General features: G+C 44.0%; 1 protein-coding gene across 4 annotated transcripts; it reads left to right on the forward strand.

The window, feature by feature from the left end:
- Nucleotides 1-14,869: 14,869 nt before the first annotated feature.
- Nucleotides 14,870-89,099, forward strand: LOC139583714 (matrix metalloproteinase-16-like). Of its 4 annotated transcripts, none has more exons than XM_071415087.1 (11): nucleotides 14,870-15,362; nucleotides 31,218-31,366; nucleotides 32,173-32,187; nucleotides 32,384-32,506; nucleotides 41,806-42,119; nucleotides 62,710-62,871; nucleotides 64,715-64,932; nucleotides 73,651-73,789; nucleotides 79,051-79,201; nucleotides 79,482-79,597; nucleotides 84,237-89,099. In XM_071415087.1, the coding sequence occupies exons 1-11, from the start codon at nucleotides 15,237-15,239 to the stop codon at nucleotides 84,563-84,565; spliced, it is 1,842 nt and encodes a 613-aa protein (XP_071271188.1). In that variant the 5' UTR covers nucleotides 14,870-15,236; the 3' UTR covers nucleotides 84,566-89,099. The 4 variants fall into 4 exon arrangements, with proteins under 4 accessions (XP_071271188.1, XP_071271189.1, XP_071271190.1 ...); XM_071415088.1 differs by having other exon boundaries at nucleotides 41,806-42,110; XM_071415089.1 differs by lacking the exon at nucleotides 32,173-32,187.
- Nucleotides 89,100-144,179: the final 55,080 nt, after the last annotated feature.

Here is a 144,179-nt window from a genome sequence, read left to right on the forward strand (position 1 = left end):
TCCATTTTCTCATTGTGTGCCCACCATTGCATATATGTCCTACTGGGCAATTCATTTTCTTGATGCATGTGAGACTCTATTTAGATAAATGGTGCAGATATCTGAATGGCAAACATTAAACCCTGACTGGTAGATTTATAGATCAATCTGCAAGCCTGCTGAAAACACCACGGATCAGCTCTTTCTTTCCCCTGCAAAGGTTCCTTTTCCTTCACCACAACGTTTTTAAAGAAAGATTACACTAATAATTAATAATATATTGGCGGCAATAAAACAGTGGGATTTATACTAGTAATTTTTTTCCTGAGTTTGTGGTGATGTGTACTTGATGATCTGATGTTATTAGCTCATTTTGAAATGTTTACAAGGCAATAATCCACACTGCACTCTTGTATGCTTTAAGTGAAGCGAGAAAAACTGCCCAACTGAGCATTTTGCTTTGGAGACTATGTTGGGCAGTAAGAGAGACCAGGGGAACAAAGTAATTGGGGTCACTTGTAACAGCTTAATAACTCAAATTAGAAACTACTTAGAAAGCTTTTATCCAGTGTGCTAATGCTTGGTTAGTGTCTCTTGAACTGACAGTTGATTTGCTATGGCTCTACTCATCAATCTAGCAAGAAGGCAATATTTGGAGTAATGTAGTCGTGCCCCCCCCCCCCCCCCCCCATAAATGGTAAATTGATTATTTATGTCTGGGAAAGAAAACCCATATGACCCAGTACATAATGCAAGTATAATAAACCATATACAAATATGATAATATTATAGTGAATTCATGACATGTGAATTAATTAGCCCTTTTCATGCTTTATAATGTCTATATATAGTTGCAATCAGTTTTAGCAACATCTACCCAAAATATTTCACGTTCTTTAGTACTTTACCCAAAATATCATGGCATTAGTGATAGTTAAAAAAGCTAGCTTTTTCTTGGTTCTACTGTGCTTACGTTTCCGGTGTAAAATAAAAAATGTTTTGGACTTCCACACAAAATAACTTCTTTATTTATCTTAGGTTTAGGGTAGTGTGTAGGTCACATTCTTTATCGTACAGCTATGAAAGTTATATATTTAGAATCACATCCTCGGTAGGAATCCAGCGATGGCTGTGTGACAGTGGGCATCAACCTTTTCTAAAGACGGCCCCTTTGAGGTGATGTGGCAAAGAGCTGACAAAATGGATTGTAATGACTCAGCCAAGAACTGGATAGAGCCAGAGACACGTTTATTCGACAGAGAAGCGTCTGCATGTCCTAGAGCAGTAGGTTTTTTGTGTTCTGACTTAGAAAACAGTGGGAAATGAATCAAATAAATAATGTAAACATATTAGAAGTAATTACCAGTAAATGTAATGTTTTATCGATAAAAAAAATGTGTTTTGAGACCCTAAAGTAAATATACACTTCCCTATGTATTTATTTGGACAGTGAAGCTAAGACTTTTAATTTGGCTGTATGCACCTGTCACGCCCTGACCTTAGTTCCTTTTTTATGTTTTCTATTTCTATGTGTTTGGCCTGGTGTGGTTCCCAATCAGAGGCAGCTGTCTATCGTTGTCTCTGATTGAGAACCATACTTAGGTAGCCTTTTCCCACCTGGTGTTTGTGGGTAGTTGTTTTCTGTTGTGTGTCTGCACCAGCCAGAACTGTTTCGGTCGTTCTCTTTGTTATTTTTGTTATTTCAGTGTTCATTTAATAAATATGGACACGTACCACGCTGCACCTTGGTCCTCTCCTTCCAACAGCCGTTACAGCACCAGCATTTTGGATTTGAGATCAAATGTTTTATAAGAGTCAAAATTACAGAATGTTACCTTTTATTTGAGTGTATTTTCATACGTCTCTCTTTTACCATTTAGAAATGAATGCACTGTATCTAGTCCCCCCATTTGAAGGTGTCATAAGTGTAATGGCTTTCGTCGGTAGAAGGAGAGGAGGACCAAAGCGCAGCGTGGTGCGTATCCATAATTTATTAGAATACTTCTCAATATGAACAAAAACAATAAACAGACGAAAAACCAACGAAGCTACAGTCCCGAACTAGTGAACACAGAAAAAAACAGCAACACAGGAACAGGAACAATCACCCACAAACCAACAGTGAAAACAGGCTACCTTAATATGGTTCCCAATCAGAGACAATGCAAAACACCTGCCTCTGATTGAGAACCATATCAGGCCAAATGACAAACCTCAACATAGAAACACATAACATAGACTGCCCACCCCAACTCCCGCCCTGACCATACTAACTAAAGACAAAAACAAAGGAAAATAAAGGTCAGAATGTGACAATGAGTAATTGTACAAATTCACTTACAGTGTATTACATTTTGTCAAAAGTTTAGTATTTGGTCCCATATTCCTAGCACGCAATGACTAAATCGAGCTTGTGACTCTACTACTTGTTGGATGCATTTGCAGTTTGTTTTGGTTGTATTTTAGATTATTTTGTTCCCAATTGAAATGAATGGTAAATAATATATTGTGTCATTTTGGAGTCACTTTTATTGTGAATAAGAGTAGAATATGTTTCTGAACACTTAATGTGGATGCTACCATGATGACGGATAATCCTGCATGAATCGTGAATAATGATGAGTGATTAAGTTACATGCACAAATATCATACCTCCAAGACATGCTAACCTCTCACAATTACAATAACAGGGGAGGGTAGCATTTTTGGGGGGGTATGATATTTAAGATTCTGCAACTTTCTCACTGGTAAATCAAATCATAACATTTTTCAATTACCCTTTTTTATTTTTTTTTACTATTGAAGACAATGTTACATTTAACCCCGTAGCCTGTTAATTTAACCACGCCTACCGGGTCAATTATAACATTTAGCTTCCGCTACTTTCGTTTGAATTGTAAACGACTTGTATGTCCTAGAAACCGTGTTGCTGTTTGTAATGGTGGCTGAGATGCATGTTGTTCGCATAAAAATATCATTAATCTAACTCGAATAATATTTTCATAAATAGCAAAAGGCTAAAATGTGTTCTTTAAAGCCCACATCTTCATTCCCACCATCTGGTTTGTATATCCAGTTATGGCAGGAGAAAATGGGAACTATCACTCACTGGGGTTGGTTATTCTGTGACTGTGTGCTATGCTATAAACAGATTTGGGATGGCAGCCGTCCTCCATATTTTCACAGACTTTGGGAGTCTTCAACAAAACTCTCTTGGTCACTCTGAGACACACTCGCCACAAGCACCAGCAGAACAGCATCCATAGCAATCGTCCCACTTCCAATTTAGGTGTGGATCAGATTGGAGAAAAGTGAGCAGTGAGCAAAGCGCTGCTGTATTGTAAGTATGTTTGTCACAGGAATGATAAAAAACGATGACATGCTGTGTGTTTCTCTGGGAGAAGAGCCAATTACCCGGGGTTTCCCTCTCCAAACTTCACCCCAGTGAGAGTGGACTTTCATCATCATCTTGTTGGTGGATAGTGTGGGTTAGGCCTGGGTGATGCTCCAATTACTATGACTCAAAGTGACTTTCTGAGAATAGCTAGCTGCTAGCCTCTCACTCTCAGGCTCTCTAGGGACTGTATCCATTATATCAACTCTAATTTCCAAGCAGTACAACCTAGAATAAAACACACACATGAACACACTTAAACACACACACATGAACACACACGCTGTACACGATCACAAACTCACACACCTTCAATTCTCACCACAGATGGCAGAGGCCCCATCACTTTCACAAACTCTAGCTGGTTTCTTGGAGAGTTGGCTCGTGTAAATCTGACTGCATGGTTAAGCTTATTATGTAAATACCCAGTCTGCTCACAGTGATGGGAACGTGTGGGCTGTAATCAGGTTATTTTTATACCATGCACTGCGATACTGTCTGTCTGTCTGTCCTACTCTCTCTGGCCAAGCCTAAACAGCCAAGCATCCTTTCCATTACTGATAGTTCTCAAGCTATGGTTAGAGTAACAGGCCGATCAGTGCAATGTCTTTTGTCTCCTTTCAAACTTCCTAGAAGTCCAATGACGTAACAGACGGTCAAATCATTCTGAGAGTCTCTGATATGTCAATTTCCTCTGTCAGCTGGTCTTGGATGTTGATTGGATGCTGATCCACCGGTTTATATGGCTTGTCTCTTCCTGGAAGACTTGACCAGTGGTGAGGGTGTAAACCAGTGGCGGTTCTAGCTTGTATTGCTCCCTGGGCGAACCCCCCCCCCTTCAGCGTCCTCCCCACCCCCACCCAAAAAACACCAATCTGCACTAACTGTCATTTTTATTCTGACATTTGGAACAACACAAATAAATAATCATAACATTTAAAACAATATAAATATTAAAACATTTAAAAAAAGGAACAAAGACATATGCTGATTTTGCACTCGAGCATCAATACATTACCCATCCCCCAACACTGTCAACCAAGAGTCAAGACTAAACCAATTCACCTTGGTAATGTGCAGACTGGTTTCATATTATTCTTAATGATTTCGCACAAACCAGAAAAAAAGTGTGGTTTATTTGGTAGCATTTCGTAGTGTGACTGATTTTACTAATTGCATTACTACTGCACAAAGTTAGAGGTGCGCTATTTGATAGATTCCCCCGCTCCCCCTACCTCGGGCTTCCAGTGGGGAGACCTGAGGTCAACCTACACCCGCTCCCCTCCCCATCTCGTACTTCAAAGTGGGAGACCTTCCCAGACAGTAGCCTGCCTAGCTCACAAACTAGAATCAGGGCGCCCACTCCGACAAGGTTAATTGACACACAGTCCCACACGGTGACATGATATCATTGACGTGACGTGCAAATGAGCGATAGAAAACCGATCGCGCAAATGTCACCATTCAGATTTTTTTGTGAGGGCGCCCCATGCCACCCCCGGCAAGATGCCGCCCTGGGTGGCTGCCCATGTCGCCTATACCTAAATCCGCCACTGGAGTAGCTGCACTGATTATGCTGGATGTTAGCCTCCAAGCTAATGTTCGTCTTACATCAGGCAGACGCCATCAGAATTACATGGACATTGTTTTTCTCTAATGTGGTTGCAAAACTTGTTGGATAAAGTCCCAATACATTTAGATCCATAGATCCTATGAGGGAGATATTGAACTGAGGAACTAGAGTGAAACAGACTGAAAAAAAAGAGAGAGGAGAGGGGTAGAGAAAGATAGAGAAAATGAGAAGGGACAAACAAATTCCAACTACAGAATGTGGTGCACCTATGAAGCCTACAGCAGGCTTCTGGGCTTTTTTCATTCATTTCTGGCCCTCAGAAAGAGGAGGAAGCAGAAGGAAGGCTTTGGAGCAGAGCTGCCAATATGACTAGGCTGGGTGAATGAAGAACAGATGCAGATATTACATGTAGAGTCACATTTGGAGAAGGATAGATGGAGGGAGAGCAGAAGAGAGGAAATGAGGCGGGGGGGGGGGGGGGGGAGAGATTGAAAGGACAGGAGGAGAGGGAGGTTGGAGGTTTGTGGGGCCCTGCCTAGCCCTGGCAGGACTGCACCGTGGGAGGAACAGGGAGAGTGGAGGAGAGGAGCAATGTGTTGGTGGTGGTGGTGGAGCAGGCTAAAGACTCCTCTGAAGATTACAGAGCAGGAAATTAAATGGGAAAAAATAGGATTTGAGAGAAAAGGAGAGACGGGGAAATAGGAGGAAAAGAGAGAGAGAGAGACTGGGAGAGAGGAAGTGGGGAATAGAGAGTAAGATGAAGAGGGAGAGAGAGATGAAGAGAGATAGAGAGAGAGCGAAAGACATAGAGAGAGTGTGAGAGAGAGAAAGACATAGAGAGAGTGTGAGAGAGAGCAAGAGAGAGAGAGAGAGAGAGAGAGAGAGAGAGAGAGAGAGAGAGAGAGAGAGAGAGAGAGAGAGAGAGAGAGAGAGAGAGAGAGAGAGAGAGAGAGAGAGAGAGAGAGACTAAAGGGGCCTGTGGTGCAGATGGCAGGTAAATTGACTGCTTGTGCTCTAGTTTTAGGATGCCGTGTGGCGTCACTGAACGTCTGGGACACAGACCAGACCATCCATGAGTCTGCTACACCTGTTCTCTGTTCTGCTGCCTGTGTGTATGTGTGTGTGTGTGTGTGTGTGTGTGTGTGTGTGTGTGTGTGTGTGTGTGTGTGTGTGTGTGTGTGTGTGTGTGTGTGTTCAATACCACCAGCTTGAGATAACATCAAAGACAAATGCACAACTAGAGCAAGCTACCCACTACAGTAAAGAATATGTTCAGTACACTGAACAAGAATAGTGTATAAATGCAACTTGCAACAATTTCCAAGATTTTACTGAGTTACAGTTTATATGAGGAAATCAATAAAATGCTATTGTGTTTGTTGTCCATAGCTTATTCCAGCCCATGCCATAACCCCACCGCCACCATGGGGCACTCTGTTTACAATGTTGACATCAACAATCCGCTCGCCCACACGACGCCATACACGTGATCTGCGGTTGTGAGGCCAGTTGGATGTACTGCCAAATTCTCTAAAACGATGTTGGAGTGGCCTGCTGGAGGTCATTTTGCAGGGCTCTGGCAGTGCTCCTCCTGCTCAAAGGCAGAGGTAGCGGTCCTGCTGCTGGGTTGTTGCCCTCCTACGGCCTCCTCCACGTTTTCTGATGTACTGGCCTGTCTCCTGGTAGCGCCTCCATGCTCTGGACACTACGCTGACAGACACAGCAAACCTTCTTGCCACAGCTCGCATTGATGTGCCATCCTGGATGAGCTGCACTACCTGAGCCACTTGTGTGGGTTGTAGACTCCGTCTCATGCTACCACTAGAGTGAGAGCACCGCCAGCATTCAAAAGTGACCAAAACATCAGCCAGGAAGCATAGGAACTGAGAAGTGGTCTGTGGTCACCACCTGCAGAATCACTCCTTTATTGGGGGTGTCTTGCTAATTGCCTATAATTTCCACCTTTTGTCTATTCCATTTGCACAACAGCATGTGAAATTTGTTGTCAATCAGTGTTGCTTCCTAAGTGGACAGTTTGATTTCACAGAAGTGTGATTGACTTGGAGTTACATTGTGTTGTTTAAGTGTTCCCTTTATTTTTTTGAGCAGTGTATGTTTGTCCGAATCGAGAACGAAGATAGTATAGCCAAGTTAGGGTTGGTCAAACATGATCTGTGCTACACCAAACAGTATCTGTAACTCCCAGTAATGGATACCAAAACTCTTCTGTTAAATCACATTGTCTGATGTAACAATCTGTAGTTATTCAGAAAGCAGCCTTTTCACTCAATATTTGCTATTGATTACAATTAGCATGGCAATCATGTAATTCAATCAACACAACAGACACAACAAGCAAATCTATAGCTTGCATTCCACATTCATCATTGCCTGTTTTCTGCTCATTAATTACACATACTGTAAAAACAAATATGACATTTCTAATGTTGCTTTAACAGTGGGGATTTTAGCATGTAAATATTGGTGGGGCAAACAGATTTTTTTTTTTTTAGATGCATGCCAGCAAAGCCACTACACAACACAACACTAAACAATACAGGAAATGCACTATAACGGTGACAAACGGTGCCCACAAACTGTTAGGGCCTACCAGCAGAGCTTTCTTTTCAGCACCATGGAGTGAATCCTTACGACCGCTACACTTGCTATCAGCCTTATCTGTTAGCAAAACAGTTCATTCAGACTCATTTACTGCCTTTAAAAAAAAAGCATTGCTGATATGGCTGACTTGTGGTTTCTACTGACAATTGAGATGTACAAACTATGGAATAAGGGAACGATGAGCGAATAAGAGGCAATCCGTAATTTCGATTAAAACATTAATGAGTGAGCTAAGAGGAACGTAGTCAATATAACAATTTGTTCAGCACTTTTGACATTTACAGCAACAGAATTCAGAACATGTGCCATTCATACAGTATTCTCCCTGTACACCAAGTCATAACCAATGATAAATAAAGGGGGCATATAAGCAGACAATGAAAGCTCTTACAATATTCGATGATGACATTTCACCACCAAGTCAGAACAGTAGGCTAAGTTATGAGGGGGAAAGGGACCAAACTATTAAGGTGAGGCATATGGGCTACTAACAGCTTACTACACAACATACATACTTTCTTAGCTACAGTATACATATCTTCCTGGCATATTGCATCATTTATGCAGCAGCATACAAGACATTTTTGGACTCACTTGAACAATTGTGGGCAATTTTTGTCATGAAACTTTGTCATCAAAGTCTGGCATTCTCTTGATTTATGGTGCTTTCAAAACAACTGGGAACTCTGAAATAAACAAGGTTGAATCATGACGTCAGGGATCTTCAGGTCGGAGCTCTAGAAAGTGGCCCGAGTTCCCGACTTGGAATTCCGAGTTGGATGACCGTTCAAAACGTATTATCCCAGTCGGCGCTAGTTTTTTTCAGAGATCCCAATTGTCTTGAACTCACAAAAGTCTAAGATTTCCCAGTTCCAAGTTTCCATTTGTTTTGAACACGGCAGAAGTTGTGCTTGGCCAATGTATTCAACCTTTTCTGGCACATGGTGTTGCGGGTGAATGTTTATCGTTAAACCCAGACTTGGACCACACACCCTTTCCACCAAATAGTAGGCAGGGGAAGCAAAATAGGGATTCCTTGGCAGCGCTTGCAGTTAGCCACTGATTCCTTCCAAACCACTCACTGTTGAATTTGCGATTTCCAACTTGTTGTGTAATGTTTATGTCCAATGGCCAATGAGCACCAATACGTTTTATCTATAACTTCTCTTCATATGACAAAGATTGAAAAGGATTTGCCAGTACTTTGTCGACGTGATTCATGGTGATGACTGCTTGTCAAGCTTGCTAGCTAAGACTTTGAAAGTATGATGTTGACATGATCAGTCCAATCAAAGCTACGGTAGATGTAATGTGATTTGATGTAATTTTATCTGTACCCAATGACCTTGAACCTTCTTGGATGGGCACATCTAACGTAAATCTATGGCAGCAACCAAGGGTGATTGAACTTTCAAGCTCTCCCTGTATATTTTGCAGTGACAGAACACTGAGCACAACTAGAGAAGATGACCAACCCCTACACTCTGTATTTTCCGCTGGCTACCCCTTCACCACAGAAAGCACTGATCTAGAATGAAACACCAGAATTTTGGAGCAAAACAGAGACCACGTTTGTGTGCGGCTTTATTAACTCAATTTATATATTTTTTAAACTTTGTTTGCACACTGATATGTGATACGTATTAATACCAAAACGATATGCAAAACAGGCAACAAATATATATGATTTTTTTTCATAGCTAAACAGGTGGGCCTCACAAGTTCTCAACTGGCAGCTTCATTAAATAGTATCCGCAAAACACCAGTCACAACGTCAACAGTGAAGAGGCGACTCCGGGTTCCTCTGTACAGTGTCTGTGTTCTTTTGCCCATCTTAATATTTTATTTTTATTGGCCAGTCTGAGATATGGCTTTCTCTTTGCAACTCTGCCTAGAAGGCCAGCATCCCGCCTCTTCACTGTTGACGTTGAGACTGGTGTTTTGCGTGTACTATTTAATGAAGCTGCCAGTTGAAGACTTGTGAGGCATCTGTTTCTCAAACTAGACACTCTAATGTATTTGTCCTCTTACTCAGTTGTGCACCGGGGCCTCCCACTCCTCTTTCTATTCTGGTTAGCAACAGTTTGTGCTGTTCTGTGAAGGGAGTAGTACACAGCGTTGTATGAGATCTTCAGTTTCTTTGTAATTTCTCACATAGAATAGCCTTCATTTCTCAGAACAAGAATAGACTGATGAGTTTCAGAAGAAAGTTATTTGTTTCTGGCCATTTTGAGCCTGTAATCGAACCCACAAATGCTGATGCTCCAGATACTCAACTGGTCTAAAGAAGGCCAGTTGTATTGCTTCTTTAATCAGGACAACAGTTTTCAGCTGTGCTAACATAATTGCAAAAGGGTTTTCTAATGATCAATTAGCATTTTAAAATTATAAACTGGCCTTCCGGGTGGCGCAGTGGTCTAGGGCACTGCATCGCAGCGCTAGCTGTGCCACCAGAGACTCTGGGTTCGCGCCCAGGCTCTGTCGCAGCCGGCCGCGACCGGGAGGTCCGTGGGGCGACGCACCATTGGCCTAGGGGGTTTGGGTTTGGCCGGTAGGGATATCCTTGTCTCATCGCGCACCAGCGACTCCTGTGGCGGGCCGGGCGCAGTGCGCGCTAACCAAGGCAGCTAGGTGCACGGTGTTTCCTCCGACACATTGGTGTGGCTGGCTTCCGGGTTGGAGGCGCGCTGTGTTAAGAAGCAGTGCGGCTTGGTTGGGTTGTGTTTCGGAGGACGCATGGCTTTCGACCTTCGTCTCTCCCGAGCCCGTACGGGAGTTGTAGCGGTGAGACAAGACAGTAATTACTAACAATTGGATACCACGAAAATTGGGGAGAAAAGGGGATAAAATAAATTTAAAATAAAAATAATAATAAACTTGGATTAGCTAACACAACGTGCCATTGGAACACAGGAGTGATGGTTGCTGATAATGGGCCTCTGTACGCCTATGTAGATATTGCATTAAAAATCAGCCATCTCCAGCTACAATAGTCATTCAGAACATTAACAATGTCTACACTGTATTTTATGTTATTTTGATGGATGAAAAATTTGCTTTTCTTTCAAAAACAGGGACATTTCTAAGTGACCCCAAACTTTTGAACGGTAGTGTATATTGTGTGCTACTCCAGCGATCACCAGCTGAAACCTTCAAAACAAGAATGTTATCTAATTGTATGCTCCTATGGCTCACCTGGTGAATTCGGTCTACTGTATTTGTGGGTTCTTTAGATGGTGTATGGATAATTCTCTATGTAGACAAACACTGGGTGGAGACCGATTACCCGTTAGTAGATTTCATGAAGAACCAACTGACCACACTTACAGCCATTCATCAACTCACTGTCACGCCCTGACCTTAGAGATCCTTTTTATGTCTCTATTTTGGTTGGTCAGGGCGTGAGTTGGGGTGGGCATTCTATGTTTTTGTTCTATGTTGTCTATTTCTATGTGTTTGGCCGGGTGTGGTTCTCAATCAGAGGCAGCTGTCTATCGTTGTCTCTGATTGAGAACCATACTTAGGTAGCCTTTTCCCACCTGTGTTTTGTGGGTAGTTGTTTTCTGTTTTGTGTCTGCACCAGACAGGACTGTTTCGTTTGTTCCGTTTTGTTATTTTTTGTTCTAGTGTTCAGTGTTATTAAAAGTCATGAACACGTACCATGCTGAACCTTGGTCCTCTCCTTCTTCCTCAGACGAACGTCGTTACACTCACCTACTTCCTGTTCTCTTCCAACAATTAACTAACACCTGACCAATCGGAATAGAACAAAGTAGTTTGTAGGTATTGTAGATAATAAATTACCATTACAATTCCCAACAATTGATTCCTCGTATTTTAAAACCACACAGCAGTTACTTAGAAAGCAATAACATCTCCCATAAAATAAGTCTACACTACCATACGTATCTACATACAGCATATAATGATCATAAAAAAATAATTGCAGGCTATCCTGGTAAAGTTATACACCATTCAGTTACAGCGATTTCAACCATTGGCTCATTTGAAATCAGCAGCCTAATCTCTCAACACAATAACAAGGATGAAACAGCAATGTTATGCAGATGTTTGTGATGGCTGTAGATGGAGTCTCTCTGCCCATTTATTGCTGCTGCACACACACACACACACACACACACACACACACACACACACACACACACACACACACACACACACACACACACACACACACACACACACACACACACACACACACACACACACACACACTGTGTACAACAAGACCCCCAGGGGGGAGGCCAGGCAAATTGAAACCTCATCAACAGAACTAATGGTGTCGAGGCTCCCCTCGCCACCCTCTACCTACTCTCTGGTTGTTTTTCCCCCATCACATTTGACTCTAAGTGGAAAATCATTGGTCTGCTTCATTAAACTAGATTCAAATGAAAATGAAAAATCAAATCAAATGTATTTGTCACATGCGCCAAGTACAACAAGTGTAGACTTTACCGTGAAATGCTTACTTACAAGCCCTTTCCCAACAATGCAGAGTTAAAAAGTAAGACAAATTTGCTAATTAAAAAAGGAAATCGTAACACAATGAAATAACAATAACGAGGCTATTTACAAGGAGTACCGGTGCCGAGTCAATATGCAGGGGTACGAGGTAGTTGAGGTAATTTGTACATGTAGGTAAGGGTAAAAGTGACATGGCAATCAGGATAGATAATAAACAGAGTAGCAGCAGCATATGTGAAAGGTTTGAAAGAGTGTGGCATCAATATCAAATCAAATTGTATTAGTCATATGCGCCGAATACAACAGGTGTTGACCTTACCGTGAAATGCTTTCTTACGAGCCACTAACCAACAACGCAGTTTAAAAAAAGAATAAGAAATAAAAGTAACAAGTAATTTAAGAGCAGCAGTAAAATAACAATAGCGAGACTATATACAGGGGGTTACCGGTACAGAGTCAATGCGTGGGGGCACCGGTTAGTTGAGGTAATATGTACATGTAGGTAGAGTTATTAAAGTGACTATGCATAGATGATAACAACAGAGAGTAGCAGCGGTGTAAAAGAGGGGGGGGGGGGGGATGCAAATAGTCTGGGTAGCCATTTGATTAGGTGTTCATGAGTCTTATGGCTTGGGGGTAAAAGCTATTTAGAAGCCTCTTGGACCTAGACTTGGCGCTCCAGTACCGCTTGCCGTGCAGTAGCAGAGAGAACAGTCTATGACTAGGGTGGCTGGAGTCTTTGACAATTTTTAGGGCCTTCCTCTGACACCGCCTGGCATAGAGGTCCTGAATGGCAGAAAGCTTTGCCCCAGTGATGTACTGGGCCGGTTGCACTTCCATCTGTAGTGCCTTGCGGTCGGAGGCCGAGCAGTTGCCATACCAGGCAGTGATGCAACCAGTCAGGATGCTCTCGATGGTGCAGCTGTAGAGCCTTTTGAGGATCTGAGGACCCATGCCAAATCTTTTCAGTCTCTTGGGGGGAATAGGCTTTGTCGTGCCCTCTTCACGACTGTCTTGGTGTGCTTGGACCATGTTATTTTGTTGGTGATGTGGACACCAAGGAACGCTCTCAACCTGCTCCACTGCAGCCCCGTCGATGAGAATGGGGGTGTGCTCAGTCCTCTTTTCCTGTAGTCCACAATCATCTCCTTTGTCGTGATCACGTTGAGGGAGAGGTTGTTGTCCTTGCACAACACGGCCAGGTCTCTGACCTCCTCCCTATAGGCTGTCTCGTCGCTGTCGGTGATCAGGCCTACCACTGTTGTATATATGCATGTGTGTGTGTGTGTGTATTTTGTGTGTGTGAGTGTATGTAGTGTGTGAGTGTGTGTGATCGAGTGTCAGTGTAATATGTGTGAGTGTGTGGGTAGAGTCTCGTGAGTGTGCATAGAGCCAGTGCAATAGTCAGTTAAACAAAAGAAATGTCTCAATAGAAAATAGTCCGGGTAGCCATTTGATTAACTGTTCAGCAGTCTTATGGCTTGGGGGTAGAAGCTGTTCAGGAGCTTTCTGGTCCCAGACTTGGCGCTCCGGTACAGCTTGCCGTGCAGTAGCAGAGAGAACGGATAGACTTGGGTGGCTGGAGTCTTTGCCAATTTTTAGGGCCTTCTTCTGACACTGCCTAGTAAAGAGGTCCTGGATGGCAGGGAGCTTGGCCCCAGTAATGTACTGGGCGGTACACTACCTCCTGTAGCGTTTTGCGGTCGGATGCCAAGTAGTTGCCATACCAAGCGGTGATGCAGCCAGTCAGGATGCTCTCAACTGTACAGCTCTCAAACATTTGGAGGATTCCTTATCTATTATTTGAAGAGATGAGAGAGCCAGAGAGAGAGAAAGAGAGGGGGGGGGGGGGGCTTTTGGGTTGTATGGGAAAGGGATTGGGACATTAGTAATTTTAACTCCAATTAGATTGGTGTGTATATTTTCTTCTTCAATGCAAATATTGTACAAATCCATGGGACTGTGACATTGTGTGTTTGCATATACATAAATGTAACTATTGTACTGTACAGTAAGTAGTAAACTGACACGTTTCCTTTCATCTAATATCACATTTAGCTTGTCATTGCCCTCTGGTGGACTTGACAGACAACAACGTACAGTGCATTTCCTCTGCTTTTACCAAAGCCTACTACTGTACATTCACTGTTAATGCATCCCAAATGGCACCACTATTCCCTACATAGTGCACTACTTTTGACCAAACCATATGGCTCCTGGTCAAAAGTAGTGCACTATAAAGTGAATAAAGTGTCATTTCAAATACAACCACATATAAGATGTATATGCTGGGCTGTCACGGCCTATACGGAAGTCATTCAACAAGAAACATTTCAACATTAGCTATTAATAAAGTGTACAGAGAACATCTGAAATGAAAGTGTTGCTGCTTGACAGTAGCCTAGTGTTAAAATGTTAAAAACAGTTTTCTGTAAGAGCATCAATGGAACGGGCAACATGTAGGCTAATAACATGTAATAATGAGTGAAATAGGTCGTCTGTGCAATTATATAGGCTAATCATAATCGAAAGCTTCATCGTCATTATCATCATCATCAACAACCATCAGAAACCACCGATGTTATGGGCAACACAGATTCTGTCATACTAGCTTGGTTAAGGTAGCACGTTTGTGTTTGGCCCCAGGAATAACAACCTCGGGCTCCTTTATCCCCTCCCTTTTCCACTACTGTCCATAAGGTACGATATAGCGATGATATAGTTTGGTATATGATCCAAGATTCCGTGACGCTATGAGCCTCGCAGGCTCCAAAATGGGAGTGTTATAATATGCGGCTCTGATGGGGGTTCGGAGAGAGAGCGCAGGCGCAGTCATCCGAGTTATGGTTGAAAACTAGCAGCTATGCCGCGCAGTGTAGGACCCAAGCTAAATGTGTCTGACAACAGCATTAGATGTGGATCCACTGAGGAGAACTGAGCAGTGGACAAATAAAACGGAACATCTGAAAAACAATTGCGAATTATTGTCTTCTCCGGATAACTTCCTCTTCAACCCTCGACGAACCGAGGCGACGATCATTCCTTCCCCGGGCATGCGAGAGAGATACCGTCACCACCAATGTTCCTCCTAGCCTCCGCCTGAGACGCCAGGGATTTACTCCTTGTCCGTTTGTTTTTAGTGACTATTAATAAAACAAGCAGAAACAATTAAGGGGCTTCATTATGATTTTGTTAGCATTTCACACTAGAAGACGTTTGAATAGCTTTTATCTAGGGACGTTGTGCTTGCAATTCTTGCTGTGGATTTTATGTGCCGTGAATGGAGAGGAACAACCGTTCAGCGTAGAGGTAAGAATGGGAACGGGGTACTGCTAGCTTTTTTCACTGGTGGTGACCATTCATTGTTATTTCAATTTAAAAAATAGAAACATCTTGTGTTTTATGCATAATAATTCCTAGTTACCAAGACAAATAGGATCATAATGCGTGTCAATTTATGCCTGGGGTTTGAATACGAACCGATATGAGCCCTCCATGCTTTAGGGATGGAGTTGAATTTAGCTTCAACAGTAGACCTCTTTGTGAGTGTTTACGAGGTGCGAACTAGAAAGGCTACAACAGTACTGTTCCATTCGGTCCACCTTTCCCTCACGCTATTACTCTTTTAGACGTGGAATGTGCCTATAGCCATATGTTAGGCAATTTTAGAAGCAAAGCATGCTTCTATGGTTCAATGGATGTTGTTAAATAAATCCACCTGATATATCTGGTCACTAACTTTGAACATTGATTGGAGTGGTATTATAATGAACTGAGATCTAATTTGTGATTATGTATCCTAATTCAAATATAACTTGTATTTTCATAACGTAGCACCATAGGCTATTGGCGCATTTGGTGATGCCATTACCTATACTGCAAGGATGGGAATTGGATTTGTGATGTCCCACACAACCCAAGACAAATGAGAATGGGATTTAGAGAACATTTATTTAAACTCCCCACTTTACAGATCAAGATCTTAATTTGATTTCCCTGTTGTAGGAGAAATGTCCTGCAATACAGGAAATGTTACATTTGTAGTATATTTGAGGTTTAAAAAGGCTTCTGAAGTTTGTAATTTCCACCTGAAATTTGAGACTTCATTTTCCCTTAAGAAAAATGTATCAACCCCAAAAATTATAATCCACATAATAATTCAGATTTTCAGTTGCTGCAGGATTATGTTCCTGCTGTAGCAAACAGGATACAATTATCATCCTACATCTGTAGCCTACATATCTAATTGTCAGAATGGTTCTCAACTATTTATCCATTGGTTTAACCGCTTGACACATTTGTCTGTAATATCTGGTGTTTCAAAATTTAACAAGGGAGTGCTTTGTGGATGCTGTAGCCTAATCATTTATTTCAACCTTATAACGTGATAATTAATTGTTATAACCGGTTTACAATAGGCTATAGGCCTACACAGCTTAGTTTATTTCTGATGTTACACAAATGTTTCTGCAAATAAAAAGAAATCAAATAAAAACAAAAACATAGACTTCTTTCAAAAGGTTCATGTCTCCCCATCCTGCACCGGGTACTCATAAAAAGTTCAAAATTATTACCCACTATCACTCAATATTCTGCCAAGTGGGCGGTGCCAGCTGAAGTTTGGCTCGCATTCCCTAAAATTAAAGGAGGGTGTGGTAAAGTCAAAGTCCGTGCCAAAAGTAGACTTTCTGCATAACATGTGTGCCAAAACTATAGAACATGTATAGAGTAAAATGTTAATAGTCAATTTTAGGGTGAGTGAACTAATGGCTCTGTCATTCCTTTGCAATTGAATGGACATAATCCCATTACCAAGCATTTACCCATATACTTACATATAGGATGAATTATATGATCTCTATGCATTTAGCATGTTAACACTGCTAATAGAAGGTTTATATCCACATGATTTGCAAGCCCAACATATACAAACCTGTGAAGATGAAAAACAGATGCTACAGGTCATGCAGTAATAGATGTCAAAGCCAACATGACAAGGGGGCTGCGGCCCTCCCTCTCCCCCACCTCATGACTGCATTCCAAATGGCACCCTACTCCCTACATAGGCCACCCCTCCCTATGGGCCCTGGTCGAAAGTGGTGCACTTTAAAGGGAATAGGGTGCCATTTAGGAAGCAGTCATGTCTTGGTGCACGGTCAAAAGCATAGCCAGGAGCCTGAAACTGAAGAACCTTGATCATTGTGATCTGGCTTCAGATCAGATCAGATGACTGAGAGCATATTGTAATGCAAATATGTTGAGCTTCCAGTCCCTTCTTTCTGCAGTCAATGCATGGAGAGAAGGCTAACAGATCAACTGCATTATAAAGCAGGAAGTGTTTGTCATTCCACAGCAAAATACATTTGTATGACCTTAAAAAGCTCAATAGGTATATTATTCTATTTGCTCTAAGATTAAACCTTTTCCTTTGTTGAAAATTCACAACACAATGAATGGGCATTGGAATAAAAGCTCATACAGTGTACAGTGTGTGGTGTTTAGTGTTACGCGAGGAAGTGAAAGAGAACCAGAATACTATGATTCATATCCCTAAATCCCTCTGATACTAAAAATAGTTGTTGGTTTGGAGTACTGTGGTGAATCTGTGTGGTTTGGCCAGTACAGGGTGGGTCTGGCAGCCTGTCTCTCCTGCAACTCTTTATACTCACAAACACACACACATATAGGTCACAGAGGACAATAAAAGATGACGGTTGACATAAACCTGCTGCTCTGTAATTGGTGGTCAGACTATTTTCAAGAGAAATCCTCACTGGCATTGGAGGAAAGTTTAATAATGGTCCCAACTTCCTGTATCTAGTTGGTTGTTAGTTGAGAGTCCTATAACCCCAGAGAGGCCTGAACTTGAACTTGCTTACTTCTTCTCCAATGCAGCAGGCATTGTACAGTATTTATTTTGCAGAGCATTTCTGAACATTTTCACTCTTTTGGTCCGTCTCCCACTCTGCTAAAAAGCAATTTCCCCCACATTAGTCTGCCCTTGTTATAATGGAAGAGAGAGAACCAAATGATGTCATTTATTTTATTATGGTTTCGTGTCTTTTCAAGTGGCATGTTTCCCATTGGATAATCAAAAATATGTGTGGAGGAGACATCATTAACGTTTGTGATGGACAAAGGAAGCCTTGGGTACTGTGTCTGTCAGTACAGCGACGTATCTAGTGGTACATTATTGTTATGCATGTAAACGAAACTAGAACTGTCGACACAAAGTAATTACAGTGAGACAATGGATTTTTAAGCTTATTTCCCTGTCTGTGTCTGGGACTGGTAAGGTAATAGACACGTATAAGAATCATTCCTCTGACTGTAGGCTACAGTACCACAGTGATGTTATCTGGGTTGTATTCACTAGGCACGAAACGGAAGCAAAAGGGCCAAAACGGGGCGGGACGACCTGAACTTGACCAATAACAAACGGTTGTTTTCATTTTCTGTTGCAAAGCGTTTTGCTACAGTGTCCAGTAATGAATATGACCGTGGTGGAGAGCGACTAAAAGGAATCAGAGTGTACTGATCCAACAAGCATACACGTCATTGCCTTACGTGAAACAACTTTACTACAAACTACTAGTAAGGTTCAACTAGTAAAGTTGAACTACTTTATGTTCAAGGTCTGTAGAGTAAATGGCAAAAAATCGAATTGCTGGCACGGTACTTGATATATTTTTGCCCTCTACTCTATGGTATATTTGTGTGTGTGTGTGTGTATATATACTGTATACATTGACAGAATCAAGTTCAAGGCAGCATTTCCATTCGCTCTCATTCAGCACTTGTTTCTTTACATTTTATGACTGTAGTCATACAAATAGACCCCATTTTTCCTGGAATTGAAGACGACATTATTCAATAACCACACCTGTAATAGTTACAGTCCCTCCGGTAAGTATTCAGACCCCTTGGCTTTTTCTACATTTTGTTAGGTTACAGACTTATTCTAAAATTGATTAAAAAACATGTTTTCCATCATCAATCTACACACAATACCCCATAATGACAAAGCAAAAACAGTCGTTTTTCCCCCGCTAATTTATTACAAATAAAAAACGGACATTTCACATTTACATAAGTATTCAGACCCTTTACTCAGTACTTTGTTCAAGTCCATTTGGCAGCAATTACAGCATTGAGTCTTCTTGGGTATGACGCTATAAGCTTGGCACACCTGTATTTGGGGAGTTTCTCCCATTCTTCTCTGCAGATCCTCTCAAGCTCTGCCAGGTTAGGTTGGGAGTGTTGCTGCACAGATATTTTCAGGTCTCTCCGGGGATGTTTGATCGGGTTCAAGTCTGTGCTCAGGCTGGGCCACTCAAGGACATTCAGAGACTTGTCCCGAAGCCACTCCTGTATTGTCTTGGCTGTATGCTTAGGATCGTTGTCCTGTTGGAAGGTGAACCTTCGCCCCAGTCTGAGGCGCTCTGGAGCAGGTTTTCATCAAGGATCTCTCTGTTGTTTGCTCCATTCATCTTTCCCTCGATCCTGACTAGTCTCCCAGTCCCTGCTGCTGAAAAACATTCCCACAGCATGATGCTGCCACCACCATGCTTCACCGGTTGGGATGGTGCCAGGTTTCCTCCAGACTTGACGCTTGGCATTCAGGCCAAAGAGTTCAATCTTGGTTTCATCAGACCAGAGAATCTTATTTCTCATGGTCTGAGAGTCTTTAGGTGCCTTTGGTCAAACTCCAAGTGGGCTGTCATGTGCCTTTTACTGAGGAGTGGCTTCCGTCTGGCCACTCTACCATAAAGGCCTGACTGGTGGAGTGCTGCAGAGATGGTTGTTCTTCTGGAAGGTTCTCCCATCTCCACAGAGGAACTCTAGAGCTCTGTCAGAGTGACCATCGGGTTCTTGGTCACCTCACTGACCAAGGCCCTTCTCCCCCGATTGTTCAGTTTGGACGGGCGGCCAGCTCTAGGAAGACTATTGGTGGTCCCAAACTTCTTCCATGTAAGAATGATGGAGGCCACTGTGTTCTTGGGGATTTAAATGCTGCAGAAAAGTTTTGGTACTCTTCTCCAGATCTGTGCCTCGACACAATCCTGTCTAGGAGCTCTACGGACAATTCCTTCCACCTCATGGCTTGGTTTTTGCTCTGACAACTGTGGGACCTTATATAGGCAGGTGTGTGTCTTTCCAAATCATATCCAATCAATTGAATTTACCACAGGTGGACTCCATCAAGTTGTAGAAACATCTTAAGGATGATCAATGGAAACAGGATGCACCTGAGCTCAATTTCGAGTCCCTTACCAAAGGGTCTGAATAAAGTATTTCTGTTTTTATTTTTTATACATTTCTAAACATTTCTAAATACCTGTTTAAGCTTTGTTATTATGGGGTATTGTGTGTAGATTGCTGAGGATTGTTCTTTTTGTTTTTTATCCATTTTAGAATAAGGCTGTAACATAACAAAATGTGGAAAAAGTCAAGGGGTATTTTCCGAAGGCACTTTATGCTTACAGACGTACACTGAGGCAATATAACCTTGTGAGCCCACTATCTGGCACTCCACATCTAGCACACAGTGAAGGTTTCCCCCAGCGGAGAAGCAGGTGTAAAACTGTTGCATGATTAGTCACAAAGGGTTTGAATTACACCAAGACATTAAACACAGAAATCACCCCAGAGAGAGAATATAATATAGAGATGAAGTATACCTACTGTATCTATACTGTACTATTTCTGATAGAAATAAACTATGAAATCAACAATGACCGTACACCTCAATACAATACCAAGTGTCTTTGAATACAACGCAATAATAAGCACAAACAGTTAGCTAGCTATTCCAATCTCAGTCCCAAATGCTAAATATCTAGCATGGGGTATGATGTGTTGTCACTAGGACTCACAACATAGGCACAAGTGTAACGACAGAGCCCATTCCTAACATGACTCATGTTACCAGTTGGCATACCCTGCCTGGGAGGCCTGGCTGACTGAATAATTGAAAGCGGGTGGTGTGTGTGTGGTGTGTGTCTCTGTGTGTGTGTCTCGTACTGCCAGCGGCCAACAGTGTTATGATGACTCCATGGTGGGACCGAGGCCAATGCTGAGGTCTGTACTAATGGCTGCTCAATGGTCAGGGCAGGGGCTGCTTGGTTTGTGTTTATTTGTCCAGTCCCATCACCACACCTCTCTCTCTCTCTCTCTCTCTCTCTCTCTCTCTCTCTCTCTCTCTCTCTCTCTCTCTCTCTCTCTCTCTCTCTCTCTCTCTCTCTCTCTGCCAGCCCCCCTTGCTCTCTCTCTGTCCCCCCCACCTCTCTCTACTTCCTGCTCAAACCTTTCTCTCTTTCATTATTCTCACTTCCATTATCTATCATCCTCTCTACTGCTCATACACGCTGCATCTCTCTGAGACTTCATAGGCATACATTGATCGAGGTTGTGGTTAGTAGCAGTTCTGTGAGCTATTAAATCTTTAATGAAACTGAAGTGTCCAGTGTTAGTTAGGGTAGAGTCACACTGTCACAGGCGAAGCTGTCTGTAGTCGTCACCAGCAGTAGGCCTGTCGTGTGTTTTCAGTACTATCCATTGTCGTGGGAACATGTCACTGGGAGACAGAGCCATTACGCCACAGATAGAACAAGGCGCCAGATGTTTCACCGGATGTATAAATCTGAAGCATCCGGTTGGAATTTCCACTCCCGACCAAATATGGTGATGAGAGGAAGCCCAGGTGCCGGCAGTGGGAGAGTATGTAGTGAGATGGAACTGGGCTGACATTCTGCACATTTTGGCATCTAAGAAAAGCCTGATCTCAATACAGTTTCCTGTTCCCAAAACTAGAATCTCTTACAAACAGAGAGCACTAAGTTTTGTAACTTTACCCTTTGCCAAAGTTTAAAAAAGTTGTTTACAAGGAGAGCAAGGGTGGATTGAGTTATCACACACGTGCACTTCACAGAGTAGGCGTTCCCTAGTGGAAATATGCAAATACATAATAGAACGCGCCAATAGGATCTCGCTAGCTCGTGCTTGGCTCTGCCCACCTCCTTGTTATGCCCACTATCATTTGCTCCCGTTGAAAACGACACAGATTAACTAGTTATAAAATATCTTTGATTACGCTGTTAGTTTGTTCTCTTTCTTGATTACACTATCATTTACTTAATAGTAGTTGGATTTGTGTGTCTACATTTAAAAAAAGAACAAAGCCTAGAATTTCAGAAGTGATCAGAGCGCTCTGTTCAGTCCAGGACGTAAACATTTAGTCACTATTTCAGAATGTCCACTTTCAAAGAGGAACAGGAAATAATCATTAGTATTGCTAGTATCATGACCACATTGTGCTATTTGTTGACATTTGTCCTAATAGGGCTACAGCCTAAGTACACGGAGTAGCGATCTCTTCAATGGGTGGCTGGTGGGTCAGGCTGTGCTGCCTTGGCGACCCTGGGTAAGGTTGGCACTACTTGCTGGTGGGTCAGCCTGTGTTGCCTTGGCGACCCTGGGTAAGGTTGGCACTACTTGCTGGTGGGTCAGGCTGTGCTGCCTTGGCGACCCTGGGTAAGGTTGGCACTACTTGCTGGTGGGTCAGGCTGTGTTGCCTTGGCGACCCTGGGTAAGGTTGGCACTACTTGCTGGTGGGTCAGGCTGTGTTGCCTTGGCGACCCTGGGTAAGGTTGGCACTACTTGCTGGTGGGTCAGGCTGTGTTGCCTTGGCGACCCTGGGTAAGGTTGGCACTACTTGCTGGTCGGTTGGCGTGTGTCCTACTGGATTATTCAAGCAGGCCGAGGCGAGGGTGAGAAATCGAGGAGCAGAGAGGTGACGTCAGCTACCCCAAGAGGCCGGTGTCATGTTCTGAATTGTCATTTGTTAAAAGGCAGTCTGCATGAGAATATCTGTTTACGATCTAAAGACGGGTCACAGCCACACGGCAAGCAAATCATCATCTCTCCTAGAGTCACACTATTGTTATTTTACTGCTACTTTTTCATTATTTGTTACTTTTATTTCTTATTCTTATTTTTTTTTGGGGGGGGGGTATTTTATAATTATCATTTTTTTGAAACTGCATTGTTGGTTAAGGGCTTGTAAGTAAGCATTTCACTGTAAGATCTACACCTGTTGTATTCGGAGCATGTGACAAATAGGATTTGATTTGATTTGATATACCAGCCATGTGCACCACTGTTTGTTGACAGCCACTGTCCCAGAAGCGTGTTGCTATGGCTACCTCCTCTTCTTGGAAGTGTGTGTCTCTTCTCTAATGAAGTATTCCCACTGCCTTAAAGGTTAGCCTTTGATTTCCTGGCCAGGCTAATTAGTGAGCCTGCATGATGTAGCGCTAGCTCGTTATCTAGCGATCCACTGACACTACCCAGCTGGGACAGGCACAGGAAGTTCATATGAGTTCACCACTGAGGTGACCAACACACAGACACTGACAGAGGAGCTACTGAGGTGACCAACACACAGACACTGACAGAGGAACTACTGAGGTGACCAACACACAGACACTGACAGAGGAGCTACTGAGGTGACCAACACACAGACACTGACAGAGGAACTACTGAGGTGACCAACACACAGACACTGACAGAGGAGCTGCTGAGGTGACCAACACACAGACACTGACAGAGGAACTACTGAGGTGACCAACACACAGACACTGACAGAGGAACTACTGAGGTGACCAACACACAGACACTGACAGAGGAGCTGCTGAGGTGACCAACACACAGACACTGACAGAGGAGCTACTGAGGTGACCAACACACAGACACTGACAGAGGAACTACTGAGGTGACCAACACACAGACACTGACAGAGGAGCTACTGAGGTGACCAACACACAGACACTGACAGAGGAGCTACTGAGGTGACCAACACACAGACACTGACAGAGGAGCTACTGAGGTGACCAACACACAGACACTGACAGAGGAACTACTGAGGTGACCAACACACAGACACTGACAGAGGAACTACTGAGGTGACCAACACACAGACACTGACAGAGGAACTACTGAGGTGACCAACACACAGACACTGACAGAGGAGCTACTGAGGTGACCAACACACAGACACTGACAGAGGAGCTACTGAGGTGACCAACACACAGACACTGACAGAGGAGCTACTGTAGTTCATTTTCATATTATACATTATTGTCTGTCACTAACTACCTGTAGCTAGGTGTATGTTGTCATTGTGTGTAGTTTGTGATGAATCTGTGTATAAGTGTAATCTCTGATTGGTACATGTTCTTTGTGTGACACTTTTAGGTTGCTCTTTTGTGCAGTTTTGTGACCTTTGAAAGAGTCCAAGTCATGTTGAGGTGATCCACAATGACAGAAGGCCAAGAGTTGCCCATTCCGATTCTATTGAACACAGTTGTTTGGGCCTACAAGCTTGATCATTATCGAGTTAGGAAGAGGAGGACAGGGAGAGAAATACTAGTATATTGAGTGGGAGCCTGTCTGACATGAAAAGCCAAACGCCTGTGCTTTAGTCCTGAACCCTTACATAGACAACGGTGCCAGGACACCAGATCAAGGGGAGAATGAATACTGTATATCAATGAGAAAGCGAAAGAGAGTGTCCACACTAGAGACACGCGTGTAACACTCATCATTTGCTCTCTCTGCATCTGCTCGTGCTCTTGCAAGATTCAAATAGTTGAAGTGGTGTCATAGCGTGACACGGACAGCCGTAAGTCACAGGCTGACAGACGAGAGACATGACTGGACGACTGTACAAAGGAACACTAAATGACTGACGGTGGGCTCCCGTATATCCAACCGTCTCCCCTCTCGCCACCCTCCATCCCCCTCCTTTTCCCTTCTAATGCTAAAGGGTTATGTGATTGTCATCGTTATTGTCCCACAGGGAGACGGGCAAACCACGACAGAGCTGATCCCTCTAAATCAATCTGTCTATGTTGATGGATCTGGCAGATGGCTGTAGAATGTAGCTGGTTTGATGGCTGGTTTGACAGGAACACAAGCTTTACGTGTACACATTTTACTTCCCTGATCTTTGTCCCAAATGGCACCCTAAGCACTGTACTCTTAGAAAGAAAGGTGGAATCTAGAATAGAGGTCGACCGATTAATCGGAATGGCCGATTAATTAGGGCCAATTTCAAGTTTTCATAACAATCGGTAATCGGCATTTTTGGACACCGATTATGGCCGATTATATTGCAATCCACGAGGAGACTGACCACCTGTTACGCGAGTGCAGGCAGCAAGGAGCCATGGTAAGGTGCTAGCTAGCATTAAACTTCTCTTATAAAAAACAATCAATCTTAACATAATCACTAGTTAACTACAAATGGTTGATGATATCACTTGTTTAACTAGCTTGTCCTGCGTTGCATATAATCAATGTGGTGTCTGAAATTGTGTCACTTCTCTTGCGTTCAGTGTAAGCAGAGTCAGGGTATATGCAGCAGTTTGGGCCGCCTGGCTCGTTGCGAACTGTGTGAAGACCACTTCTTCCTAACAAAGACCGTAAATAATTTGCCAGAATTTTACATAATTATGACATAATATTGAAGGTTTTGCAATGTAACAGCAATATTTACACCTACGGTTGCCACCTGTTTGATAAAATACGGAACAGTTCCGTATTTCACTGAAATAATAAATGTTTTTTTTCCCGAAATGATAGTTATTAATGACCTAAGGCTTGTATTTCTGTGTGTTTATTATGTTATCATTAAGTCTATGATTTGATATTTGATAGAGCAGTCTGACTGAGCGGTGGTAGGCAGCAGCAAGCTCGTAAGCATTTATTCAAACAGCACTTTCCTGCGTTTGCCAGCAGCTTTTCGCAATGCTTGAAGCACAGCGCTATTTATGAGCAAGCCTGGCAACTCCCGAGATTAGGCTGGCAATACTAAAGTGCCTATAAGAACATCCAATAGTCAAAGGTCTATGAAATACAAATGGTTTAGAGAGAAATATCCTATACTTCCTATAATAACTACAACCTAAAACTTCTTACCTGGGAATATTGAAGACTCGTGTTAAAAGGAACCACCAGCTTTCATATGTTCTCATGTTCTGAGCAAGGAACTGAAACGTTAGCTTTTTTACATGGCACATATTGCACTTTTACTTTCTTCTCTAACACTGTGTTTTTGCATTATTTAAATAAAATTGAACATGTTTCATAATTTATTTGAGACTAAATTGATTTTATTTATGTATTATATTAAGTTAAAATGAAAGTGTTCATTGTTCATTCAGTATTGTTGTAATTGTCATTATTACAAATACATATATATATAAATCGGCCGATTAATCGGTATCGGCTTTTTTGGTCCTCCAATAATCGGTATCGGTATCGCCGTTGAAAAATCATAATCGGCAGACCTCTAATCTGGAACCTAAAAGGGTTCTTCAGCTGTCCCTATAGGAGAACCCTTTGAAGAACCCTTTTTGGTTCCAGGTAGAACTATTTTTGTTCCAGGTAGAACCATTTACACAGAGGGTTCTACATGGAACCCAAAAGGCTTTTACAGGGAACTAAAAGGAGTTCTCCTATGGGGACAGTCGAAGAACAGTTTTTGAACCCTTTTTTCTAAGAGGCCCCTATGGGCCCTGGTCAAAGTTAGTGCACTAAATAGGGAACATGGTGTCATTTGGGACGCAAGCCTTGACTTCTGGCAAGATTTTTAAATAGGTTAATACTTAAGTAGCCTAATTAGGCTATCCTAGCCTAATTCAAAGACACAACTATCATAATGGAAATTGTTGTTTTTGTTGACAATGTGTTACTGTAATCCCTTGGGCTATATCATAATTGTGACTGTGAGCCCCAGTTTTCTAAAATACTAATTCAGCTTTCTGCAACACTTGTGCTTTTAGATAAGAAAGTTTGTTCTCATAGCCTGAAAGCACATTTTTCACAGTGCTAACGGCCTAGACTACACTTTAATTAGCTTCTGAACTGTGTTAGGGGACTTGATTTCATCCCAAAAGACATACTATTCCCTATTTAGTACACTACTTTTGACCAGGGCCCTATGGGTGCTGGTCAAAAGTAGTGCACAAAATCGGGAATAGAGTATAGAGTCATTTAGAGTCATTTGGGATGTAGATGCCTCACAATATATACAACTCCAACCCAGATGTTTGTTGTTTTGGTTTATTTATAGCTTTTACATTTGACATAATACTCCTCCACACAGAACACATTCTTCTGGAACAGCACATCGACAGTGGTACAACGTCATTTTTCAAATTCAAAGCGATTCCCTGCTTTTAACTGTGCTGAGCATTGAAATATATGTACATTTTAATTCCTAGCAAAACAATTGAGCCCCATTTGACTCACAGGAAACAATGTGATAACGCTTTTGAATAGTGGTGGCGTTGTTTACCTAATGTCTAAACGGTGCACTTTTCATCCTAATTTCTGTTATACCCCCCGAAGCACCAGAAAAGTGCTGGGACAGCACAATCATAGATAGTCTTTTACTGTAATAGCTTCCATGTCGTCCAGGAGCTGTGGTCGAAGGGCAGAGAGAGAGAGAGAGAGAGAGAGAGAGAGAGAGAGAGCGGGAGGGGGGGGAGGTGAAAGAAAGAAAGAAAGAGCGATAGGGAGACGGAGAGGGGGAGAGAAATAGGGATTAAGAGGGAGAGAGATATACAGAAGAAAAAGGACAGAGATAGAGAAAGAGAGATCCTCTATAGTACATTTCTCAGGGCCTGCAGATCCCTCATGTGTTTTTCTACAAGTTTACAGTGATGGATCAATCCTTGTCTCATGAGTGTATAATCTGCTGATTATCAAGTGTTCCTGAAAGCTGAGGGTTGTGGCTTTCCAATACACTAGCAAGTTATAAAATACAACGTTCACTGAACTCGATGATCAGTCTATTTGCGTAGTTTTCCTTATTGGGTATTGTACAGTACAGTGTGTCTGTTTCTGTGTATTTATAGGTGGTGTCTAGTGTCATTACCTGACTAGTTCACTAGGAATCACACTGGACTGTATCTAGCCTCTGTCCGCCCCAGGGGCCGTTTCAGCCCTGAGAATAACTGACACACGCCGTATGTGTTATCATCCCCTCGCATAGAGAGGGAAAGATGGAGAGAATAGGCGAGGTAAAAGATGAGGAGAGAAAGGCTCAAAGGACAGATGGAGAAGAGCGAGAGAGAGAGACACTTTAACAGCTCGCTGTATTTTAACCCTTGCATGGACAAATAAGAACATTACAGAAAATATCAAAAGAAAGAAAGAAAGAGGTTGTTTAAATAAAACAACATCTCCCTCTCCTCCATGCTTTTATGGGTCCTGGTCAAAAGGAGTGCAGTTAATAGGGAATATAGAATAGAGTGACATTTGGGACTCTATCCAGCAGGAAGAACACAGAGAGGTGATGAGGTGACGAGGTGCAGGGATGTGGAAGGACTGATGACATGTCTAGTTCACACTGAATCCTATCCTGAAAGGCTCCCTGTGTGTGTGTGTGTGTGTGTGTGTGTGTGTGTGTGTGTGTGTGTGTGTGTGTGTGTGTGTGTGTGTGTGTGTGTGTGTGTGTGTGTGTGTGTGTGTGTGTGTGTGTGTGTGTGTGTGTGTGTGTGTGTGTGTGTGTGTGTGTGTGTGTGTGTGTGTGTGTGTGTGTGTGTGTGTGTATGCAAGGGTGTGTGTGATTCAGGAGGAGCAGTGGGGCAGAATAAGCCCTCTCAACAGTTCAATGTCTGATGTAGTGAGTGCTCTGTGGAACGTAAACTAGCCTGCATACTTCACACTGTATTACAGATCACTACCGTCCTGAAGCATGGAGCAGTTGGCATTATCCCTCATGTTAGGTCTGGATCGAATAGAACAATATCATCGTGTGTGAGTCTTGCTACGGTCAGTAGTGGGTTGATGCAGGTTGAGAATGAATGTGAGGAGGATGACAATTGCTGGAGATCTGTCTCATTATCTGCCGCTCTTCGCTGGTCTCTCTGTCTTTCTGAATGTAAGTGTGGCGTTTGCATACGGTACAGTAGTAGTCTATGTGCTTTCCTGTGATGAATCAGAGCAATCACAAGGCTTTAACCTAGTCTTTGCTCTATTCCCCTGGCTCCTCTCCTCGTCTCTCCTCTTCTCACACCATTTCTCCACACAGCAGTTTGACACCTGCCATGTAGAAGACAGTCAAGTGACAAACTGTCACTGCCACTGTGTGTGGGACTCTCTTTACTTCACTCCCTACCCAGAGTCTTTTGGGATCAGGAAGTCAGTGCATCAAGGATCAGTCAACCTCCTGTACTGTTACGTGCCAATCACTATATCTGATTGAAATATGGGATGTCAATTTAGACGTCATACTGTAATACTACAATAGCTGTCTCCTTGGGTTTTTCTGCTGCGATGGCAGTATTTTCACATTTGCCCTCAATATACGAATATTGGACACGTTTCACACATGCCTGTATGTCAGGTTGTTTCCTTTCTACCACTAGGCCTGTCTGTGTTCCACTGTAGCCTGTTGGTTGTGTTGGTCGTACAAGAGTCTGTGTGAACACATTGCTGGAGTAATGAGACTCTCTGTTGGTGAGACTCTAATCCAAGCCTTTCTCTGTGCAGCTATCTTTCTCTCCCTCTCGATATCTCTCTCTCTCTCCCTCTCTCTTTCTCTCTGTGTCTTCCCCTCCCCCTCTCTCTGAGTGGAGTGGATATGGATTTGAGCTCCAGTATGTGTGAGATTGTGTTTTACTCCCAGGCAGGAGAGAAGATGAGAGGCGCAGGTCTTTTTCATGTGTAATGCAGTAATGCAGCCCCATAATAGCTCTGTAGGGAGGTGTGTGTTTATGCTCTGGTTATTCCCTGCTTCCAGCTCAGTGCTGTTGGCTTACTACTCTATGACTGTCCCAAATACACCTATTCCCTCTATTCTGCACTGCTTTTGACCAAGGCCCTCTCCTCTCCTCTCCTCTCCTCTCCTCTCCTCTCCTCTCCTCTCCTCTCCTCTCCTCTCCTCTCCTCGCCTCGCCTCGCCTCGCCTCGCCTCGCCTCGCCTCGCCTCTCCTCTCCTCGCCTCTCATCTCCTCTCTTCTCATCTCCTCTCTTCTCCTCCCTTGGTATAGCGATCTCCGGTTTTATTGGGTGCCCTGAAAGCTCCATTACATCAGAGTGCTTTCTGACAAGCAGACGATGTGATAATAGATAACATTCCCACGCTGAAAGGTCATCAGAGGATCTCTCTTTCTGTCTCTCTGCCTGTCTCCTCACTAACACTGTGGCTAGAGGCTGCTGTCTGGCTGCTGAAATCCTCCTGCCTGGATGGACACTTGACATTTTTAGCATGGGCACTTTTTGGAAATAATTTAAAGTGCCAACAACTACCAAAATTGAAAATGGCATTGCTTCCTCAACTAAGAGTTTTTTACATGCAGGGTTATGGTTGAATTTATAGTATATTACTTTTTCACTTTAATCATATTTGATGGCAGTGGTGGAAAAAGTACCCAATTGTCATACTTGAGTAAAGGTTAAGATACCTTAAAGAAAATGACTCAAGTATAAGTGAGTCACCCAGTAAAATATAAAAGTCTAAAAGTATTTAGTTTTAAATATATTTAAGTATCAAAAGTAAATGTAATTGCTAAAATATACTTAAGTGTCAAAAGTAAAATCATAAAACATTTCAAATTCCTTATATTAAGCAAACCAGACAGTACGATTTTCTTGTTTTTTAAATTTACAGATAGCCAGGGGAACACTCCAACACTCAGACATAATTTACAAACAAAGTAAATCAGAGGCAGTAGGGATGACCAGGGAGGTTCTCCTGATAAGTGCGTGAGTTGGACCATTTTTCTGTCCTGCTAAGCATTCGTAATGTAACCAATACTTTTGGGTGTCAGGGAAAATGTATGGAGTAAAAAGTACATAATTGTCTTTAGGATTGTAGTGGAGTAAAACTAAAAGTTTTCAGAAATATGAATAGTAAAGTACAGATACCCCAAAAAACTACTTCAGTAGTACTTTAAAGTATTTTTACTTAAGTACATTACACCACTGTTTCATGGTTGTGTGGGTTTCAATGCCTCTTATAAAGTACTATACGTAAAGCCTACCTTATTGGAATTGTACATTATTTGACCCATATTGACCATTTGCTGATAACTCACCTCTGTGTCCTTTCTCTCTCTCTCTCCCCCCTCCTTCCCCCTCTCCCCCCTTCAGACATGGCTCCAGAGGTATGGCTACCTTCCCCCAACAGACCCCAGGATGTCGGTCCTGCGGACGGCCCAGACCATGCAGTCTGCTATCGCTGCCATGCAGCGTCTCTATGGCCTCAACGTCACAGGATCGCTGGACAGGAACACTATAGAGTGAGTCTCACCACTTTGCATGTTGTAGGGCATCGGTGTGAGAAAGACGATGAACATAATTATTCATCTTGATCACAGAATGAGTAGTTATTTGGGATGCAAGGTGCTTTCTAAATCATTCATTCTCTGCAGTACAACTTCATTGTAGGTTGATGAACGTCCCTAAACGTCCAATAAAAAGTCACAGACCTTTATAAACATACCTGTAATGCTGCTCTGATTCGCTGCTTGACATTCCGGAAGGGAAGAGAACAGACAGGAGCGTTTCCCAGACAGAGAGTTAGCATCACACAGGTTAAGTGTCCCGTTTTAATGTGATCAAAGGGCTCTTTTACAACAGATACACCTACACCAGCAGATCAAAGTCAGGGTAAATGCCACAGTATTACTCTGAACCTAGAAGCCTAGAAAAGGGAATGACAGCTTCAGTCTTCCTGTCTGCCTGTCTGTCTCTCTGCTGCTCGTTGAACCAATCAACATGTGTAAGAGTCCCTAGGGTTGCATCCCAAACGGCACCCTGTTCCCTATATAGTGCACTACTCTTCTCCAGGGCTCATAGGGCTCTGGTTAAAAGTAGTGCACTAGTAGGGAATAGGGTGCCATTTGGGATGCACTAAAGGAGTCTAAGAAGCTGCAGTTTGGTTGTGTTAAAAGGATTAGAGAAACAAGTACCTTTTTTGCTGCTGAGATCAATTGTATGATGTGTGTATCAAATCAGTTACAATAATGTGGTGGAATTTGTGATGACTAACCTGCATGCTAAAGTCTAATTTTCTGTTTCTTTGTGCTTCGTATAATGATGTTAGCGATTACACAGTAAGGTGAGGCATATATCTTATTATGTCTATTTCTTTGCAGATGTGTGTGTGTTCACGAGCGTGTTTGTGTGTGTGTGTGACTTTGTGATAACTAGTATGTCTGTATTGGAAGTAATGACAGGATTACATTACATGGTTTGTTCAGCCAAGGCCAAGCATACATCCTGTTTTGACTAATGGTGTTCTCTGTTCTTCCTAGCTGGATGAAGAAACCCCGATGTGGTGTACCAGACCAGCTAGGAGGGGCGTCCAAATTCAGTGTCCGGAAAAAGCGGTACGCCCTAACGGGGCAGAAGTGGCAGCATAAACATATCACATACAGGTGAGTTGATTGGTTGCTTGGTTGCTTGGTGATTGGTTGGTTGGTGATTGGTTGGTTGGTGGTTGGTTGGTTGGTTGGTTGGTTGGTTGGTTGGTTGGTTGGTTGGTTTGTTATTAGTTGGTTGGTTGGTAGCATAAACATATCACATACAGGTGAGTTGATTGGTTGGTTGGTTGGATGGTTGGTTGGTTGGTGATTGGTTGATTAGGGATTTATTTTTGGTTAAAACAATTCATACAGTACTTTAAAACATGGGCTTTACTCTATGGGTCTGACATGTGCCTGAGGATGTGTCTAGGCTACATGTCTGTGTTCATGAGTCTAGATAAGAATGTCTTACTAGGTGAAGACATGTGACAACCTCTCAGCTAGGCTATATCTGAAAGGTCCTGTGTGGCCCAGTTGTTAAGATCGCGGCTCTAACAACACTAAGGTCATTGGGTTCAATACCTGCAAGGATCACATACTAAAAAGGGTTTCACTTGTTTTACTGTAAGTCGCGTTGGATTAAAAGCGACAGTTAAGTTACATGCACTGTATTATATTGTCGCTGTCTGATGAAACTTCTCAGGAAATGTTTTAAAACCGCCTTATTTTCCCATTAATGAACGTACAATTACGAAACGTCAAAAGCTATTTCGAATACAATATCTTGGGCCTAGAGTACTCGTACAGTATATTGAGTACATTGCTTTCAAAACATGTACAAAAATAAATACATTTGAGTTACATTTTTCATCAGACAGTGACTATACAGTATATTATATTATACAGTGCATTCGGAAAGTATTCAGACCCTTAGACTTTTTCCAAATGTTGTTACATTACAGCCTTATTTTAGAATTGATAAAATAAAAACAAAACCTCATTAATCTACGAACAATAATCCATAATGACAAAGAGAAAACAGTTTTTTAGAAATGTTTGCACACTTATTAAAAATTAAACAGAAATACCTTATTTACATAAATATTCAAATCCTTTGCTATGAGACTCGGAATTGAGCTCAGGTGCGTCCTGTTTCCATTGATCATCCTTGAGATGTTTCTACAACTTGAGTGAGGTGACCAAGATCCCGATCGTCACTTTGACAGAGTTCCAGAGTTCCTCTGTGGAGATGGGAGAACCTTCCAGAAGGACAACCATCTCTGCAGCACTCCACCAATCAGGCCTTTATGGTAGAGTGGCCAGACGGAAGCCACTCCTCAGTAAAAGGCACATGACAGCCCACTTGGAGTTTGCCAAAAGGCATCTAAAGACTCTCAGACCATGAGAAATAAGATTCTCTGGTCTGATGAAACCAAGATTGAACTCTTTGGCCTGAATGCCAAAACAACCCTGAGCACACAGCCAAGACAAGGCAGGAGTGGATTTGGGATAATTGTCTGAATGTCTTTGAGTGGCCCAGCCAGAGCCCAGACTTGAACCCGAACAAACATCTCTGGAGAGACCTGAAAATAGCTGTACAGCGATGCTCCCCATCCAACCTGACAGAGCTTGAGAGGATCTGCAGAGAAGAATGGGAGAAACTCCCCAAATACAGGTGTGCCAAGCTTGTAGCGTCATACCCAAGAAGACTTGAGACTGTAATCAATGCCAAAGGGGCTTCAACAAAGTACAGAGTAAAGGGTCTGAATACTTATGTAAATGTGATATTTCAGTTTTTTGGTTTTTATACATTTGCAAAAAAATCTAAAAACCTGCTTTTGCTTTGTCATTATTGTCACGCCCTGGCCATAGAGAGGCTTTTATTCTCTATTTTGGTTAGGCCAGGGTGTGACTAGGGTGGGCATTCTAGTTTCTTTATTTCTATGTTTTCTGTTTCTATGTTTTGGCCGGGTATGGTTCTCAATCAGGGACAGCTGTCTATCGTTGTCTCTGATTGGGAATCATACTTAGGCAGCCTGTTTTTCCACCTTAGTTGTGGGTAGTTGTCTTTGTTAGTGGCCTGTATAGCCGAAGTAAGCTTCACGGTCGTTTCCTTATTCTTTGTTTTGTTGGCGACATGTATAAATGAAAAGAGATGTACGCTCACCATGCTTCACCTTGGTCCGGTCATTTCCACCCTGACGACGATCGTGACAATTATGGGATATTGTGTGTAGATTGATGAGAAACAAAAACAATTAAATCAATTTTAGAATAAGGCTGTAACGTAACAAAATTTGGAAAAAGTCAAGGGGTCTGACTACTTTCAGAATGTACTGTATATATAGAAAAAGAACCCCAGAACCACAGTTGAGTTTTCCCCTAGCTACTAGCTATACATCTCCTGCGGGAACAAGTCCTACTGAAACCTGGCTAAACCAGAGGTAGAATACCCTCTCGTTTCCTCTCTACAAACTTAACTAGCAGCCTTACTCAACTCATTAGAAATTACATTCCTCCCTCTTTTTATACAACCGTCTGACTTGCATCCAGCCTTGTAGACAGACATAGAAACAAACATACAGGCAGACAGACAGAATGACAGACAGAAAAACAGACAGATGTACAGACAGAATGACAGACAAACAGACCGACAGAATAACAGAATGGCAGACAGACAGAATGACCGACAGACAGACATTAGAAGGGCAGCTGCCATGTAATTCTTCTTTAATCTGAACATTGAAGCCACTCCTCGTGGTCCTCTTTTCCTCCTTTTTTCACGCTCCTTTTATCTCTCTCTCTTTCATTCTTTCAACATCTTTGCTATGTTACTGAGGGGTACTGTTAGGCTGTGTCCACTCTACATCAGATAGGATTACACCCATGTCTCTACATATCATTACTCAATAACACATATCAGACTTTAAAGCTAAATATAAATATATATAAAAATTGTAATGTCGTTTTTGCAACAGATCAAATATAGGTCTCTGTCTGGCCCTAAATTTTTAAATATAACTGCCCCCATTTTTAAGAGTAACTGCGCCCAATCCCATACTTTATGGACTAAGCCTTGAGCTTCAGAATAAAAATGTATTTACATTTTTGTCTGCCTTGAAGGATAACTATGAACAGTATTACCGAAACCCTGATTATAATCTTGAATCTGTGACCCACTCATGAACTGTAGCGATGCCAGGAAGGAATGGAAGAAAGGAAGCCATTTTTGCGATAGGGCAAAAATAGAAATGGCTGTAGCGTGTGCAGTGCATTAAAAGGAATGGATGGAGATTGAAGAAAGGAGAGGTAAAGGAAGATGAGGGAGGGGAGAGTGCTGCAGTAGAAAGGGAAAGAGAGATTCAAGGAGAAGATGACATTTTTCACACTGTGTAATTCGTCAAGGCAACCACCACCAAAATGTGTGTTAATCTCTATACAGTTGAACATACCTGACCATTATATTAGATAATACAGAATATTAATATTAGTACTGTTATATTATATTTAATATACAGTATTATACAGTATGTGAAATCCTTTGTTAGTTTCAATGACCTGATGCTTATAGAACACTGAGAGAAAGAGAGCGAGAGGGAGATGGAGAGAGGGAGACAAAGAGAGAGACAGAGACAGTACTGAGAGAGACAGAGAGAAAGAGAGGCAGCGATACAGAGCGGAAAGCTGAGTCAGATGATGGTTATATAACGAGATACAACATTTTGGGAGAGGGAGTGGGTGAGGACGAGGGCAGGGGAGAGTGTGTGTGTGTGTGTGTGTGTGTGTGTGTGTGTGTGTGTGTGTGTGTGTGTGTGTGTGTGTGTGTGTGTGTGTGTGTGTGTGTGTGTGTGTGTGTGTGTGTGTGTGTGTGTGTGTGTGTGTGTGCACGTGTGTGTGTGTGTGGTTGTCTCCAGTAGCTGGCCTGGCCAGATGGGGATGAAGCTATTCCTCATGCCACATCCACCCTCTCTCTATCTACCATGTCCCATCATCATACCTATCCCAACCACTCCTGCTCTGCATTATTGCCTTGATGTTGTTCTATGAGAGAGAGGCTGTGTATCCATGTAACCTGAGTGGAAGTCTGGGTATTTGCCAGTTAAGGGATTGTGCCTCTCTCTGTTGGTACTGGACATGTGCATGCATTGACATACAGTAGACACATGCTGATGGTAGGGAGGCGATAATTAGCTCCAGCATCCCCATAACTCTCCCAGCATGGAGTATGGAGGTGGTGTACAGTCTTATAGCTCACCCTCATTAAAACAACATGCATCCATACACTACAGTACTGTTTCTCTCTCTCTCTCTCTCTCTCTCTCTCTCTCTCTCTCTCTCTCTCTCTCTCTCTCTCTCTCGCTCTCTCGCTCTCTCGCTCTCTCTCTCTCTCTCTCTCTCTCTTACTCTCTCTCTTTCCCCCTCTCTACTGTATGCTTCTGACTCCCAAGCAGTTTATTGTCAGCAGCAACGAACAAGTAGCTTGAACAAACTGAGTAGAGACAGTGGCAGTAACTCCTATTTGTTTGGCTCTTCTGTGCTGCACAAAACGCATACTGTATTACTAATTCAGGCTAAAGGGGTGAAACAGTTTTTTAACATTAAAGTGCACTTTCTCTTTGCCTTTTATTCTTTAAGTGGTCATAGCCGTACAGGTTTTATATTTTAAGTGAGGTGAGGTCAAATCAAATCAAATCAAATTTATTAGTCACATACACATGGTTAGCAGATGTTAATGCGAGTGTAGCGAAATGCTTGTGCTTCTAGTTCCGACAATGCAGTAATAACAACAAGTAATCTAACCTAACAATTCCGCAACTACTACCTTATACACGCAAGTGTAAAGGGATAAAGAATATGTACATAAAGATATATGAATGAGTGATGGTACAGACGGCATAGGCAAGGTGCAGTAGATGGTATAGAGTACGGTATATACCTATGAGATGAGTACTGTAGGGTATGTAAACATAAAGTGGCATAGTTTAAAGTGGCTAGTGGTCCATGTATTACATAAGATGGCAAGATGCAGTAGATGATATAGAGTACAGTATATACATATACATAAGAGATGTGTAATGTAGGGTATGTAAACATTATATTAGGTGGCATTGTTTAAAGTGGCTGGTGGTACATTTTTACATAATTTCCATCAATTCCCATTTTTAAGGTGGCTGGAGCTGAGTCAGTTTGTTGGCAGCGGCCGCTAAATGTTAGTGGTGGCTGTTTAACAGTCTGATGGCCTTGAGATAGAAGCTGTTTTTCAGTCTCTCGGTCCCTGCTTGGATGCACCTGTACTGACCTCGCCTTCTGGATGATAGCGGGGTGAACAGGTAGTGGCTTGGGTGGTTGTTGTCCTTGATGATCTTTATGGCCTTCCTGTGACATCGGGTGGTGTAGGTGTCCTGGAGGGCAGGTAGTTTGCCCCGGGTGATGCGTTCTGCCGACCTCACTACCCTCTGGAGAGCCTTACGGTTGTGTGCGGAGCAGTTGCCGTACCAGGCGGTGATACAGCCCGACAGGATGCTCTCGATTGTGCATCTGTAGAAGTTTGTGAGTGCTTTTGGTGACAAGCCGAATTTCTTCAGCCTCCTGAGGTTGAAGAGGCGCTGCTGCGCCTTCTTCACAACGCTGTCTGTGTGGGTGGACCAATTCAGTTTGTCCGTGATGTGTACACCGAGGAACTTAAAACTTTCCACCTTCTCCACTACTGACCCGTCGATGTGGATAGGGGGGAGCTCCCTCTGCTGTTTCCTGAAGTCCACAATCATCTCCTTTGTTTTGTTGACGTTGAGTGTGAGGTTATTTTCCTGACACCACACTCCGAGGGCCCTCACCTCCTCCCTGTAGGCCGTCTCGTCGTTGTTGGTAATCAAGCCTACCACTGTAGTGTCGTCCGCAAACTTGATGATTGAGTTGGAGGCGTGCATGGCCACGCAGTCGTGGGTGAACAGGGAGTACAGGAGAGGGCTCAGAACGCACCCTTGTGGGGCCCCAGTGTTGAGGATCAGCGGGGTGGAGATGTTGTTACCTACCCTCACCACCTGGGGGCGGCCCGTCAGGAAGTCCAGGACCCAGTTGCACAGGGCGGGGTCGAGGCCCAGGGTCTCGAGCTTGATGACGAGTTTGGAGGGTACTATGGTGTTAAATGCTGAGCTGTAGTCGATGAACAGCATTCTCACATAGGTATTCCTCTTGTCCAGATGGGTTAGGGCAGTGTGCAGTGTGGTTGCGATTGCGTCGTCTGTGGACCTATTGGGTCGGTAAGCAAATTGGAGTGGGTCTAGGGTGTCCGGTAGGGTGGAGGTGATATGGTCCTTGACTAGTCTCTCAAAGCACTTCATGATGACGGAAGTGAGTGCTACGGGGCGGTAGTCGTTTAGCTCAGTTACCTTAGCTTTCTTGGGAACAGGAACAATGGTGGCCCTCTTGAAGCATGTGGGAACAGCAGACTGGGCTAAGGATTGATTGAATATGTCCGTAAACACACCAGCCAGCTGGTCTGCGCATGCTCTGAGGACGCGGCTGGGAATGCCGTCTGGGCCTGCAGCCTTGCAAGGGTTAACACGTTTAAATGTTTTACTCACCTCGGCTGCAGTGAAGGAGAGCCCGCAGGTTTTGGTAGTGGGCCGTGTCAGTGGCACTGTATTATCCTCAAAGCGGGCAAAAAAGGTATTTAGCCTGTCTGGGAGCAAGACATCCTGATCCGCGACGGGGCTGCTTTTCTTTTTGTAATCCGTGATAGACTGTAGACCCTGCCACATACCCCTTGTGTCTGAGCTGTTGAATTGCGATTCAATTTTGTCTCTGTACTGGGACTTAGCCTGTTTGATAGCCTTGCGGAGAGAATAGCTACACTGTGTGTATTCGGTCATGTTTCCGGTCACCTTGCCCTGGTTAAAAGCAGTGGTTCGCGCTTTCAGTTTCACGCGAATGCTGCCGTTAATCCACGGTTTCTGGTTTGGGAATGTTTTAATCGTTGCTCTGGGTACGACATCGTCAATGCACTTCCTAATGAACTCGCTCACCGAATCTGCATATTCATCATTGTTGTTGTTGTGTAGGTGTAGGAGTCATTACGCTGTTAGACAAGGTTAAACAAGGACACTTAGCCTTTTCATGTCGACTGCGAAGCCGGAGACTTCTTACTTCTAATCTCTGTGTCCGTGAGAAAGTGGGCCCACAGTCGAGGTTTTATGATTACTCGATCAGCTGATATGTGTTTCAGTGACCTATTTTTCCCCGCTTGTTTGCCATACCTCGGAGTGCATCCAAATCTGATATACTGGAGATTCTAGAACAATGACCTTACTTCACAACTGTATAATTTCTGTTACATTCCAGTTATGGACCACTGATTCACAAACCACACTGCAATCAACACCCACAGTCTTCCACTAAGATCTGAGCTGAGAGAGCCACCCATCAAGTATACTAGTCATGGTGTTCATGCAATGGCACTGAACATGATGACACAATTCTGATGCTAACAGCCATCACTCATCAGAATGACACGTTTCTGACTGAAGCAACAAATCACGGGACACTCTGCCTGGGTAGTTGTGCTCCTCATAAGGACATCACGAGCGTGTGGCCTCAGAGTACCTCAGCATCAAGCTGTGCCTCAGAGAGCCCGGAGAGTCATCATGGGACGACAGACAGCTGCAGACAGTCAAAGTTCAATCCAACCAGCGGCGGATTAGGGAGACACCTTGGTGGCAAAGGTCCCCCTGGGAATTAATAAACAAGACTTAGAGTCCTTATTGGACGAGGACATCTTTCATTCTCAGTTAGAGTAACACCTTCTGACCTGAGTGACAGATGAAGAGAGCGGAAGAGAGAGAGAGAGAGAGAGAGAGAGAGAGAGAGAGCAAGAGAGCGAGGGAGAAGGAGATGGGGTGCTGTAAAATCAAAGATTTACTCGTCTTGTCATCTGTTAGGGTTTCTGTTGTATTTTGTGTGTTTACCGTCATAACACTGAGAGACAATAGACGATTATCAAGCTCCTCCAACAACAGCCTACTACCTTCTGCCTAACCAGAGTCCTCTCTGGAAGTCTGGGAACGTCTGGGGGAGACAGAGAGAGAGGATAGAGGTAGGGAGAGGGAGAGAGAGAGAAAGAGAGAGACATAGAAGCGGGAAGCATACACAGTCCAGCAGCTCTGTAAGAACATATAGCCATGAGGACTGTGAGTCTGGAGAGGAGAGATAGAGAGAGATGTCAAAGATCACCTTTGAGCTGCTGAGTCGTTAGCTCAGTTCTCAGCTTATACTATGCTGATACTGTAAACTCCCTAGGAGTAGATATAGAAGGAGCACAGGACAATAGATTCACCATATTTTTTATGTTTCCCAGAAGAATTAGAGAAAGAGGAAAAGAAAGAAGGGGACAAGAAACCGAGAGCAGGAGTGGAGAAGAGTAAACGCACCAGAGCCCAGATGAGAAAGAGAGACAGATAGACGGAGAGAAACAGATAGAGAGAAACCAAGAGAGAGAGAGAGAGAGCAGATCATCTCCAAAGAGGGGAAATGAAATGGGGTTTTTTCGAGGCAGGCATCACTTCAGAAGAGCAGATGAGTTGAACACTCAGTCAACGTTAACAGTTTAGATTCCTTCAGTAGAAGATAGCACACCACGACCTCCAGAGTACCTGCTAACTTCAGTAGAAATGTAGCGAGTGTCTGACTTTTCCACTTCACTCATCCACTTCTGCTCAAGAGAAGAACTGGGGATAAAGCCTGATGCTCAAGTGCAATGTTGAGAAGGAAAAATACGTTTAAATTCAAAGTGCCCCTCTTTCCCGTATTTTAGGCGTGACTAAAGTGTAGAGGGTATGGAGATTGGCCAAGCCAGACTGAGGCTTCGTCTCAAATTAAACCCTATCCCCTACATAGTGCACTACTTTTGACCAGAACGCTTTGGGCCCTGATCAAAAGTAGTGCACTAAATAGGGAGTAGGTTGGCATAGGGGATACAGATTGCTGGCGCTCTTGTGACGCAGTGAGCTGTGTATAATCCTTAATTAGAAAGTAAATTCCAGGGACAGGAAATCAGGAAATCCTCTAGTTCTTCTCTCAACACCTGGCTACAGCAGTTCAAGCAGCAGGAGAGGACTCAGCTGCATCTCTGGCTGCCTCCCAAATAGCACCATATTTCCTTTATAGTGCACTACTTTTGACCAGGGCCCATGGGTCATAGAGTGCCATTTGGGACGCACACTCTCTCTCAAAGCCCCTTTTTACACTTCACTTTTCGGTAGTACGACTTAGTGCATAATGGTGAGAGGTAATGGTATGTATGTTGCTGTATGCTATGGTACATTATAATATGTTACAACATGGAATGTGTGTGTTATGATATACTGTTATGATATACTATACACAGTATGTGTGGCCTGACCACTACCATCCTCTATCCTCTCCCCCTGCCACAGCATAAAGAACGTCACACCCAAGGTGGGCGCAGAGGAAACCCATGACGCCATCCGGCGGGCGTTCGATGTGTGGCAGAACGTGACGCCGCTGCGTTTCGAAGCCGTCCCCTACAGCGACCTGGAGCGTACCAAGAAGGACGTGGACATCACCATCATCTTTGCCTCGGGTTTCCACGGCGACAGTTCGCCCTTTGACGGAGAGGGGGGCTTCCTGGCCCACGCCTACTTCCCGGGCCCCGGAATCGGAGGGGACACACACTTTGACTCAGACGAACCCTGGACCCTGGGCAACCCCAACCACGACGGTAAGATGGGTAATGATAACCTTTAACATTAATATGGAAACAGACATTGATGCTTACATAACAATGATGTAGTCAACTAATATATGATTATGACATCACACTCCTCTGGACTAGTTGAGTGTTTGAAAGCTATCAAACATTATCAACTGTCACAGTATTTTTGAGTTGATATGTAAGTTGGGTTTACAATTTATGCCTGTACTCAGTGTGTTGTGTTCCTCTGGTCTGGGCTTGGATGTGCCTCTCTCTGTATAAACCCAACCTGAGCAGGCAAGGAGGGGAAGTTATGGTGAGCCACAGGGTCCGCCGGCAGGCCGGTCGATGCGCTCCGTTTAAGCTCACTATCTGACCTGTGACCTCCTGCATGCAGTCTGCAGCACTGTCTGAGTACATCCCATCTAGGATAAAACAACCAGGGTCATCATCGACCGAGAGAGAGGGGAAGAGGGAGAGGGAGAGAGAGAGGAAGAGGTAGAGAGAGTGATGGGGGTGAGAGATGAGAAAGATAGGGAAAGGAGGGAGGGACAGAGAGAGATAATGGGTGAGGGGTAGGGAAAGAGAGACAAAGATGGAAAAATATGGAGATATGAGCGAGAAAAAGTACAGAAGGACATGACAGAGGCGTGGGAGAGATGAGAGGGAGTTAGAGTGTCTGACTGTGAAGGGAAAGAGAAGATGAGAGAGAGGGATGAGAGAGAGTGGGATACCCAAAAGGAGGAAAAAGCAGCTGGAGAGGTAGACGAGGAGAAGAGGAGGATGAGAGGAGAGATGTAAGGTCAGGGAGAGGAGAAGAGTTCAGACAAGAGGTACTGGAGAGTTCCAGATTGTGAAGTAGGAAGTAAAGCGGATAGCTGATGGTTTAGGGTTAATGCAGCATATCCAGTGGAGGGGCGGGAGAGGGGAGAAATAGTCTGGGTATAGATGTAAGCTATTAAAGGACACATCTGAAGTGAGTCCTATGGGACATGCGCACGGACACACACACACACACACACACACACACACACACACACACACACACACACACACACACACACACACACACACACACACACACACACACATGCTAATGAGATGGAGAAGCAGCTGTCAGAGAAGCTAGTGATTCAGTGCCCCTCTCTCTCCTCGATGTAATATTGATGCGGCTTCTTTTTTCCAACACTGCCCACACATCAATGAAAACATTCAATTAAATGATATATTCACGAGCAGTAACGCATCCCACTGAATATAAACATGTGTTGCTTAAAGTAATCATGAAGACAGTCTAAGGTCTGGGTATCTTTATCAATACAATATCCTCTGTGTGTGTTATTTCAGTGTGTGTGCGTGTGTGCGTGCGTGTGTGTGCGTGCGCGCAGGTGTGTGGGTGCGCGTGGGTGTGTGTATGCATGTTGAAGGGAATGGCATGGAGTATCTACTGTGTCGAACGTTGTTACTTAGAGCTATGACACTTACCTAATAATAATAATAATATGAAGCTTTCTCCATAGCATTACTTAACCATAGGACCACTGTAGATTGGCATGAACAGAGTAATTCAGAACATGATCTTCAATTGACACTCAAATACAGTCGTTATTCACTGAGCTATGAGCTAGTTAGTGCTTTATAAAAGAAAAGATAACATACTGTATGTTGCCCTGATTTATTGATTCTATTCTAAATTATTTGACAACTCCATGACACACTTACAAATGTTTGTGTTTTAATCATGGTAATATGTACAGTAGGTATTAACTTGGAATTAGAACGCTGTTATAGTTAAACTACTTGTAGTGCTGTGGGGAAGAAGGGTTGCCCTAAATTCACTGTTGGCATTTCCAGTCTGATTCAGCCTGAGATATTCGAGGGTTTGAGACAGAGAGAGGGATAGAGAGAGGGTTAGATAGTGACAGAGAGAGAGAGAAAGAGAAAGAGAGAGAGAGAGAGAGAGAGAGAGAGAGAGAGAGAGAGAGACTAGTCTGTGGCTACCTAAATGCCAGAACTGGACAATAATCTGACACCGTCAGCACACAGGGGGACAAACACCTACCTGGAGACAACTACGACAACATAACCAACAAAAACGGGTCAATACTCCTGCAGCTCTGTCTTACTCCTGCCTACCATTGACTATGTATGTACACCTAGGTACACCTAGGTAGGTACACCTATAGCTCATCTCTTGGCAGTAGTACTGTAGACTACTTTATCACTGACCTCAACCCAGAGTCTCTCGGAGCATTCACAGTCAGCCCACTGACACCCCTATCAGATCACAGCAAAATCATAGTCTACTTGAAGAGAGCAATACTCAATCATGAGGCATCAAAGCCAAAATAACTTAATAATATTAGGAAATGCTATAGATGAAGGAAAGTAGTGTGGAAACCTACCAAAAAACTATTAGGCAACAACTAATTAAATCAGCTATATGTAATTGAAGAATCCATAGAATCTAACCACTTCTGGGAAAATTGGAACACACTAAACAAACAACAACACAAAGAGTTATCTATCCAAAACAGAGATGTATGGATAAACCACTTCTCCAATCTTTTGGCCCTATAACAAAGAACAAACAGCAAAAACGTAAACATGATCAAATACAAATCTTAGAATCAACTATTGAAGACTATTCCAATTACATTGAATGAACTATAGGACAAAATACAAACCCTCCAACCCAAAAGGCCTGTGTGAACTACAGTGCAATATACAAACCCTCCAACCCAAAAGGCCTGTGGTGCTGATGGTATCCTAAATGAAATGATAAAATATACAGACCACAAATTCCAATTGGCTATACTCAAACTCTTTAACATCATCCTCAGCTCTGGCATCTTCCACAATATTTGGAACCACCCCAATCCACAAAAATGGAGACAAATTTGACCCCAATAACTACCGTAAGATATATGTCAACAGCAACCTTGAAAATCCTCTGCATTATCATTAACAGCAGACTCTTAATTTCCTCAGTGAAAACAATGCATAATTGGCTTTTTACCAAATTACTGTACGACAGACCACATATTCACCCTGCACACCCTAATTGACAAACAAACAAACCAAAACAAAGGCAAAATCTTCACATGCCTTGTTGATTAAAATAATTAACATGAGGGTCTGCTATACAAATTGATGGAAAGCGGTGTTGGGGGAAAAACATACAACATTATAAAATCCATGAACACACACAGTAAGTGTGCGGTTAAAATTGGCAAAAAACACACACATTTCTTTCCACAGGTCCGTGAGGTGACACAGGGATGCAGCTTGAGCCCCACCATTAGAACCTAAGAACAGATATATCAATGAATTGGAGAGGGCACTAGAACTTTCTGCAGAACCCCTGGCCTCACCCTACTAGAAGCTGAAGTCAAATGTCTACTGTTTGCTGATGATCTAGATCTTCTGTACAGATTCTGTCAGACCTGGGCCCTGACAGTACATCTCAGTAAGACAAAAATAATGGTGTTCCAAAACAGGTCCAGTTGCCTGGACCACGAATTCAGATTCCTCCTAGACACTGTTGCACTAGAGCACACAAAAACCTTAACATACCTTTGCCTAAACATCATCGCCACAGGTAACTTCCACAAAGCTGTGAACGATCTGAGAGACAAGGCAAGAAGTGCCTTCTACGCCATCAAAGGAACATACATTTCGACATAGCAATTAGGATCTGGTGAAAAATACTTGAATCAGTTTTGAGGTCTGGGGTCCGCTCACTCACCAACCGAGTATTCACAAAATGGGACAAGTTGAAACTCTGCATGCAGAATTCTGCAAAAACATCCTCTGTGTACAATGTAAAACACCAAATAATGCATGCAGAGCAGAATTAGGTTGATATCCGCTAATTATCAAAATTCTACAACCACCTAAAAGGAAGCCATCAGCTACAGAGAGATGAACCTGGAGAAGAGTCCCTAAGCAAGCTGGTCCTGGGGCTCTGTTCACAAACACAAACAGAACCCACAGAGCCACAGGACAGCAACACAATTAGACCCAACCAAATCATGAGAAAACTAAAATATAATTACCTGACAAATTGGAAAGAATTAACAAGAAAACTGAGCAAACTAGAATGTTATTTGGCCCCAAACAGAGAGTCCACAGTGGCAAAATATCTGACCATTGTGACTGACCCAAAATTAAGGAAAGCTTTGACTATGTACAGACTGAGTGAACATAGCCTTGCTATTGAGAAAGGCCGCCGCAGGCAGAACAGGCTCTCAAGAGAAGACAGGCTATGTGCACACTGCCCACAAAATCAGGTGGATTTTTAACCTCCTACCAAATGTATAACCATATTAAAGACACATATATCCCTCAGATTACACAGACCCACAAAGAATTTAAAAACAAATCCAATTTTGATAAACTCCCATATCTATTGTGTGAAATACCACAGTGTGCCATCACAGCAGCAAGATTTGTGACCTGTTGCCACAAGAAAAACGGCAACCAGTGAAGAACAAACGCCATTGTAAATACAACCCATATTTATGTTTATTTATTTTCCCTTTTGTACTTTAACTATTCGCACATCGTTACAACACTGTATATAGCCATAATATGACATTTGAAACGTCTCTGTCTCTATAACCTTTGTGAATGTAATGTTCACTGTTCATTTTTGAGGGTTATTTCACTTTTGTTTATTATCTATTTAACCTGTTTTGGTAATGTAAACATCTGTTTCCCGTGCCAATAAAGCCCTGTGAATTGAATTGAACTGAGAACCGGGGGTGAATAACTCACTCACCCTGTAGCCTTTACATGCAGCAGGAGAGGTTACCAGGCTGTTGTTTCCTAGGGACCAGTTGTACTCTGTCATCTTATGACCTGTATCATACCCTCACACTAGTACATCATTCCTGTTTTCGCCTCCAAACACTCCATCAGCACATCACACATCCCTCTCTTTTCTTGTCCCTTCGCTACAACTATCGCTTCCTTCACACCATCGCTTCATCTCCCCGTCGCTCTACTCCACATGCTCTCTGTTCGTCTCCCCCACTCTAGCTTTCTCCCTACCTCGCCCTCTCTCTGTGTCATTCCCTCAGCTCTCCCTTTGTGTGTCTGTGTGTTTGTAGAGAACAGCTGTGGATGACGTCACAACTCTGCCTGTCACTTCTCTCCCCCTCTCTCTCTCTCTCTCTCTCTCTCTCTCTCTCTCTCTCTCTCTATATATATATATATATATATATTTTTTTTTTACATATATATATACAGTATATATGTATATATACAGTAATAATATATACATATATTTCTCTCTCATATTTCTGTACACGTGCTGACAGTCTAACCAACCCCTTAGTCTGCATGCACACATGCACGTACACACACTAGCAAGTTAGCAAACCAAATACACAGCTGGAGAGAGTTTTTTTGGCACATCTTAGCAGTTCACTTATTACTTATAAGACATATGGCTGGAAAACATTAGTAGTGAATTAGAAGTGTAACCCATCAATCATAAACAGTATATTTTATACATACTGTACCAGTTGACAGTACATTACAGTACAAGAACTACACCTTGTGTAGATCACAATGATTACATACAGAGCATACACCACTTATAATGGAGATCACAGCCCAACATTGTGGGTCATGTGATGTCAGGAACTAGGTCAAGTCGTTAATGAATAAAGCACTCTGTGACTGTCAGTGATGCAGAGAGCATAACGATGAATAGGTCACATTCAATAGGGCCCGGTAATATATTTTAGTCTCCGCTCTCTCTCTCTCTCTCTCTCTCTCTCTCTCTCTCTCTCTCTCTCTCTCTCTCTCTCTCTCTCTCTCTCTCTCTCTCTCTCTCTCTCTCTCTCTCTCTCTCTCTCTCTCTCTCTCTCTCTCTCTCTCTCTCTCTCTCTCTCTCTCTCTTCTCTCTCTCTCTCTCTCTCTCTTCTCTCTCTCTCTCTCTCTCTCTCTCTCACTATCTCCCTCTCTCTCTCACTATCTCTCCCTCACTATCTCTCCCTCTCTCTCTCTCTCGCTCTCTCCAACCCTCCTTCCCTCTCCCTCAAAACATTATCTATCTCCAGTGTCTTCAGCTCCCTGAGGTGCAGGAGGACAGACAGACAGAGAGAGGGAACAGTAACACCTGCCAGCGTCGTGCTAGCACAGGCGGTGGTGGGAGAGAGGAGAGAGCCAGAGAGGGGGTGATGTTCAGCTGCTGTAGCCAGAGTGAGGGTGGGAGGCCTGGGGGCTAGAACAGAGAGATCCATCCCCTCTTGTCCTGGAGCTCTGGAGCTACCAAGGCTGTTGCTGTGCTACACACACCCTAGGCAGTGTGGAGAGTTAGAGGACAGGGGAGGGAGGGGTTGCGATGGGAAACAGGGGAGTATTTTGGTCAGGGATGGATTATAGTTGAGCACCCTTTGGTTTGCTGAAATGTTTGTTATAACAAGGACCACATGTTAGGTGTTCAACCTCGTAGGTACTTAGAAAAACGTTGAAGTCGTGAAGTAACATTTGAAGTAACATTCACATCAAATGTAGTTGATCTGGTTGGTTGATCTCTAGCAGGGCTTGTACTCCTAGTTCCAAATGCACTTGCAATGTTGGTGTGTTGTATCTCGTATAGTGCGGAGAGCCTTAGCTCAGACATACTTAAAGAAAAAGTGAAATCTAAAAGCCAAGATTCCTTGACTATCTGGTACAGACCTGGCTACATGGCATGCTGTGTGATTATTTGTGGCCTTCTACAGGCCAAATCACCCTGTGAGCAGTCAGTCATATGAACTCCTAATCTTTGATGTTCAGTCGACTGGCAAAAGACTGGCACGATAACAGTCAAACTAGATAAAATGCCAAACTGGTATTTCCCATACTGATATCCCCATAGTGACTTATAAGGAGTGGTATGCTTTACAACCAGCGTTCATGTGGCGATAGCATCGACTAGCCTAACGCAGTGGAAACTATTTCAACTTAACATACATATTAGCTGATGTGCCTAACAGGAAATGAAGGTTCCACGGTGACAGTTCTTCACTCTGAACCTACGATGAATGTAGGGGTTAGCTAAACAATGCACTGGGAGATAGAATGTCAAGACCCATTCTACGTGGGTCACATCCTGCTGGGTTGGAGATCATATGGAATAACAGGAATAGGGTGGGGTTGCCCCTAGACCTTGGGTCAGTTCAGCATTTCCCCCACTAATGGTTAAGGCTAGGATTGGGGGAGGGGAAGCTGATCCTAGATCTGTAGTAACATGTTAGAGGATGGGCCATAGAGGGACGTGGGAGTTGATAGCCATTGACTCGTCGGTTTATTGATTGGTTGTCACACTGCAACATAACATGAGGCTTAAAACATTTCCATTGTTTGAATGAACTGCTAATTGTCTATTCCCAATCTGTTTTCCCTGTCGTTGAACTGATTCCTTATTCAGATGCCGGTAGCTAAAATACAGTCATTGTGTCTCATGAAAGACTCACAGGGATAACCTACTGTAGAACATGGTTCAACCCCGGTTCAGGCTTTGGTGTTGTGGATGTTGTAGATGTGGCAGTGAAGGAGGCTGTGTTGTGAAGGAGCATATGGTGTCCTTGTGGGTCTATTTTTAGGCCTGGATTCTCAGCACGCGGCCAGTGACGGGATGTGGAGCTTTGATAAGACGGAGCAGCCTTCAAACTGCAGCAGCAGAAAACAGTCATTTATACCCTGATGCTGCTCGGGCTGCCAGGGAACTGGGACTGATCTCTATCTCTTTACTGTGTGTGTGTGTGTGTGCGTGCGTGCGTGCGTGCGTGCGTGCGTGCGTGCGTGCGTGCGCAAACAGTTTGCTTCTACAAACACCCAGTGTGGTGACATTTGGAGAAGAGGTATTGATATTGATGACTGTCAGTGGTATACCTTGCTGGAGGCCAGCAGCAGGGACGGTTACTGTGAAGAGCTGAACACACAGAGAGGAACTGAGGAGGCTAGGGTACTGTACTGAGGGAACTGAGGAGGCTAGGGTACTGTACTGAGGGAACTGAGGAGGCTAGGGTACTGTACTGTACTGAGGGAACTGAGGAGGCTAGGGTACTGTACTGTACTGAGGGAACTGAGGAGGCTAGGGTACTGTACTGTACTGAGGGAACTGAGGAGGCTAGGGTACTGTACTGTACTGAGGGAACTGAGGAGGGTACTGTACTGTACTGTACTGAGGGAACTGAGGAGGCTAGGGTACTGTACTGTACTGAGGGAACTGAGGAGGGTACTGTACTGTACTGAGGGAACTGAGGAGGCTAGGGTACTGTACTGTACTGAGGGAACTGCGGAGGCTAGGGTACTGTACTGTACTGAGGGAACTGAGGAGGCTAGGGTACTGTACTGTACTGAGGGAACTGAGGAGGCTAGGGTACTGTGCTGTACTGGGGGAACTGAGGAGGCTAGGGTACTGTACTGAGGGAACTGAGGAGGCTAGGGTACTGTGCTGTACTGGGGGAACTGAGGAGGCTAGGGTACTGTACTGAGAGAACTGAGGAGGCTAGGGTACTGTACTGAGGGAACTGAGGAGGCTAGGGTACTGTACTGAGGGAACTGAGGAGGCTAGGGTACTGTACTGTACTGAGGGAACTGAGGAGGCTATGGTACTGTACTGTGGGAACTGAGGAGGCTAGGGTACTGTACTGTGGGAACTGAGGAGGCTAGGGTACTGTACTGAGGGAACTGCGGAGGCTAGGGTACTGTACTGTACTGAGGGAACTGAGGAGGCTAGGGTACTGTACTGTACTGAGGGAACTGAGGAGGCTAGGGTACTGTACTGTACTAAGGGAACTGAGGAGGCTAGGGTACTGTGCTGTACTGAGGGAACTGAGGAGGCTAGGGTACTGTACTGTACTGAGGGAACTGAGGAGGCTAGGGTACTGTACTGAGGGAACTGAGGAGGCTAGGGTACTGTGCTGTACTGAGGGAACTGAGGAGAGTACTGTACTGTACTGAGGGAACTGAGGAGAGTACTGTACTGTACTGAGGGAACTGAGGAGGCTAGGGTACTGTACTGTACTGAGGGAACTGAGGAGGCTAGGGTACTGTGCTGTACTGAGGGAACTGAGGAGGCTAGGGTACTGTACTGTACTGAGGGAACTGAGGAGGCTATGGTACTGTACTGTGGGAACTGAGGAGGCTAGGGTACTGTACTGTGGGAACTGAGGAGGCTAGGGTACTGTACTGAGGGAACTGAGGAGGCTAGGGTACTGTACTGTACTGAGGGAACTGAGGAGGCTAGGGTACTGTACTGTACTGAGGGAACTGAGGAGGGTACTGTACTGTACTGTACTGAGGGAACTGAGGAGGCTAGGGTACTGTACTGTACTGAGGGAACTGAGGAGGGTACTGTACTGTACTGAGGGAACTGAGGAGGCTAGGGTACTGTACTGTACTGAGGGAACTGAGGAGGCTAGGGTACTGTACTGTACTGAGGGAACTGAGGAGGCTAGGGTACTGTACTGTACTGAGGGAACTGAGGAGGCTAGGGTACTGTGCTGTACTGGGGGAACTGAGGAGGCTAGGGTACTGTACTGTACTGAGGGAACTGAGGAGGCTAGGGTACTGTCCTGTACTGGTGGAACTGAGGAGGCTAGGGTACTGTACTGAGAGAACTGAGGAGGCTAGGGTACTGTACTGAGGGAACTGAGGAGGCTAGGGTACTGTACTGAGGGAACTGAGGAGGCTAGGGTACTGTACTGTACTGAGGGAACTGAGGAGGCTATGGTACTGTACTGTGGGAACTGAGGAGGCTAGGGTACTGTACTGTGGGAACTGAGGAGGCTAGGGTACTGTACTGAGGGAACTGCGGAGGCTAGGGTACTGTACTGTACTGAGGGAACTGAGGAGGCTAGGGTACTGTACTGTACTGAGGGAACTGAGGAGGCTAGGGTACTGTACTGTACTGAGGGAACTGAGGAGGCTAGGGTACTGTGCTGTACTGAGGGAACTGAGGAGGCTAGGGTACTGTACTGAGGGAACTGAGGAGGCTAGGGTACTGTACTGAGGGAACTGAGGAGGCTAGGGTACTGTGCTGTACTGAGGGAACTGAGGAGAGTACTGTACTGTACTGAGGGAACTGAGGAGAGTACTGTACTGTACTGTACTGAGGGAACTGAGGAGGCTAGGGTACTGTACTGTACTGAGGGAACTGAGGAGGCTAGGGTACTGTGCTGTACTGAGGGAACTGAGGAGGCTAGGGTACTGTACTGTACTGAGGGAACTGAGGAGGCTATGGTACTGTACTGTGGGAACTGAGGAGGCTAGGGTACTGTACTGTGGGAACTGAGGAGGCTAGGGTACTGTACTGAGGGAACTGCGGAGGCTAGGGTACTGTACTGTACTGAGGGAACTGAGGAGGCTAGGGTACTGTACTGTACTGAGGGAACTGAGGAGGCTAGGGTACTGTACTGTACTGAGGGAACTGAGGAGGCTAGGGTACTGTACTGTACTGAGGGAACTGAAGAGGCTAGGGTACTGTGCTGTACTGAGGGAACTGAGGAGGCTAGGGTACTGTACTGTACTGAGGGAACTGAGGAGGCTAGGGTACTGTACTGAGGGAACTGAGGAGGCTAGGGTACTGTGCTGTACAGAGGGAACTGAGGAGGCTAGGGTACTGTACTTAGGGAACTGAGGAGGCTAGGGTACTGTACTGTACTGAGGGAACTGAGGAGGCTAGGGTACTGTACTGTACTGAGGGAACTGAGGAGGCCAGGATACTGTACTGTACTGAGGGAACTGAGGAGGCTAGGGTACTGTACTGTACTGAGGGAACTGAGGAGGCTAGGGTACTGTGCTGTACTGAGGGAACTGAGGAGAGTACTGTACTGTACTGAGGGAACTGAGGAGAGTACTGTACTGTACTGAGGGAACTGAGGAGGCTAGGGTACTGTACTGTACTGAGGGAACTGAGGAGGCTAGGGTACTGTGCTGTACTGGGGGAACTGAGGAGGCTAGGGTACTGTACTGAGGGAACTGAGGAGGCTAGGGTACTGTACTGAGGGAACTGAGGAGGCTAGGGTACTGTACTGAGGGAACTGAGGAGGCTAGGGTACTGTACTGTACTGAGGGAACTGAGGAGGCTAGGGTACTGTACTGTACTGAGGGAACTGAGGAGGCTAGGGTACTGTACTGAGGGAACTGCGGAGGCTAGGGTACTGTACTGTACTGAGGGAACTGAGGAGGCTAGGGTACTGTGCTGTACTGAGGGAACTGAGGCGGCTAGGGTACTGTACTGAGGGAACTGAGGAGGCTAGGGTACTGTACTGAGGGAACTGAGGAGGCTAGGGTACTGTACTGAGGGAACTGAGGAGGCTAGGGTACTGTACTGTACTGAGGGAACTGAGGAGGCTAGGGTACTGTACTGAGGGAACTGCGGAAGCTAGGGTACTGTGCTGTACTGAGGGAACTGAGGAGGCTAGGGTACTGTGCTGTACTGAGGGAACTGAGGAGGCTAGGGTACTGTGATGTACTGAGGGAACTGAGGAGGCTAGGGTACTGTGCTGTACTGAGGGAACTGAGGAGGCTAGGGTACTGTACTGAGGGAACTGAGGAGGCTAGGGTACTGTGCTGTACTGAGGGAACTGAGGAGGCTAGGGTACTGTGCTGTACTGAGGGAACTGAGGAGGCTAGGGTACTGTACTGTACTGAGGGAACTGGGGAGAGTACTGTACTGTACTGAGGGAACTGAGGAGGCTAGGGTACTGTGCTGTACTGAGGGAACTGAGGAGGCTAGGGTACTGTGCTGTACTGAGGGAACTGAGGAGGCTAGGGTACTGTCCCGAGGGAACTGAGGAGGCTCGGGTACTGTACTGAGGGAACTGAGGAGGCTAGGGTACTGTGCTGTACTGAGGGAACTGAGGAGGCTAGGGTACTGTACTGTACTGAGGGAACTGAGGAGGCTAGGGTACTGTGCTGTACTGAGGGAACTGAGGAGGCTAGGGTACTGTGCTGTACTGAGGGAACTGAGGAGGCTAGGGTACTGTACTGAGGGAACTGAGGAGGCTAGGGTACTGTGCTGTACTGAGGGAACTGAGGAGAGTACTGTACTGTACTGAGGGAACTGAGGAGAGTACTGTACTGTACTGAGGGAACTGAGGAGGCTAGGGTACTGTACTGTACTGAGGGAACTGAGGAGGCTAGGGTACTGTGCTGTACTGAGGGAACTGAGGAGGCTAGGGTACTGTACTGTACTGAGGGAACTGAGGAGGCTATGGTACTGTACTGTGGGAACTGAGGAGGCTAGGGTACTGTACTGTGGGAACTGAGGAGGCTAGGGTACTGTACTGAGGGAACTGCGGAGGCTAGGGTACTGTACTGTACTGAGGGAACTGAGGAGGCTAGGGTACTGTACTGTACTGAGGGAACTGAGGAGGCTAGGGTACTGTACTGTACTGAGGGAACTGAGGAGGCTAGGGTACTGTACTGTACTGAGGGAACTGAGGAGGCTAGGGTACTGTGCTGTACTGAGGGAACTGAGGAGGCTAGGGTACTGTACTGTACTGAGGGAACTGAGGAGGCTAGGGTACTGTACTGAGGGAACTGAGGAGGCTAGGGTACTGTGCTGTACAGAGGGAACTGAGGAGGCTAGGGTACTGTACTTAGGGAACTGAGGAGGCTAGGGTACTGTACTGTACTGAGGGAACTGAGGAGGCTAGGGTACTGTACTGTACTGAGGGAACTGAGGAGGCCAGGATACTGTACTGTACTGAGGGAACTGAGGAGGCTAGGGTACTGTACTGTACTGAGGGAACTGAGGAGGCTAGGGTACTGTGCTGTACTGAGGGAACTGAGGAGAGTACTGTACTGTACTGAGGGAACTGAGGAGAGTACTGTACTGTACTGAGGGAACTGAGGAGGCTAGGGTACTGTACTGTACTGAGGGAACTGAGGAGGCTAGGGTACTGTGCTGTACTGGGGGAACTGAGGAGGCTAGGGTACTGTACTGAGGGAACTGAGGAGGCTAGGGTACTGTACTGAGGGAACTGAGGAGGCTAGGGTACTGTACTGAGGGAACTGAGGAGGCTAGGGTACTGTACTGTACTGAGGGAACTGAGGAGGCTAGGGTACTGTACTGTACTGAGGGAACTGAGGAGGCTAGGGTACTGTACTGAGGGAACTGCGGAGGCTAGGGTACTGTACTGTACTGAGGGAACTGAGGAGGCTAGGGTACTGTGCTGTACTGAGGGAACTGAGGCGGCTAGGGTACTGTACTGAGGGAACTGAGGAGGCTAGGGTACTGTACTGAGGGAACTGAGGAGGCTAGGGTACTGTACTGAGGGAACTGAGGAGGCTAGGGTACTGTACTGTACTGAGGGAACTGAGGAGGCTAGGGTACTGTACTGAGGGAACTGCGGAAGCTAGGGTACTGTGCTGTACTGAGGGAACTGAGGAGGCTAGGGTACTGTGCTGTACTGAGGGAACTGAGGAGGCTAGGGTACTGTGATGTACTGAGGGAACTGAGGAGGCTAGGGTACTGTGCTGTACTGAGGGAACTGAGGAGGCTAGGGTACTGTACTGAGGGAACTGAGGAGGCTAGGGTACTGTGCTGTACTGAGGGAACTGAGGAGGCTAGGGTACTGTGCTGTACTGAGGGAACTGAGGAGGCTAGGGTACTGTACTGTACTGAGGGAACTGGGGAGAGTACTGTACTGTACTGAGGGAACTGAGGAGGCTAGGGTACTGTGCTGTACTGAGGGAACTGAGGAGGCTAGGGTACTGTGCTGTACTGAGGGAACTGAGGAGGCTAGGGTACTGTCTGTACCGAGGGAACTGAGGAGGCTCGGGTACTGTACTGAGGGAACTGAGGAGGCTAGGGTACTGTGCTGTACTGAGGGAACTGAGGAGGCTAGGGTACTGTACTGTACTGAGGGAACTGAGGAGGCTAGGGTACTGTGCTGTACTGAGGGAACTGAGGAGGCTAGGGTACTGTGCTGTACTGAGGGAACTGAGGAGGCTAGGGTACTGTACTGTACTGAGGGAAAAGCAAACAAATACATGAACTAGCAGACAAAATAATTAGAAGAACTTGATTTTGAATGATTTTTCCAAATGTTTGTATAGCAATGAATCTATGCAGTGAGAAAGAACTTGATTTGTTTTATTAACACTGTGTGTGGCATAGAGAGAGAGAGAAAGAGAGAGAGAGAGGAGAGAGAGATAAGAGATAAGAGAGAGAGGTGAGAGAGATATATAAGAGAGAGAGAGACAGAGAGAAAGCTAGCACCATTCTCTACCCCACCAGGCTGCCTCTAGAAATAGACGCTCACCCACTGACACTAGCACTAGCTGCCATGTGGGTGGCATCAGCCTCTTCCGCCCTCACACACACACACACGCACGCACACACACACGCACGCACACACACACACACACACGCACGCACACACGCACACACAGACCTCATCTCACATGCCTCTTTCTGCCACAGCACTTCAGGCAGGGAGCCGGAAGTCAAACTCATAACCTCCCCATCAAGGCCATTAATTAAACAACCTCCATACACAGCCACTTCCCCTCTTTCCTTTCCTTTCTCCTCTTTCAGCTCTTTTGTAGAGGAGATAGATTCATTCAACACAATTGTGTTTTAACAGGAGATCACCGATAAGGTTTTGCGAAAGGGAATTGCGCTGAGAATCGCATTTTTCCGTTTTTTGTGTGATATACATTTTAAAGTGAATAATCGGAGTCTCAGCGTAATTCTGTAAGCATGGAATTTCCCCAAAGCAGAGAGCACAGGTATGCAGAATGGGGGCAGACAGAGTGAGAGAGAGTGTAAATCAGAGAGATAGAGAGATAATATTGTGGCGGGGTGCTGTAGTTTGGCTGCAGCCATAATGGCCAGTCTGTCTGTTCACACCCAAAAACCAGGCCAGGCGCAGCAAAAGAAACAGACCTTGAGCCCTGCTGGCAACAGCACAGGCAGGGGCACCAAGCTCCCAGACTACTCCTGGAATCTCAGCACTCAGCTACTCCTTCCCTCCCCTTTCTCCCTCCCTCGCCTTGCTCTCGTTCACTCTTTTCCTCTTCAGGTTTGCCTCTCCAGTTCGTATGCGCGACAAGTTATTGACAATGCAATGCTGTCAAAATATTGGGAATCACAGTTTTCCTTGTATTTCTTCAGCCTCTTTCTCATCTTTCTTCCGTTCCGTCTCTCTCCTCTCCCATTTCCTCTTCCTCCTCCCACTCACCTCCAGTCCTCTAGTACCACAACCAGTTGCTCGCACACACGCACGCCGGCGCACGCACTCACACCTCTCAGACGGCCGCTCTACTTTTTAGGGGCCTCGACCCAGGGAATTCTGGGTAGGAGGAAGACAATGGGAACATTTAGCTCCTCCAGGGACAAAGAAAGTGCTTATTCTCAGTGCTAAGACTCGGGCATAAACAACAACAGCAACAGCAAGCATGCAATAATAACACAGTTGTCAACACAAGTGTCAGGCCTTGAGTGGGGGAAGGCTGATGGGCGGCAGATCAGTCTTTCCTTGGGGAGCTCTGCTGGAGATGGGAGTGTTGTACTACATCGTTGGTAATTATATGGCATGTGGATGATGCAGTTCAATTGTTGTTGTTTGAGTTCCTACAGAAGATGCAGTGTCAGCCTTTTAATATCGTACAAACACCTCTTTCTGTCTCTGTTTCTGTCTCCCCCTCGCTCTCTCTCTCCCTCTCACTCCCTGTCTCCCCACCTCTCTCTCTCCCTCCTCTCCCTGTCTCCCCAGCTCTCTCTCTCCCTCCTCTCCCTGTCTCCCCACCTCTCTCTCTCTCTCTCCCTCCTCTCCCTGTCTCCCCACCTCTCTCTCCCCCTCCTCTCCCTCTCTCGCTTGCCCTTTCACAAACCCAGGATGAATTGAATGAGTAGAGAAATACAGAGCAACTGAAACAGCATTCATGACAAAAGCAATGATAAGCTTTTATTTTGTTAAGTTAGGAGCAGAAAGAGAGAGAGAGAGAGAGAGAGTATATTATCTACCTCACTTGCTTTGGCAATGTTAACACATGTTTCCCATGCCAATAAAGCCCCTTGAATTGAATTGAATTGAGAGAGAGAGAGAGAGAGAGAGAGAGTACAGTACAGTACGTAAAGAGGTAGAGCAGAGAAAGGTACAGTTAACCACGGTCAGTTCCATATGAATTTGTTTCTTGTCGAAGCAAAAGTTTATTGTGGTGAAATACTGTCGTGCCTCTCACTGTATGGGGGATAGGAGGTCGGAGTTACAACCACAGATAGAGGCCAGCACTGCCATGCAGAGCAATATAACTCCTGTGTGTCGAGAGCCCGAGATCTAGTGGGAAAACAGAGGACTCAGAGTCAGTCTGTTGAGTAAGAAACACAGTCAGACTGAGTCACGTGCGTCCCCAGGAGCAGCCCTGCACTGTGCCATGTGCAGCTAGCCACGTCACCAATCAATTATGAAGAAAGGGCAGATCCAGTAGAGCTCCAGGTTCCTAATCACAGCTCCTGTTTATTTTGCTGCTGCTGTGATAGAGAGAGAGCGAGAGAGAGAGAGAGAGAGAGGGGGCAGAGAGAGAGAGAGAGAGAGAGAGAGGGGGCAGAGAGAGAGAGATAGAGAGAGAGAGAGAGAGAGAGAGAGAGAGTTTATTGTTTATTTACTTTCCCTTTCAACTGCTTGCACGTTGTTACAACACTGTACATAGCCAATAATATAACCTTTGAAATGTCTTTATTCTTTTACATTTTTGCAAGTGTAATGTTTGTAATGTAATGTTTATTGTCTATTCCATTTGCTTTGGCAATGTAAACATATGTTTCCCATGTTAATAAAGCCCTTTGAATTGAATTCAATTGAGAGAGAGAGAGAGAGAAAGAGAGGGAGGGAGAGAGAGAGAGAGAGAGAGAGAGAGAGAGAGAGAGAGAGAGAGAGAGAGAGAGAGAGAGGGAGAGATATATAGAGAGAGAGGGGGCAGAGAGAGAGAGAGATAAAGAGAGGGAGAGAGAGAGAGAGAGAAAGGGGGCAGAGAGAGAGAATAGAAAATGAGATGGTGATCATAAATCTCCTGTGTCTTCCTCTCCCTCCCTCCCTCTCGCCCTCCCTCCCTCCCTATCTCTTCTCTCTGTGCGAGAGGGTTAGCTTCCTCCCTGCCTCATTTATAACAGTATGACCTCCAGTGTCTGTTTAGTAGGAGAGGACTGTAGTGGCAGAGAGAGGAGAGGAGAGGGGAGGCGAGGCGAGGAGAAAGGGGGAAAGAGGGAAGGAGAGGAGAAAGGGGGAGATAGGGAAGGAGAGGAGCGGAGAGGAGAAAGGGGGAGAGAGGGAAGGAGAGGAGAGGAGAAAGGGAGAGAGAGGAAGCAGAGGAGCGGAGAGGAGAAAGGGGGAGAGAGGGAAGGAGAGGAGAAAGGGGGAGAGAGAGAGGGAGAGGAGAAAGGGGGAGAGAGGGAAGGAGAGGAGAAAGGAGGAGAGATGGTAGGAGAGGAAAGGAGAGGAGAGAGGAAAGGACGGGAGAGTGGAGGAGAGGAGAGGTGAGAAAGGGGGTGAGATGGGAAAGGGGGAGAGATGAAAGGTAAAAGGGAGACATGGGGAGGAGAGGAGAGCTCCAGCAGGTTCCACAAGTGGTTCCCGGCATTACACCTAAAGCGGACATTGCCATCGGCTGCACATGAACAGAAATCCCATGCAGCCTTGTTTACGAGTTCTAACACTGGAATGAGAGATGTCATCTACACCTCTATTAGGATGATAGAAACCCTCATTATTTAATTTGATCATTTTTCTATTTGAGCGGCATTCTCTCTGTATAGCCTACACTTTCTCGTTCTGACTAATTAACAGAGTGGGACGGGTGTGGCTTTGTGACAATGGTCAAGAGCAGCTGCTCACTGATTTGACGGCTTCAATGAAGTTCCACCTCCGACACGGCCAAAACATCCGTCATGCGGCTGTCTGCTGGTTAACGCCGGATCTGATTGAATCCAGGCCTACATTGATTCCCAACTTTCACCTTGTTAATATTTAGCAACAGTGCTAAGAACCAGACAGCGCAAACAGCAAATGTCCCTGGAATCTGGCGGTAGAGAGGGACAGGAGAGCAAACAACAGTGGATAAAAGACTGGAACTATTACAATATCAACAGCCAGTGTGAGACAGACTTTCTGCACAGAGACAAACGGAGACTTATTGAGAGATTATAGTGAGACATTTGAGAAATGATGCTGGTGGTGCGTGACTGTTGTCCTGGGACTTCGCTCAGTGGGCGGCTCCCAGGTGGCCCCATCAACCTCTGCGGATCTCCTGAGTTCACTAGAGCAGCGCAGCCTCAACCAGACTCTGGGTAACTCTGCGTCCTTCTTGGGAGTTAATCCCTGTTGGTAACCAGAACAATCCACTTGACATCACCCAGTTCCATGATTTAAGAGGAACATGCTTCAGGATAATCTCTAACTTGACTCGCAAGCTTCACTGCTTGAACCCCTAATAATAATTAATGCCAAAAACAACAATGGGGTTTCTTGTAGCTTCTGTTACAATTGTTACAGGATTTTGTTTTTTAAGTTTCTAAATACCAGGGTCAACGGCATCATCGCATTTCGCGCTCCATGATGGGCATATGGACACATGGCAACGTCCGCTCACTGTTTTGCTGCACCCTAAAATAAAGCTTTGGTGATTAAGATTTGTTTCAAGGCGGTCTCAACTCTGTCCTCTGTTGGTCCACATGGGCCAGCTCAGGAGAACCACTTCCAACGATATCATCAGTCTCTCTCTCTCTCTCTCCTCACCTCACCTCTCTTCTCCTCACCTCTCTTCTCCTCACCTCTCCTCTCTTCTCCTCACCTCTCCTCTCCTCTCTTCTCCTCACCTCTCTTATCCCCACCTGTCCTCTCCTGTATTCTCCTCACCTCTTCTCTCTTCTCCTCTCTTCTCTTCTGCTCTCCATCAGGGAAATAGATTGGAGTAGACATCTCGCGCTCTTCATTTGCATAGCAATATGCCCCAATTTCCCAAGTGATTCTTAAACCATTGGACTCTCTCTCTCTTCTCGTTCTCTCTCTCTATCATTATTTATCTCATTCACCCTCATTATATTCTTGCAAAAAATCTTTTCTGTGATTGTTAGCATTTTGCTCACATTTTCATTTTGGTGTCAGCTAAACCATAACAGTCATTTACATAACAAAATACAGCTGGAATCATTTTTTACATGGCCTATTATAGCACTGTGAGACACTACCCACTGGGCACAGACGTCAATTCCACTTCTATTCCACTTTGGTTCAAAATAATTTCATTGAAATGCAGTAGAAACAATGTTGATTCAACCAGAGTGTGCCCAGTGGGTACTATATATTATTTTATACTGGCATCTCATTTATTTGCTGTATACACAAATCCAGACCCAGTCATTTGTGTGTCTGTCTATAGCAGCATACTTATTGAGAGAGCACATCTGGCCCGGAGTGGACGGGATCTGTTTTTCATGATACACATTCCTCTGTAGATAAGTGCTTCAAGTCAATGAGAACAGAATGAATAAACTATTGTCCTTTTGTCCATGCCGGGTGCTTCAGAAAGAGTGAGAGTGAGGGGTGAGTGAGAGGAAGAGGGAGGAAGAGAGAGGGAGACGGTAGGAGGAAGATATGGCGGGAGAGAGAGAGAGCGATAGACAGGGAGAGAAGAGAGGGGGGAGACAAAACGAGGAAGAGAGAGGGAGACGGTAGGAGGGAGAGAGGGGGAGAGATAGAGAGAGCGGAAAGAGAGAGCGGAAAGAGAGAGACTAATTGATAATGTGGCTTTCCGACTGTTCTCTATTCATTCTGGGTTTTCTGGTTCCTGTCCTCCTCTGTCCCAGTTAGTGAATGAATCTAAATCTACGTCCCAAATGGCATCATATTCCCTATGTAGTGCACTATATAGGGAATAGGGTGTCATTTGGGACGTACACTCTGACTGGGACACGGCTGGTTGCCACTGGAGCCTTCTGGGGTCAGAGTTCAACCCAGCGTAAAATCACCGGCTTACCCGCATAATTACAAAGGGGACCAGTGCTTCCCATGCTCTCACAGAAGGAAGACACTCCAGTTCATTTTGATCTGTGTGTGTGTGTGTGTGCGTGTGCGTGTGCGTGTGCGTGTGCGTGTGCGTGTGTGTGTGTGTGTGTGTGTGTGTGTGTGTTAAGACCATAATGGTTCCCATCAGTGGTAGTGGTTGTTTTTACTGCCTCATCCTTTCATTTGGGGAATCAATGGTGGATCACACACACTCTCTCAGACCCTGCTCTGATCCTGCCGACCCTGCTTTGACCCTACTCTGACCCTGCTCGCCTCTCACACACATATCACTCATCTCTTTCTGTGTGTGCATATTTAGCGATTGTGGCTTTCTCGGGTGTATAGTTAAACTCCCAAGAAAAGTTTCAGCATAAATTGCGCTGCAGATTATAATTCACACATCCTGTCCATTTGAAGTATGATGGTGTATTTACTCATAGGGATTGTATGTGTGCGAAAGGCAGATGTCACCCTTAGTGCTCTGATCTGATCTCACACTACACATGTCTCACACACATCTCTCTCTCTCTCTCTCTCTCTCTCTCTCTCTCTCTCTCTCTCTCTCTCTCTCTCTCTCTCTCTCTCTCTCTCTCTCTCTCTCTCTCTAGGTAATGATCTGTTCCTAGTGGCAGTCCATGAGCTGGGCCATGCCCTTGGTTTGGAACACTCCAACGATCCCACAGCCATCATGGCCCCCTTCTACCAGTACATGGACACAGAGAACTTCAAGCTGCCCCACGACGACCTCCAGGGAATCCAGAAGATCTACGGTAGTCTAGCCTTCCTCTCGTTTAATACAACCATCTGCTTCTATCATTAGTGTGCTGCCGGAGGGAGGGAGGGAGGGGCAGACCTGGGTACACCATCAAACCTCTCCTCGTCCTTCCTTCTTTTACTGTTCTTCCTCCTCCTCCACCCTTTCATTGTCATTTTGGTCTTCAAGGGAAGTGGGCAGGACTCTTATAAAGCAGATGGGTCTTAACCTTTCCCCTCTTCCTCCTCCTAAAATCAGGGTTGTATTGGAGAGAAGTGTGTGCGTAACAACATGAGAGTTTGCCGTCGTAAGGGATAGCATCGAGCGCAGATTCTATTTATGTTTATGGTGTGTGTGGTTCATCTCTCCATCGTTCTCGCTATCATTATATAATTGCAAAGTGCTTTGCCCCCACTAATCCAGGGTCTATTTCAAGAGATTTAATTCAGTCAATGAATACAATCCCTGTGGTGCTCCCAGGAAGCAGCTGATCAGTTCACTGTACTGACTGACTGGCATGATGATGATGATGATGATGATACCTAGTGGAGTAGCACTGTAATCTGCTGATCCTATGGGCCTACAATCCCCGGGGATGATTGCCTAAGGTCATGTGTTCGTCCATGTCTTCATTTGTTGGTTAGTTTGTCCGTTCATTCATTCATTTGTTTTTTGTTCATTCAGTCATTCACTCACTCACTAATGAATTTATTCACCCTCTCTTTCTCTATTTCCTAATGCTGTCACCTCTGTGTAATAGTCCTGTCACTGTTGTTGGCCCCAGCCTTGTTATCCGGCTGCATGATTGGCACCGGTCCTGTCCAAATGGGATTAATAATCATTTAATAACCCACAGCTATGGACAGACATCCATTATAGAATTTCAGCTGTTTATTTATATAAGCTAAATAAGTACACCAACACTGAACCCAAGCCGCTTAACATTCAATAATACTACTGAACTAATAATGTCAAAGAATCACAGTCAGTTCATTTAATAAGAACAAAGTTAGAAATGAGTCTGTTTGGATAGCAGGGCTAAGTCCCAAATGACACCCTATTCCCTGTAAAGTGCACTTCTTTTGACCAGAGCCATATGCACTATATCGGGAATAGGGTGTAATTTGTGATGCAGGCTAGGTCTCGTCTCCTTTTAATGGCTGTAGTCTAGCTGGGTTAACATTGGACTGTAATTGACGTGTTAATGATGACAGCGTGTCACGCTGTGTTCCTCTGTTCTTTATTACCAATCTAAATGACTATTACATTTGCTAAGCCAATTACACCACCTCTCTGTAACAGGTAGTTAGAGACGATTGAAGTGGAGTGTTCTGGTGGAACCCTGCGACACAAAGCTCCCAGGAGATTGACTTATGCGTGTCTGTGTCCTGTGTCTGTGGGCTATTGCGTTAGGACCAAAAGTTTCAGATACCCTTAGGTCCCCATCTCAAAAGGCAACCTATTCCTTTACTTACTTACTTACTTACTTTATTGTCCCCATGGGGAAATTTTGTTGCAGTGCACTACTACTTGAAAGTGCACTACTACTTTATAGAGCCCTATGGACATAACGTAGAGAATAGGCTGCAATTTGGGACTCATTATGAGAGTACAATGCTGTGTGGACCCCACCCCACCTTCTAGCTCTGAGTCTACTGATGGCTACGTTATTGAGGGAAAATGTACTTTCTTTACCTGTGATATGTGGTTGTCCCACCTAGTTATCTGAAGATGAATGTACTGTAAGTTGTTCTGGGTAAGAGCGTCTGCTAAATGACTCAAATGTACTGTAGTCTTTTGATTGTTTTTGTTAATTTGTTTGTTTGTTTAGTAATATTGTTGATGTTGTTTTCATTCAGGTCCACCAGATAAGGTTCCCCAGCCGACCAAGCCTTTACCAACAGCCCCCCCACACCGCTCACAACCCCCCTCGGACCCTCGCAAGCCTGACAGGCAGACGCGACCCCCCAGGATACCTACGGGGGACAAGCCCAGCCAGCCCAATGCCAAGCCTAACATCTGTGATGGAGGCTTCAACACCCTGGCCATTCTGAGACGAGAGATGTTCGTGTTCAAGGTAGGAAGTCACTGTGTTGAACCATCCACTACTTCAACTACATTCAAAAGAACTACCTGAGTGGCAATTACCTTTGGGCATGAGAGAGTTTGCAACAACAACAAGAAAAACAACAACATCATGACGGCATACAACAAACACACCACATATGACCAACACAGCAACTTCACAGCAAGATAGCACACCATCAACATGTCATGGTCCTGGGTGTGTGTGTGCATGTTCCTGGGTGTGTGTGTGCATGTTCCTGGGTGTGTGTGTGCATGCATACGTGTGTGTCTATCCAGCTCAAAGGACCAGGGCCCGGTTGCATAAAACACCTTCAGTTAATTTTCCCCTTATATTTTCACTTAAAGTTTCCTTAACTTTAAGTCAGTTGCACAAAACATTTTAATGTGAATTTCCCCCTTAAATTAAGTGAAAAATGTAAGTGTGCCCATGAGGTCCCTTAACGGTTTCATTCCGTATGGATATCAATTTAAACAGCATTTGTGGAGATTAATGTTGCTTTTATCTGCTCTGGTTACAAAATAAAAATGTCTTAGGTAAACAATGGAAGGTGCACGATTCATGGCTATAAAGCTAGCTGGCTAGTTAGCTATAGCTACTCTGTAAGCTAGCTTGACGTACTACAAAGTAATATAATGTAAGTTGAGAAAAAAGTAACCACAAGAAACGTGGTTTATTATCTTCTGAAGCAATATGGTTATCCTATCTTGATTGTAGAAGTTATTTTTTGTTATCTTACAAAATGAAAGCAACCTTTTTGACTAGTTGTTTAGTAAGGCCGTCTCCGTGGTAACAGATACTTGTTCTGCCATACATGCCTTCAAACTACCGTAAAACCCCTTAAGTTTGCCCTTATCTAGGGAAATATTTGCAATGCCCTTAAACCATTCCCTTAGGTAAGGTACGATTATTCCTTAACCCTTAAGGGAAACACTCTGTGGATCAGCCGCACACAAGGGTACTTTTAGGGTGTAGTATTGTTCCCGGTGGTACAAAAATATAAAAATACACATAATATATCTTCAGAGGCACACGTTTCTCACCTGGTACTTTTTAGCATACATGTGCTGATAATCTATTATAATGGTACCTTTTTGTACTTAATATTTTGAATATGAAGCTACAATCATCACACACTCTCAAAAACCATTCCCATTATTATAATATTTCCCAGCATGCTCTATTTCAGGTTGATTATTATTATTTTTTTCAACATGTGTGCACATTAATTGATTGATTGATCTTAAGCTACACAAAGATAAATTACATACATAACAAAACGAATCTGTTAGTAGTTGGATTTAATGCATCCGTTATTGAGATGGTTGTTTCCATGTAGATGGTTTAGGTAGTCTCATTTATCCATTTTCCTTACCTTGGCAGTCATTCTAACTGCAGGTTACAGGTGAATAGAAGTAAAAAAAATGTTTAAAAAAAAAAAGATATCTTAACTCTGGCTGGATTCCAATAAGAACTACATATTACTTTGCAAGCAGCATAATGTGACTTGCCCGATATGGCCAGACACCCTGGGAAATATTCAAATAAGGTTTTACACCCTACAGTGTTAAAACAACACCTAAAACCCATTTAAGACATACATTTTTGCCCCTTAAAAAGAAAAAAGGCAACAACTAAAAAAGGGAAACGTTTACCTTTTCCAAATGTATGCTTCTGTGGACTACATATAATGAGGTACTATCTCATCCCGTAAGGTACACTATTGGCTCTTTTAAGGTACGAACTGCAAGGGTACAATTATATACCTATAACTAAAGGTACAAACGACTACCTTACAGGATACCACTACAGTGACAAGCGTTTGTACCCCTTTAAGAACAAATATAAACCTTTATTTTGGAGAGTGTGCTTTCAGTTTGTCAGATCTCAGAGTCGAACTAATGGAAAGGCTCTGTGTGGGAGGGCTTCATATATGTGCCTAATATGTACTAATGTAGCCGATAAATGAAGCACTCTGGGTAGTGGGTATACCCGTAGTTATATATAGCTACAGAGTAGTCAGTGGTTTCTGTTGGTCAGGAGATTTCAAGCGTTATCATCATTGAAACTCAAGGGGACATGTGTACTGCACTGTAGCTCATGTAATTAGCACTTTAACATCTCTAAAATGTAACTCTCTTCCACATTCATTTTCTTAAGAGGAATTTAACAGACTGCACTGTATGATAGTCTACATATAGCACTTTATAGTGATTATGTAAGTGACTGAGTGACTCACACATTCTAAATGTGAGGTCTGTACGCTATGGCAGGGATGTGTTCCAAATGGCACCCTATTTCCTATATAGTGCACTACCTCTGACAAGGGCCCTGGTCAAAAGTAGTGCCGTAAATAGGAAGTAGGGTGCCATTTGGGACGCAAGCCCAGGACTTGTTTGAATATCTATTAGCTTACATAGAAATAACATCTAGTCCAGATGGAATATGGTGTTCTCTTCCCAAACAAACCCCACAGTAGTAAACTCATCTCAGTTCACCCAGAACAAAAATGGTGCATAATTTGGTTTATGTTTATGTTTCGTGGTCTGTCCACGAGAGATTATCCAGTAACAAACCCCACAGTAGCTTTCTGTCCAGTAACAAACCCCACAGTAGCTTTCTGTCAAGAGTCAGTGTGCAGCAGGTAGGACGGAGTCAGGCGCAGAACACAGAACTGAGTAAAAACGTACTTTACTCGGAAAATCAAACAAATTCCATACAGTTAAAAATATTCCAGCTCGACACAAACGAGCAACTACTTAACAAAGAACAAACACGCACAAAAACCATTTGGGAACCAGAGGGTTAAATAGGGAATAAATTATAACGTAATGGAAACCAGGTGTGTACAATCAAGACAAAACAAATGGAAAAAGAAACGTAGATCAGTGGCGGCTAGAAAGCCGGTTAGAAAGCGGCTAGAAAGCCAAACGCCGCCCGAACAAGGAGAGGCACCAACTTTGGCGGAAGTCGTGACACTTTCTGTCCAGTAACAAGCCCCACAGTAGCTTTCTGTCCAGTAACAAACCCCACAGTAGCTTTCTGTCCAGTAACAAACCCCACAGTAGATTTCTGTCCAGTAACAAGCCCCACAGTAGCTTTCTGTCCAATAACAAGCCCCACAGTAGCTTTCTGTCCAGTAACAAACCCCACAGTAGATTTCTGTCCAGTAACAGGCCCCACAGTAGCTTTCTGTCCAGTAACAAACCCCACAGTAGCTTTCTGTCCAGTAACAAACCCCACAGTTACTTTCTGTCCAGTAACAAACCCCACAGTAGATTTCTGTCCAGTAACAAGCCCCACAGTAGCTTTCTGTCCAGTAACAAGCCCCACAGTAGCTTTCTGTCCAGTAACAAACCCCACAGTAGCTTTCTGTCCAGTAACAAACCCCACAGTAGATTTCTGTCCAGTAACAAACCCCACAGTAGCTTTCTGTCCAGTAACAAGCCCCACAGTAGCTTTCTGTCCAGTAACAAGCCCCACAGTAGCTTTCTGTCCAGTAACAAGCCCCACAGTAGCTTTCTGTCCAGTAACAAACCCCACAGTAGCTTTCTGTCCAGTAACAAACCCCACAGTAGCTTTCTGTCCAGTAACAAGCCCCACAGTAGCTTTCTGTCCAGTAACAAACCCCACAGTAGCTTTCTGTCCAGTTTAACACAGAGTCGGGATGTGTCAATGCGTATGTATCCTCATCCAGAGACTCAGAGTCTCCGAGTACAAGGCCCTGGCAGCTCACAGTTAGCTAATGCACGCCCGCACACACATATACATATGCACACACACAGGAGAAAAGGGGAAAGCCCTCCAGGCAACACAAAGATCAGCTATGTTCTCCACCAAAGAGAAAGAGAGAGAGAGCGGCTGTTCTTTTGTGTGTATTTTTCAGGGGTTATAAATAGCTAGTATTCATTGGTTAAGTAGGCTAAGACACGTGGAACTCACTGGGGAAATACCCCTCTCATAGAATATTGCCAAACACATTTCACTGTGGTTTGGTTTATTTAATTTGAACAGTGATTCTACTTGTGTCTTACATTGCTTGGAATTCTCACTCGGCTTTCCAAAAAACAGTAACAGCCATTGCAGATTTGACTCTTCTCCTGTCTCAGTCCACTGTACTTAATCATGGAGACAAGACAAAAGGACACATGTATAATATTTGTGTGTAGGAAAAACCTTCAGACCAACAGTCTCAGTGACCTGTGTCTCCATGGAAATGTCTGCCTAAGAACCCCCCTCACATGGTTTCTCCCACCTCTCCCCTGGCAAAAGTTGGCTTGGAACCCGGCCTTGGTGATAGTCAGTAGTGGAGAGAGACATGAGATTTCAAGACAGAGCTAAGAAAGATAGATAGTACGTCAAATAGTGGCCCATAGGGCTCTTGACAAAAGTAGTGCACTATATAGGGAATAGGGTGCTATTAGGATGTACACAAAGGAACACAGGAAGTCTCAGTCTGATCGTTTATGAGTTTGGCACCTCAGGGATGGATGGATAGATTTCCACAATAACGACTCTGGATATGAATCAAAACACTGGCCAACTACTCACGATTCAGACCATGGATAGAGGTCATATTTAACTCGCAGATCAAAGAGAGCATTGGCCCGTTTTATTTTCTGGTTTGGTTTAGTGGTATTTCAACTCCAGAAAGAGTTGATTTCAAGGGCTATTGTTTTTTTGTTTTGTTTTTAGGCTGTCAATGAGCATATTTAACGACGCTAAAAAGAAAATAAATCACATTCCCTGTTCTAACCATCATCATTATCCCTCTCGTGAAGAGACAACACAAAATCACCTATTATGCAACTTCCTTTATGTATATGAATTGTGTTTCTAAGTTGTTTTTTACACTATGCGTTTGAGCCCATTGTAATTATAGTGTGTGGTTTGAATCCGGTTTTCAAGAGAAGCTCTCAGCTTGTCCATCATTTGCAACAAAAGCACAATGCATGTTTTCTCCCAAATCCAAATGTGCTCCGCATGGTCAAGACACATCTAAGCTAGGTATTATGAGAGAGAGAGAGGGTGTGGGGGATTCTATTAGCATCACTTAACCAGCAGCAGGGGAGATGAAGAGGAAGTTAGTGCTACTCTCTGACTGGCTCACAGCTACTCAGAGCCAATCACAATCCCTCCCACACACATCAGACAGGAAGCAGGACGCTGAGAGTATGGATGTTCTGTTCAGGGTAACTGAGGTTGTCATGGAGGAGACTGACTGGTCAAGAGTGGATGAATAACAACAGAGGGAGAGAGGGAGCGAGTTTGGGAGGGAGGGAGGGATACGTAAGTAGATAAAATACATGATGTGTAGAGATAAGCAGTTTCCTGAACAAATAAGTCCTCTAATTGAATAGCAATTTGGAAGGATGTTTATTACTCATACTTAGGGCTGTACTCTGCAATGTACATGAATTGGCTCCAGTAACAAGTAGAGTTGGAATCTTCATTAGTCTGTGTCTGTGGTATTTCCTCTGAAGCAGGTCTGTGTGCAGAGTGACAGTCTGTCTGGTTGATGGGTTACTGAGGAGGGAGGGAGGGAGTACGAGCGAGCTTTGGCTATTTTGGCTCACCTCATCCTCCAGTTGATTGTGTTGGAAGACACGTTGTCACTACCTGCCAAGTCATTAAAGATGAAATCTCCTCAGCCCTGAAAGACTGAAACACAGGTGGTCCCATAATGGGAAATAGGACTAGAGAGGATGGTGTGGTAGACCTACAATCGTTTCAGCTGTAAGTTATATGAAACCATGAAGGAATATCATACACTTCCATCAAACATCAAGAGATCCTTGAGGGAGTATCTCTCATCATAACTACAGTTGCAGTCTCAAACTCTGGGGCCTCTTCCGTACCCCCCTGCCTATCTGATGTACCACAGTGATGTATAACGGAGACTTTCTGCATTTAGAAGTTACCTTTCCTCCTCTCCGCTCTGCTTTCAACAGGAAGAGGAGGGAACGGGTGAAAGGAAAGCACATGCTGTTCAGTAGCTTTCCAGTGTCCTTGACGGAGCTCAGAGCCATACAGCCAAGTCTGGATTTACAGTTATTATGGCCCTGCCGTCTTCAGTGGTGGAGAGGAGGGGTTGAAGAGGGTCGGCAAGGTTTCAGAGAGAACAGTAAACTGTACAGACATGACATGTTGCGTCCAGCAATCACCACCACATGATACCGTACATGCCCCAAAAAATTGCACACTTCCTTATGCTACCCCTTGGCTCCCACCCACCTCCTCCTACCCCCTCCTCTCCCGTGCCCCTGCGTACAGGGATTGAGGGACACAGTCTCATGCGAGAGCCCGATTTAGACCAGAGCAGCAGAGAGACACTTCCTTCCTGTCCTGAATGTGTGAACAGATTTAGTGCTGGACTGGCTGGTCACACTAGGATGCAGTGGCAGAGCAGGAAGACCCATCTGATTCATCCCTCTATCCCTCCACCTTTCAATTTTTTTTTTTACTGTTACTACACCTTTTGTTTTGTAAATGGGGGTTGTTTCTCTTGTTCTCTCTCTTTCTCGCCTCCCACCCTCTTTTCCCTCCTTCCCTCCTTCTCTGCCCTCTCCTCACTGCTCCTCACTGTTTCCCCTCCTCTCTCCTCTTCAGTTGGGCTTGAAGAGAAGAGCGGGCGTCACTTAACTAAGTGTCTTTCACTCATCCATCCCCACCCATCTTTCTCCATTCTTCCCTTCCTCCTTGTCTTAACTAGAGTAGTGTGCTTGTCTCTAGTGCCTGACTTCCCCTCTCTGAGGCGGTAGGTAGCCTAGCATTTAAGAACGTTGGGCCAGTAACCGACAAGTCGCTGGTTTGAATCCCCGAGCCGACTAGGCGAAAAATCTGTCGTTGTGCCCTTAAGCAAGGCTCTTAACCCTAATGGCTCCTGTAAGTCGCTCTGGATCAGATCTTCTGTTAGATGTGCGTTGATGTACGGGGTCTACTAGGAAGTGGGTAACAAAGTGTGTGTATTATCTGTGCTTATCCCTCTGAGGCGAACCCAGGACCTGGCTTCTTTCATCTCCACTCCTTTCTCCCCACTGTCCTTTCACCTTAACACACACGCACATCAGATCAACCCCAATTGGCTTGTTTAGCCTCAACTGACCTCATTGTTGACCTCTGTCATGTTCAGTCTCTCAGGGATGCCCGTATGCTGCTTTATGGCTGTTCTGTGGCTAGGTGCTCTTACTTACAGCACTTTTAATGCAGATCATTTATAGATGTCAGTTGTTGACTTATAGCCCTACATGCATACCTGCAGTGATATTTGCACTACATTGAGGAACATCTGTGAACTCAAACATTCAGTGTTAAGAGTTTTTTATTTTGTTGTTGTTCTCTTTTACAGCTGTACCACTGTCTAAATGCATCATCAGTATTGCAAGGTAGCACTGTGATTCTGTTTGTCTGCATTTCTTCTCCATAATCTTCTGTTACAGAGGTTATAGTAGTTATTTTGATTAGTTTGGACATTTGGGTAATTCCAAGTGCCAGCAGAAATTGCCTACATCTCAGGTTGGCTCACTGTCCATATTTTCCGAGCAGGAGAAAGAGGGAGATTGGAACATTTTGTCTTCTACAGAGTCGAAAGGAATCAAATAGCTCCGATTTCACAGTTTGATCTGTTTTCAATTACCGGGCTGAGTCCCATACTGAAGAAAACGCTGAACAATTGAAATCAATCAGGGCTTAGTGTAGAGTGTAGGGGCCATGGGACACTGTGTGTGTGTGTGTGTGTGTGTGTGTGTGTGTGTGTGTGTGTGTGTGTGTGTGTGTGTGTGTGTGTGTGTGTGTGTGTGTGTGTGTGTGTGTGTGTGTGTGTGTGTGTGTGTGTGTGTGTGTGTGTGTGTGTGTGATGGTGTGTGAAAGTGTGTGTACATGTCCTCCACACGCACACACACACACACACACACACACACACACACACACACACACACACACACACACACACACACACACAGCGAGTTTGATAAATGGGCTGTGCACGTTTTAATGTGAATAAGGCGTGATGTTGTGATGATGCCAGTGATGAGGTATCTCTATCCTTCTCTCTTTCCCCCTCACTCCCCTCATCCTCTCTTTCTCTCTCTCCCTCTTTCGCCCCTGTCTTTCTCTCACTGTCTCTCTTTACCCTCTCTCTCTACCCCCCCCCCCCCTCTTCTCTGTCTCTCTCTCTTTCTCGCTCTCTCTGTCTCTACTTCTCCGAGGGCAGGTCACTGTGTGTTTGGCCTCTGTGGAAGGCTAGAGCGGCCATTCCGTGCCAAGGGTGTGGTGTCTTACTGAGCCATAATGTCTTTCTCAGCTGGGCCTGTGAGCTCTTTCCTCTAAGTTTTGGCCCAACTCTCTTATCTTCAGGTTACATCCAGCATCAAAAAGACAGGCACACCTTAAACTTGGCTATGTGCATTTTTCCTTTAGATTGTTTTATTTTTCCTCAAGTTTCTTTAAAAAACTGAGCCATTTGACCTGAATAGTTTAGCATGTTTACAGTACAGGTTACATACTAATAAGCCTAATGGATGTTGATGCAGAGTAATGGAATCATCTCTCGGTCATTAAGCTTCACAGCTGTTAAACTAACTAGCTGGGTTTTGATTTCCAACAACACATTTTAGCTTGTGTTGAAATGTTGGTATGCCAGTGTGTTAATGACCCTTTCTCTCTCCTCTCCTCTCTCTCCCTCCCTTTTCTCCTCTTCTCTCCTCTCAGGATCACTGGTTTTGGAGGGTACGGGACAACGCAGTGATGCCGGGGTACCCCATGCTCATCAATGTCTTCTGGAGAGGACTGCCCCCCAAGATAGACGCTGTCTACGAGAACAGCGAGGGGAAATTTGTCTTCTTCAAAGGTAAGGATGCCCACAGATGTATTATACATGATCTATATCAGGGATGGGTAACTGGCGGCCCGCGGGTCGCATGGCCCCCCTTTTGTAGTTTTTTTGGGGAGGGCTCATTCTTACTTACTGTTAAGAGTTAGAATAATAGTACACAAAGTGCAATTTCGAAATTTGATTGTGTATCAGCAGTTACTCAATTAGGCCATGTCAGCTAATTTTTGGGGGTTTGGTAAGTTAGTCTAGCGGCCAGCTATCTAAACTTGTAGTAAGCATGGTCGAATTACTGACCAGGGTGTGGACCATTGATCATCAGTTATCATATTAAAAGCTGAACGCATTTGCCTCCAACCTACAGTATAGCAACATGTGAAGAATTGCAGGAAATTAGCTGTAAAACTACACATTTTTCTCTTTTCCCCCGACCAATGTTGCCCATCCCTGATCTGCATAATCAGATAAATCCTGGACCAAAAAGCATGTTCAATAGGATACAGTAGGATGGGTCTTGCTCCTTATTCTTGGTTATGTGTGTGTGTATGCGTACGTGTGTGCATGGAGTGACGTTGCTGTAGTAGAAGGATTAACCAGAGGCTTATCTCTCCAGACTACGTGACTATAGACCCTGTACTTACTGTAACCCAGGCAATTTGCCTCTTAATCTCAGACAGTCAAAAGCAGTTTGTCCTTTGAAAATGTGTGTGTGCGTGTGCTTTCATGCATTGTCTCTTCCATAATCAGTCTATTTGAATGTATGACCTCACTAGCCCCACTGCAGCACAGATTAGTCTCTTCTCTGAACGTGTTTACATCATATAAACCTATAGCAGAAGAAGGGGATGTCTCAATATATACATTTACTGAAAGAGACAGCAAATAAACAAACAAACAGACTTGTATACTCCCATGAGAGAGGAAGGGAGGGATGTGGGGAAGAGAGGAGACGGGTGTAAATCTGGGTCTGTCTTGATAATAACTACAAATCACAGATGGTTCGCAAACACATTTCTATTTTTCACAGTTCCTCGAAAAACAGACTAGTTGTCCCCTGTGTCCCCGAGAGCTCCTGAAATCCCTTTTTTCTTTTTTTTTCTTTTCTGGTTGTAGCGTTGAGATTTCCATGAAATAAGAGGGTTTATTACTATGTCCTGTAAAAAAAAAACTGTGAGCTTTCAAACAGAAGAAAGTGACTCTATAGGTAACAATGTAGGCAACGCATATTCATGTAGGTGTCTGTGGAGATAAGCATTCATGAATGTTTATTAATTGACTTTGAATGCCTTATAAGGCAAAGCTTATAAATACGTTCTGACGTTGTTTGCAACAGACTCATGCAGACTCAAATGGCACCTCATTTCCTATTTAGGACATTACTTTTGACCAGGGAATATATATTTAGAATTTTTATATTTAACCTTTATTTAACTAGGCAAGTCAGTAAAGAATACATTCTTATTTACAATGACGGCCTACCCCAGCTGGGCCAATTGTGCACCGCCCTATGGGACTCCCAATCACGGCCAGATGTGATACAGCCTGGAATCGAACCAGGGACTGTAGTGCCATCTCTTGCACTGAGAGACAGTGCCTTAGACCACTGCGCCACTCAGGAGTCCTAATTTAGAGAAAAGGGTGCCATTTGTGACGCGGACTCCCTGTTTTTAAAGCTGTGTTATACAAACACTGAATCGGCATGTAAATTAGACCCTCATTTGAATAAATATGCATCGCTCATAACAACCTTGTTTCTTAGCTGTCTGCCTTTAGGACTAGGGGTGTATATGTTTGGAGAAATCTGCTCATAAAGAAAGTCATTGACTCAATAATGTCCACTCATACCCTGCTGACCTTTAAATGGGAGCAATGCGATAAGATAGAAAGTTATAGTATCAAAGTGCACTGACTATAAGGTTGCGTCCCAATTGCCACCCTATTCCCTATATACTGCACTACTTTTGAACAGAGCTCTATGGGTTTTTGTGAAGTGTAGTCCACTATAAAGGGAATAGGGTTCCTTTTGGGACTTAGACTAAATGTAGAAGAGCTACCAGAATAACTGCATCAACCCGTTAATTCGGTAGCACTGCATCCATGGTCTTTCTGATTAGCCCGACAGAAACACACACACACGCACACACACACACACACACACACACACACACACACACACACACACACACACACACACACACACACACAATGGGTATATCAATGCTTGGTTCTAAGAGAATTATGCATCTATACGATCTACCACTCGGGGGAGAGAGAGACAATTTAGCTACGTATACTGCTAGAGCCAATCAATGATTTATTTAGCTTGGCCTTGATTATATTTCATTTTTTATACAGAGAAAGCTAGCCTACAATGCATGCCCTGTGTTTTGTAATGTTTTGTGTGGTCACTATGTTAAAGAGTGTAGCGAAAGTGTGTGTGTGTGTGTGTGTGTGTGTGTGTGTGTGTGTGTGTGTGTGTGTGTGTGTGTGTGTGTGTGTGTGTGTGTGTGTGTGTGTGTGTGTGCGTGCGTGCGTGCGTGCGTGCGTGCGTGCGTGCGTGCGTGCGTGCGTGCGTGCGTGCGTGCGTGCGTGCGTGCGTGCGTGCGTGCGCGCGCGTGTGTGTGTGTGTGTGTTTGATCTGTTTTCAATTACTGGTCTGAGTCCCATACAGAATAAAATGTTGAACAATTGAAGTCAATCAGGGCTTAGGGTAGAGTGGAGGGGCCATGGGACCCTGTGTGTGTGTGTGTGGGTGGGTCTTTACGTAATGTGTGTGTGTGTATGTGTGTGTTTACGTAATGTGTGTGTGTGATCTACACACATATACATGTGTGTGTACAATACACTCTGTGTGGTCCATGTGGAGGAGGAAGGAGCCTGTTGTTCTTGGCACCTTGCCCAGACTCAATGATCACCATCCCCTGTACAACACTGTACAACACTGTTTAGACATTGTTAGGAGATAGCAGGAGATTAGCAGTGTTCACTGCGGGAGGAACATCTGAGCTAACATTAAATACTGACAGTTAAAGTTAAAAGATGTAGTCAGTCTAGTCTGAATCATTATTTACTCCCCAAATATCTCACCCTGGTGAGTTCTGAGAAGCCCCTTATGTCCAATATCCTTCACACCCGTCTTAACACACACACACACACACACACACCCCAATGCCCCCTGACCCAGTTTACCCAGACGTCCTTAGTGCCTGTGCCAGGGGGAGGGGCTTGGCAGGGCTGGAGTAACCGTGGTAACCATGCGCCTGCTATGTATGGAGCATGATAATAAAACAGGTGTAATGACAGGCATTTCCTGTCACATGGCCCTGTCACGAGAGCTAGGCTATACTCCTGCGACCTTCCCACCCCTTCCTCTTCCCCTAAAAACATCTCCCTCCTTCACACATCCCTATGTCCCACCCTCACTCCCTCTCCCTTCTTCCCTTCTTCCCTCCCTTCCTCCCACCACAATCACAGTTGCCCTTCTCTTCCATAGACATTAAAACCAGTTCATTTCCTCCCAGTCCTCCCCAGACCTATGCCAGTGAATAAAAAAAACACTTCCTGGGGTCACCAAGTCAAAACCGTGCCACAACCTAATTACCAGAAACATATCACTCCTCCTCCTATCTCTCCATCCCTCTCAACATCCCTCCTCTTTCTCCATCCCTCTCTTCCTCCCTCCATAACTCCCTCCTCAACTCCCTCCTCCTCCCTCCAATCTCTCCATCCCTCTCTACCTCCCTCCTCACCCTCCATCCCTCTCTACCTACCTCCATAACTCTCTCCTCCCCTCTCCACTCTCTCCATCCCTCTCTACCTCCCTCCTCCTCCAAGACAACACTTCCTCAAGTCTCGGCTTTGCACTTCTCGAACCTGATCATAATGAATAACACTATATGGACAGCACTCCTGCTTTGAGACACTTGTTGAATACAGGCCCTGGCATCTAGACTCTTAACGCATTGCCCCAAATGGCACCCTATCCCTGAGCCATGGTCAAGTGTAGCGCACTTTTTAGGGAATTGGGTGCCATTTGGGACTCTTGGTCTGCCTCTTGGTTTGTGAGAGGTAAAAAATCAACAACTGAAAAAACAAATATGCCACTTACCACTATTAGGCAACAATTAAGAGGTTGAACAGTATTAAACCTGCCTGGTAGAAGACCCAAGTGTATCTTGTCCCCACTAGCAGTGAGGAAGATGGTTCAGGAGGCAAAGAAAAGACCAAGGGCCACAGTTGGAGAATTACAGAACTTGGTTTTATCTTGGGGAGTCTAACAAATCTACAATTAGATGCCAACTCCATGCCAGTAGGCTATTTGGAAGTGTTGCCATAAAAAAGCCTTTATTTAGAGCAACCACCATATGTAAATGCCTGGAGTTTGCTTAAACCATTGCCACTTTGATTGGAACCGGGTGCTATGGCCAGATGAGGTGAAAATAGAGCTCTTTGGCCACGCACACCAGTGGTGGGTTTGGCCTCAAAATAAGGATGCATACAAGTAAACTTCATGCCTACTTTAAAATACGGTGGTGGATCTTTGATTTTATGGGGCTTTTTTACGTCCACTGGTCCTGGGGCCATTGTTAAGGTCAACGGCATCATGAACTCTACCAAATACGAGGCTGAAACTTGGCCACAAGTGGATCTTGAATGTTTGTTCCGCCTAAATGTCAAGTCAGACCAAATAATGCAAATATTAGACTAATGCTTAGATATTGTAGTTCCCTACTGAACCAGCATTTAATGTTATTGATTGTTCCAGAGAGAATGTTCTGTTCAATGATAAGGTGACTATTGCACCTAATATATTATCATGTGGTTATATATAACCAAAATTGAAAATGCTGCAACTCTTGTGCAATGTGATATGACTCTAACAACCTCACTGTACTGTAACATTCATGATCTCCAGTGATGTAGTAGTCTAGCAACACTACAGCTTCAGATACTGTATACCTTGGGGTTCTGAAACTGATTTGGTATGGCTCATGTTAGGCAGGCTGGATTATAGTTACCCTGCCTGGCCAACCAAATGTCATCCCCAGGTTTTAATAACCCCTCCTGGCCAACCAAATGTCATCCCTGGGTTAAATCCCCTCAGTGCTGGTGAGTGAGTGGATGCGTCCCAAATGGCACCCTATTCCTTGTATAGTCCAATACTTTTGACCAGAGCCCTATGGCAAAAGTAGTGCACTATGAAGGAAGTAGGGTGCCATTTGAGATGTGTAATGTCCCAGCAGTCCCTCTGAGCCCTGTTGTCCTTGTGTCTCTTCCAGGGAAGCAGTTCTGGGTATTCAAGGACACCATGCTCCAGCCCGGCTACCCCCAGGACATCTCTATGTTCGGCCACGGCATGCCAACCCAGAGCATCGAGACCGCCGTCTGGTGGGAGGACGTAGCCAAGACATACTTCTTCAAAGGGGACAGGTGTGTACACTGAGCTGAGCTGTGTGTGTGGGTGGAGTGGTGTGTGTGTGTGTGTGTGTGTGTGTGTGTGTGTGTGTGTGTGTGTGTGTGTGTGTGTGTGTGTGTGTGTGTGTGTGTGTGTGTGTGTGTGTGTGTGTGTGTGTGTGTGTGTGTGTGTGTGTGTGTGTGTGTGTGTGTGTGTGTTTCTAATGTATTGGGACTGGGATGCCTATGAAATTCTGAGATATGTGTTTTGATGTCTGATTATCCCACACCCTAATCCCCATGGCTGTCTGTTCAGGTACTGGCGCTACAATGAGGACATGAGGACAATGGACCCAGGCTACCCTAAATCCATCACTGTCTGGAAGGGCGTCCCAGACTCTCCACAAGGAGCCTTCGTAGACAAAGCCAATGGTATGTCCACCTATCTATCCCATAATACCATTATTACTAGACAGTAACATAATGACACTCACGTCTCCCTATCTATTAATCCTCTCCTTCCATCCGCTAGACAATAACACTCACATAATGTGTACCAAACATAGTCTTTACTTCAGGCTCTTAACTACACATTTGAATACCTTGTAGCTACAAGAAGCTATGATTTTAGTAGCCATGTTTTGACAGTATATTGTAAGACCCAGTTGGAATATGACAGGGAAGCAGAAAACAAAATACCACAGTCTGCTGCCCAATCCGGTTGAGGCCAGTTGGTCTGCACAGAGGGTGGGAAAGATTAGGTTTCTATTTTTTTTGTCAGGCCTGCGGGCTAGACTTATTAGACAAGTGGATCGTACAAAAAGCCTGGGAATGGCTCCTATTGGTTGGTAATGGCCAGCAGGGCGGGGTTTGAGCGGACCTGGCAGTGCCTCTATGGGAAAAAACAGGCCAGGTTGGGAGGCGGAGCACACTCATGCCATCTGTCCCCGTCCCTCTCAAGGGGAACTGCCCCATCCTACCTTCAGGCTATGCTCGAACCCTACACCCAAAACCGAGCACTCCGTTCTGCCACCTCTGGTCTCTTGGCTGTCACAACCCTACTGGAGGACTGCTCCCACTCAGCTCAGTCAAAGCTCTTCTCTGTCCTGGCACCCCAATGGTGAAACCAGCTTCCCCCTGAAGCTCAGACAGCAGAGTCCCTGCCCATCTTCTGAAAATGTCTGAAACCCAGGTAAACGTCTGGTACCATGGTAAACGTCTGAAACCCAGGTAAACGTCTGGTACCATGGTAAACGTCTGAAACCCAGGTAAACGTCTGGTACCATGGTAAACGTCTGAAACCCAGGTAAACGTCTGGTACCATGGTATTTTCCTAGCAGCACTGACTTAGCTGATAACTGCTTTATTGAGGGAAGGTAAATTCCACGATAACGGAATTGAGCTTTGATTCAGATTTTTCACTTTAAAATGTATGCCAAACAAAAACCATTGATTTCAAAGTTTAACAAACCATACAACTCTATGCACAAGGACTATTTTGAACATTTTACAAAAACACATTTACTGGAAAACTGCAGATGTGAAGTTTGTAACAGAATTATGGTAAACTCTTCATCAGATTTTTATGTGACCACATTTTCCTAAAACAATGTTAAATATCTGCTCTGAATTAAGATTCAAAGATGTTGTTAGGAGTGTGTATTGGAGGCGAAGTCAGGTGCAGGAGAGCAGAGTGTAGTGAACAGGCACACTTTTTATTCCGGTCAAAATGACAGCACAAAGTAACATAAAATGTGCCCAAAACACGGAACATAGAACAAAAAGTAATGTAACAATATCCACAATTTCAAAATACACGTAACACAAACAATCCTACACAAAGACATGATGGGGAACAGAGGAATAAATACATATGAAATGATTGGGGAATGAAAACCAGGTGTGCAGGGAACAAGACAAAACAAATGGATACATGATAAATGGAGCGGCGATGGCTAGAAAGCCGGTGACGTCGACCGCCGAACGCCGCACGAACAAGGAGAGGAGCCGTCTTCGGCGGAAGTCGTGACAGATGTCTGCATAAAGACTGGGGTGTCAGCTATGCCATGACACCTTGGGTTTGAAAAATGTATTTTGGTTATTGACCTACATTAGGTGAAGTGGATTGTAGAACTAAGAACAGATATAGCCCTTGGTTCACTCCAGACTTTGACCAGCACAAAAATACCCTGTGACGTACTGCACTAGCATCGAAATTTGCATCCTGCAGCACTAATTCCAAAAAGTTTTGGGACACAGTAAAGTCCATGGAGAATAAGAATACCTCCTCCCAGCTGCCCACTGCACTGAGACTAGGAAGCAGTCACCACTGATAAATCCACGATAATCGAGAATTTCAATAAGCATTTCTCTATGGCTGGCCATGCTTTCCACCTGGCTACCCCAACCCCGGCCAACAGCTCTGCACCCCCTGCAGCAACTGGAGCCTCCAACACTTTACTCAGCAAATTAGATGCAGTCTATCACAGTGCCATCCGTTTTGTCACCAAAGCCACATATACTACCCACCACAGCAACCTGTATGCTCTCGTTGGCTGGTCCTCGCTACATATTCATTCCCTAACCCACTGGCTCCAGGTCATCTATAAGTCTTTGCTAGGTAAAGCTCCGCCTTCTCTCAGCTCACTGGTCACCATAGCAACACCCACCCGTAGCACGCGCTCCAGCAGGTATATTTCACTGGTCATCCCCAAAGCCAACACCTCATTTGGCCGCCTTTCCTTTCAGTTCTCTGCTGCCAATGACTGGAACGAATTGCAAAAAACACTAACGTTGGAGACTTATATCTCCCTCACTCTTTAAGCGTCAGCTGTCAGAGCAGCTTACCGATCGCTGCAGCTGTACATAGCCCATCTGTAAATAGCCCATCTAACCAACTACCTACCTCATCCCCATATTTGTTTTTGTTTTTCTGCTCTTTTGCACACCAGTATTTCTACTTGCACATCCTCATCTGCACATATATCACTCCAGTGTAAATTGCTAAATTGTAATTTCTTCGCCACTATTGGCCTATTTTTTGCCTTACCTCCTTACTTCATTTGCGCACACTGTATACAGATTTTTCTACTGTGTTATTGACTGTACGTTTGTTTATCCCAGGTGTAACACTGTGTTGTTTTTGTCGCACTGCTTTGCTTTATCTTGGCCAGGTCGCAGTTGTAAATGAGAACTTGTTCTCAACCGGCCTACCTGGTTAAATAAAGGTGAAATAAATAAGAAAAATAATCAAATACTGTGCTCTACTGTACTGTACTGTACTGTGCTCTACTGTGCTGTACTGTGCTCTACTGTACTGTACTGTGCTGCCTAAACTTGTGAAACATAGATGACTATGAATGGTTCAGATTTGGTCCGGCCGGACTGAGCAAATTTCAACTTCTTTTCAACGTCAATGGACATCCGGTGTGGTCAGTGCTCAGTGGGTGAGGATACAGCTTGTTACAGTAAATGGAAAGAGGATAGGTGGTAGGTGTCATGGTAGGTGTCAGTAAGAGCCAGTAGAGGTGACATTAACTGGAGAGAGAGAACATGGAGAGAGCGGCAGAGAGAGAGATAGTGTCTAAGACCCCTTTTCCATCTGTTTGACCAGAAATCAAAACCTTTGCTTATTTCCACATTTTTAAGATGGGAAATGGTTGAAAAATGTATATATGCCTTAATTTCTCAAAAATATATGCTCTTAGCTTTCATTTGACACCCAATTTGACATGCTCCTATGAACTTCTCACGTTGGTGCTCATGGGTCCTTTCACATGGAAAATGCCCAGAAAATGGACCTGCAACAATATGTGGTTGTCTCACCCAGCTATCTTAAGATGAATGTACTAATTGTGATTAGCTCTGGATAGCGTCTGATAAAATGACTGAAATGTAAATGTAATGACGATGTGGGAAAACAAGTCACCTCGAAAATGTACCCTGATCATCAACCATTATCAGGTCAGGTGACAGTAGGGTAGGCTATACTCCACTGTTTATAGATGTTTGGTTGGGTCATTGTGACTGGGATCTGGGATGCTTGAACAGAGGTGTGTGTTGTAACACTCATCCGCTCCTACACACACCTTCACACAGTGCTCGGTCTTATAGTGGGATTATTTGTCTCTCTGAAATGAAACCATGAAGTGATAGATTTTAAACAATACATGTCTGTCATTGAACAACTGGGCCATGATTAGATAGTGAAAAAACACACCAATCTCTTCTATAATTTCTTTAAACAATAAAAGCTAATTTACCAACATTTCTGAAAATGGATATGGAAAATGGGTTTTGGATATAGGGGTATAGGGTATAGGGTTTTGGATATTAAACTCTTCTTTTGCCCACACCAGTCAGAGCTCAACTAAAAGCCAAGTCTCTCCCTCTCTTCTTTCCCAAGATGAATCTTTCAGGACACTGCTCTCTCTCTCGCTCGCGCGCTCTCTCACTCCCTGGGTTGCTAACCGTAAACAACTCAGCTGCCCATGTGATTTAGAACCCCATTCTCTCTGTTTCTCTCGCACTCTCTCTCGCTCTCTCTCTCTCTTTCTCTCTCTCTCTTCCCTTCTAAAGAACTCCTCCTCTCCTCTGTGCACTTGGAAATAGAGCGCATATCTCATCTATTCTTCTCTCTCTCTTTTCTTAGAAGAATTCATGAATAATGCAGAGATGTATAGAGGAGAGGAGAGGAGAGGTGGGGAGTTTAGCCAGGTTGTCATGCTGGGGATATGTCACTGGTTTACAGTGTGTTTGTGGTCCAGTGTTTCAGGTCCTCCAGAGAGGAGTAAGCACTTGTCTTTATCACTGCCAGGGCTTTATTCTACTGGCCTGTAAACCCCAGGGATATATTGGGCCCCTGGAATAAAGAGAGAATTACAAACTACATGGAAACAAGTTCTTTACCAACCTCAGATTAACATCCAAATGAATCCTGTGGAGACCATATTAGAAGACTTAGACTGTGAACAGATTGTACTTAATTGTATTATCTTTCTCTCTCTCTGTCTCTCTGTCTCTCTCTCTCATCCCCCTCTGTCGCTTTCTCTCCATCACTTTATCTCTCCAGGTTTCACCTACTTCTACAAAGGGAAGGAGTACTGGAAGTTCAACAATCAGAGGTTGCGAGTCGAACCCGGTTACCCCCGCTCCATCCTGAAGGACTTCATGGGCTGCGACCTGACCCCCATCGACCCCGAGTGGCCGCCCACGGAAGACGTCGACATTGTCATTGAGCTGGAAAACGAGGCCAACACAGTGAAGGCCATTGCCATCGTGATCCCCTGTGTCCTGGCGCTCTGTCTTCTTGTCCTGGTCTACACCGTCTTCCAGTTTAAGAGGAAGGGAACGCCCAGACACATACTGTACTGCAAACGCTCCATGCAGGAGTGGGTGTGATGACTCTGGGTGACACACAGGGGTCCGCTAGTTGGACCAATATGACTTTATTATACCCTCCAGTATAATGGAATCAATGGTCCGGAAATTACATCCAGACAGAGGTGGTGGCGGTTGTAGTACGCCGGTGACTCCACTATGATCTGATCTAATTTTAGGCCTACTCCCAAGACTCCCCCGTCTTTTTAAATGGGAGCGGGAGAGGGTGTGGCCTTTGCCTAGATACCCCTCCACCCTGAGATTGAACAGAGGGTACTGTTATTTTGTATCCCATCAACCCCCATTCCTAGCCCTGCCCTTTTAGGACGGCGCCTGGTGCAACCGCTCTTAAACGGGGAAGAACTTTCATGTGGCTTTCAACTCTTCCCATGGTGCACTGCGTCAGTCATCTTCCTGTTGTCATATCAGGCTGTCGCCCAATCAGAGGAACACAGCCAGTTCTTATCTACAGTATCTTAGGTCTTATCCCCTACTGCACGTGCTCAGAAAGACAAAAGACCCCCAATAACAACTGTTGCTGAAGTTAACCACCCAGTTACCAACTCCTGTCTCTTTTTATAGTTTTTTTCCTTCAAAATATAATTTATTTTTAAAAAATGAACGTTTTTACAGTCCCGTTAAAAACAGTCCTGAAGAAAAGTACAACCCAAACCAAATAAATACTTTTTTCTCTCTAAAGAGGATGCTTTTTTTTCATAATCATTTTTGCTATCACTTTCTTTTTCTTTTCTTTTTTCTCTCCCTGCTCTTCTTGATCCTTTATGCAGCGGAAACTTTGACTGTTGTGGCAGTCTGTCTCAAAAACAGGGGCCAAAATATTTTGCAATATTTTTAATCGCCTTAATTAAAGATCAATTGTGTTCTTCTTGTGTTTCATTTTCTTGTTTTTTGCTATTTTGTATACTGCTTTGTTTGTTTATTTGTTTACTTGTTTCTTGAAAGAGCTGTTGGTTGCTATCCAAGATAAATAGTCATGGGTTAAACAGGGTCGCGTGCCAAATGACACCCTATTCCCTAGATACTAGTAGTATATAATATCTAGGGAGTAGGGTGCCATTTGGGACGCAACCTATGTTCTATTGCCCAGATGCCTCAGCGCTGGTTTTCCAGACCACCAGAACAGGGGAAAGATTCTGCCTGTATATAGAGTTTAAGATATTAGTCAAAATAGGGAGGATGAAGGTTCTTGAAAAAAGCCGCTAAAGTTGAGTGTTATGGTATTGTTATGGTATCTGACTTGATATATATATACAGTATATCAGTTTGATAGGAAAGACTGATAAATGAAAGAGATTAAAATGCTGTTACACTATAGATTTGCTTATTGTTTGGTCCTGTCAACCGACACTTACCCCTCTGAAATGGTAGTTCTGTATTGGTTAAGTTTGCATCCCAAAAGAATTGTATGGTCTTTGTAAACGTACGGACAGACCGTGTTTAATCTTCTTGACTGCCTTGTTGAGAGAGTTCTACTTAAGTCACAGACGCCTACTACCCATGATGCACTTGTCTCTCGACCGAGGACCAATAGGAGTGACAGTGACGTCAATCAAGACAATGCAGTGTCTTCTCCTGTGTGCAAGTGCATGCAAGCATCCACATCCACTTTGGACTGCTCAGAAAACCTCTAGGAAAATAAAACAGAAGAAGTGAAAACAAACAATATGGACAAACCGGATTCACAGATACAGCAGTTTGTTCCTCCAGTGCTTGAAAACAGGTTGCAGTTACAGTTTGGTGGAACATACCTGCAGGTTCCTTGTATGCGAATAGAACGCACCATGTGGCATGCAGCTTGACTAGTGGTTCTGCCCAAAGCTTACAGAAGGACTTGATGATGATGCTCAAACTCTTGAATATACCTTGTTTGCATCTATTTGTTAATGTTTCATGGCTGCGGGTTCCCTTTCTGGTACTATGAAAACAAAAGAGTCATTGGAACCTCACGATTCAAATGGAAAATATCTCACCTGAGCTATAGGAAGCAGGCATTTAGGTCATTTCTTGGTAATTGGCGAGTTAGGTTAGGTTGGCCAGAGGAAACTTGATTTGATTTGGTCACCGAATCCTAAAAAAGTAACTCGTGTCATTGCTTCATGGTGAGCAGTGTTTGAATGTGTGTCTGTTTCATGATAATGGTTTCCTACTTTCTTTCTTTTTGCAAAAACAAATGCGACATCCTTCTTCCTTCTCCGTGTAAGACAGATTGGGACAATGGAAAATGTCCTGACAGAATTAATAAATTGATCAGTATATGATTAAAAAATTATGCCTTGAAACTCATTGTTTATATTTATATATACATGATATACCCAATGAAGTTGTGGAGTAAGGGTGTGTTATGTGAAAAGTTTGAGGTGGGATTTGACATGTTTTCGCTATGTGTGTAAGCTCTCCCCTTGCCCCTCGCTGTGTTCTTAATGGTAAATCCTCACCAAATCTAAACTACTTCTGCTCACAATCCATTTCTCTCAGAAGAGATGAACTCACACATGTCTGATGTCTAGAAAACAACTCGATTGGTTTGAGATGTCAGACACAGTACAGTGCTCTCAATAGACATGTACTTAAACCTTATTTACCAGACACTCAGCAAGTATACCGCAGCCAGGACAAATAAAGCAAACTCTAAATATATTCTCCAAACTCCTTAGTCTAATCCGACCACAAAAGGAAAAATGACAACATTTATATTTCAGAGTTAAACCATGTTGATGTTTATGTGGGAAATACCAAGACTGAAAGCTCAACATCCTTCTAACTGGTATTATGTGTCACATTAAGTCGCGTGATAAAAATCAGACCTTTTAAAGATATGCAGGCATTTAAAGGCCCACTCTGTGATTTTTACAGCTGTTTTTGATCATTTAAAAGCATGCTGGATAGCAGGCTACAGGGGCAGACGCCAGACAGTAGTGTTTATTCTACTGCCACTGCACTCCAGTCCAGACGGTAACTAACTGCCATCAACAAAGAGGTCGACCCAGTTCACTTACTTGGGCTTTGGTTGTGGTCATGAACACACATACGGTAGTAAGACGATAGCCCTTCTGTGGCTAGAGAGTTCACTGTTCCCCCGTCACAATACAACTCAGCTGCAAAATGGCGTCTGTGCTGTGAGTCTGACTTAGACAATGGTATAATGGTTACAGTTATGTTTAGAGCACAATCCAGCCATGGCTTTCTTCTAGGGCTTTTTTTCTTCTGTTTGCACTTTTTACCACTTACCCAGTGATGCAAATACACTCCTGTTTCTTTTCAAATGCCCGTGTGTGTCTATGTGTGTGTGCGGGCGTGTTTGCTGCCTGCGTGTCTGCCTTTTAACTCTCTAGCATTACTTACCACTGGCTGTGTGCTTATTCACAAATGTATGTCTGGGTCTCTGTCTACATGTCAGTCAGTGTGTGTGTATCTACGTCTGTATCTGGGTCTGTAGCTCGAGACTGGAGCCTGCACTATCCCTTGGAGACGTGTTGCTCTGGGAGGCAGGCTGAAACATTGGTGCTAACCGAACCTACAGAACACTAGCCAGGGCTGGAGCTATGGTCGTGCAGGGCTAGTTTTATGGTGCTGTTTTTCTTCTTCTTTTTTTCCTATTCTGTCATTGACTTAAACTTGAGTGATCACAACGTGAACAAGAGTAATACATTTTCATTTAACACAAGTCGTTACGGTGCAGTGTTTAATGGCTGTAGGTAAATGGAAAGCATATATCATCCTGGTGGTTGTTAATGTAATGTATCCCAGCAGCCACTCTGCTGAGAGACCAGGGTCGCTACTAAAAGGTCACAGGGTCAAATAGTCACCCAGACCCAGTGGTGTATAGCCTGCATCCCAAATGGTACCCTATTCCCTTTATAGTGCTCTGTGGGCTCTGGTCAAAAGTAGGACACTATAAAGGGAATAGGGTGCCATTTGGTACGCTCCCATAGCTTACAAGGTCTGATGGTATGGAGGGAGGAAAGAAAGAAAGGAGGGATCAAGAAATTGAAAAGGTGAAGGTTATTTATGTTTCACTATAATACACCTGCGATTGGAAGCGGGTTGGAAATACAGGTTGATCCTCTGTTTTCTGGAATAGCTAAGAAATATAAATAATTGTTCAACCATCTTCTTACCTCTTCTCACCATCGTCCACACCTGTTATCACCTTGTGTATCAGACAGAGAGTGGAGGGGTTAACAGTGATAACCACAGGACGTGTGTGTGTGTGTGTACTGAGTCAGATGTATGCTGTTTCATTGTATATGTGTGTGTACAGTATGTGTGTATCAAGGGGACTGACCCCCCCCCCCCCCCCCCCCTCATACACACACAAACACTATGCTATGTCTTAATATTCCTGTATTCATGTCATTACATTTGGGGAAGGGTCTTATTAAGATAAATAAGAAACATAATGAAATACACATTAACCATCTTTTGTATACTATTTTCCATCTTACATACATGCTGAGCATCATTCTCTACATTGTGTTGTATCAATGGAGCCTGGATCCATCTTGTTGATCAATAAAGACATTTTAAAAATGTCCTCATTTGCGTTTTGTCATGTTCATGCAAGTGTGATACTAACACATCTTTTCCATGTCAAGTTTCAGTTAGTTTTCCATTGATGTTCACTAATATTCATTCAACCTCAGCAATATAAAATAAGTTAAATCAATTGGCTGTGACATTTCAGCTGTGTTTCACTGTCATGAGCCAGGTCTTACTATGGCTGCAGTAGAGTGTATATCAAGGCAGGAAAGCATTTGAACTATTTCCTCCATGGATGGTTTGGTCAATTAACTATTTTTACATCTTCATTATTGCTCTATCCATACACTACCACCCCAGGGGTCATGTTAAGTCAAATATCTTCCCACAGCACCTCAGTACTTTTACTGACCCTCCCACAAGGATAAAACCATTATAGGAAGGAAGTGACAGGTGAGAGGTTCCTCCCATATAGAAACAAAATACAGTACATTGACTTCCATTCCATATATAAACTACATTCAAGTTCCTTTCCGTACAGTACATTCCTCTCCAGCTGTGGTAAAGTAAAGGTCTGATGCAGAAATAAGGCTGGTGTCCCAGATGGCACTCTATTCCCTATATAGTGCATTACGTTTGACTAGGGCCCATGGTCGAAGTATTGCACTAAATAGGGAATAGGTAGCCATTTGGGACATAGCCCTAGTCTAACGCCTGGCTGTATCCCTTGGCCTCCAATAAGGTGTTCAGAATGCACTGGACGGACAGCTGTTTTCAATTTCTATCAACGGTTCCAAAGTTTCCCCCATTTCAATGGTACTTGCTAAAATGTACTTAGAACAACATCTAGTGGGGTATGAAAACATATTTAAGACGTGTTATATGTTCCAGACACTCAAATGAGATCGATCACTTAAAGGATTCCTGACTGTACAGTACTTTAGCTGTTTTAATCACTGACCCATGATTCAGTGTTTCCCAGGTGTTGCTTGAGACCTGAAGTCTGGTGTTAGCTCTCCGAGAGAATGCCTAGGCTTTAGCGCAGTGGGCAAACATAGTCTTACAGGAGACCCAAACTAAAACCACAGTTATACTCTCTAGTGGGTCTCAGTCCTAGATGGGTACATACACACTGAGAAACGACAACTTGGCTATGTACACGGGGTACCAGTGTACATTGAGGTAGATATGTACATATAGGTAGGGATAAAATGACTAGGCAACAGGATGGAAAATATACTATAGCAGCACCGTATGTGAGGAGTCAAAAGAGTTAGTGCAAAAAGGGTCAACTATTTGAACCAGTCTTGTTGATGTGTATGGGGGTGTGCTTGGCTTCCATTTCCTGTTGTCCACAATCAGGTCCTTTGTCTTGCTCACATTGAGGGAGAAGTTGTTGTCCTGGCACCACACTGCCAGGTCACTAACCTCCTCCCTATAGGCTGTCCTAATGATGGTGTTGGAGTTGTGCACGGCCACGCAGTTGTGGGTGAACAGGGAGTACAGGACACTGCCAGGTCACTAACCTCCTCCCTATAGGCTGTCTTAATGATGGTGTTGGAGTCGTGCACGGCCACGAAGTTGTGGGTGAACAGGGAGTACAGGACACTGCCAGGTCACTAACCTCCTCCCTATAGGCTGTCTTAATGATGGTGTTGGAGTCGTGCACGGCCACGCAGTTGTGGGTGAACAGGGAGTACAGGACACTGCCAGGTCACTAACCTCCTCCCTATAGGCTGTCTTAATGATGGTGTTGGAGTCGTGCACGGCCACGCAGTTGTGGGTGAACAGGGAGTACAGAACACTGCCAGGTCACTAACCTCCTCCCTATAGGCTGTCTTAATGATGGTGTTGGAGTCGTGCACGGCCACGCAGTTGTGGATGAACAGGGAGTACAGAACACTGCCAGGTCACTAACCTCCTCCCTATAGGCTGTCTTAATGATGGTGTTGGAGTCGTGCACGGCCACGCAGTTGTGGGTGAACAGGGAGTACAGAACACTGCCAGGTCACTAACCTCCTCCCTATAGGCTGTCTTAATGATGGTGTTGGAGTCGTGCACGGCCACGCAGTTGTGGATGAACAGGGAGTACAGGAGGGGACTAAGCGTGCACCCCTGAGGGGCCCCCGTGTTGAGGGTCAGAGTGATGTGTTTCTTGTTGCCTAGCGTCACCACGTGGGGGCTTCCCGTCAGGAAGTCCAGAATCGAGTTGCAAAGGGAGGTGTTTAGTCCCAGGGTCTTTAGCTTAGTGATGAGCTTGGAGGGCACACAGGGACTAAGGTGGTCTGCTTGAAACTGGGTCAGGGAGAGGTTGAACATGTCAGTGAAGACACTTGCCAGCTGATCGTTAGTGATCGCTGTTCTGATGTCCAGAAGCTGTTTTCGGTCATAGGAAATGATGGCGGAAACATTATATGAAGAAAAGTTAAGATCAGCGTAAATAAATTGGTCAGGAGCCAGTAAAACAGCAGCTATCCACTGCAGCGCCATCTTCATTTTCAATTCTACGCTTATTCCACGTTGGTTCAACGTCATTTCATTGAAATGGTGTAGAAACAATGTGGATTCAACCAGTGTGTGCCCAGTGGGAAAATAATTACAAAGAAGAAATTGAAAAGGAAAGAGTGAGAGAGGACAAGAGAGGACAGGAGAAGACTAGAGAGGAAAGGAGAGGACAGATGCATAGTGTGAGACTAGCCCAACACTCCCAGGCTGGCTATACGACTGGTCATACAGTACAATGCACTATACATCCATGTTTAAAACTCATTAGTAGAGAGGTTTCATAGGGTCGTACAGGAGGAGACAGAGACCAGAACCCAAGCTAAGGTAACCGGCGACTGAATGATTGGAGGTAGTTATTGGTTTGAGACTTTCCCTACATTACACTTCTCTGTGCATTCAAAGAGACAAAGCTAAGGTAATGATTGGAGGTAGTTATTGGTTTGAGACTTTCCCTACATTACACTTCTCTGTGCATTCAAAGAGACAAAGCTAAGGTAATGATTGGAGCATCCAGGTGAAATTAGTTCCATTTATCACTCCATTGATTCCACTACCATTCCACTACCCAGCATGCTGTGCTTTGTGCCCCGCCTGCCTGCCCTTCTACAGTCCCTTCTTGCCCTCCCTCTCTTCCTCTCCTCTCTCCTCTCTTTCACAATCCAGCTACTGGAAGGATATGGGAACTGAAACTAGTTCAAAGTATATGTCAAGAGTGAGGAAAAATACTTTGAAATTTGAAATGGTTTGTGTTTTCCTATTTGCAGAAATAGATCTGCAATCAATAACTGTCGTCATTTAGATTAAGTATCTGGCCTGAAAACGTTCCCATTCTTTGTTCATTCGCAGGAGACTCTCAACTATAATTTGTCCCCAAACACTTCTCATTTCATCTTTCAAGAGAGCTCTCAGCCAGAGTCAGATCCAACACCAGAGACTATTATTTTTTTCAGAGACCATTAACTGCTCTCATTTTGAGGGGCCAAACTTTTGGGTGAGAAAGATTTATATCTGATTGATGTATCGCATTTCCTATCTTTCAGAGGAATACACTGTTACCATGGTGCTTGTGTGTGTCTGAGAGAAATAGAAATACTCCATAGTTGTCTTCTGAACCAATTGAGCGTTCACACCGGCGACTCACACCACTGACTCCGGCTTACAACTGAATAATAGTTGTGGGCCCTGGTCAAAAGTAGTGCACTACTTAGGAAATAAGGTACCATTTGGGACGGAGTCAGTGAGAATTCAAGCATGGACTTAAGGCGAAAGGTAACAATAGTTTCTGCTGAATATGATACGTTATCTCCTTTGTCTGAGAGGTGGGACGTGGTTGGATGATCATCAGACGCTAATGCGTGGATTCACCTGTGTTTTGTTACCGTTGTCATGGGGATCTCCTGTCTAAAGACGTGCGGTCAGCCAGGCTAAATGATGTGGTGATATCGATCTTATCCATCTATCCTCTCACCTGCTCTCGCTCTCCTCTCTCGCCCTCTCTCCTTCTCCCTCCCTGTCTCTCACGCTCCCTCTCTCCATGAGAAAAAAGAACAGTAGATGGGATTTCCATTTATGTGTTTTCCCATCCCTGCTTTAGTCTTTGAAGAAGAGACCAAGGGAAATTATGTTTCTGGTCTCAGTCATGAGAATGAGAGAGGAGGAAGAGAAAACGAAAGGCTGGGAGAGAATGAAGAGAAAAAAAGGACTGAGTGGGAGAGGAGAGACGTTCCCTGAAAACTGGCAGGGGTGGATGAGGTCAGTGATGACTGCAGCAGATGTTTCAGCTGCCACTGATCATGACAGGATACAACATTGCCATGTACACTAGTTATTTATTTCACTGCCAACAGAAATATCTTATTTTACAGACCTCTTGAATAAAGTCCCAAACCTTTTTTTTGGGGGGGGGGGGTTATTAAGTACACATAGGCCTATTGTTGAGATACATATTTTTACTGTACAACATAGTCCTAAGGGCAATTCTATTTCTGAATTTCTGTGGTTCTGTAATCTCCATAGAAATATAAGAAAGTAACCTAACCACTCTGTCAACATTGACTTTTTGACAATGTACAGAAGTCAAATAGCCCATTTCCAAAAATCCATATATTGAATGAATGCAGCTGTTAGTCCTGTGAATTCTTTCTGCGTTCAGAAACTGTGACGTTTTTTTCGATTGTTCTCAAAAGAAGACATGAGAGGGACACGGGCTAGCTAGTCTACAGCCCCACATGTGATCTTTTGCACCATTCTGAATACCTCAGCAACACGTTTTTTAAGCAGACATAGCCACAGACATTTTTCCTTTTCTTTCTCTCCACTGCTCATTTATTTTCTCATGGGTTCCTTGTGGAAACACAGGTTTAGGAAATGTAACGCATTCATTTCAAAAACTGAAAAACACCGGCTACTCGTTAGTCGGCAGTCTGATATATTTACTTTCCATTTATTTGTGTTGTGTCTAGCCTTGTGAAGTTAATTGGGTCTTTGCTCCAGTTATTTTTGTGTTGGGGAGCCTATTGGCAACAATGTTAGCCTCATATCCACTTACACTGTTGAGGTTCGGCTCCCTAGATCTACAAGTGTACAGTATAGCTCTAACAGACCATCATGTTTAGTTTAGTGTTTCGTGTTTAGCAATTATTTTTTGCTGAAAGTTTTACACTCAGCAAGTTTCATACTCAGTGAATGAGTGATCCATCATTTTTACAATAGCAAACCAAAGTCTACATTAGTTCTCACGGAAAAACTGTCTCAGCTTTTTGCTCACAAATCTTCTTTTGTCCTGTCCAGGGGACAGTCTGGAGAGTGTGTCCCTGGCTCTGGTCCTACTGAGCTGTGTCCTCGTGGCAATCTGCTGCACCAAAATGTATCCCAAATGGCACCCTATTCCCTTTATAGTGCACTAATAATTTCGCATTTTTCAAACAGATGAAACAGTTTTTTCCTGCAATCTAGAGACATAATCATTATGCCTAATTATATGTCAAATATATTAAATATATATATTAAAAAATTTCTGCAAAGGTTATCTAAGCATACCTCTTTACCGGTTCAATTGTCATTTTAATGACAGGGTCACGCTGCCTGTTGTAAATAACACATGTCAATATACTGCACTAACATGCATAGGCTATTACATCCAAATTACAACACAGTACATGGAATCATAGCACACATCATCAATACAGGCACATATCATGGCATCGGAATTAATACACAAATACCATTATATTATCATAAGGTGCTAGATTACATTGAAACCAAGTATTTTTCTTCATATCTAGCATACCTCTTGAGCTGTCTGTATCTTCCTGAACCTTCGTTTTTTTAAATAAACTAAATATCTCTGCATCTCTGCAAAAAATCTGGGGAAATGATTGAAAGGAATGTGAGTCTTATTCAGTACATTTACTAATTGCTTGCTTTTCTAAAGTCTAGCAAACTTGCCAGCAGACATGCCAGCTAAAATGATTGATAGCCTGAAATGGCTTGGTAGCTAGGTATGAGGTTGGGAGATTAGGAACCTATCTAGCTGGCTACCTAAAGCCAACTTCATAACATTTCTACGTGGCTGGTATTACAGAGAAACAAAACATTTGAAGTATTATTTATTCATCAAGAAGGAATAGGCTACATAGCTTGATCAAATTAATTTACAAACATACTGTACCTCCTGCGAGTCCTGCCAATCACCGGCAGCTAAAATGAAATCAAATGCTGTGTGTCACTCTGCACTCTCACTCTTGCTCTGTGGTACACCTTGGAAGAAACCACTTACTAGCCCCATATTACCAACATGTGACTAGAAAATAATATATTATATTTGTTCTTCTGACATTGGGACACTTTGTTAAAGTATAGGTACACAACAAATTAGATGCTCAAAACATGTACATATTCACATGAGCTATCATTCCAAGGTGTTTACTAAATGGTTTCCTGAATGGAGAGCTGAGAGTAAGGATGGTTTGTTCCTCTAAGTGGTATTTTTCCTCCACCATCTGTTTGAACCATCACTTCTTGTCCCTGTTCTCCCTGCTCCCTCCCTCTCTCCCTCTCAGGGGTAATCAAAACATCTCTGCTTAATTAAGCCTGCCGTGAAGGAATAGAGGGAAGACAGGGGAAGAGAGAGCGAGAGAGCGAGAGAGAGAGCGAGAGAGCGAGAGAGAGAGCGAGAGAGCGAGAGAGCGAGAGAGAGAGAGAGAGAGAGAGAGAGAGAGAGAGAGAGAGAGAGAGAGAGAGAGAGAGAGAGAGAGAGAGAGAGAGAGAGAGAGAGAGAGAGAGAGAGAGAGAGAGAGACAGACAGACAGACAGACAGACAGACAGACAGACAGACAGACAGACAGACAGACAGACAGACAGACAGACAGACAGACAGACAGACGATGATGATGCCTGGCTGCTGTGGAGGAAGAGAGGATGCTGATATAGACTCTACAGCAAGAATGGGGATGGGGGGAAATTTGAGAGAGAGAGAGAGAGAGAGATAAAGAGAGCACTCAACATAGACAGGTCCAAGGTGTGTGTATCTGTGTGTAAGTGAGAGGACTCAGCTCAGTGGAAGATGACTGCAGTGATCCAACAGAGCAGTTAAGTGCTCTGTTGGTCAGACAGACGGACGGACGGACAGCAGAGTTTCTTTCTCCATCTCTCTGCCCTGAGGCCTGTATGTATGATTCATGCTGCTGGACTCTAAACCAGGTCAGTCCTCAGCCATCATGTCACAACCACCACTGAGCCTAACTAACATCACCATGGAGACCTGAGACCCTAGCATCTCAAACTGGGGGGGGGGTATGTGTGTCTAGACATATCTTTTTTTATCCACCGGAAAGTATCAACATTACAGTACATTAATATTCTTGTGAATATTTATTGTATTAGAGATTTCACAAATGATGTATACTGAGTGTGTGTGCATTCTCAAGACAATGGGTTTGTATACAGTACCCTTACTGAAAAAACACCTACTTTTAACATTTAATCACATGTGAAATTAATGTGATAACATGTGACAACATGTAAAAGCAATGTGATAACATGAAACTACACATATGAAAACATTGAGCACATGTGAAAACATTGAGCACATGTGAAAACGCGATCTCATATGAAATAAATCTGACAACACGGGGATGCAAAATTTCAACAATTGATACCATGAAACTACACGTGACAACATTTAAAAGTCTTTCGCATGTGAAAATGCAAATTTGAAAAAAAGATGACATTTTCCTCACATGTGAAAAGGTGGTGTTAACATGTGAACAACTGACCTCACACGTGTCTCTTTTCTTTTGTTTTGAAAGTGTCAGCTCAACATGAAAACGGCTATTTCACGTGTTCTATTGGAAGGGACGTAGCATTAAACACTTTGAAACTTGACGTTTGGAACAATTTCGAATTTTGATGTTTGAGAAACATGGATGAATGTCTAATTCTGACGTGAGACTGTGAGAGCTTGTAGGAAGAGAGAGCTTCATGTCTATGAGAGCTTCAAGCTCTTGAACCCCCCCCCCCTCCCCCCTATATATAGTCTCACTATTGTTATTTTACTGCTGCTCTTTAATTGTTACTTTTATTTATTTTTCTTATCCGTATTTTTTTTAACTGCATTGTTGGTTAGGGGCTCATAAGTAAGCATTTCACCTGTTGTATTCGGCGCATGTGACTAATACAATTTGATTTGAAATGGTATGGGGGTTTAAGGTAAGTGGCAGTGTAAACATCTTTAAACAATATGATTATATGTGACCTGATCACTTAGTACTGACTTTTCACTATGACCCAACCTGGGATTTGAACTCACAACCTCTGGATTTAGAATACACTGATCTTTCTGCTGAGCCACAAAGTCTGTAGCACTTTCAGAAGTCCATAACATTTACATTACATTTACATTTAAGTCATTTAGCAGACGCTCTTATCCAGAGCGACTTACAAATTGGTGCATTCACCTTATGATATCCAGTGGAACAACCACTTTACAATAGTGCATCTAACTCTTTTAAGGGGGGGGGGGGGGGTTAGAAGGATTACTTTATCCTATCCTAGGTATTCCTTAAAGAGGTGGGGTTTTAGGTGTCTCCGGAAGGTGGTGATTGACTCCGCTGACCTGGCGTCGTGAGGGAGTTTGTTCCACCATTGGGGTGCCAGAGCAGCGAACAGTTTTGACTGGGCTGAGCGGGAACTGTACTTCCTCAGAGGTAGGGAGGCGAGCAGGCCAGAGGTGGATGAACGCAGTGCCCTTGTTTGGGTGTAGGGCCTGATCAGAGCCTGAAGGTACAGAGGTGCCGTTCCCCTCACAGCTCCGTAGGCAAGCACCATGGTCTTGTAGCGGATGCGAGCTTCAACTGGAAGCCAGTGGAGAGAGCGGAGGAGCGGGGTGACGTGAGAGAACTTGGGAAAGTTGAACACCAGACGGGCTGCGGCGTTCTGGATGAGTTGTAGGGGTTTAATGGCACAGGCAGGGAGCCCAGCCAACAGCGAGTTGCAGTAATCCAGACGGGAGATGACAAGTGCCTGGATTAGGACCTGCGCCGCTTCCTGCGTGAGGCAGGGTCGTACTCTGCGAATGTTGTAGAGCATGAACCTACAGGAACGGGTCACCGCCTTGATGTTAGTTGAGAACGACAGGGTGTTGTCCAGGATCACGCCAAGGTTCTTAGCACTCTGGGAGGAGGACACAATGGAGTTGTCAACCGTGATGGCGAGATCATGGAACGGGCAGTCCTTCCCCGGGAGGAAGAGCAGCTCCGTCTTGCCGAGGTTCAGCTTGAGGTGGTGATCCGTCATCCACACTGATATGTCTGCCAGACATGCAGAGATGCGATTCACCACCTGGTTATCAGAGGGGGGAAAGGAGAAGATTAATTGTGTGTCGTCTGCATAGCAATGATAGGAGAGACCATGTGAGGATATGACAGAGCCAAGTGACTTGGTGTATAGCGAGAATAGGAGAGGGCCTAGAACAGAGCCCTGGGGGACACCAGTGGTGAGAGCACGTGGTGCGGAGACAGATTCTCGCCACGCCACCTGGTAGGAGCGACCTGTCAGGTAGGACGCAATCCAAGCGTGGGCCGCGCCGGAGATGCCCAGCTCGGAGAGGGTGGAGAGGAGGATCTGATGGTTCACAGTATCAAAGGCAGCCGATAGGTCTAGAAGGATGAGAGCAGAGGATACATAACAGATGTATTACCTATAATACATCTCTGCACTTAGAAATCCCAGGTGAGGACATGTTGAATAATAATTACTGTATAAATTAACATACACAATGTACTCATGTATAGTGCATTCGAAAAGTATTCAGACCCCTTCCCTTTTTCCACGTTTTTTTAATTTTTTTTATGTCCTCATCAATCTACACACAATACCCCATAATGACAAAGCAGCAAAACCATTTCATCTTTGTTTTTGCAAATGTATTTATGTATATACTGTATATGTTTTTTTTCAACTTTATTTACATAAGTATTCAGACCCTTTGCTATGAGACTCGAAATTGAGCTCAGGTGCATCCTGTTTCCATAGATCATCCTTGAGATGTTTCTACAACTTGATTGGAGTCCACCTGTGGTAAATTCAATTGATTGGACAGGATTTGGAAAGGCACACATCTGTCTATATAAGGTCCCACAGTTGACAGTGCATGTCAGAGCATAAACCAAGCCATGAGGTCGAAGCAATTGTCCGTAGAGCTCAGAGACACGATTGTGTCGAGGCACAGATCTGGGGAAGGGTAGAACATTTTTTATGTAGCATTGAAGGTCCCCAAAAACACTGTGGACTCTCAGACCATGAGAAACAAGATTCTCTGGTCTGATGAAACCAAGATTCAACTCTTTGGCCTGCATGACAAGAGTCACGTCTGGAGGAAACCAGGCACCATCCCTACGGTGAAGCATGGGGGTGACAGCATCATGCTGTGGGGATGTTTTCACTAGCAAGGATTGGGAGACTAGTCAGAATTGAGGAGAAAATGCCAGAACCCAGACTTGAACCTGTTCGAACATCTCTGGATAGACCTGAAAATAGCTGTGCAGTGATGCTCCCCATCCAACATGACAGAGCTTGAGAGGATTTTCAGAGAAGAATGGGAGAAACTCCTCAAATTCTATTTTATTTAACCAGGCCAGTCAATTAAGTACAATTGTGCGCAGCTCTATGGTACTCCCGATCAAACCAAGGTCTGTAGTGATGCCTCTAGCACTGAGATGCATTGCCTTAGATCGCTGCGCCACTCGGGAGTCCAAATACAGGTGTGCCAAGCTTGTAGCGTCATACCCAAGAAGACCCAAGGCTGTAATCGCTGCCAAAAGTGCTTCAACAAAGTACTGAGTAAAGGGTCTGAATACTTATGTAAATGCGATTTAAGTTTTTATTTTTAATACATTTGAAAACATTTAAAAAAAAAACGTTTTTGCTTTGTAATTATGGTCTATTGTGTGTAGATTGATGAGGAAAATAAACACATTTAATCCATTTTAGAATAAGGCTGTAATGTAACAAAATGTGGAAAAAGGTTCCGAATACTTTCCGAATGCACTGTATGTCGAATATGTAAGCTGAACTCTGACTGCGTAATGTTCCGGGGACATCCTAATGACACATTTTGGTTTGCAGGGCATCACCTGTGAAAAATATCCACGTGAAACTTCTTGTGAAATTACATCACATGTAAAAGTGTTCAAAAACCACAAGTGAAATCATGTGGTTTTTCATGAAGGTATACACATAAGATGGGCTATGTTCAACTATTTATGAAATGCTGGTTGCCTTTCACACAGCTCTGCCATCTGAGAGTGCAGGAACATGTAAGCTCAAGTAGAGTATCTGTCTCCATAAGCCTGCAGTTTGTCCCTTGACCTGCTTGTACAGTCCAAAGAGCAAACCCACAATGTAAATGAAAAGGTCTTTGAAAGGAAAACCAAGTCCAAGTCTACATAAATATTTGTAATACAATGGGGAATAAAAATGTAATGGAAATCAGGGGCTGTAGACATGGGTGAGTGTGGGTGGACACAGGCCCACCCACTGGGGAGCCAGGCCCTGCAAAGGCCCACAATCAGATTGAGCAAAAAACAAATAACTATATATGATTCTTTTTTTAAATACTCCTCAGTCCCCCCTCCCGCCGAATTTTGGTCTATGCCCCTGAAATGGAAAATGGATTGCTCTTAAAAGGGCAGCTGAACTAAAATGTATCTGGTTGAAAACGCTTATGATTCTAGTGTAAACAGGGCATAAGGGAACGATGAGCAGATAAAAGGCAATCCGTAACTTTGATTAAGACATTAATGAGCGTGCTAAGACAGACGTAGTCAATATAACTATTTGTTCAGCACTTTTGACATTTACAGCGACAGAATTCAGAACATGGGCCGTTCTTACAGTATTCTCCCTGTACACCAAGTCAGAACAGTAGGATAAATAAAGGGGGCATATAAGCAGACAATGAAAGCTCTTACAATATTCAATGATGACATTTCTCTATAACAGGCTATAGGCTACATGTACACCAGCAAGTCAGAGCAGTAGGCTAAGTTATGAGGGGAAAGGGACCAAATTATTAGGGTGAGGCACATGGGCAACTAGCAGCTTACTAAACAACATACACTTAGTATTACTTTCTTAGCTACAGTATACATATCTCCTTGGCATATTACATCATTTATGCAGCAGCATACAATACATTTTTGGACTCACCGTTGTGCTGTTCTCACTTGAACAGGAAGGTGGTGCAGCAGTCCTTCTTGTGGGCAAATTATGTCATGAAACTTTGTCATCAAAGTCTGAAATTCTCTGGATTTATTGTACAGAATAAACAAGGTTGAATCATGAGGTCAGTGATCTTCAGGTCAGAGCTCTAGAAAGATGCCAGAGTTCCCGACTTGGAATTTTGAATTGGATGACCGTTCAAAACATATTTTTCCAGTCAGAGCTAGTTTTTTCCCGAGTTCCCAGTTGTCTGGAACTCACTGAAGTCTGAGATTTCCCAGTACCGAGTTTCCAGTTGATTTGAACGCGGCAGGTGTCATGCTGGATTGACAGCATGGCCAATGTATTCAACCTTTTCTGGCCCATGGTTTTGCGAGTGAATGTTTATCCTTTTATGCTTGGTAAAGAGACCCTTAAACCCAGACTTGGACCCTTTACACCGAATAGCAGGGGAAGTAAAATAATGATTGCTTTGCAACACTAGCCACTGATTCCTTCCAAACCACTCAAACCACTCATTGTTGAATTTGCGATTTCCAACTTCTTGTGTAATTTTTATGTCAAATGGCCGATGAGCACCGATACGTTTTATCTATAATTTCTCTTCATATGAAAAGGATTGAAAAGGTTTTGCCAGTATATTGTCGACGTGATTCATGATGATGACTGCTTGTCTAGCTTGCTAGCTAAGATTTTGAAGGTATGATGTTGACATGATCAGTCCATTCAGAGCTACGGTAGATATAACGTGATTTGACGTAATTTTATCTGTGGCCAATTACCTTGAGCCTTCTTGGATGGACACTTCTAATGTAAATCTCTATGGCAGCACCCAAGGGGGCTTGAACTTTGAAGCTCTCTCTGTAGATTTTGCGGTGACGTAGTGTCCCCATGAGTGACAGAACACTGAGCCAATCACTAGAGAAGATTACCAACCCCTACGCTTTGTATTTTTTGCTGACTGCCCCTCCACCACAGAAAGCACAGAGCTAGGCTGAAACACCTGCATTTTGCAGCTGCAAAACTCAAGAAACCAAAAAAGAGACCATGTTTGTATGCTGTTTTAATAACTCAATAATTTTTTTGTTTTCAAACTGATATGTGACACGTATTAATGCCAAAATAACATGCAAAACAGGCAAGAAAAAAAGATCAATTGCTAAACAGGTAGGGCTCAAAACAGGTGGGGCTCTGCCTCACATGCGCTGAATGATGGGTCGCCACTGCGCCTGCGGAGAATTGTCATGTACGCTCTATCCAATCGTATGGCAGACAGACCTGCCCACATTATGCAGAACCTCAGACAACACTCACCAATGTTATGTTAGAACAACACTTGGCCCCTAAGCTCTTTATCGAGCGGCTACTTGCTGATATGTTTGATAGTCATCACTCAAGTCTACCACTATTTTGTGCAAAGGGAGATTTTGAGAAGGCGCACACTTGCATCCTAACTGCCACTTGACAATATTCCAAAATTCAAAACCTATTCTTGTGCTCATGATTCGCTATGAAACAATATTAGACAAACGCACACTCTGGTAATAGATTGTGAGAAAGTTGTAAAAACGAGACCAAAGCACTTTGCCACTTGCCTGTGACTTGGTAAGCTGATTTACAGTAGCTAACGTGGACTGTCTGCTCAATGTGCCAGCTTCATTGACAAACACAGAGATGGAGCTTAGCTGGCTAGTGATTCTGTGCACTGATAAAGAGAGTGTACCTTGTGCTTTAGAGTATTGAAGATAGTTTAACAGCTTGCTGATGAAGTTGTTGACATGTTCTCAGAAATCTTTCCTGGGCAGCAGCAGCTGACTCGATACGGTCTGCAGTCATGCCCATTTTTTTACTTGAGAAATACCGCACCAAACACTTTAGCTAGATGTTCAGTTGTGACTCGAGGCATCAGCATGCTTCAGTTCGGCTGGCGCCTATCCGAGCTTGCATACTCCCTTAAAACCTCTTAGATGTAAGGTCTGTGGGAGGATTTTCCAGTCATCTGATGATTCTCAGTAACTATACTGTTCTCTTTGAAGTAGAAAGAATAATCAATATAAGTTCAAATATTAGACATTTCTAAGCAGAATGAAGGCTGAAGTCCATGTGAGTGTACAAAGCTGCATTAACATCAAGTTAACCATTAGACATGTAAAAAAACAGAACGTAAGCAGAATCTGTGTGGATTAGGCAAGGTAAACCAACCAGACTTGTCTGGTCTGGGCCATGTCTGATCTTGTGAAGGCTACTGGACACGCACATGGGTTAATCATACATAGACAACATCGGTCTGAACTTGTGAAGACCTTTGGTCAGGAAGCTAATCAGTGATAGGCAACAGTAGGAGTATGCATGTCACGCCACCATTAGAATCTATGCCCCAATGTCTGAGCCAATAAGAGAATGGAAACTATGTAAGACAACAAGATTCGTAAAGTGTGATGATGTTATGTAAGGGTACGACTGTATAAAAGCCAAGTACTAAGAATGAAGAGTTGGTTCTTCCATGGAATTGCTCGGCTTTGTTACTCTCTGTAATAAAGTCTATTTGAATTCACAAGCTCCGGTATCTGAGAAGTATTTGATTCAATATTTTCCACCACAGGTCCCCTATTTTGGGGACCAGCATGGTTCTGGTACTGGTACCAGCTCTGACCGACATTTTCACTTATCGGTCTGTGGACACAGTAGATCGAAATGGCTTGCATTGAGCGATAGCCGTGGTTCCCACAATCACAGTAGTATTTTTTTCTGAGACTGTGTAGGATGTGAAATCTGAAACCACTTGAAGCTGGGATGTCCCTCCTACAATTTATTTTGCTTTTCCAACTTTTCATCAACTCCTGGCTGAACCCTACATTGCAGCCACTGACAAAGCACATGCCTGCAATCGTTACATAGTAGCGCAGCAGGAGAGAGGGGTTTCATCACGGTAGCACAATCAGAGATCGATTGATAGCCATTAATCAAAAATAATTAATAGATTGTAAACAAAAAACACTTTCTGTTTGTCATAGACAAATGTTCACAGTGACGAGACGTTCACAGCGATGGGGGCCAACGTTATGATCAAGAAAGACCGTCATTAAATATGCACATTTTCTCTAACACTAAACATACAAATATGTATTTTTACAGTTATAACGAAGGTGAAATCTTATAGTCATTTTATAAATTGATTATGCTATATTTAGAAAGCATATAAGTAATGTCCAGCCTTAATTCATACAGTTTTGCTGAATAGGAAAAACATCATATAAAATAGTTCATATTTGTATCATATTTTGTATTGTGTACTTGAGCTTGTGTCCTCAAACTCAGCAATTTAAAACTATGTTTACCAGAAAGGTGATTTGAACCTTTCTTTGACTATGCAGTATTATTCATTATTGTTTATGGCCCTCTCAATTTAAATAATTCCTTTTGGGGTTTACGTAGATGACATTTTCGATTACATTTAATTATATTTAAGTGGTTAAAAGACCTACGCTTGAAAACTAGAAAAAAGCAGCAATAGTACTGTTTGTCCATTTAGAGATGCCGTCGCCACTATAAACTTCCTAGGTAACTCAAGTAACTCAATAAATCTGTCATTAATGATGTTTTTGCCGAAGAGATCTTAGTCGCGCAATTTTACTTGCAACTAAGATGTTTGGTGCAGTACTTCTCAGTGAAAGAATTTGCATGAAAACGAGTCATCTCTCGTTGAATGACAACAAAGACTTTATTGAAGAATCCCTACTGATGACCAATCACAGATGAAGGGGCATAGACTTCGGCTATCGACTTTGGCTTGCCTCTAGAATTTTTTTTTTTCCCGAATAGTTGAAAAAACCCTCACCGAAGTCCAAGACAAAAAACAAAAACACAAAATATTGTCATAATATATGCACAAACTCTTCCAAACTGTTTTGGCTCGGAAGGATGCGGACACCGTAAGATCTCCTTGGCAAAAACGTCAACATTAATTACAGATTTCTTGATTTATCTTATATTAATATATTAATATATATATTAATTCAGACTATTTTGAGGGCAAAATGTTGCTACCGTGACTCAAGAGAGACAAACAACAATGACTGCCAGGTTACAATTTAGCCAACATAACACACCCACATTGAAACACACTCTCAAGACGCAAATCTTTTTTTTCTTAATGAGCATCAGAAAATCACATGCGGAAACAGTGAGTTCAGCCGCCCTTTAACTATTCAATATCTATTTTCTACCAAAATAATTGTGAATTCCCTTTCCGTAACAAACAATGCTGGGTGGTTCCACCATTGTGGTGCCTTTTGAGAAGTTTAACTTGGTCAAAAAAAGGTTTGACTTCACCAACTTTTTTAATTCTCTCATCAAGAGCTGGGCACAGATGTCAATTCAACATCTATTCCACATTACATTGAAATTACATGAAAACAATGTTGACTCAACCATTGTGTGCACAGTGGGTATGTTCCACTTCATACATTTTTTTTTCACATCTCAAGAGGTTAAATAAAAAATTACTATAGTAAGTGCCTAAAGTGCGCCAAATAAAGTAACAGGGTTGACAGTAACATGGTTGACAATTTCATCTTACATTACCCATAAATCCCCTCGTGACAGTGGGAATGGAAGCTTGTTGTGTACAACAGGGAGTTTCCTAAAAAAAACAGTAATTGCCAAAACATTTCTAGCCTGTCTATTTATGGGTAACAGGGTTGACGTCGTATGCTTGACCCGCTGAGTTTCACACCCCAAAACACCACAAAAATTTCCAAAAAGAGTAGAACCAGCTCACCTATTTTTAAACTATGATTTGAACAGTAGGATTAAGAGTTAGGATTTCATTTGGATCCCCGTTAGCCGTTGCTAAAGCAGCAGCTACTCTATCTGGGGTCCACACAAAACATAAAACATAACGTAATTCAGAACAATAATAGACAAGACCAGGTCAAGGATAGAGATACTATATTATTAGATGTTCGATGTTAAAACGAGGGACAGACGTAAATGAATCACTAATCACGTGAAATAAATAATCATCTTCAGAAATGACTTTGTCAAAGCAACAAAATAACTAGGGCTTTACAATGATGGTGAAATTTTGAGAATTTTGGGAATTAAGTGGGTTGAAATCTTCCTAGAAATGACACGGGGTTGACAGAGGGACATTAGCACTTTAGCAAGCCTTTATTCATAAGGCTCAGTGTACACAGCAGAGAGAGAGAGAGAGAGAGAGAGAGAGAGCAATGACGTTGTGCACATACAGCATCTGCACATACACTATGTAACGTAGTATGCAATTTTCAGGGACCATTTTTGGCTTGTAAGTGCTACTTTCAGAACTACTGGCTAAAAAGTATTAAAAAAGTACCAGAGAATCTCATTAAAGGGCACTTAATTTAATATAACAGGCTTTTAAAATGTTATATTGGTGAACAATTTCTACTTAAAATATCAAAGGGATGCAGTAGGCACCCTTTTCGTGGAACAACCCAGCTGGGCTCTCTCAAACAATGGGCCTGCAGCCTAATTCAAAATGGCACCTGTGGGTTGGACACACCTCCAACCAGACCCATACCTGCAGCCTTAAAGGACTACTGCTTATTAGGTAATTATCAGTAAAATAGTGTTGGTCGAGTCCATACAATAACACATTATTTTCATATATATATTTTTTTAGGGGCCGTGTTTCATTTAATTTTCATTTTATGCTTTCATTTAGCGAGAGAAGGAAGAGTGAGAGAGAAAGAGGGAGACAGACCATACAAAGTCTGAGATAAAAAGACCCATGGTCCCATTCCTAAGGGGATTTTAGAACACCTCAGGGATTCATGATGGACACCTCCCAAATCCCCAAAGCCTGTCATTTCAGAGTGGTGGCAGCGTAGCCTTGCTGCTGACCTCATTGAGGTTGACCAATCAGGTTCACCACAGACAACCACAGATACAGTAGACCGCAGCCTGTCGTTTCGAATGGGAACAGATGAGTCATAGTGGGCAGAACAAGCAAGGAGGGGGTCAGAGCAAAGCACGAGCTAGTGAGATCTTATTGGCCCGTTCTAGCATATATCTGCATATTTCCATTTGGGAACGCCTACTCTGTGAAATGCACGTGTGCAATAACTCAATTCGACTTTGCACACCTTCTAAACAATGAGATTTTTTAAAACTTTGGCAAAGGCTAATGTCCACTCTGTTCATAACAGATTCTAGTTTAGGGAACAGATAACTGTATTGAGATCAAACGTTTTATTGATGAGAAAATATAGAATGTAGGCCAAAATCCATCTTGTTCAATCTTCCACCCCTTCCCGCCAGTGCGCTTCCTCTCACTACCATATTTGGTAGTGAGTGGAAACACCAAGCAGATGCTTCATATTTATACATCCAGTGAAATATCTGTCTCATTGTTCTATCTGTGCTATACGTGGCTCAGCCAACACAACCGGGGGCCATTTTAAATGACCAAGGTCTTCCTCCTAAAATAAACACACATAAAACATCTGTCTAAGAATGTAATATCAGAAGCATTCAATTTCATATCACATTCAACAGTGTACAGGTATAAGCAAGCTACTGAAGTTTACTTTTTTTTGGAACCAATCAATACCCAACCCGAACTGTCCGTCCCTCTGCCCAGGTTACAGTTGACTTTAGGCTTTACACAATAGTGCTTGATGATTATATAATGAGTTGAATTATGTAAAGTATAACCTTGTGTTAGATCCTTTTCCTCCATCTCCTTCGCCACGTGTCAAGAGAGTCCAATTTGTGAAAGTTGTACAGTATTTTTATATTACTGTCTATTCCAATAAAACCTTGAGGATAATATTAGAAGTTTCTATGCCATTATCTCTCTAGGGCTTCCCTTAAACTGGTGGCTGTAATAGTCTAAAATAGGAATATAACGACAGTACAGAGACTTCTCTTGGCCTTACAAATCGCTCTTACAAAACCCTGCTAATTAAAATCGGCCTTAAGTCCACGTTTATATCTGATCTACCATGATCTGCTACGTGTTGTGTCAAAAGCAATTAATGGCCCTCAATCGCCTCCGCTCAGCTTTTTGTTCCTTCAGAAACTTTAATTAGATTGCTGAGTGAATGTCTTCAGAAAAACGAGGACATACAAGTTCTTCAGATAGAAGCCGGAGACAAAAAAATGGCTTGTTCTGTTCTTCTTCAGCTATTCAATAAACAATAGGCGTGTTAAATCATGATTCATTTTGACTGGGGAAATATGAAATCTCTTATGTCCCTTTTACTCTAGCACTGCTAATGTCCTTTTAAAAATGTGTTTTTAAACTCTTGTACATAATTCTAACAGCTGGAGCCTCATTCAATAAACAAGGACAGTACAACATCCATCAAGTACTCTGCAAGCCAGGGACCAATACTGGAAGAATCAAACCACAGCCCTTTTACATATTCCTATAAGGGCACAGGGCGAGACCCAGATGCAGAAACGGGAGGCAGATGGTTCGAGTCTCTGATATTCATTAGTATCCAAGGGGCAGGCAAGAGAATGGCGGTGGACAGGCAAAAGATCATAACAAGGTCAGAGTCCAGGAGGTACAGAGTGGCAGGCAGGCTCGAGGTCAGGGCAGGCAGTATGGTCAGGCAGGTGGGTTCAGTCAAGGCAGGCAAGGGTCAAAACCAGGAGGGCTAGCAAAATACAGAATAGAAAAAGCAGACACACAGGAAATAAATGCTGGTTGACTTGACAAGACAAACTGGCACAAAGAGACAGGAAACACAGGGATGAATACACTGGGGAAAATAAGCGACACCTGGAAGGGGTGGAGACAATCACAGGGACAGGTGAAACAGATCAGGGCGTGACAGTCCATCTCTGATCAAATCATGTAGCTACAGTAGCCTGATCCAGACTAATATCCTGTTAGTCTCTGTCTGTCTATTACCCCACATGAGTGTCCTTGAATCCTAAGTGGTGTCCCATATTCCCATTACTCCCAGTCTTTTCCATGGATTCAATAATTCTGATTTTCAGATTGATTCCTGGAGGCTCAGGTCACAGTGGCCATGAAGTGGCTTAACATAAATAATTATTCCCATTGTGACTTGTAACTGGAGACAAGGCAAGGCACATGGGGCTGCATGAGGAGACAGGGTGTGTGTGTGTGTGTGTGTGTGTGTGTGTGTGTGTGTGTGTGTGTGTGTGTGTGTGTGTGTGTGTGTGTGTGTGTGTGTGTGTGTGTGTGTGTGTGTGTGTGTGTGTGTGTGTGTGTGTGTGTGTGTGTGTGTGTGTGTGTGTGTGTGTGTGTGTGTGTGTGTGTGTGTGTGTGTGTGTGTGTGTGTGTAAAGCTTTCATCAAGGCAAAGGGTGGCTACTTTGAAGAATATATTTTGATTTGTTTAACACGTTTTTGGTTACTACATGAATCCATATGTGTTATTTCATAGCCTTCACTATTATTCTACAATGTTGAAAATAGTAACTGGTACTATTTCCACTGTGTGTGTTATTCTCTCCACCTTTTGGATTAGAAAGACAATGCAAAATCTTCCATTCCAAATACTGTAGCGGCCCCACCAGTTAAACTTTGTGTTAACCATTTAGGAGTGAAAAACACTTAATGGTCTTGTCTCACATGCAATTACAGAAGTGATTTGAGGAAGCACCCAAGTGACGCAGCAGTCTAAGGCACTGCACCTCAGTGCTAGAGGCGTCACTACAGACCCTGGTTCAACTCCAGGCTGTATCACAACCGGTTGTGATTGGGAGTCCCATAGGGCGGCGCACAATTGGCCCAGTGTTGTTAGGGTTTGGCTGGGGTAGGCCGTCATTGTAAATAAGAATTTGTTCTTAACTGGCATAGTTAAATAAAAATAAATAAAGCAGAGGTAGGTATACATAAGAAACTAGGATTCGTATGTAGTAGTTTAATTTACACATTTTAATACAAACATTTCTACGATACAATTATTTTCCATTTGAGCTCATTCTGACTGTCTGACTCCTGTTTTAGAGATGATCTTGAAAGAGAAAACAAGAGGTAGCAAACAGACAGAGAGCAGGCTGATGGTCCCTGGGAGAGAGATGCTAGCAGAGCTGCCATGGCCACCGGTCGGTGTTGTGTTTATAGAGATCACTCCATTGATATCCCTCAGGTCTTGTTATAAAGGAGAGGAGAAAGAAAGAGAAAGACAGGGAAAAAGACAGAGGAAAGTGACAGATAATAAGCCAATTCAATATCAGTACACCAACACATGGGATAATAACTAGAAGGTGTGTGCAGTTAGCTTGATCGCAGTGCCTGTGACTTGCTCTGCTGTGCATGCTTGTCTGGGTGCATGCGTGTGTGACATTGCCCAGTACAGTCCTTCTGCCATGATAATAAAGGATTTATAGGGTGTATAAGTCATGAATAAAAATATTAATGATGTTATTTTAGAGAACACTCCAATAGTTATTGGGGTGAAAGGATAAAGTAAGTAACCTCAGACATATAGAAAATATTTTATCCTATCTCTTTGTTGTTAACTACAGGATAAAACAAGGCTCAGTGCTGTTATCCTTGCAAGGGGAGGGTGCCTAAGTATTAAAAACAGAGGTGGCAATAAAAAAAAAATACTTGATAAACAAAATCTCTTTCTCTGAGCAAATGTATTAGTATAAAATAATATAACTTTCCAACTTTTTTTTGTATATAATATAGCTCAGTATTTGTATTATTTATTTTATACAGTCTTTTTTGCTCATCTTTATCAAGGGTGCCAATAATTTAGGTCGTGACTGTACAGTATGTCCAGTAATGCAGAGATTGGCCTCTCATCCCTGTTGAGCGGTTATCTGGCCAGAGGCCTCCATTGGTAATTAACACAGAGAGAACACCCTTCAGTTATTAAGCCTTACATTCAGGCACGTACAAAAAACACACACACAGGAGGAGGCTGGTGGGAGGAGCTATAGGAGGACAGGCTCATTGTAATGGCTGGAATGGAATAAATGGAACGGTATCAAACACATCAAACATATAGAAACCACGTTTAACTCTGTACCATTAATTCCATTCCAGCCATTACAATGAGCCCACCCTCCTATAGCTCCTCCCACCATCCTCGACTGACACACACACACACACACACACACACACACACACACACACACACACACACACACACACACACACACACACACACACACACACACACACACACACACACACACACACACACACACACACACACACACACTCTAAAGATAGATGGCATCCCCCCTCCAATCTCAATGATACAGAACGTGTTAGTGGTTTATAGCATCCTCTCCCTCTTCAGTCCACCAACCCTCACCCCAGGGGTCAACAATAATCTACATTTCAATGAAAGTGGAAAACAGGGTTTAAAGATGCTCAATGAATGATGATAATGCTCTGTCCCGGGGTGCAGGAGGTTTCAACTGCTGCGCTGAGGAAAAGTGGACTGCTGCGTTTAGGCATAATTATTTCATTATCTGAAATCCTGCTAACACTGGAGCAGTGGCACAGTGAGACTACAGATTAGCCCAAACCACAATTATTATTACAATTAGAATTGGAATAGCAGACCCAGAAACTTGGCCTTGGGAAAATGTGAATGTCAATGACTGCAATGAAAGTGTGGAGAAGGAGAAAAAGCAAGTGACAGGAGTTTGAGAGTAAATATTGTGTGAGTTTGGGGGAGTTTGTTTGTCTCACCGCTGATTGGTTGAGATTGTTTTGACATGGATGGCTGTTGTGATGGATAAGGGTTGTCTGGGAGAGACAAGTATGTCAGGTGTCACAGGTGAAACGTGTAGGCCCGCATAGTAGTGCAAGAACTCATAATGCCATTTCCTGCATGGGAAAAACATTATTCTTGAGGTCAATCCAAAGAGGCAAGTATGTCTAGGCTACAATTCAACATCAGTACACCAACACATAACTATAACTAGGTGTGTGCAGTTTGCAATGCCTGCGATTTGTTCTACTGTGCATGCTTGTCTGTGTAAACATTTCCCAGTATGGGCCTTCAGCTATGATAATAAAGAATTTATAGAGGGTGTATAAGTCGTTAATAAAAACATTTCATGATGTTCTTTTGGAGAACACTCCAATAGTTATTGGGGTGAAAGGATAAATTTAGTAACCTCAGACATATAGAAAATATGTTTTTCTTGTGTGTTGTTAACTACAGGATAAAACGAGGCTCAGTGCTGTTATCCTCGCAATTCGAGTGTGCCGGAGTATTACATTTGACATAATAAAATAGAACCCAGCTGCAACATGCGGTCATGTTAAACCAATCATCAGAAAACACAAGACAAACGCATATTTAGTGGTAAATATCTTTGAACATAAGTTCATACAGGAAAGTGAGAGAGAGAACACATGTCGACATTTGAACAGGGGGATTTCCACACGTCCTAACATTTCAATGTTTTTTAACAATCTCATTCTGATGAGACAAAGTTTATGGTATTAGCTGTCAGCGGCGCTGCTATGGTAACGGCGGTAAAGAATGGCTCCGTTATAGGCCATAATTACTACCAGTTCTGCTGAGGTCATGACCGGACTGTGAGAAAACCTGTCATACTGAAACAAAGGAAAGTCTAATAGCGTATCACATTTCCAGCAGCATACCACCCTACATCCCACTGCTGGCTTGTATCTGAAGCTAAGCAGCGTTAGTCCTGGTCTGTCCCTGGATGGGAGAATAGATGCTGCTGGAAGTGGTGTTGGAGAGCCCAGAGGGACTTTTTCCTCTGGTCAAAAAATATGTATATCCCAATGCGCCAGGGCAAGGGGGCTGTCTTTTGGATGGAATGTTAAACGGGTGTCCTGACTCTCTGTGCTCACTAAATATTCCATGGCACTTATCGTAAGAGTAGGGGTGTTAACCCCGGTGTCCTGGCTAAATTCCCAATCTGTCCCTCATACCATCGTGGCCACCTAATCATCGGCAGCTTCCAATTGGCTCATTCATCCCCCTCCTCTCCCCTGTAACTATTCCCCAGGTTATTGTTGTAAATGAGAACGTGTTCTCAGTCAACTTACCTAGTAAACATTTTTATAAAATATTCACTGAATCCATACAGTACATACTGTATTTATCCATTTCCCACTTCAGCAAACACCCCTGGCTCTCCAAGGACACTTGGTGAAAGATAATGTATCAACAATTCAGTAAGTTATGATGTTTTAAGTCTGTCCCAGGGAAAGTCAGAAAAATGTAATGTATTGGATAATCATATAGACAAAGTGAAAAAAATCACACTGACTGATGGTAAAATCACATCTTAGTATTATGGTATCATAAGCAAAGACAAAATATTAATCAACCTGTAACGGCAGCCTTCCTCCTCTTCAAGAGAAGAGAAGGTGTAGCAGGGATCGGACCAACACGCAGCGTAGCCAGTGCTCAACATGTTTAAATAAAACGATAACAGTGAACACTTACAACAATACAAAATAACAAAAATGTGGCAAACCGATACAGCCCTATCTGGTGCAGAGAAAACACAAAGACAGGAAACAACCACCCACAAACCCCAACACAAAACAAGCCACCTATATATGATTCCCAATCAGAGACAACACAAAACACTTGCCTCTGATTGAGAACCATATTAGGCCAAACATAGAAACAGACAAACTAGACACACAACATAGAATGCCCACCCAGCTCACGTCCTGACCAACAATAAAACAAGCAAAACACACAAGAACTATGGTCAGAACGTGACCATACACATATACATTCCATTATTCCTATATCCCAGATGGTTTTGTCAAATTGAGCTCGACTTACTATTGAAGAGGTTTCGTTGCACACACAAGTAATACAGTCATCATCCCTTCACATAAACGGGCATTAGCCATACTTTACAGGATAACTGAAAAGCCATTAAAGCTGGGCAGCTTCGCTCAGAGTAGAGGCGAGGAGAGGATCAACTAGAGAGGCATTAGCTGGTGGAAATAATTGGGTATTGGAATAGGTCATCATCAAACTAATGACTGAGGCTTTAGTGGACCCAGGTCAAACATTCCCTTTCTTCAAAGTTGTTATGAAATGGCACCCTATTCCCTATTTAGTGCGCTACTTTTACCCGGGGCCCATGGTCAAAATAACTATTTGGGACACAAGGAGCATGGACTAAAGGAGGGTGCATATACAGTGCATTCGGAAAGTATTCATACCCCTTGACTTTTTCCACATTTTGTTACGTTACAGCCTTATTCTAAAATTGATTAAATCATTTTTTTCACTCATCAATCTACACATAATACCCCATAATGACAGAGCAAAAACAGGTTTTTAGACATTTTTGCAAATGTATTAAAAATACAAAACTTAAATATCACATTTACATAAGTATTCAGACCCTTTACTCAGTACTTTGTTGAAGCACCTTTGGCAGCGATTACAGCCTTGAGTCTTCTTGGGTATGACGCTACAAACTTGGCACACCTGTATTTGGGAAGTTTCTCACATTCTTCTCTGCAGATCCTCTCATTCTCTGTCAGGTTGGATGGGGAGTGTCGTTGCACAGCTATTTTCAGGTCTCTCCAGAGATGTTCGATCGGTTTCAAGTCTGGGCTCTGGCTGGGCCACTCGAGGACATGCAGAGACTTGTCCCGAAGCCACTCCTGCAGTTGATTGGTTGTGTGCTTAGGATCATTGTCCTGTTTTTTTTCTTCTTTTTTTCTTAAGGGTGAATCAGCTTAATATTGCGGATAGATTGTTGCTTCCATCAATGTAATTGTCTGCATCATTTCCAATCCCCCATATATTTTTGGGGTAAATATATATATCCATATACATACACATATGCATACATATACACATATATACAGTGGAGAGAACAAGTATTTGATACACTGCCGATTTGGCAGGTTTTCCTACTTACAAAGCATGTAGAGGTCTGTAATTTTTATCATAGGTACACTTCAACTGTGAGAGACGGAATCTAAAACAAAAATCCAGAAAATCACATTGTATGATTTTTAAGTAATTAATTTGCATTTTATTGCATGACATAAGTATTTGATCACCTACCAACCAGTAAGAATTCCGGCTCTCACAGACCTGTTAGTTTTTCTTTAAGAAGCCCTCCTGTTCTCCACTCATTACCTGTATTAACTGCACCTGTTTGAACTCGTTACCTGTATAAAAGACACCTGTCCACACACTCAATCAAACAGACTCCAACCTCTCCACAATGGTCAAGACCAGAGAGCTGTGTAAGGACATCAGGGATACAATTGTATACCTGCACATGGCTGGGATGGGCTACAGGACAATAGGCAAGCAGCTTGGTGGAAGGCAACAACTGTTGGCGCAATTATTAGATCTCACCTCGTGGGGCATCAATGATCATGAGGAAGGTGAGGGATCAGCCCAGAACTACACAGCAGGACCTGGTCAATGACCTGAAGAGAGCTGGGACCACAGTCTCAAAGAAAACAATTAGTAACACACTACGCCGTCATGGATTAAAATCCTGCAGCGCACGCAAGGTCCCCCTGCTCAAGCCAGCGCATGTCCAGGCCCGTCTGAAGTTTGCCAATGACCATCTGGATGATCCAGAGGAGGAATGGGAGAAGGTCATGTGGTCTGATGAGACAAAAATAGAGCTTTTTGGTCTAAACTCCACTCGCCGTGTTTGGAGGAAGAAGAAGGATGAGTACAACCCCAAGAACACCATCCCAACCGTGAAGCATGGAGGTGGAAACATCATTCTTTAGGGATGCTTTTCTGCAAAGGGGACAGGACGACTGTACCGTATTGAGGGGAGGATGGATGGGGCCATGTATTGCGTGATCTTGGCCAACAACCTCCTTCCCTCAGTAAGAGCATTGAAGATGGGTCGTGGCTGGGTCTTCCAGCATGACAACGACCCGAAACACACAGCCAGGGCAACTAAGGAGTGGCTCCGTAAGAAGCATCTCAAGGTCCTGGAGTGGCCTAGCCAGTCTCCAGACCTGAACCCAATAGAAAATCTTTGGAGGGAGCTGAAAGTCCGTATTGCCCAGCGACAGCCCCGAAATCTGAAGGATCTGGAGAAGGTCTGTATGGAGGAGTGGGCCAAAATCCCTGCTGCGGTGTGTGCAAACCTGGTCAAGAACTACAGGAAATGTATGATCTCTGTAATTGCAAACAAAGGTTTCTGTACCAAATATTAAGTTCTGCTTTTCTGATGTATCAAATACTTATGTCATGCAATAAAATGCAAATTAATTACTTAAAAATCATACAATGTGATTTTCTGGATTTTTGTTTTAGATTCTGTCTCTCACAGTTGTAGTGTACCTATGATACAAATTACAGACCTCTACATGCTTTGTAAGTAGGAAAACCTGCAAAATCGGCAGTGTATCAAATACTTGTTCTCCCCACTGTACATACACATACCTATATAGATATACATACTTTTTTAAGAATATACCTTTATTATTCCCCGCAAACCCTACCACCCTTCCCCCAATTGGAGTAAACTAATAAACACTTAGGCTTCTACCTTCAATTTATACATCTTATACACATTATACAGACACAATCTATTTTACAATAGTTATATTTTGTTTGTTTTTAGTCCTTCCTCTATTTCTGACGTCCATCCAGTTTCATTTTCATTTTCCTGTTGGAAGGTGAACCTTCGCCCCAGTCTGAGGTCCTGAGTGCTCTGAAGCAGGCTTCTATCAAGGATCTCTCTGTACCAGTGGAGGCTGGTGACTTGAACAATTGAGGAGGATGGGAGACTCACGGTATACAGTAGGTGTGTTTCAAAAATCATCAAAGACGAATTATTTTAACCTAAGTCATTTAAGACATTTATAGTACAGTATTATGGGGAAGGGGAATGAGAGGGCTACTTACACAGTGTTGGAAATGGATCACAGCAATGATTGAATGAGGGTATGAGGCATGAGTTGAGGTGTTCAGAGGTTTGACCAGTGCAGGACAGGATTTTACTGGTAAGACAAAAAACAATAACACAAGACACTACACAGTTAGACAAAATAGCTAAGAATGAGTTAGTCCAAGCAAGGAGTAAAATCATTGCTGTGTAATAATGTGATTGTGTATGTGATTGACTCTACATACAGTAATGAGAGAAAATTGATAGGAGTACTCACAGTGCTTGGAAAGGAAACATTCAATGTGCCAGTGAATGAGCGGGCACATGAGACGTGGCTTCAGTTCATGTCAGGAGAAAGTTGACAATGGTAGTGGAGTGGAGTGGTCATCACCTCTTAATCAGGGAACAGGAGGGGACTTAGCTGTATATACAAATAGCGGATACATTCCATTACAGCTGCGCCATCGTAGGTTTGGACAACGAGTTTCTCTATGAAGTTCAACTCAGACATCTCAAAGTTCATAAAGTTAAACACAGACCGCGCATCTCGCCCACTTGACACATAAAAGTAGCCCAAGAAACGTTCCTGAATAAAGCCCTGATCATCCACATACTTGACGATAACTGACAACTGCAAGCAGACTGGTGGCACCATAGATCCCAGAGCGGTGTGGCAATTTTTACCCCCTGGGGCCTGGAGTTTTCGTTATATGTTAACCGAACTAGGAAAACTCTGGACCCTATAAGGTATGACAGTGATTCATCATAAAAATGTTTTATATGGGCTATGATGGGACCAGTTTTTCATAATCAAGTCACATGGTTTAAAAAAAAGAGTTCCTCTGAGAGTTCCTCTGTACAGTGTCTGTGTTCTTTTTCCCATCTTAATCTTTTATTTTTATTGGCCAGTCTGAGATATGGCTTTTTCTTTGCAACTCTGCCTAGAATGCCACCATCCCGGAGTCGCCTCTTCACTGTTCACGTTGAGACTGGTGTTTTGCAGGTACTATTTAATGAAGCTGCCAGTTGCAAACTTGTGAGGCGTCTGTTTCTCAAACTAGACACTCGAATGTACATGTTCTCTTGCTCAGTTGTGCACCAGGGCCTCCCACTCTTCGTTCTATTCTGGTTAGAGACAGTTTGTGCTGTTTTTTGAAGGGAGTAGTACACAGCGAGATCTTCGGTTTCTTGGCAATTTCTCGCATGGAATATCCTTAATTTCTCAGAACAAGAATAGACTGATGAGTTTCAGAAAAAAGTTATTTGTTTCTGCCAATTTTGAGCCTGTAATCGAACCCACAAATGCTGATGCTCCAGATACTCAACTAGTCTAAAGAGGGTCAGTTTTATTGCTTCTTTAATCAGGACAACAGTTTTCACCTGTGCTAACATAATTGCAAAAGGGTTTTATAATGATCAATTAGCCTTTTAAATTATAAACTGGGATTAGCTAACACAACGCGCCATTGGAACACATGAGTGATGGTTGCTGATAATGGGCCTCTGTACGCCTATGCTGATATTCCATAAAAAATCAGCTGTTTCCAGCTACAATAATCATTTACAACATTAACAATGTCCACATTGTATTTCTGATCAATTTAATGTTATTTGAATGGACAAAAAAAGTGTTTTTCTACTACAGGTTATAGTCAATAATATCAAATGTTGCACTGAAATCTAACAGTACAGCTCGCACAATCTACTTATTATCAATTTCTTTCAACTAATCATCAGTAATTTGTGTCAGTGCAGTACATGTTGAGTGCCCTTCTCTATAAGCATGCTGAACATCTGTTAATTTGTTTACAAAGAAATAGCATTGTATTTGGTCTAACATTTTTTTCCAACATTTTGCTAAAAGCTGGCAGAAAGCTTATAGGTGTGCTGTTGGAACCAGTAAAGGCCGTTTTACCACTCTTGGTAGCGGAATTACTGTGGCTTCCCTCCAGGCTTGAGGACAAAGACATTCCTCTAGGCTCAGATTAAAGATGTGACAGATAGGAGTGGCTATAGAGTCAGCTACCATCCACAGTAGCTTTCCATCTAAGTTGTCAATGCCAGGAGTGTCACGCCCTGGCCTTAGTTATCTTTGTTCTCTTTATTATTTTGGTTAGGTCAGGGTGTGACGAGGGTGGTTTGTGTGTTTTTGTCTCGTCTAGGGTGTTTGTACTGTTTAGTTTTTTTTTGTAGATTTATGGGGTCGTGTTCATTCTAGGTGTTTATGTAAGTCTATGGTTGCCTAGATTGGTTCTCAATTAGAGGCAGGTGTTTATCGTTGTCTCTGATTGGGAACCATATTTAGGCAGCCATGTTCTTTTGGTATTTTGTGGGTGATTGTTTCCTGTGTCAGTGTTTGTGCCACACGGGACTGTTTCGGTTTGTTCACGTTGTCACGTTCCTGACCTTATTTTCCTTTGTTTAACTTTGTTTAGTTGGTCAGGACGTGAGCTGGGTGGGTAGTCTATGTTATGTGTTTCTATGTTGGGTTAAATGTGTTGCCTGATATGGTTCTCAATTAGGGGCAGGTGTTTGACGTTTCTTCTGATTGAGAACCATATTAAGGTAGGCTGTTCTCACTGTTTGTTTGTGGGTGATTGTTGCTGTGTCTGTGTTTGTTACACCACACGGTACTGTCTCGTCTCGATCGTTCGTTCTTTCCTGTTCGTGCGTTCATTGTTTTTTTATGTTCACAAGTTCAGGTCTGTTTAACGTTGTTTGTTGTTTTTGTAGTTTATTCAAGTGTTCTTCGTGTTTCGTCTTCATTTAATAAATCATTATGTCTACATACCTCGCTGCGTGTTGGTCCGATCCATGCTCCTCCTCGTCTGAGGAGGAGAACGAATATGAAAGTCGTTACACACGTTTATTGTTTTTGTATTTGTGTTCATGTTCAGTTTTCCCTATTAAAACATGGACACCTACCACGCTGCGTATTGGTCCGATCCTTGCTACACCTCTTCAGAGGAAGAAGAGGACGACAGCCGTTACAGAATCACCCACCAACAAAGGACCAAGCAGCGTGGTAAAAGGCAGCAGCAGCGATCGCAGGACTCATGGACTTGGGAGGAAATTCTGGACGGCGGAGGACCCTGGGCACAATCTGGAGAATATCGCCACCCTCGTGAAGAGCTGGAGGCAGCTAAAGCCGAGAGGCGGTGGTATGAGGAGGCAGCACGGAAGCGCGGCTGGAAGCCAGAGAGGCAGCCCCAAAAATTTCTTGGGGGGGGGGCTCTCGGGGAGTGTGGCGAAGTTAGGTAGGAAACCTGCGCCAACTCCCTGTGCTTACTGTGGAGAGCGAGAGTACGGGCAAACACCGTGTTATGCGGAAGAGCGCACGGTGTCTCCTGTACGTGTGCGTAGCCCGGTGCGGTACATGCCAGCTCCTCGTATCGGCCGGGCTAGAGTGGGCATCGAGCCAGGTGCCATGAAGCCGGCTCAACGCATTTGGTCTCCAGTGCGTCTCCTCGGGCCGGTGTACATGGCACCAGCCTTACGCATGGTGTCCCCGGTTCGCCAGCACAGCCCAGTGCGGGCTATTCCACCTCGCCGCACTGGCCGGGCTAAGGGGAGTACTCAACCAGGTAAGGTTGGGCAGGCTCGGTGCTCAAGAGCTCCAGTACGCCTTCACGGTCCGGTCTATCCGGTGCCACCTCCTCGCCCCAGCCCAGTACCACCAGTGCCAACACCACGCACCAGGCTTCCAGTGCGTCTCCAGAGCCCTGTTCCTCCTCCACGCACTCGCCCTGTGATGCGTGTCTCCAGCCCGGTTCCACCAGTTCCGGCACCACGCACCAAGCCTCCTGTGCGTCTCCAGAGCCCTGTACGCCCTGTTGCTGCTCCCCGCACTAGCCTTGAGGTGCGTGTATTTCGCCCGGTACCACCAGTTCCGGGACCACGCACCAGGACTACTGTGCGCCTCAGCAGGCCAGAGTCTGCCGTCTGCCCAGCGCCGCCTGCGCTGCCCGTCTGCCCAGCGCCGTCTGAGCCGCCCATCTGTCCTGAGCCGTCAGAGCCGCCCGTCTGTCCTGAGCCGCTAGAGTCGTCCGTCAGTCAGGAGCCGCTAGAGCCGTCCGTCAGTCAGGAGCAGCCAGAGCCGCCCGTCTGTCCTGAGCCGTCAAAGCCGCCCGTCTGTCCTGAGCCGCTAGAGCCGTCCGTCAGTCAGGAGCCGCCCGCCAGTCAGGAGCCGCCAGAGCCGCCCGCCAGTCAGGAGCCGCCAGAGCCGCCCGCCAGTCAGGAGCCGCCAGAGCCGCCCGCCAGTCAGGAGCCGCCAGAGCCGCCCGCCAGTCAGGAGCCGCCAGAGCCGCCCGCCAGTCAGGAGCCGCCAGAGCCGCCCGCCAGTCAGGAGCTGCCAGAGCCGCCTGCCAGTCATGAGCTGCCCTCCAGTCATGAGCTGCCTTCCAGTCATGAGCTGCCTTCCAGTCATGAGCTGCCCTCCAGTCATGAGCTACCCCTCGGTCATGAGCTACTTCTCAGTCATGAGCTGCCTCTCGGTCCGGAGCTGTCCCTCAGTCCGGAGGAGTTTCCTCAGTCTAGTGGGGCCCGTTGTTAGGGTTCCTAGGCCAAGGTCGGCGGCGAGGGTCGCCACTCAAAGGACGCTAGGGAGGTGGACAAAGACAATGGTGGAGTGGGGTCCTCGTCCAGCGCCAGAGCCGCCACCGCGGAGAGATGCCCACCCAGACCCTCCCCTATAGGTTTAGGTTTTGCGGTCGGAGTCCGCACCTTGGGGGGGGGGGTACTGTCACGTTCTGACCATAGTTCTTGTGTGTTTTTCCTTGTTTTGTGTTGGTCAGGACGTGAGCTGGGTGGGCATTCTATGTTTTGTGTTTCTATGTGGGGATTGTCAATTGGCCTGATGTGGTTCTCAATCAGAGGCAGGTGTTTGTCATTGTCTCTGATTGGGAACCATATTAAGGTAGCCTGTTTTGTGTTGGGATTTGTGGGTGGTTGTTTCCTGTCTTTGTGTTCATTTCACCAGAGATGACTGTTTCGGTTTGCCACATTTGTCATTTTTGTATTTTGTAAGTGTTCACGTTATCGTCTTTAGTAAATCATGTTGAGCACAAACTACGCTGCGTCTTGGTCCGATCCCTGCTACACCTCCTCTTCAGACGAAGAGGAGGAAGGCTGCCGTTACACACGTTTATTGTATTTGTATTTGTGTTCACGTTCAGTTTTCCCTATTAAAACTTCTTCTTAATAGGGGGCGCTATTTTCACTTTGGGAAAAAATCGTGCCCAAATTAAACTGCCTCGTACTCTGTTCTAGATCATACAATATGCATATTATTATTACTATTGGATAGAAAACACTCTGAAGTTTCTAAAACTGTTTGAATTATATCTGTGAGTAAAACAGAACTCATTTGGCAGCAAACATCCAAACAGGAAGTGAAAATTATTTATGGATCTGTATGCACTTCATACGCCTTCCACTAGATGTCAACAGGCAGTAGAATGTTGAATGGGGTGTCTAGCTTGATGTGAGACCGAATGAGAGCTTTTGGAGTGACAGGTCCGCTCTTTTGTCAGTATTCAACTGCGCACCAGGGAACCTCACATTGTCTTCTGAAATGCGTTAGGTATACACGACGAAATGCTCCGGCTCTGATTTATACATATGGATACATATGAGAAAAACATCATAAAGTAGGATTTTCAACCGAGTTTGACAAGTTTATTCAACGTTTATTGGGACTTTTGGAATTTTTCGTTCCATACGCTAAGATTTCTTGGACATGTGCCCTCCACATGGCTAGCCAAAGTTGCTAATTCGACAGAAGAAATGGACATTCTAAAACAAAACAACGATTTATTCTGGAACTAGGACTCCTTGCACAACATTCTGATGGAAGATCATCAAAAGTAAGATAATATTTATGATGTTATTTCGTATTTTTTGGTTTGTGTTGGCTCCAACAAGGCGGAGAATTGTTGGGCGCTGTCTCACAATATTGCATGCTGTACGTTGTACTAAAGTTATTTTTTTTAATCTAACACAGCGGTTGCATTAAGAACCAGTGTATCTTCCATTTGCTGTACAACATGTATTTCTTAGTAAAGTTTATGATGAGTTTTTTGGTTAGATTACGTGACTGTCCAAAATTTCTCCGGACAATTTGGTGCATCATGGCTACGTATTCACAATGTAAAACCACGATTTGTACCTCTAAATATGCACATTTTCGAACAAAACATAAATGTATTGTATAACATGATGTTATAAGACTGTCATCTGATGAAGTTGTTCAAAGGTTAGTGATTCATTTTATCTCTATTTGTGGATTTTGTGAAAGCTATGTTGGCGGTGAATAAATGGCGTTGTGTGTTTGGCTATTGTGGTGAGCTAATATAAATATATATTGTGTTTTCGCTGTAAAACATTTTAAAAATTGGAAATGATGGCTGGATTCACAAGATGTTTATCTTTCATTTGCTGTATTGGACTTGTGATTTCATGAAATTATATTATATGATATCCCTGTCGCGTTAGGCTTTTTTGATGAGGAGGATCCCGGATCCGGGAGAGAGAAGCGGTAGAGGATTTATAACATGGACACTTACCACGCTGCGTATTGGTCTGATCCTTGCTACACCTCTTCAGAGGAAGAAGAGGACGACAGCCGTTATAAGGAGGTTTGTCATTATATATCGATAACAACAATTCTCCCACTCTAACTTTACAAAATTCAAACTTTCTTTCATTATTTGTTTTGTTATGCATGAGTACGATGGCTCACTGTTCTTTTTTGGCATTTCCTGCCTAAGTGTGTCCACTTTGCCAATGAAGTAACCATTCAAATATTTGGCAACATCAAATGGTTTTGTGATGAATAAGTTGTAATGGGAATTTTAATGTTTGTGCTTTTCTGACAACTCATTTCTGTGTTCTATTCATGTGCTGTTCTAATAACCAATTTCCGTGGTCATGCAAGTGACTGATTTAACAAATCCTCACTTATCAGTATCTTCAATTTGGCAGTACGCCCAGACTTTATTTTGAGAATGAAAGAAGATATCTGTCACACCTGCTCCCGTTCCTCCTCCCTGGCACTCGATGGCGCCAGGCTCCCCAGCATTACGCACTCCTACCACCATCATTACGCACACCTGCCTTTCCCCTGTTACGCGTATCAGCGATTATTGGACTCACCCGGACTCAATCACCTCTGTCATTACCTCCCCTATATCTGTCTGGTTCCCCGCTCTGTTCCCTGCTTCAGCATTAATTGTCGTTTGTCGTTGTTTACCTGTGTTCCTGTTTTGTTATCTGTCTGTTCCTGAATAAATGTTGACTCTCCGTACTTGCTTCTCATCTCCGGCGTCGGCCGTTACAATATCTCAGTTTCAAGGTCTCAGCTTAGAGAGAAGAAGCCTAGTGATATATTGGTCTGTCACATGTTATGAACCATATTGGTCGGTCACATGAATAAAACAAAATGGTAATTATTAATTAATTATGCTAAATCTTGCAAATATGACGTTTTCTGTGTATAGCTGTATATAAGACAACTGCTGGGACTGCCCAGGCAGAGCTCCTGATTGACATGTGTACTATGGTGCATTGAGTTGGTTGGAACCTCTCCAGCGCACTGACAAATAAAGGATGATTCATTTAAGATTGACTTTGAGTGTCCTTGTGTAAGAATTTCCACAACAAAGCCATCTGATTCGATGAAAGATGGAGTTGAATGTCTTTCTGCCCATAATTTCATTTAAAGTACTCCAAAGTTTTTTCCCATCATTCTTTATATCATTGATCTTGGCTTCATATTACAGTTTCTTCTTATTTTTGTTAAGTTTAGTCACATACAGTAATTTCTCAATTTGCAGTTAAGTCAGCCAGTCAGATGTACAGCCAGACTTATTAGCCACTCCTTTTGCCCTATCTCTTTCATCCATAAAGTTTTTCAATTCCTCATCAATCCATGGAGCCTTAACAGTTTTATCAGTTAGTTTCTTAACAGGTGAATGTTTATCAATAATTGGAAGAAGCAATTTCATAAATTCATCAAGTGCAGGGTCTGGATGCTCCTTATCAATCACATCAGTGTCTCAGCAAATCTTTTGTATGATCTCTTATACACAATTTTAGGCCCAGCTTTCAGAACGTTGGCTTTCCTGAATATAGCTACTACATTGTGATCACTGCATCCAATGGGTACGGATACAGCTTTAGAACAAAGTTCTACAGTATTAGTAAAAATGTGATCGATACATGTGGATGATCTTGTTCCTGTAGTGTGTGTAAACACCCTAGTGGGTTGATTAATAACCTGAACCAGATTACATGCATGTCACACCCTGATCTGTTTCACCTGTCTTTGTGATTGTCCCCACCCCGCTCCAGGTGTCGCCCATTTCCCCCATTATCCCCTGTGTATTTATACCTGTGTTTCGTCTTGTTTGTTCAAGCCTACCAGCGTTTTGTCTCAGCTCCTGCTTTTCCCCAGTCTCTCCTTTTCCTCGCCCTCCTGGTTTTGACAATTGCCTCTCCTGTCTCTGAGCCTGCCTGCCTGACCACTCTGCCTGAGCCTGCCTGCTGTCCTGTACCTTTGCCATACCTCTGGATTACCGATCTCTGCCTGACCTGAGCCTGCCTGCCGCCCTGTACCTCTCCCTCACTTCTCTGGACTATTGACCCTTGTCTGCCTTGACCTGTCTATTTGCCTGCCCCTTTGGGATCATTAAACTATTGGTTATCCGACGTGGTCTGCATCTGGGTCTTACCTTCATACCTGACAAGGCACTGGTTACGGTGAGAAGCTTCCTCTTGAAAGGACAGCTTGAAGAAAACCAGTCAATATTGAGGTCCCCAAGAAGGTAGACCGCTCTGTTAACATCACATACACTGTCAAGCATTTCACACACATTATTTAGATACAGACTATTAGCACTTGGTGGCCTATAGAAAAACCACAAAAGAAAATTCTTTAGATGTGCCAAGTGAACCTGCAATCACAACACTTCAATAACACTTGACAAGATCTTCTCTAAGCATTACAGGGATATGGCTCTGAATATATACAGCAACACCTCCCCCATAAGCATTTCTGTCTCTTCTGTAGATGTTATATCCTCGTATTGCTACTGCCCTATCATCAAATTAATTATCTATGTGAGTCTCAGAAATTGATAATATATGAATACATACAGTGGGGAGAACAAGTATTTGATACACTGCCGATTTTGCAGGGTTTCCTACTTACAAAGCATGTAGAGGTCTGTAATTTTTATTATTAGGTGAGATCTTGCATGGAGCCCCAGACCGAGGGTGATTGACCATCATCTTGAACTTCTTCCATTTTCTAATAATTGCGCCAACAGTTGTTGCCTTCTCACCAAGCTGCTTGCCTATTGTCCTGTAGCCCATCCCAGCCTTGTGCAGGTCTACAATTTTATCCCTGATTTCCTTACACAGCTCTCTGGTCTTGGCCATTGTGGAGAGGTTGGAGTCTGTTTGATTGAGTGTGTGGACAGGTGTTTTTTATACAGGTAGCGAGTTCAAACAGGTGCAGTTAATACAGGTAATGAGTGGAGAACAGGAGGGCTTCTTAAAGAAAAACTAACAGGTCTGTGAGTGCCGGAATTCTTACTGGTTGGTAGGTGATCAAATACTTATGTCATGCAATAAAATGCAAATTAATTACTTAAAAATCATACAATGTGATTTTCTGGATTTTTGTTTTAGATTCCGTCTCTCACAGTTGAAGTGTACCTATGATAAAAATCACAGACCTCTACATGCTTTGTAATACTTCTTCTCCCCACTCTATATTAATATATATATTAATATGGGCTATTGGCCTGGGACTGTCACCTGGGCCGGTGGTGGGTTTTCCAGTACTGTGGGTGCGCTCCACCTCAATCTTCCTGTGGTTAATCTTCAATTTCTTTAACTTTGTCCATCCAGGTCTCAATTGGAGATTCTGTAATTCCGTCCACACCAATGTTATTCCGCCTTGAATATCCCTCTGATTTCTCCGTCATTGTAATCATGGATTCACACACAGAACTGATGTCCTCTCTCAATGACTTACAGATTGCTTTCATCTTGCCATTCTCCTGTTTCAACTCATCGAGCTGACCCTGGGAGAACTGCAAGCTGTTCTTCAAGTCCTGGACCTCTCTGGTCAGGCCGTCCATTATTTTATAAGTTGAATCCACCAGTATTGTTGTAACAGCTGTTGTTGTAACATCCTTCACCTGTGATAGAGAGACCCCACTGTCCTCAACGGTACTCCCGCCGGCTTTGGTCTTTGTCATGGTTGCTAGCAACGTAGGTAACACTGTTACTCCTCACAGTACCAGACAGGGCAGGTCACAGAGAAGATTGAAAACAACAAACAGCAGGTATCTAAACAGCCACCAACCCGGGACAATCCGCAGTCCCAGCCACCCACAATGGCTAACTGTGTCGCGGGCTGCGTTCAAGCCCACAAGAAACCCTGCTAGCTTGGTAGGCAGCTAGCAAGCAGCTAGGCTACCTGCTATGCCAAATAACTCCTCAGACCCGGCCTTGGTTGACAGGATCACGGGACAGAGAGCAGCAGTCCCAGCAACTGATGCAAACTGCGTCGCGGGATCCAAAATAAAATGTTAGCTAGCTACTAAAAAACTTTCCAAAACAACACACCGAGCTCTCCCTCATTCTGCATTCAACAGGAAGTCAATTGAATTTACCACAGGTGGACTCCAAGTTGTAGAAACATCTCAAGGATGATCAATGGAAACAGGATGTACCTGAGCTCAATTTCGAGTCTCATAGCAAAGCGTCTGAATACTTATGTTAATGTGGTATTTCATTTTTTAAATATATTTTATGCATTTGCAAACATTTCTAAATCTTTTTGCTTCGTCATTATGGGGTATTGTGAGTAGATTGATGAGGAAAAAAGTAATAAAGCAGAGACAGTAAAGGAGTTAATGGGGAGATTGGAGGAGAGAGTTATGAGGGATTTGCTGGTTTGGTGCATGAGGCACGACATCCGCCCGACGGAGCATGTCGGGGATTTGATGTCACCTGAGTCACCAGCTCTCCATACTCGTCCTGAGGTGCGTGCTAGCCGTCTGGTGAAGACTGTCCCAGCCCCACGCACCAGGCCTCCTGTGCGCCTCCCTAGCCCTGCACGTCCTGTGCCAGCTCAGCGTACTAGCTCTCCTGTGGCAGCCCCATGCACCAGCCCTCCGGTGCCGGCGCCACGTACCAGGCCTCCAGTTCCAGCACCCCGCACTCGCCTTGAGGTGTGTGTCCTCAGCCCATTACCACCAGTGCCAACACCACGCACCAGGCTTCCTGTGCGTCTCCAGAGCCCTGTGGGTCCTTTTCCTCCTCCCCGCACTCGCCCAGTGGTGCGTGTCTTCAGCCCGGTACCTCCAGTTCCGGCACCACGCGCCAGGCCTATTGTGCGCCTCCAGGGTCCAGTATGCCCTGTTCCTGCTCCCGCACTCGCCCAGTGGTGCGTGTCCCCAGTCCGGTACCACCAGTTCCGGCACCACGCACCAAGCCTCCTGTGCGTCTCCAGAGCCCTGTACGCCCTGTTCCTGCTCCCCGCACTCGCCCAGTGGTGCGTGTCCCCAGCCCGGTACCACCAGTTCCGGCACCACGCACCAGGCCTACTGTGCGCCTCAGCAGGCCAGAGTCTTCCGTCTGCCCAGCGCCGCCTGAGCTGCCCGTTTGCCCAGCGCCGTCTGAGCTGCCCGTCTGCCCAGCGCCATCTGAGCTGCCCGTCTGCACAGCCCCATCTGAGCTGCCCGTCTGCCCAGCGCCATCTGAGCTGCCCGTCTGCCCAGCGCCATCTGAGCTGCCCGTCTGCCCAGCGCCGTCTGAGCTGCCCGTCTGCCCAGCGCCATCTGAGCCGCCCGTCTGTCCAACGCCATCTGAGCCGCCCGTCTGTCCTGAGCCGCTAGAGCCGTCAGTCAGTCAGGAGCCGCTAGAGCCGTCCGTCCGTCAGGAGCCGCCAGAGCCGCCCGCCAGTCAGGAGCTGCCAGAGCCGCCCGCCAGTCAGGAGCCGCCAGAGCCGCCCGCCAGTCAGGAGCCGCCAGAGCCGCCCGCCAGTCAGGAGCCGCCAGAGCCGCCCGCCAGTCAGGAGCTGCCAGAGCCGCCCGCCAGTCAGGAGCTGCCCACCAGTCAGGAGCTGCCCTTCAGTCCAGAGCTGCCCTTCAGTCCGGAGCTGCCCTTCAGTCCGGAGCTGTCCCTCAGTCATGAGCTACCTCTCAGTCATGAGCTACCTCTCAGTCATGAGCTACCCCTCAGTCATGAGCTACCCCTCAGTCATGAGCCACCCCTCAGTCCTGAGCTACCCCTCAGTCCTGAGCTACCCCTCAGTCCTGAGCTGCCCCTCAGTCCGGAGCTGCCCCTCAGTCCGGAGCTGCCCCTCAGTCCGGAGGATTTTCTTCAGTCCAGAGGCGTCTTTCAGTCCAGAAGTGTCCCTCAGTCCTGAGGGCCCATTTATTAGGGTTCCCAGGCCAGGGTCGGCGGTCAAAGGACGTCACTGAAGCGGACAAAGACTATGGTGGAGTGGGGTCCACGTCCAGCGCCAGAGCCGCCACCACGGACAGATGCCCACCCAGACCCTCCCCTATAGGTTCAGGTTTTGTGGCCAGAGTCCGCACCTTGGGGTGTGGGGGTACTGTCACGTTCTGACCATAGTTCTTTTGTGTTTTCTTTGTTTTAGAGTTGGTCAGGACGTGAGCTGAGTGGGCATTCTATATTGTGTGTCTAGTTTTCCCGTTTCTATGTTTGGCCTGATATGGTTCTCAATCAGAGGCAGGTGTTAGTCATTGTCTCTGATTGGGAACCATATTTAGGTAGCCTGTTTTGTGTTGGGTTTGTGGGTGGTTGTCTTCAGTCTTTGTGTGTCTGCACCAGACAGAACTGTTTCGTTTCGATTCTCATTATTTTGTTTGTTTGTTGACGTATTCGATTAAAATGGATACTTTTCAAGCTGCGCCTTGGTCCTCCTCTCTTCCTCCATACGACGAACGTTACAAACAACATGGAAAAAGTCAAGGAGTCTGAATTATTTCAGAATGCACTGTATCTAGGAGGTAGGGGGTGACATTCAGACACAGCAGGAGAATGTCTAGTAGTCATTTCTGATATTGTTTCTCTCTTTCAGGGAAAATGGAAGGATACCAAATCTCAGCTGCTGCTGGCTATTTGCTGTTTCTGCCTCTTTGGTCCATGCAGGAATACAGGTCATAATCATAACATTAGCCCTTAAGTGTTATGATGTTCTGAGAAGGGCTAATGGTTAATGGGAAGTTAATGACTATGGGTGTGGGAGGTGTGGAGGAGTGTGGGGTTCTGGAATGCTAAGTAGTGTCGTAGCTGAATCAGAATTATTTAGGTAACATAGATAAATAAGATGTTTTATTTACTTTCATAATATGCAGAATATCAGAAAGGGAGAAGGGCTCCACTATGTCTGTACGCTAGTCACTCCCTTCTTTTCCCATTGGGGGGAGGAGTATGGCAGTGTCTGGAATCATTGTATTACCCCTCTGATGTTGTATGAATCTTGACCTGGTATATGACCTAGAGAATCACTCCTCTTTCTGAGCTTGTCCAGGAGGGGGTGTATTTGAGATGGGAGTATCTAGAATTGACAATTGATATATGCCATTGGATGAGGTAATGTTTTGGTCCTAAGTGGTACCAAGAACAAGATTAGAATCTCGTCTATGCTATCTGGATGGGATACTCCTCTTTCAAGTAAAAAGTTATTTGTAATGTTCCTAAGATCTGTTGTTCGTCATGTGAGTTGACAGGGGTGTATCTTGGCTATAAAAGATACTAAGTATTCTTTTATAGACACTGAATTGATCTGAGAGTCAAAAGGGCTATGGTGAAGCTCATATAATTAAAGATGGACTTTATAATATAACTCTGACTTGTGTGTGGTTTGCTCTCTCATCACGTAGTAATACAGGAAATTACCACGACAGCAGTTCCATTCGAGAACATGTGACAGTAGAGGAGGGTCTCATGATATAATGGGGGGCAAGATGGGATTGTACTGGGGGCTGAGGGGGCTGTGTGTGCCCCTCTCTTGAGCTATGATGGAACTGACATATCTAACCTCTCTAGGGAGAGTTCCATAATTACTGATTCATCATAGAGCTCCTTCCTCTGCTTAAGAGGCCGGATCAGGTTACCTCTCCAACAGGTGCAAGCAACGATATTCCCCAACTCTTCTGAGAGAGACAGACTGTTGACAGTTTCAAAGAGCAAGATACAGAGCAATACTGGGTCTGGGAGACTAATAGAAAAGATAGGGGAAATCCAAACTGAAGGCTTAAATGCTAAAATATAAATGAGTTATTAAGGCATACATATTAGGCTGGGACATCACACTTTACTATCAGTGGAGGCTGCTGAGGGGAGGACGGTTTATAATAATGAGTGAATGGAATGGTATCATAAACATCTGCTGGATACCATTCCAGTCATTCCACTCCAGCCATTAAACTCCACTCCAGCCATTATTATGAGCCGTTCTAACATGTATAAGTGTAACATGTATAAGTGTAACTAGCATGTTACATTTCTGTTTCCCTCTGTCTGCCTGTCCCTCCCTCCCTCCCTCTTAATCTGTAAATTAAACTGTCAGTAGCAGTCAGTCTTTAGCGTCATCAGTGTCGTGCGGCACTGCTGTGTCCTTGCGGAAATCAACACTAAGATAATCAAGCTGTGCAGGTTAGGGGGTGCGGTAGGAGCAGAGGCAGGAAGTTGTGTTTATAGGCCGCTTAGGAGCGCCATTCTGATTGGCTCTTGTCTCCATGGACTCTTGTCTCCATATCACACACACACACACGCACGCACGCACGCACGCACGCACGCACGCACGCACGCACGCACGCACGCACGCACGCACGCACGCACGCACGCACGCACGCACGCACGCACGCACGCACGCACGCACACACACACACACACACACACACACACACACACACACACACACACACACACACACACACACACACACACACACACACACACACACACACACACACACACACACAAACACAGGGGCGGATTGTCCATCTGGCAATTCTGGCAAATGCCAGATGGGCTGGACCATTTTTTTGTCGTGTGGGCTGGTTGAAATTGACACACACACTTTTATATATATATATATATATAGAAATAAAACAATGAAAAATATAAAATAGGCCAGCGGCCCATGTGCCTGTTAAAATGTGTTTTCACGTAATAGATTTTTGAACAACTTCTCTGTTATACTAATCTATAATGAGCCTTTGGCTGATCCGTGGGCAACAACCAGTCCCCTTCCAAGATGGGCCGCCATGGTTTTCTGATGACACAAACTCACATTCAAAGTCAAAGAGACCTGCTCCGACTTTGTCATCAGTTAGATCATGGATTGGAAAAAACAGAAAAGGTGCCTATAACTGTAGAAAGACCACATTTTACATTGTCACCTCATAACCCTAGACCAAACCCCTTCCCTCCACACCTGTTACCACTCCCTTTATCACCTCTCCTCTACCTCTCATATGTTACCCCATTTAATCTGCACAGGATCAGTTTATGCTTGGTGATGCCATGGGGCAGCTCAATTCTTCCTCCTTCCATTGTGTGCGATATGATCAAGTGCCCTTTGTTATTATACTGTTAGCAGAATGTCCTAAATAATATATATATATACAGTACCAGTCAAAAGTTTGAACACAACTACTCATTCAAGGGTTTTTCTTTATTTGTACTATTTTCTACATTGTAGAATAATAGTGAAGATATCAAAACTATGAAAGAACACATATAGAATCATGTAGTAACCAAAAAAGTGTAAACCTCTTTGGGGTAGGGGGCAGTATTTTGACATCCGGATGAAAAGCGTGCCCAAAGTAAACTGCCTGTTACTCAGGCCCAGAAGCTAGGATATGCATATAATTGGTAGATTTAGATAGAAAACACTAAAGTTTCTAAAACTGTTAAAATGATGTCTGTGAGTTTAACAGAACTGATATGGCAGGCGAAACCCCGAGGACAAACCATCCCCCCCCAAAACAAATTCAGCTTACCACTATTTTCAATGGCTAGTACTATAATTATAAGCCCAAGTCCTCCCAAATTGCAGTTCCTAGGGCTTCCACTAGATGTCAACAGTCTTTAGAAAGAGTTTCAGGCTGGTTTTTGGAAAAATGACACAGAAATTGTAGTTTTTCTAGGTGGCTTCCATTTTGGCTGTAGTGTTTCCAAGCGCGTGGAGGAAAGTCTGTTCTTTGTTATTTATCTCCGGTAATGAACATACTATTCTCCGTCTTAAATTTGATCGTTTATTTGCGTATTAGGATACCTAAGGTTTGATTATAAACGTTGTTTGACTTGTTTGGAAAAGTTTATTAGTAACATTTGGGATTCATTTTGTATGCATTTTGATGGAGGGAAACTGAGTGGATTATTGACTGAAGCGCGCCAGCTAAACTGAGAAGGACATTATCGAACAAAAGGACCATTTGTGATGTAACTGGGACCTTTTGGAGTGCCAACCTGACAGAGCTTGAGAGGATCTGCAGAGAAGAATGGGAGAAACTCCTCAAATACAGCTGTGCCAAGCTTGTAGCGTCATACCCACGAAGACTCAAGGCTGTAATCGCTGTCAAAGTACTTCAACGAAGTACTGAGTAAAGGGTCTGAATACTTATGTAAATGTATCAGTTATTTATTTATTTTGCAATAAAATCGAACTGTTATTGCTTTGTCATTATGAGGCATTTTGTGTAGATTGAAATATGTAATTCATTTTAGAATAAGGCTGTAACCTAACAAAATGTGGAAAAAGTCAAAGAGTCTGAATACTTTCCGAAGGTACTGTATGTGTGTGTATGTGTGTATATATACATATAAATATACACACATATATATATACACACATATATATATACATATATATATATATATATATATATGTGTGTGTTATGTCATAGTTTTGATGTCTTCACTATTATTATACAATGTAGAAAATAGTACAAATAAAGAAAAACCCTTGCATGAGTATGTGTGTCCAAACTTTTGACTGGTACTGTACAGTATATATAATTTGTTGCCCTACGTTATATCTATGTCCTCAGTTTGATTATGCTAATTCCCCGTTATGGCAGCTTCCTTAGTTTGTAGCTATATGTTAAGTCCATTCCCCTGAACCTTTATGTTGTGTGCCTAATGTTTCCCTTTTGTATTTCCCTTCCAGACCACCACATCCTAAAACACATCCTTCCTAAAACCACCACATTCTATCTCCATGGCCTTACAAGCCACAACTCGTAACTCATCCTTCCTCACCTTCCTCTGTTCCTTCCTGTGTGTGTGTGTGTGAAATTATATTCCTTCTCCATATCCTCATTTGCATTCTGATCGATGCTCAGGGGTTGGGTTAAATGCGGAAGACACTTTTCAGTTGAATACATTCAGTTGGACTAGGGATCCCCCTTTCTATTTCCCTTTCCATGGTGGCAGCAACAGTCCTGAACCTAGCTTGCAGTCCGTCCTTTCTTCAAGTCTATTTATTATACTTAATAAAGCACTGACTTCATAAGATGAATAATCAAAGTCATGGGCTGGTTCCACTAACTAAAAGTTAGTGACACCAGGGGAAAGTGTTAGTCTACATTCCGGTAATGGTAATTAACACCCAGGGTAGGTTTTGATTCTGGGGAACACAAATGACAGGGCAGGCACTTATTCAACAGTGTTGTAGCCTAAGTTTTATAACATGAGGCTTAAAGGGTAGGTAGCATAAACGTAACATGTGGATTTGCATTAGTATATGCATAAAAATTCCCAATGCAAAGTTACATCTCACTTTTATATTTAGAGATATTTTATAAAACTGATCAGAATGCCGAAGTAATGTCGGGAAAAACACATGGGGTGTAATGTAATATGGAGGACCCGGCAAGCCAGCCTATTCTCTATGATTTAAACTCCAACAAATCAAAAGAAATCAGTCAAGACCTCAGGAGTGGTTTTTTTAAACCAACACGAATCTGGTTCATCCTTGTGTGCAATTTCCAAATGCCTGAAGGTACCACATTCACCTTTACAAACAATCGTATGCAAGTGTAAATACCATGGGACCATGCAGCCGTCATACCGCTCAGGAAGGAGACGCGTTCTGTCTCCTAGAGATGAACGTACTTTGGTGTGAAAAGTGCAAATCAATCCCAGAGCAGGTACAAAAGTATCTATATCCACAGTAAAATAAGTCACTCAGCAAGGAAGAAGCCACTGCTCCAAAACCGCCATAAAAAAGCTAGACTACGGTTTGCAACTGCACATGGGGAGAAAGATCATACTTTTTGGAGAAATTACCTCTGGTCTGATGAAACAAAAATAGAACGGTTTGGTCATAATGACCATCGTTATGTTTGGCGGAAAAAGTGGGAGGCTTGCAAGCCAAAGAACACCATCCCAACCGTGAAGCACGGAGGTGGCAGCAACATGTTGTGGGGGTGCTTTGCTACAGGGACTGGTGCACTTCACAAAATAGATGGCGTCATGAGGTAGGGAAATTATGTGGATATATTGAAGCAACATCTCAAGACATCAGTCAGGAAGTTAAAGCTCTGTCGCAAATGGGTCTTCCAAATGGGCAATGACCCCAAGCATACTTCCAAAATTGGTAAGATGGCTTAAGGACAACAAAGTCAAGGTATTGGAGTGGCCATCACAAAGCCCTGACCTCAATCTTATAGAACATTTGTGGGCATAACTGAAAAAGCGTGTGCGAGCAAGGATGCCTACAAACCTGACTCAGTTTCACCAGCTCTGTCAGGAGGGATGGGCCAAAATTCACCCAACTTATTGTGGGAAGCTTGTGGAAGTCTACCGAAACATTTTACCCAAGTTAAATAATTTAAAAGCAATGATACCAAAAACTAATTGAGTGTATATAAACTTCTGACCCACTGGGAATGTGATGAAAGAAATAAAAGTTTAAATAAATCATTCTCTCGACTATTATTCTGACATTTCACATTCTTAAAGTAAAGTGGTGATCCTAGCTGACCTAAGACAGGGAATTTTTACTGGGATTAAATGTCAGGAATTGTGAAAAACTGAGTTTAATTGTATTTGGCTAAGGTGTATGTAAACTTCCGACTTCAACTGTATGTGCAGTTTTTAGCTAGCAAACTAGCCAGCAAAAAAAAAAGAAGCTCACCAGCCAGCTAACGTTAGCTATTTAGCCAACTAACATTAGCTATTAGTCTAGCAAGCCTAGCAAACCAGCATGGCTATGGTCGGCACGCTAGAGCCCAACTACTGGAGTCCAGTTAGAACACAACTAACACATAACCGCAGATGAAAAGAGCAGAGATTTACAAATTGTCGGCTGGAGGCCAATCCAATTGCTGTAGAGAAAAATCCAAAGTAGATTGCAGATGTCAGTCAGTTAGCGTGCTAGCACTAAGACAAGTTGCTTTTGGAGTTTTTCTGATGTAGGCTGAAAAGTTGACAAAACAAAACGGACAACAGACAAGGTACCGCCGTTAGAGAAAGCAGGTATGATTTTTTTCTCTCGTTTTGAGCCCATTGCAAGAAGACACCAGCGCCTGCAGTGCTAACGCGTTCCCAATAGATAAAAATGAAGAGCATGAGGTGTGGCTAACATTAACAAGCTTGAGCTAGCTTGTAGTTATAGGTAACCAGATCGTGACTACAACTAAGTTACTAAGTCTATGACCACACTGTTGTTACTTTGGTGATTCAAAATCATGCTTCCTTTAAGCAAGCAGGCAGGCAGGCAGGCAGGCAGGCAGGCAGGCAGGCAGGCAGGCAGGCAGGCAGGCAGGCAGGGCAGGCAGGCAGGCAGGCAGGCAGGCAGGCAGGCAGGCAGGCAGACAGACAGACAGACAGACAGACAGACAGACAGACAGACAGACAGACAGACAGACAGACAGACAGACAGAACAAGAGTGATGTGGGCTGGTGTGGATAACATTTCAGGGCCGAATTCTTGTCCCAGTCCACACCTGCCTACACACACACAGCTATACTTTATGTAGAAATCACTCCTACCTCACCTCGTTAATAGGACTGGGGCTAATTGCTAATTACCGATTCCTAACGAAGGAACGGAGTGCGTACAGCAGGAAGGAGCTGATGAATCAGAGGTGTGTCAAACGAACATGAACGTCCCCTCCTTCCCTCGCCCCTGAACGCACCCCTGAATCACCCAAATCATTTCTAAATTAGCCAAGACTAAACAGAGATACACTCACTCAAAGACATGCTGTGCACCATGAAAATGGGAAGATTATAAGGGAAAATAGAGAAAGAAAGACCTGTCGAACAATTATATAATGTAGACGCTAACCTTTCAAGAACTATTACCTTTTCAGTTTGACTGTTCATTATCTTTTGGAAGTTAATCTGAATAGGTTAGCGCCCTATATGTTTTTATTTAACAGTGTTGCTTTAAACCAAGGCAACCAACTATGGTTGCTGAGGTGCATAGAGTTGCATAGAAAAAGGGCACATCTTTCTAATAAACTCTATGGCTATGTCTCCTTTATCTCTCCTTCCTCCCAAAGTGTGCTTTTGTTTATTTCCCTTCACTGATATGAAAGTAATTGACATAAATATGATGGAAACCCACACTAGCTCATACCTCCACCAATCCAATGCTTTAAGATTTGTGGGAAGTGGTGAACGAGTGCACACTTCAGGAGAAAGGAGACATTATTGGGATGAACCCCTTGATTTAAACCAAAGATGGTTGATAAATGAAGAGTTCACTCAGGCTTTTTACTATAGCAAAAAAATGGTCAGTTCCTGTCTGCTTAACGGGGTGGCTCTCCTATAAAGATCAATGCGATAGCATCTGGGTCTGGTATATTTAGTTCATTGACTTCAATTGAAACACAAATAACCAGAAAAAAACTGCGAGGGGGGTGTCTCGCTTCCTCTACCGTCTCTGTTTCAAATGCTATCTTCCATCCATTGTCACTTCCTGTTACTGACACTTGTTGCCTCAATGAAGGAAGGACTAAATTACTAACCTTGAGAATCAAAATGCAAATGAAGGAAATCACTCTTCCTGTTGTTAATTCCTGTATATTTAACATGCAAGCTTTCTCCTGTTGGCTTGCAGCTAGGTAATTACCTGTAAGTCCCAGCGATATGGATTTACATTGCAAATCACATAGCTTTCCTTTTTTCTACCCCACAACAGGCACTCAAAAGATGGGCAGGTCATAAAACAGCATGCGCTCTCCAAGTATGATGTGAGAGTCATCGATTCTTACAGTACATTCCGGAAAATAGATTTTTTTTTCTCTCATAATAAATTTGTCATGATAATGAAAGCCCTGAGTGGGCTATACTAAAAGAGCATATCCTAATCTCCAGAATGGAAGTCAGTTAGCCATACAAGTACACTGTTCAGTACACCTCTCCTCTTTCGATCAACTATACACGCACACAGCGCACATAGCGCACACAACGCGCGCGCGCGCGCACGCACGCACGCACGCACGCACGCACGCACGCACACACGCACGCACGCACGCACGCACGCACGCACACACACACACACACACACACACACACACACACACACACACACACACACACACACACACACACACACACACACACACACACACACACACACACACACACACGCACACACGCATACACCCAAATGGGGACATCAGTTCTTAGTGGGGCCATTGCACAGCAGCCTCATCAGGCAGAGTGCCACACAGTGCAGATGAATACGTCTCATGGACATTCACGGGAGCCCAGGGGCTGTTAGGGGATTTATTGGCAATGACAGTAATGCACTGACTCAGCAGTCAACTCATGTCTTGCCCGGGACGTCCTCACACACACGCATGCGCACACACACACTGAACGTTTGATAACAAACAATGTCCGAACAAGCAAACGTTGAATGTGAAAAGCATACTGTTCTCTTTCACCAGCAATTCACACATTCCACAGGTAAACCTACATTCATTCCACTAATTCTTACACAAGCTTCTCTTTCCTTTCCCCTATCCCAATTCCACTTACATGGTGTGCATCCCAAATGGCACCATATTCCCTTTTTACTGCACTTTAGGGCTCTGGAAACAAAGTAGTGCACTGTCGAGTATACAGAATATGTTGCCATTTGGGAGACACCCACCTTTCCTTTACCTCTCCTGATTCCATTCAAATAGCCAGCCTACTCTGGTGAAATAACTGTCTTCATCGTGTAGAAATATGGTCCCAGACAATAGAGTAGAGCTGCAGCTTAGAGAGACTCTGGGGGGACCAGAGTGAGAGTACTGCAGCTGTCGTCTAAACAATGATAAATGGAGGAACGACAGGTTGAGATTGTTTTTCTTTGTTTTCCTAGGCCCTGCCACATCAACATCAATTGTCCCCCTGAGCAACGTGATCATAATCCCTTTAATGCCTCAATCTCCATCAACTTCAATAGGAAAAGAAGGGTGGAGGGACGAGAAACGAGGAGGAATTCCCCTGCCGACCAGCTCCTCCTTCTCCTCCATATGGCTCCTCTCCTCGCCACAACTCCCTGGGTCTCCCCCATCCCATCCTGATGTCATCCCTCTCATCTTTTTATTATTTGTTCCACCACGCGCTCAATTGATGTTCTAACCCGCCTAAACGAAGTCATGAGCCAACATCTCTCTCTCTCCCTACCTTAAACCTTTCCCGTTTCCAAAAGCACCACGGTGGAAGAAAAGATGTCATCGATTCGTAACTCAGTGAACGGTGGGTCACAGGAGACAGGAAATGGTCCCGATTGACCTCTCACAGGGAGCCAGAGAGACAGTAAAAGTCATCTGTGTTTGTATACACGGCTGAAGGCAGACCTTGTGTACACAGCCGTGGAGTGCACCAATAATATTTTCCAAAGGAGATGATTCTGTTTTTCTTTTTGTGGTGTCCCTCAGAGACTTCGTTTTGCTGAATTAACAGAAACCAGAGCGGATATGTATTGTTACTGCTGGCGTTAAAGGTCAACGCCATTTTGGAAAGTGTGATGATTGAGTCTGACAGACAGAGGGACAGACGGAAGCTTGGACAGTCATGTAAAATGACGAGTGAAACTTTCCATTAGGCCAGCCCACAACCCATTGTGTTTCAGCTCAGATTGTTGCCCTAGATACGTTTATTTACCCTTTACTGCGTCATTGGTCTGTGTGGCTCGTGTGGAACAAGAAAACTGGGGAAACGTGATTGAAAGTCAATACATAGAATGAGAGCCATTGATCAATGTAGATGGTGACAGTGGGAATCCAGACGGAGCCTGACAACCCAAGCCCATTTAATTGTAATGTGTAAAGCCAGGGTATTGAATCTCCTTCTACAGACATCAATACTGGATGGTCCCTACAGGATCAAATGGCCTGCACTGACAATCAGCTTACTCCTGCAATAGACTAATACCACTGAAACAGACTAACACCACTGAAATGAAGGTTTACAATCTCACAGCTGACTGTTACCATTTAATAGGAAGGGTCAATTGCAGAGGACTGTCTACACAAACATGTCAGCTGAACATTAACAGATCCTTAATCTCAATAGAATGTTTGTAATTGTTTATGGAAGTAGGTCTTGGACGCATGCAATGTGTATCCGGAAAGAAAGTTACACAAATAAAAGTACGCTCAACAGGAAATAGCAGGAGGTCAAACTAATTTCCAATGTGAAGGAAATTAGATAAACCAATTGAGTAGTGTCCATCTTCCGTTTCACCCACCATCTGCTTGTGTTTCGTAGAAGTAATGTGATGATCTACTGTGAGGACCTCCAGAATGGTGGAGGTAGAGCTCATATATGTGATTACTTGTTGGTGTCTTGGGCTCAAAGATAAAGCAACAACTCACTGGAAAGTTTGGGAAATTCCCTGATGTGACAGCATGTACCAAGGAAATTCCCTGATGTGACAGCATGTACCAAGGAAATTCCCTGATGTGACAGCATGTACCAAGGAAATTCCCTGATGTGACAGCATGTACCAAGGAAGGACACAAGGTTGACTGTTGTTTCAGGCCTACAGTATCACCATAGAAACATTATAACATTGGTCAAGGAGATGCAGTAGATATCAGCTATAACAACATGGATAACACAAAAACAAGAGGATGGCTTTGGATCCCAAGCTAGCAGTGAGTCTGAACCACCCACAGTGATTCGTCAAGCCTGTCAGTGGGTCCTTGTGAATGTCTTCAATGACAGATCCATCCACCCAAAGACAATCTCCCCACTGTCTGTCCTGTCTGTGGAGCCGGTTCATATTTCCAGGAGCCCTCAATTCCCCTAAACTGACATCAAAGAAGAGGAGAGAGGCAAGGTCTGGAGGCCACATTTCATTACAGATGGGAGTGAAGGGAGCTGGTGAGAACTAAGAGCTGATTCTCCTCACTGAATATGCATCACAAATGGCACCCTATTCCCTATATAGTACACAACTTTTGACCAGGGCCCATTTGACTCTGGTCAAAAGTAGTGCACTAAAGAGGGAATAGGGTGCAATTTGGTACGTAAGAGCGGAGCGGTTGGCTGGTTGGCTGAGTTACAGCGTTCCTTCCTGCATCTCCCTGAATGGGCCTCCCTTATTGGTCTAATAGTCTTAAAATGAGCAGGTGCTGAAAGGCCCCAGTGATTAATAGATCATTCTGAGGAGAGATGAATAAGGGGGCGACCATGAAAACAAGACATCTTATTCAGTGAACTTGCCTTCGTCAAAGCCATAACATTATATGGCCATTTTACAACCCAAGGCAAAGGTGAGGGGTAACGGTCAAACTGCTATGACTTTAGATTTGGTCTGAGAATAAGATTCCCAAGTTAGGTCTAATACACACACATACAGCGATACTTTGTCCCATAAAACACAACTCAACACAACACACTTCACCTCAAATTGAGCATGCCCCCCCCCCCCGGTCCATCTGGTGTGGGAGTGCCAGCTCCTGTCACTAGTGGCCGTCTGAAGCCTCCTCAGAAAGCCCGGCCAGATGTATCCCATTATATGGACATGGTTCCAAAAAAATTGTCTTTCATGGCGGCAGACATCACGGTAAAGTCGAGCTGCCTGGTCTGCGCTGAGACGGCGCAGCACTACCGCTCACCCCACACACACAAACACCAGCTGGTGCACATTTAACAGTCCATTGGGTCCTGAGGCGCACCATGAACCCCAACGCTGTCGAAACACTATGATGGAACATTGGGTATCAAAGAGACAGACAGAGAAGGACACTCATATCTCCTTCTCCTCTTCTTCCTCCGTCTCCTCATCCTTCTCCTCTTCAGTGTCTGCACTCTGTACAGGGACAGGAAATGAAGGGGGAGGGGGAACACTTTAACATTTGGCAACTGGAAAATATGATGAAGAGAGTTTGTATCGACTAACCTTGGAGCCATTTCAGAATTGTTGCAGCGCCTATATGTCTTCATGACTGCTGCCTTGGAAAATAACCAAATTTACAAACAAATAAACACATTTGAATAGCAGAGGCGTAGACCAAGACTTTGTATGTTGTAAGATATAAATCCCTGCTTAGCTTTATGGAGAGCCAACAACACATTAAAACACTCATCAACTGTTCAGATGCAACATGGCAGTGAACTGAACATGGGCTCTATTTCAATGGGAACACAGGCTCTATGTCCATACTACCATTCTACTTACACTGAACTACTGTATTTGTCATACATTGTACGCTAGTATGGATGTTGAAACTACAGGAAAGAAAAAAGACCCTGTATGCATCCTAAATGACACTCTATTCCCTATATGGGCCCCTATGGGCCCTGGTCAAAAGTAGTGTAAAATGGTGTCATTTGGGATGCAAGCCCTGTCCATTTTGTTATATTTCTCTTTTTATCTTCTCCGAGAATTAATGTTCACCTCTTCCACAGACGTCCTATAAAAAGCAGCGGTGTAATGTTGTGGAACCAACAAAGCTTTCCCATGCTACTTGTGCATCACACAGTATTGTCTGGTCAATCTACCATTGCTTCAGACTGGCAGGAGAATATATCACACAGATAAAGTTAGCCAGCGGCTGAAAGTAAACAGGGGGACAACAAAGCATTTCTCCTTTCTCTCTCTCTCTGCTCTCTTTCTTTCCCTCTTCCTTTCATAAAGTAGTAGGTAAACTACAAACTACAAAATCTGGCTGCATTTAGAACCAATCACCTGGTGGGAAATCTCTCACTTCCTTTCTTTTAGAGGAAGGCTACAAAACCTGGCTGCATTTAGCACTTAGTAACCTGCTGGCTATATACCACCCAATTTAGCTGAAGATGTGTTACTGATGCATAAAAAAAAGTGAGAAATCCACAGCGCTAAAGAGATGGTGAAAGATGCAGCGCCATGTGGGCCAGGAAACAGCATAGCTGGCAATAAAAATTGTTGAAGAATACAAAATAAACAAGACTTTTTACGGCATCACATTAAAATGATAGGATATCTTATAAAATATCATTTGTATCCCATTGAGGGTGATTTTTATTTCTTGCCAGATGTGTAAGGAGTTAGGCCTGTTGCTGTTAGCTGCAGGGGTATCGCCCTTGCAGCTCTATACTAAGGCCAAACATGAGCTCAGCTATAGAGGTTCTGGATGCATCCCAAATTGCACCCTACTCCATATGTAGTGCATTACTTTTGACTAGGGCCTGGGTCTCTGGTCAAATTAGTGCACTAAATAGGGAAAAGGGTGCCATTTGGGATGCAACCTCTGAGGAGAATTAGGGTGGAGGGGAGAAGGATGTTCTGGCTGGCTGCTGGGACCCAGAGGGAGAACAATCTGGAACAGTAACAGGTGTTTAATGTTGTTTTACCAACAAGGCCTCCCAACACCACTCCTTCCTTCCGCCAAGCTGCCAACTCCCCTCCACCTCCCTGATAGATAATGTCCCTTTCTTCCATCTGTAATACAATGAGAAAATTGACTAGCTGTATCCTGTTCCAATCCCCTTATTCCCTCCTCTCATTATTCAACTAATTACAGTCACATAATTCACTGGTTCTTCCTTCTCTAACACGTGTGACTAAGCATTAAGCTATCAGCAGAAGGGAGGTT

This window comes from Salvelinus alpinus, chromosome 8 (genome assembly GCF_045679555.1).
Source record: "Salvelinus alpinus chromosome 8, SLU_Salpinus.1, whole genome shotgun sequence".
NCBI classification, from domain to species: domain Eukaryota; kingdom Metazoa; phylum Chordata; class Actinopteri; order Salmoniformes; family Salmonidae; genus Salvelinus; species Salvelinus alpinus.

Coding starts and splice junctions, on each gene's coding strand:
- LOC139583714 (XM_071415087.1), top strand. CDS start 15,237: ATGATTTTGTTAGCATTTCACACTAGAAGACGTTTGAATAGCTTTTAT. Junction 73,790..79,050: donor GAAATTTGTCTTCTTCAAAG/GTAAGGATGCCC, acceptor TGTCTCTTCCAG/GGAAGCAGTTCTGGGTATTC. Junction 79,598..84,236: donor CTTCGTAGACAAAGCCAATG/GTATGTCCACCT, acceptor TTATCTCTCCAG/GTTTCACCTACTTCTACAAA.